The 144179-nt window shown below is 44.4% G+C and overlaps 3 protein-coding genes across 5 annotated transcripts; 1 reads left to right on the forward strand and 2 right to left on the reverse strand.

Moving 5' to 3' along the window:
* Positions 1–6599: 6599 nt before the first annotated feature.
* Positions 6600–74813, reverse strand: DVL3 (dishevelled segment polarity protein 3). Of its 3 annotated transcripts, none has more exons than XM_061637501.1 (17): positions 74125–74813; positions 39869–39938; positions 35000–35121; positions 33318–33424; positions 30426–30561; positions 29374–29467; positions 29115–29184; positions 27124–27263; positions 24719–24795; positions 22104–22171; positions 21430–21480; positions 21162–21311; positions 19546–19677; positions 18312–18479; positions 17755–17967; positions 13391–13783; positions 6600–6684 (listed from the first exon to the last, which is right to left on the reverse strand). In XM_061637501.1, exons 1-17 carry the CDS (start codon positions 74289–74291, stop codon positions 6623–6625), a joined length of 2220 nt encoding a protein of 739 aa, XP_061493485.1. In that variant the 5' UTR covers positions 74292–74813; the 3' UTR covers positions 6600–6622. The 3 variants fall into 3 exon arrangements, with proteins under 3 accessions (XP_061493485.1, XP_061493486.1, XP_061493487.1); XM_061637502.1 differs by lacking the exon at positions 6600–6684 and adding an exon at positions 9179–12971 and having other exon boundaries at positions 74125–74810; XM_061637503.1 differs by lacking the exon at positions 6600–6684 and having other exon boundaries at positions 9179–13783; positions 74125–74809.
* On the forward strand, positions 74290–84232 carry LOC133389718 (uncharacterized). The gene is made up of 3 exons (XM_061637744.1): positions 74290–74338; positions 74373–74964; positions 84178–84232. The coding sequence occupies exons 1-3, from the start codon at positions 74290–74292 to the stop codon at positions 84230–84232; spliced, it is 696 nt and encodes a 231-aa protein (XP_061493728.1).
* On the reverse strand, positions 83818–121247 carry EIF2B5 (eukaryotic translation initiation factor 2B subunit epsilon). The gene is made up of 16 exons (XM_061637504.1): positions 121011–121247; positions 114295–114419; positions 112274–112459; positions 111971–112148; positions 109643–109723; positions 107923–108000; positions 106563–106875; positions 104090–104235; positions 103356–103494; positions 99598–99699; positions 98900–99007; positions 98595–98685; positions 97492–97615; positions 93677–93802; positions 92061–92171; positions 83818–90040 (listed from the first exon to the last, which is right to left on the reverse strand). The coding sequence occupies exons 1-16, from the start codon at positions 121164–121166 to the stop codon at positions 89975–89977; spliced, it is 2130 nt and encodes a 709-aa protein (XP_061493488.1). The 5' UTR covers positions 121167–121247; the 3' UTR covers positions 83818–89974.
* Positions 121248–144179: the final 22932 nt, after the last annotated feature.

Below are 144179 nucleotides of genomic sequence, written 5' to 3' on the forward strand. Positions count from 1 at the left end.
CAAAGTTAAAAGCATATAATACATAAGTAAATAAATATAGACAGATATAATTAAAAAATGAACTCTAATTTAAAATAGCATTAAACTGTTTCTGATAATTAAAAACTATACTCATAAAATCAGAATAATTAAAAAATAAACAAGCAAGAGCAATATGACCTCCTTCTGGGCCTATCCTTAGCCGCCTTCGGAATCAAAGGCTTGCTGAAATAAGAAAGTTTTTACCTGTCGACGAAAGGACTGCAGGGAAGAGGCCATTCTTATCTCCTAATGGTCCTCAAGACAGCTTATAGCATATTGTAAGAACACACCCAAAACAAAAACCCACACAGCCCAGCAGCTTTCAGCCCTTGACGCATTGATGGAGCCAGAGCAAATGTCTCTTAGGTGCTGCCCCCTCCACGCTTTGAGCGGGTTAGGCTGTGGCAACAGAGGGGAGGGCATGCCCCTTAGTCATCAGGGGCACAGAGAGAGAACCCAAAGATAATAGGACCTGGGACTGCTGATATGGGCTATGGAGGGCCCAAAACATATGTGAGCAAATGAGTTCTGCCTCTGCTGTCCAGAAGCTTGTAGAAGAACTGACATGAGATCCCAGGGACAAGTCACACCATCTAAAGGACATTTGTCACATGTATATTTTATATCCATGCCATACTATCATGTTTGACTGTAAATACTACCAAAGAAACCAAAGTGGCTAGAGCTTAAGCAAAGGGAACTAAAATCAGCCAAAGGACACCAATCCTTCAAGGGTCCCCCCCCAAAAAAAAGGCTTTCCCTGTTGACTTCATGGATTCAAAAATGGATTGAACCCTCTTTTTTTTTTTTAAAAAAAAAAGGTTGCATAGAAAACAGAGCACAGAGTAGCAGCAGTATTAATCTGTAGTTTCTGCAAGAATAAATATTTTAGTGTTTAAAGTGCCACAAGACTTTATTTTTGCCAATAGGGAAACAGCACAGCAGATGGATGGTGAAGAAAAAAAATCCCTACTCAAGAAAAATCCCGCCTGCATTCTGAAGTGGTACATATAGTTCCAGAAGCATGCACTACATGCTTTTCCCAGTATTTAGATTAGTCATATATACATCAATTTAACACAGACGCAGGAGGGGCATCAGCCTTTCTTCAGGGTGAGCACGAAAGTCTGGGAATAGCACATTTTTAAAAAGACAGATGCCTTCCACCCATTAGCTGATTATTGTATCTGGTTGTCCATTAAACAGTGGGGACAGTTGCTAACCCATGGTCCTTCACATGCTCTTGTGCTACAGCTTCCATCATCCCTGACCGTTTGCCGTATCAGCTGCAGCTGATGGGAGTTGGGAGATTCAAGCTGCAATCTAATACACACCTGGGAGCAAGTCCCATTGAACCCAAAGGAACTTACTTTTGAGTAGACAATGTTGTGGTGTGGAGCCTAACATTTGGCAGGCCCCCTCAGGTTAGCCACTTCTACATAAAATCGCTAACCTTCAGCTACTGGGATGGGACCCACTTCTAAATCGCAGCCTAACCTAAGGTGGCTTGCAAGCATGGCTACCAGCACACAACAATACTGTTAACCAAGTAAGTGGGTCTCCACATGAATGTTTAGACTAAAAGTAAGTCCTGGATCTGAAAAGGTTGAAAAATATTGCATTGAAACTAAACCTAAGAGCCCTGCTGGATCAGGGCTAAAGGACCATCTGGTCCAGCACGCTGTTCTGACTGGTCAACAGGAAGCCCCTAAGTAGGATCTAAGAATACAACAACCCTCTCCTCACTTGATTCCCAGCAACTGGTATTCAGAGACAAAACTACCTCTGACAGTGGAGGTAGAACATAGCCATTGTGGCTAGTAGCTACGGATAGCCTTATCTTCAAGCAACCCAAGCTGGAAGCCATCACTGCCTCTTAAGAACGTAAGAACTTAAGAAGAGCCTGCTGGATCAGGCCAGTGACCCATCTAGTCCAGCATCCTGTTCTCACAGTGGCCAACCAGGTGCCTAGGGGAAGCCCGCAAGCAGGACCCGAGTGCAAGAACATTTTCCCCCCCTGAGGCTTCCGGCAACTGGTTTTCAGAAGCATGCTGCCCTTGACTAGGGTGGCAGAGCACAGCCATCACGGCTAGTAGCCATTGATAGCCCTGTCCTCCATGAATTTGTCTAATCTTCTTTTAAAGCCATCCAAGCTGGTGGCCATTACTGCATCTTGTGGGAGCAAATTCCATAGTTTAACTATGCGCTGAGTAAAGAAGTACTTCCTTTAGTCTGTCCTGAATCTTCCAACATTCAGCTTCTTTGAATGTCCACGAGTTCTAGTATTATGAGAGAGGGAGAAGAACTTTTCACTATCCACTTTCTCAATGCCATGCATAATTTTATACACTTCTATCATGTCTCCTCTGACCCGCCTTTTCTCTAAACTAAAAAGCCCCAAATGCTGCAGCCTTTCCTCGTAAGGGAGTCGCTCCATCCCCTTGATCATTCTGGTTGCCCTCTTCTGAACCTTTTCCAACTTTATAATATCCTTTTTGAGATGAGGCGACCAGAACTGTACACAGTATTCCAAATGCGGCCGCACCATAGATTTATACAACGGCATTATGATATTGGCTGTTTTATTTTCAATACCTTTCCTAATTATCCCTAGCATGGAATTTGCCTTTTTCACAGCTGCCGCACACTGGGTCGACATTTTCATCGTGCTGTCCACTACAACCCCGAGGTATCTCTCCTGGTCGGTCACCGCCAGTTCAGACCCCATGAGCGTATATGTGAAATTCAGACTTTTTGCTCCAATATGCATAATTTTACACTTGTTTATATTGAATTGCATTTGCCATTTTTCTGCCCATTCACTCAGGTTGGAGAGGTCTTTTTGGAGCTCTTCGCAATCCCTTTTTGTTTTAACAACCCTGAACAATTTAGCGTCGTCAGCAAACTTGGCCACTTCACTGCTCACTCCTAATTCTAGGTCATTAATGAACAAGTTGAAAAGTACAGGTCCCAATACCGATCCTTGAGGGACTCCACTTTCTACAGCCCTCCATTGGGAGAACTGTCCGTTTATTCCTACTCTCGGCTTTCTGCTTCTTAACCAATTCCTTATCCACAAGAGGACCTCTCCTCTTATTCCATGACTGCTAAGCTTCCTCAGAAGCCTTTGGTGAGGTACCTTGTCAAACGCTTTTTGAAAGTCTAAGTACACTATGTCCACTGGATCACCTCTATCTATATGCTTGTTGACACTCTCAAAGAATTCTAATAGGTTACTGAGACAGGACTTTCCCTTGCAGAAGCCATGCTGGCTCTGCTTCAGCAAGGCTTGTTCTTCTATGTGCTTAGTTAATCTAGCTTTAATAATACTTTCTACCAGTTTTCCAGGGACAGAAGTTAAGCTAACTGGCCTGTAATTTCCGGGATCCCCTCTGGATCCCTTTTTGAAGATTGGCGTTACATTTGCCACTTTCCAGTCCTCAGGCACGGAGGAGGACCCGAGGGACAAGTTACATATTTTAGTTAGCAGATCAGCAATTTCACATTTGAGTTCTTTGAGAACTCTCGGGTGGATGCCATCCGGGCCCGGTGATTTGTCAGTTTTTATATTGTCCATTAAGCTTAGAACTTCCTCTCTCGTTACCACTATTTGTCTCAGTTCCTCAGAATCCCTTCCTGCAAATGTTAGTTCAGGTTCAGGGATCTGCCCTATATCTTCCACTGTGAAGACAGATGCAAAGAATTCATTTAGCTTCTCTGCAATCTCCTTATCATTCTTTAGGACACCTTTGACTCCCTTATCATCCAAGGGTCCAATCGCCTCCCTAGATGGTCTCCTGCTTTGAATGTATTTATAGAATTTTTTGTTGTTGGTTTTTATGTTCTTAGCAATGTGCTCCTCAAATTCTTTTTTAGCATCCCTTACTGTCTTCTTGCATTTCTTTTGCCAGAGTTTGTGTTCTTTTTTATTTTCTTCATTCGGAAAAGACTTCCATTTTTTGAAGGAAGACTTTTTGCCTCTAAGAGCTTCCTTGACTTTGCTTGTTAACCATGCTGGCATCTTCTTGGCCCTGGCGGTACCTTTTCTGATCTGCGGTATGCACTCCAGTTGAGCTTCTAATATAGTGTTTTTAAACAACTTCCAAGCATTTTCGAGTGATGTGACCCTCTGGACTTTGTTTTTCAGCTTTCTTTTTACCAATCCCCTCATTTTTGTGAAGTTTCCTCTTGTGGATGCAAATTTCATAGTTTATGTACTGTGTGAAGAAGTACTTTCTTCTGTCTGCCTCGAACCTTCCAACATTCAGCTTCATTGGATGACCCTATGTTTTAGTATTTTGAGAGGGAGAAACACAACTCTCTATTCACTTTGTCCACACCATGCACTGCTTCATCCACCTCTATCATGTCCCCTCTTACTCGCCTTTTCTCTAAACTAAAAATAAACTTTTCCTTGTAGGGGAGTCACTTCATTCCCCTTTATCATTTTTGTTGCCCTTTTCTGAACCCTCTTCCAGCTCTACAAGGTTGCGCAGAGTATTCCAAGTGTGATCTCACCGTAGATTTGTATAATGACATTGTGATACTTGTAGTTTTATCACGTTGCCTGGCATCCACAGCAGGCAGAACTCTTTGGAATCTAGGAGACACCACACAGCATTAATTTACTGCTTTCTGCCTTTTTATAGTATCACTGCTACTCTTGAAATGGGCTGGTCACTTTCAGACAAAATTCAACAGCCAACATGGCGGCTCAATTAGCAGTGGCCCCTTTGTATCCCTCCCAGATTTTGAAACCTTTTAAATGACATCTCCTGGGTGCATCTAAGTGCAGATCCTCTGGAAAAAGGAGGCTGTGTAGGAACTGATGTCAGACTGAGAACATGAAAAGGGAGCAGCACGTCTTCCTTGCCAACCACAGTGGAGCTATGATGTGATATACTCAAACTCATTTCATGCTATTTCAGAGGATGGAATGCCAGTTACCAGTCTTTCAATTCAGGTCCAAGTTGACAGGTTTCCAGGCCTGTGGAGTCGGTACTCCAAACCTTCGACTCTGACTCCTCTATTTTTCTACTGTCCGACTCCACCCAAAATTGCTTCCGACTCCACAGCCCTGGAAAGCGCTGTAAATGTCTTTTTAAATTGGAAGCTCTTGTAGGAGCATTTTTATCGCTGCCTGAATATGCACCGATCTTGGAATCACAGCATTTGTCTTCATCTGGGTCCTGTGTCATACACTGATACACAAAATGTTTTCCATCGTGAGTTATGGTGAAATGCTCAACTACAGCTGACTTCATGGGAAGCTTCTTTGACATTTTGAATTTATATTTTAAAAAATTTGTCAATCAAAATTTATTTTGAAGCCGGAGTCGGTACATTTCTACCGACTCCAACTCCACCCAAAATTGCTTCTGACTCTGACTCCACAGCTCTGCAGGTTTCTATAGATCTTTAGTGCCCATGTGACTTCCGGGAAGGGTGACTTCGCTTGTGCCTGCTTTTGAGACGGGCTCCCGCCGCAGAAGAAGCTTATTCAGATATAAATCAGTCAGAACATTTTTTTTTTGACTGATGAAATTTCTCCCGGGCAGGGAGAAACGTAGAGATCAACCTCAAAAGCCTGTTTTTGTTGGGAGGACGGGATTTCATTAATTTATGAGAAAAGGTCCAGCCAGCAATGCCGGACGGACTTCCGAACAAGCTCTATCTGATTAATGCGATACATTTATCTTTTCTTCAAAGAGAAAATGGACTAACAGGCAAGCACCCTTCTTTCTATTATTTTTTTTACTTGGTTTAAATTGTTGCAGCAAAAAGAGATTTGTCAAATGAATCAGCTTTAAAGAACTTCTGGGTGAGCTATAACTCTTCTCTGTTATTCACGAAATTAACAGCTTATCTCTGTTTCTATTGCAAAAAGCTGTCCTGGAAGTGCATTCTAAAGATATAAACCGAAGAGGGATTTCTATTCCGAGGAACATTATATTGTCTGGGACTATTCTCTTTTTGGTCTATTTTATTTTGACGAATCTGCTTCTTCACGACGCCACTAACTGTTTTGATGCTGGGAACTAAATTTGTTTTGTATTCTTGAACATAGAGAGATAAGGCAGGCTGCTCTGTTTATACTGTGATGTCATCAAGCCTGGAATATTAACCCAATTGTTGCTGAAATAAGAAGTGGTTCTTCTTTATTTTTGTTTTGTTTTGTTTTCGTGGTTTTAAAAATGGCAATCAAGAAAGTGGCTGAGAATCTGGAAGTAATTATGTTTCAGAAAATAATGGATGAGATTGAGATAACGAAACAAACCCTGCGACAGGGCAGTAAGGAGCTGAAAATGGAACTGAGCAAAATGACGCAGGAGCTTAAAGAAATAGGGGATCCTGTGAGAGAGGAGAATGAGATCAGAGATGAGAAAAGAAAAAATAAAGGGAAGATACAAGCCCTGGAGATTGGAACAAATGTGGAATTGGAAAAAGATCTGGAGTTTATGGATATTAGAAATAAAATCTACTGTTTGGAATTTAACGTTATCTCTGAAGAAATTAATGAAGATATTAGAGATAAAGTTATCAATGGCTTGGATAATCTTCTGGACTGGAATGATGTGATGGAGCTTGATATAGAGAAAATCTATGGAATTAACTGCAGCCATGTGACAATGGAAAAACTCTCAAGAGATGAGCCAGTGCATTCTGTAAAAAAGAAGAACAGAGATATGACTTTACAACAATATTTCAGCAACTTATTCAGAATTGATGGCAAGAAAATATTTGGGATAGAGGAAATTCCCATCAGACTCTTATTATATGACTATGGCTATGACAGCAAGATTATTATGGAATACTGATAATGGAAGATTGGACACTGAAATTACTGGACTTAACAGGACTATTGAAGATGGAAGATGGAATTAACAGGGATAATGGAATAATGGCTATTGAAATTATTGGACCTAACAGATTTTGATGAGATGGATTAATCGATATGTTTATTTGGACTATGGTTATGACAATAAGATTATTATTATTATTAACGAGATGGATTAATCGACATGTTTATTTGGAGAAAAATTGATAGATATATTTCTTAAAGAACTGAAACCTCTCTTTGACTTTTTGTGGAAAGAATAAAGTAATGTTTATGAGATTTGATGATTAATTAAGATAACTACTGGAGGAAAGTGATTTTATAATATAATTTAAAAGACAGGATTGTTATATATTGTAGACCTATAACTGATTTGATCTGTGACAAATGGGAAGTCAACATTTTATTTTTTTGTTTAATCATTTTTGTTTTGTTTTGTTTTTTGTCTTTGAATGTTTTATGATTTTGTTTTGTATGTTTTATGAAAATTTGAATAAAAATTATTGTAAAAAAAAAAAAAAAAGTTTGCGGATGATACGAAACTGGGAGGGATAGCTAACACAATGGAAGACAGGAATAAAATCCAAAGGGACCTGGATAGACTAGAAAATTGGGCTGAAATTAATAAAATGACATTCAATAAAGACAAATGCAGGATTCTGCATTTAGGCCACAAAAACAAAATGCACGGGTACCGGATGGGAAATACCCGGCTTAGCAGTAGTGCGTGTGAGAAGGACCTTGGAATTGTAGTGGATCGCAAGTTGAACATGACCCAGCAGTGTGATGCTGCGGCAAAAAAGGGAAACATGGTTTTGGGATGCATAAACAGAGCTATAGTTTCCAGGTCGAGGGAAGTAATAGTCCCACTATATTCTGCATTAGTCAGGCCTCATCTGGAATACTGCGTTCAGTTCTGGGCGCCTCATTTTAAGAAAGTTATAGACAAGTTAGAGCGGGTTCAGAAGAGGGCGACGAGGATCTTTAGTGCCCATGTAACAGAGTATAACTAGCAAGGTAAGTTTTTTAGCTACCCTCAACTAGTATTGGACTTAAGGTGATGTCACCAAGAGGCATGGGAAACAGGCATTGTAAGGAGCAAATACTCAAGATTTTCTCTGCTTCCCCCAGAAACTAGCGTGAGGCCTTCTGCATGCCACAGAACTCTCCCCCGCAACATGAGCAGCAAAGACCAGAATCTGGGGAACAACTGTACTCAAGCTCCCAGCAAAAGAATATACTGCAGTCTGCAAGCCACTTTCAGACAGGCCATGAATTTGTCAGCATCAGTACTTTTTTGGCCATCTGCATTGGACCAGTGCCTTGTTATCTATGTCTCATCTGCACAAATAATCACCTGAAAATTCCCACAATTAGGGTATAGGGTTATAATTGCAGCTAATGTGCTGCTCACTGGCAGAGCGTGCTGCATTTTTGCCTCCTTCCAGTTCACTCTTCTGCTGAGGCATGGAAAACTGCAGACACCGCTGACACCATAAAAGCTGGCAACTGGCACATATGCTGGTGAAGAGCCGGAAGTGCCTTCTCTGCTGCTGCTGTCTGCAAGATGTTGCCCACCTCCTTTTCTACACACCCACCTTTTCAGGCTAACCCTCCCAGTTCATTCATTTTTATTTATTCAAGATATCTGTATACCCTTCACCAGTAAGCATGTCTGAGCAGTGGACATAAAAGTAAAGCATATAAACATTTATCATAAAAGTGAACGCTACCTTAAAACACCATTGTTTTTCCCACTAGTCTTTTTTTTTTTAACACATCCTTCTTTAAGGAAAAACTTCCCTTTCTTCCTCTATTTTTCTCTTATTTCCACTCAGTTATTCTCCACTCAGTTCTCCCTTTGTTTTTAACATCTCAGCTTTCTTTTATGAATTGGCCCCCAATTGGTCCCTGCTTCTTATCATCCCTTTCCTCTTTTTATTTATTTTATTATTTAATTTGTATCCCGCCCTTCCTCCCAGCAGGAGCCCAGGGCAGCAAACAAAGCGGTAAAAACACTTTAAAACATCATAAAAAAAGCCCTCCCCGGCCAGCTGCGTCTTCCCTAGATACTACTCCAAAACCTCAGAGCTTAGGCTCTATTCGAGAACCAGAAGGATGCCAAAACACACATCTCCACAAGCATGAGGGGTGTGTGTGTGTGTGTGTAGGCAGACATTAAAGTAAAATGAAAATTCAACACGTGCATGGTCCTCAGGAAACCAAGCGGCGCCCAAGCATCTCCTCAGCTTCATATACCACCTATACAAAGCAGGCCACCCAAATCTTTTGGACAATGATGAAAAAGAGCCAGACAGAGACAACATGGAGTCCAATAAAACTATTTTATAAATAAAAACAAGTAGGATGGTTTCAATTTATATAAAACCAAGGGGGCATGTGAGGAAGGGGGCAACATGTGCGACGAGAGAAAATAGCACCAAAGTGAAAGAAAGAGATTTGGAAGGAGAGCAAGACAGCAATGTAGCACCAGGTCAGGGAAGGAAAATGCAGGAAAAAGAAGACAGAATGGCAATATCGCGCCAGGAAGAAGACACACAGAAGGGACTGGCAACATGACATTGCGGTCATGGGCAATAGCCAGAAAAGGATAATGGTAGGTAGAAAAAGGGCAGAAGGTTCAAAAGAACAAATGAGCGGAGCAGTGGCAAAAGTGTAGAAGAACCGGCGTCACAGTGATGGAGTATGGGACAAACAAAAACAAAACTACCAGGAGAGGGAAAGCTGAGCTGATGCCGGAGTGGAAGGAGAGAGGAAAGCAGGAGAGAAGGAACACTTCAAACTTCAAACAACAATAAACCCCACAAGTACAAGACATTCCAAAATTGGCTGACATTTGGTGCCAAAGACAACCATAGCAGAAAGGCCAAGTGTGGTTTAGGGTGGAAGTGGACTTGAGCGTACCATCTAATGGGTACTGCACAATCCTTGCACAGGAGGCAGAGGTTGCCCCAGAGCACGGGATGGTTAGCTAAAGTGACAAACTGTACGAATTGCTGGGTCAGCATGTGACAGTCAAGGGCTCTGGGATTCTCCATGAAACAAATCCCTGCCACAGGGATTCACACGTGATGTACTGATTCACATGCGATGGGTTTCCTACAAGAGGTAACTTCTGTGTGGGAAAACTGCTTGAAAATTGTATAGTCACACAGAGCTGAATTCATGTGTTTTGCAGTTTTATTTATTTATTTATTTTATTTTATTTAATTTATATACCGCCCTAAGCCCGAAGGCTCTCTGGGCGGTGTACATAAACTGTATAACTGTCCTGCTGCAGGCCTTCCCTGCTTGCAGATTTAAGAAATTCTGCACTCCCTGTTAATCCACATGTATGACTAAGAAGGATGGCCTAGGATTCACTGAAAAATGCAGGGATTGGAGGGGACAAGTTTAGAGAAGGGCAGGGGGATTAACCAGAAGCCACAAGGAAGGAGAGGCAGCTATAATATGTAACGTTATATTTGGACATCTGAAATCCCTTCGCCTGTTTTTATTTTCCATGATTCAGCAAACGTGGTCACTGTGTTCTCTCTGTAAGCACGAGGGCTAGAAATGTTTTGAAAGCTAACATTCTCCCACATGTAATTCTGGAGCGTCCATGCTGCGGCACAACTGCAAGCAATGGAGATATCCAGAGGCTCAGTTTATATCCCGGACACACAAGACACAGTGTCCCCACAGAATAATTTATTCAGCAGAGTGGCCCCGGGACTGGGCTGTGGATCTCTTCCCTGCCCCGCACAAGCCCAAGACTTGCTACTCTTGTGTCTACGAAGAAAATGGAAGAAGACACCTGAAAGGCCAAAAAGCCACTAAGGAAAAGGAGAGCAAAGGAGAAAGAGTGAACCTTCCTTTTCTACATGTGCCCTGCTCATCTGCTCTTCACTGGTAAGCTGGAGCCCATTCACAGCACGGGAACAGCGGAAGACAGCACTCGTTTTAAAAACTTCTTCCTCCCTCTGACAACAGTGAAAGTTACACCTCGTATTCAAGTACCAGCATCCGCTTGGGATGGATACCGGCACAACAGCTTGCATAAAATCTGTTGGTCTGAGTTTAAGCATGAAGGCTGGGTCAAAATAAACTGGCAAAATTCCCACTCGCCCTCAGCTAACAGGCAAACAAAAGCAAAGGGAAGAGTGCAGGATTACCAGATTACTGCTGCCTGCTTGAAAAAGTAGCAGAGCAAAAAGCTACAGAAAAGCATGGCAGCTGCCTCCCACTGAAACCTAGGAAGTTGCCTTCACTGAGTCAAGACCATTGGTCCATCAGGTGCAGTATTGTCTACACTGACTGGCAGCAGCTCTCCAGGGTTTCAGGCAGAAGGCTCTCCCAGCCCTACCCGGAGACACCGGGGATTGAACCTGGGACCTTCTGCATTCAAGACAGATGCTCTACCACTGAGCTTTGGCTCTTCACATTGATGATATGGCCCTCAGCGTTGGTGATGGAATGTAGCAAAGCAATATGCCTCTGGAGTGAATTAAAGACACCTCTAGGTATCATACAGAAATAGTCATGTGCTCTCTCTCTGCTTAAAAATGTTTATTAGACTTCTGCACCAAGGAAGAGATGTCAGGGGGCTCAGCAATCTGACATTTGCAGAAGTACATCCTATCTTTGGTGGGGGGACCCAAAGGGATGGGCAGGGAAATCCTCAGAACAGCGGAGCAGCCTTGGGATGCGGAATGAGTTTTCGTGGCAGGGAGGAAAACTGGGTGGGAGGAGAATGGAAAGGAGTGTCAGGGAGGAGGGCAAGGCTGAGTGACAGAACAGTGAACAGGAGCACTGAAATACTTTGCTGCAGGTCCTGTCATTTATATTCTGCTGTTGGCAATTATGGCACAGGGACTATTTGGGGCACCTCATCTGGCCCTTGGAAAATAAGCCTAATGCAGCAATTCCTCTGGCTTTGGAGATCCACCCATGTGCAAGCACGCCTTCACAACCACAAAGACCCAGAAACTAGTTTTCCTAAAGCTATGTCTTGGGAAGCTGAACTGCGTGGCTAATACAGCTTTTGGGCGGATCTTGTTGTGCTTCCACAGAATCCTAGCATGCAATCCAAAGGGCTAAATCAGAAGGAAATATTGTGCCAGCAATAACCGTTATCCCACAGAAGGGTGGAGGACCTATTTGGTGAGTGTCCCTCTCTTACTTCTCCACCCCAATCACTTTCATTCATTTTGGGATTCTTAAAAGAAAGGATGAAAGAGATGTAGGAGGTAAAGAAAAGGGGGGGGGACAGAGAAAGCACCAATGCTCACTGCTGCCAGGATATGTAACTTGGATGCATGACAGTTAAACAAAACAGAGGAGAGGGGTGGAGAGAAACTCAAAACAGCTCCATTTAAGAGACAAGCGACTGATAAACTAACCCAAGGGAGAGCTGAGTGTGGAAAGGTGGTAGTCAAAAGGGCTCTACGAGGCAGGCCGCCAGAAGTATGACACACATAGCAAGAAGATGGATAACCATGAGCGCTCATGTAAAGGGGGTGGATCCTAGCTTAGAGAGAGGCGTTTTCTTTGCATTTACTTTGTGCGGATTTAGTATATTAAGAAAAGAGACAGCACTTGGACTTTTGGTACCAATGGGAACATGGTCTATCGATACCATGGGTTGGCACTCTGTCTATCAGCCCTAGCCGAGACACAGGAGGCTTTAAAGAACCAAGGAAGAGCACAAGCCTCCCCAGTGGCTTCTCCAGGGAGGCCCTCATCACAGTTTGAGAAGCACTGAGGTGCAAGGGAGGAGGTAAGGGGACATCTAACCTGCCAGGCAGGGTAGGACCTCACCTCACCTCACCACCTCATGTCAATGGCCACCAAGTTGCTACATTTATCAGACTGACAACAGACACAGATGGATCTGAGTCCTGCTCCCCTCCCAGAGTTATGGATAAAGTGGGGCATCTTCCACTAGTAGGGAAAGAAGCCATCTTCAGCCCACACATGGGCCCAAGTGCCTGCCTGTAGGAGTCTGCGTCTTCCTCTGTTGGGGGGAGCCAAACCACCACCACAGCGCGCTGCGGCTCTCCCCACCACGGGCGGCCAGCTCAAAGGAAGTCAAACACCCCGTAATTCTTGGCTGTTCGACAGAAAGGAACACAAAAAGGGGCGAGAAGAAAGAGGGCATGTGTTTAGGGCAGGAGAAGTGAGCTGGCATGGAAAACACAGGCAAGCAGCAGTTGCCCCAGGCAGATGCAGGTTAATAGGTTAGAGAAAGGGTTAGGGGGGGATTGGCGCAAGCAGTGGGACTCTCCTCTGCAATCAAGTCCGGGGGTGGTTCAGGAGATGCTGCTGGGCCTACTTGCAGGCAGGGATTAGAATCAAAAAAGTTTAGTCCAGTTTATTTTTTTTCCCTTTTCATAAATGCCAAGACCAACAAAGAAAATGAAAAAAGGACATCCCCCACAGGTTGGGCTGTTCCTAGGAGACAAACCGATGGGGGCAGCAGGCAGGCAGAGGGAGGGACGGCGTTTCACATTACATCCACAAAGAACTCACTGGGGTTGCCCATGGCCATTCGGAATGACTGTCTACTGGCTGTCAGTTCAGGGGGCACAGAGGCCAGGTCTCGGCTAGGGGGAGCCCCAGGGGGTCCCAGGGCGGAAGGCGGTGGAGGCATCAGGAGCATGGGAGGGCTGTAGAGAGGAGGGAGGCCCGGAGGCCCGTAGGACTGCTGGCTGTGGTGGCTGCGGATGCTGTGGGCCATTGAGTGGTGGCTACGCTGGCTGGCTGGCACCGAGCGCTCGCTAGCTGCTCGCTCCCGCCTCATGCTGCTGCGGCTGGTGTGGTCCGACTCGCTGCCGCTGCCGCCTGACTTGGACTCTCCGGCCTTGGGCTCTCGTTCCTTCCTTCTCTCGCTGCCGCTGCGGTTTGAGCCACTGCTCCGGCTTCCTGCACACAAAAAAGCAGACATTGGGGAGGTGAGGAGGAGGAGGGAATATTGGGGTTTGCATGCTGGGGCTTAGGGTGAAAAAAAAGACCTGCCCATCAGAACAGGCATGAAGGATCTCACTGGAATCCCAAATATTGTATTGCTGGGTGAGGCCGCAAGGCCCATGTCATCTAGCGTTCCTTTTCCCAAAATGGCTAGCCAGGTACCTCCAGAAGCTCACAGGCAAGACACAAAGACATCAGCAATCCCTTCAACAGGCAGCCCTCTGGAGAGAGATTTCATTGAGCTATCCCAGCTAACAGCCACTGATAGATTTCTATATCTCCATGAATTTGTCTGTTTCTTTTTTAAAAGCCTGTCTCATCCAGCCCCTGGCAATCATCTATTTACTTCTATCCACTTTACTTCACATTGCTAATTGGGCAATGGCAGCCAGAAGATGCTCTTCAGATCAAAGGACATTCTTCCACAGTGGAAGGAGGGGTTTCAGAATGAGAGCCAGAAGTGATGGGTGCTCCTTAAAGCTACGTCAGCCCATGCGACATGCGTAAGGGGAGTGTTTACATGTATGCATGTCAAAGGCAACACGCAACAGGATTCAGATGTTATAAGGGTTTATAAGAGAAAGCAAGAGAACAGGCATATTTCTTCTGCAAGCGTACACAGGCATAGGCAGCTCCATACTGAGTCAGACCATTGGTCCATGTAGCTCACTCTTGTCTATACCAGAGCTTGGAAGTAATTAGTTACAAGTAACAAATTACTCGTAATTTGTTACTTTTTTGAGCAACGAATGGGTAATTCCTTTACATTTTGTTTGTACAGTAGGGCCCCACTCATATGGCAAGTTACATTCCAGACCCCCGCCGAAAAGCAAAACCCACCGAAAAGCAGAACTCCGTCAATCAAATGGTGCCCAATGCCCCAAAAACGCTGTAAAAGCAGAACAAGTGTCGTATGAGTGGGGCCTTACTCTAATTGAAAACCACCGTATTAGCGGAACGCCAAAAAGCAAGCTGCCAAAAAGCGGGGCCCTACTGTAATAGAAATAGGAGTAATTTTATTACTTTTGAGGAGTAATTGTAATGTTCCCAGCATTACTTTTGGGCATTACTTGGGAGGGAGAAGCAGGGGAAATCTTCTGCTCCTATGATTTGTGGATGAAAAGCACGTGCCTCAAACTGGGTTTCTGTGCAGCATCGCTCTTCCCTCATGCTCTGTGGGTGGGTAGGAGGTGACGAGGGAGGAGGTGGAGAGTGAGACGAGGTGAAGTGTAGAAAACAATTGTTTTAAAAAATGGACTCTGGTGGAGAAGAATGGAATGGAGGGAGAAAGGAGATGGAGGGCAAGAACATGAATAAAGAAGGAGGCAATAGCAGAATGGAGATAAAGAACTGTGGAAGTGAAAGATGACGCGTGCGTGCGTGCATGCACACTTGGCACACAAAGCGGCCTCTACCACCCTTTCCGGCTACTGTGCTGCATTTGCAGTATTTTAACTTTTTTGCATCTCAGGGGGAAATGTTTGCTTGGGTGAGTGTCCCATAGTTGGTGGCAGGGCAGGGTCCGGAAGGTGGTTAAGTGAGAGAGATTATGCTGGCTGGCTGAGTGGGGGGGTTGCACTTGGTTTGACGTGCAAAGATCTGAGTGGTGGCCTCTGCCTCCCTCCCCACCTCCCTTACCAGCGGAGAGACCACCATTGCTATCTTGTGGATAAAAAGAATTATTCTACTACCTCTGTATGTGTGTGTTTATTTTTAATGTTGTTTTAGGCTACTTAGATGTGCAGCAGCCAAGGCCAGCACCTTGTAGGCGTTTTTTTAAAAAAGTGAAATGTAATTGTAGTGATTACTTTTGAGAAAAAGTAATCAGTTACTTTCAGAGCAATTGTAGCAGCAATTACTACTTTTTTGGCCATGTAATTGAAGCTGTAATTTATTACTTCTCAAAAGTACAGCAGGGCCCCGCTTGTTGACATTCCGCTTCCTGACATTCTGCTAATACGGCAGTATTTCAACTAAAAAAAAAATTATGTATATATAAAAAAAAGATCGGACAAGGCCTGTAAGGAGGAGGGCGACGACAAGGGTCACTTTTGCAATGGGAGGTTTGCAAGCGGCCAAACAAACAGCCAGACAGCACGAGGCGGGGGGAGACACTGAAAGGAAGAGCACAGCGGCACTCGGAAAAGGCACTCCAGACAATGCACCAAAAGGGGGGTGCAATCTTTTTTAAAAAAGGCTATGCAGGCCCCGCAGCCGCTGCCTCCCCATCTCTAGCCTGGGAATGTCGCGGTGGGGCACTTACATGCCTGGAAGGCTGCAATCGGAACGGCTGGCCGGAGCAGCTGCTGCTGCTGGTGCTATTGCTGCTGCTTGGAGGCGCCTCCTCTTCCTCCTCCTTGCTGGTCTCGTAGGGAATTAGACCACTGAGCTCCTGCCTGCCTCGGCTATGAATGGAGACGTGGAGGAAGGAGGTGGAGGGGTTGCAAGCAGCAATTCCAGCCGCCTTGGTGCTCATCCTCTGGAGCAGAGGAGCAGGACCGGCCAGGCGTTGGGAGCTGGCCGCTCTGCTGCTGCTGCCACTGCTGTTTCCAGTTCCTCCAGCAGACAGTCACTCATGCAGACACTCACGCTGCGCCTCTTCCCAGGAAAGTTCGCTGGGTCCTACCGCCTGGCAGGCTCCTCTCCCAATTTCCATTCAAATGGATTTTGAAATAATGACACCAGCGACAATTATTTCTCACAAACACTCACTCAAAATATACAACGCTCTCACAGGCTCAGCACACACGTAACACTCTTACACACATCGTGCCAGGAGACCCGGCAAGGATAGAAGCGCTGCAGCCAACACTCAAACATTTTAAGGTAAGCAATGTGTGTACTGTTATGTTCCGCTTTTCAGCGGGGGTGTGGCACCTAACCCGCCATTTGAGTGGGGCCCTACTATAATTTTCCAAGCTCTGGTCTCTACTGACTGGCAGCGGCTCTCCAGGATTGCAGATAGGGGTGTCTCCCAGCCCTACCTGGAGATGCTGAGAACTGAACCTGGAACCTTCTGCATCCAAAGCGTATGCTCCACCAATGAGCTACAGCCCCATCCCACATCCTGCCATGATAGCTTAATGGAACCTCCATGTTCTCAGGCGACATAATTCTGAAAACCCAATAACTGGGACAATCAACAGGGAAAGACTGTCGTATTCATGCCCTGCTTGAAGCACCTCACTGGCCACTGTTGCAAACAGAATACTTGACTGTTCCAGCAAATGCAATTCTTACGTGTTTTTTTAATTTTTATTTTTTAACACCCACATCCTGCTCTTCCAGTTTCTGTAAGCTGCTCAAAGCAGCTGACAACTAAAAACATTACAAGCAATTAAATGATAATTAAAAACAAATTGTAGATCACAGCAAATACAAGATTCCAAAAGAGGCAAGAGACAGACCTATCATCAGTCAGGCCCACAGGGCCCTCTAAAATAATAATAATAATAAAGGCCTTCAGGTAGCATCAACACACCACCAAGGTAGGAGCCAACAGGTCTCCTGAGACAGGGAGCTCCATAATTCGGGTGCTGCTATGGAGAAAGCTCTTATTTCTTTCAGCAGGCCTCTCTGCCCTAAAGGAGATTCCCCAAAAGGTCTAAGCAGTTCTCACAACCTTAGGATCAGCCGATAAACATCCAGGCTTTGATTATGGGATGACAAAAGAGGACCACAACTGAGCAAGCACAGGTTCTAGCACACTCAAAAGCTTGACCCTAACAGAGACATATGTCCCAACTTTTCAGGAATAAAATTCTCCAAAACAGACCTGGTCCATTGATCATCAGGCAGAGGTGAGGTTGTTCCTCAGAGGAAACACAACTCTGCAGACTAATCAAGCCAAGCCAACTGCTTTCAGATACTATGATCTTTACAGGACAGGAGAAGTACTGTTTCTGTCTCACCCAGTACACATTTACCTTCACTATGCTGGCTACCCGCACTGCCGCCTCCATAGCTGTAACCTGGATCAGGAAATCCAGGATGGGGGTTGTACGGATGGGGTGGTGGGTACTGGTATGGGAAGGCCATGGGCCACGGGGCAGCTCCTGGGTGAGGTAAAGGGGCCAACGTGTCCTGGTCAGAGGCACCACTGGATCCATCATGGTCATGCAAGGACAGGCTAGCCATGTCTGCAAAAAAGGAAAGGGAATGGTTACACCAGAAGCAGGGGCATAAGTGGCCTTTCCTGATTTCTTACCTATCAAATTCTAGTTGGACTGGAAAGATGATTACCCCATAATGAGGAAATTAAAGCTCCCCACAGGGAGGGCAACTATTCTGTCAGGATGGCAAAAGCCAGGACAAAGGGGAAGGGATGACGTCAGGGTTGAGCAAGCTGCGTGGGTCCACTTTCAGGGCTCTTCTGCTTCTGCTCACCCAGGAAACAGACTGCCATGCTGGGAGCCTAAAAGTACCACCCACTGGTATTTTTTGCTCCCCGCTCTCCCGCCCCATGCCAAAGTAAGAGCCATACTGCCGCAGAGATCGCCGAAGATGTAGTAGCACTGCTCCGAGAAGGTGATCTTGTTGACAGTGTGTCGGATATAACCTGCCTTCAGCAGGTTGCTGGCATATTTGCGGGATTCTCGCCGGTCAGTGAAGCCTTCTACATGATGGTAAAGCCAATCTACCACATCTGATCCTGTCAAAAGACAGCCGCAAACAGAGATTCAGCAAAGATGGAAGGAGACAGCACATGATCTAGAGATCCTGGGAGGAGAGCTGGTTCAAACCTCCTTTTGCTGCCCTAGTCCAATTTATTGTGCTGTACAGAAAAGCCCATTCAGATAAATCCCACAGTCTCCATTTGCCAGCCTGATCCTCTACATCCTTACTTGGAAGTAAGTCCCACTGTTTTTTCAATGGTACTTACTCCCACTGAAAGGACACACAGTTAAAGGAGCACAGGACAGAGGCAAATGAATGCTTGGATTCTGAACTATCTTATCTAGTTGGGGACATCAATATGGATGAGGACAACTAAACATATGCAATTTGCATGGTTCCCTCTGAACTCTGAAGAATTTTGCCAGAGAACTCTGTGACAGCAAAGGGAGAAGCCTATGGGAGGTAGCAGTATGGACAGAATGGAGCAGCGGGTGGGAACAGAGATGTTCAGAAGTCACAGTGGAGTGTCAAGTACCCAGAAGCTCCTCCTGACATGTTCAACAACGTCCTGGCAATCTCTGTACTCAAACTGGTGTAGTACAGCGGCTCATAGCAAGAGCTGGGAACCAGGAAGTTTCTGGCCCAAATCTCTCTGCATTCCTCAACTTGTTACAGGCAAGCGATTATTCTCTCAGCCTCAACGACACTCCTACCCTATCTGTAACACAGGCATAACATGGCCTTGTTGAACAGGGCTGCTGAACCAAAATAACGCACGTGAAGCACTTAAAAGGCATATACAAATGCTAATTATCATTTATTATTATTCCTGTCACCAATCATGAGGACTAGAGAATTAGAAAAACCGTGAAAGTTGAGATACTAAGGAATCCAATTCTGCACCAGATGCCATATATAATTCTATTTTCAGATATGCCACTCCTGCAAACCGATTTGTATGTTGTTCTTCAGATACATCCCCACAATTAACTTGTCCTCCTTATGAAGTTAACATCATTTGTCTCAAATAGGGGCTGAACACCGTATCTGCTCTCCTGCGGCACTTTGCCCCTTTGTCCTGGGGAGAGGCTGCATCTTACCAATGAAGGCGTTGGGGATGGTGATCTTCAGCCACATGCGGTCGCGTACCTCCAAGCCCGACTCTGGTGAGGCCATGGCTTTGACGATAGTAGCCATGTCGCTGTGGATGGACAGGTGAAAGTCATCGAGACCTGTGGGTCAGATGAAGGGAAGGGAGGCAGAGATGAGAGGGGATGGAAAGGCAGAGGAGCACATGGAGGTGCCACACATAGAGGGGGTGGGTGGGAAACAGTACACCACAGGCATGCCCTAAGACCCTAGGCTTCTAGAATTCCTCTTTGAAAAGAATTTCTTCCAGCAACCATGGTGTCAAAAGGCAGCGACATCTCACACTGGGTTACACTGTCCAGGCTGCCCTTTGCCTTTTTCAGAGCAACTTACATACCTGATCAGCTATACACCCACTTAACTTCAGTAATGCTACAGCACCAGGCCCTGCCAGACTTTTCACCACCCAATGTATAGCCTAAGGACAAAATCCAGTCATCGGCCAGCACCCTAAGGCAACTGCCCACAAGATAGCTCTTTTCTGCACAATTTCCATCACTTCCAACTAGCTTTCTGCCCTCTCCTCATTGTTGAGCTCCCTTTCAGGACAGAGTTTGAGCTCAGTATTGCATCTACACTCAACCATTTGCAGAATAGGAAGCCAGCACTGCGTCCATTCGCGTAACCCAAGCTCCTTGAGGTGACTCTGGGATTGCTCATGGTCTTCCCGTAGCAACTGTTCAATTTCAATCTGTTTACAGAGGACTCTGCAGTGCTTCAGCCCCACATAAAGCCATTTATCTCAAGCTGCTCAAAGTCTGCAGTACTTCTCCCTGGAGGACACCACTCCATCTGGCACAGACCGCCACACTGCTACTTGCTTGTTATTTTTACTGTGTAAGCCACTTTGAGGCACCGAAGTGCAGATTAATAATAATTAATATTATTAATATTAACCGAGCGGGGAGGGTGGCCTACAGGCTTCCCTTGGTGAATTCTGACTTTTACATTGTGTTTATAGATATGGGTATTGTTTATGTATTTTGCTTTGTAAATCAATTTGATATATTTTTATTGTACCTTGTGTATTCTGTTGTAAACCGCTTTGAGATCTTTTAGATAGTAAGCGGTCTATAAATGGAAATAATAATAATAATAATAATAATAACAATAATAATAATACATCTAAAAGGAGACAGGTCAAGATCCTACAACGCTTTCAGAGTTCCTCTCCCACTTCTTGGAATTATCCCAATTCTCCAGTTAACCATGCAAATAAACCAGAAGCGCTCATTATCCCGGAGAAACAATCATGTAAACAAACCCACTACCTTCTGTTTAGCCTTTTACGGGCCCCTCCTCTTGGCTGTGCCTCCAATCTTTCTTCTGCAATATTTAGCATTCCTAAAAGCATTCCAGTTGTTCAAACAGAAGATGGCGCAACCATCGTTTCCCAAGCAGCTCTACTGGGGAAAACCATTCTTTCTGGAGGAGAGGTCAGGATCCTTCTTCCAACCCTCAAAAATTGGGCTTTTTGCCCCCGCGTACGTATTGCTCCTATCAGGTGTGGTGTGCAGGTGACTGGAAGCCAAGCAGGGGTGGGGGGCACACAGGCACGAGGACTTACGTTCGGTTTCTGGGATGGAGCTGGTGATGGAAGAGCTGGTGGAAGTGATTGTGCTCATGGATGGGCTCATACCGTACGCTGGGTAGGTGCCAGTCATCGCAGCAGTGTGGGAAACCCAGGCTGCTGGGTCAATGGGTCGGATGGGTTCACCTAAGGAGAACACATGGCGCATGAGGAAAACCCCGCCCTCCACAGGAGTCATCCCCCTCACCAAAACCACCTCCCTCTGGGCAAGCCCTGTCCTCCCCCAGCATGAGCCGGGACTCACCCGGATCGGAACATGGAGAGTCTGGCCCAGCCCAGATCCGCTGGGGAGCAACTGGGGGAGAAAGAAGAGAGGGAGGATCAACAAGAGGGGTGCAGAGGGAGAATTCCCCCCCTGCCCATGCTGAGGCAGGCATGGGTTAGGGGGCACGGGAGGTGTATGTGGGGTGTTGCTTCCATGCAGGGAACTGGCCTTCTAAGCTTGGTAGCTCAGATGTGATGTGGAAGAAGAGGACCAATTAGGCCTGAGGTGGCAGAAAGGGTCAAGAGACAGGCAGACAGAAAGAGACAGCAGCACAGAGGGTAAGGGGAAAGAAGGGTTCAAAGCCTCCGTCGCACCCTCAGAGCCAATTTTTACATTCAACAGAAAGAGGCAGTAAAGCCTTTCCAAGACTGTGTCACATCAGACTGCAGGTGAGGGATTACATCTAAAAATCTCTGGTGTAATGAAACCACCAGGGAGGATGCTTCAGCCTGGCCTGCTCCCTGACAGGTTACTGCGTACAAGGAGTCCCCACTTAGTTCCAGAGAAGGAGCACTCAAACATACAACTCCCCCTGCCCACCCACATTCTGTGGTAAGACAATCCAGGAAAAAACTTTATTCACACTTGGGTTCTGCGTATCGGCCCTCATGCACGCCATTGAGCAAACAAAGAAACGAAGCGAAATCACTTACTCCTGGGTAGTGAGAAGCAGCCCCTGGGGCTCGGATCCCAACACTTTGCAACAGTCAGCGTGATAGGCCTGAAACAAAAACACTACAACTGTCACTGCTACCAGAGCCAGCAAGTCTGGTTCACAGAGCCGTCGCCCTCATAGGCATTTCCAGTCTACGCAGGACAAACAGGAAAGAAATTCCACCCAAATTCTCCCCCACAAAAAGAGACCCTGTGACAGGGATAGCCCTAAAGCTCAGTACTGGGATACCCTGACAGAACAAAACAGGGAACCACATGAGAAGCTCTTAGCTGCTTTGAGCACTTTTAAGATATTTAACTTTTGGATCATAGGAAGGGGAAAGCAACACGTCAGAGTCAGAGAGTCTGTCATTCTGCATTAACAAAACACCACAAAACGCAAATGGCACCACTAGAACGGATGATGGCTGGTGCCATTAACTTTGCTTTTTGCTCACACAGTGAACTTGCAGCCTTGGGCTATCTTTTTTTGCAGAATTGTATTTACTGAGTTGTCGTATTTAACTGTCTCCTAGGCCCACTTTACATGATCAACAGTCCAAGAGGGTCGTAGACTCGGAGAGCACCAGGGGGCGCTGCTAGAAATGGACTGTTTGCTTGCATTACCAGATGCCTTCAAGCCACAGATGCCATCAAGCCTGCACTTCAAGAGCGGCTGCAAAGTTGGGGAGTGATCTGCTTTGGAACTGGGAGAGAGGATGAACTACTGGGACGTCACCTGTTTATATGTGTATTATTCATGGTGCTTGAGAGTGAGGAAAATGAGCGAGTATCTGCATATGGATAGGGATTGGCTGAGAAAGTCGGGGGGGAGGAGAAGTGTGAGATGTTTAGAAGCGATTGGCGTTTGAGGAGTGAAAAGAAAAAGTGTGGGGTCGGTTTTAGGTTCAGATATGTGGCGGTTGAAGATTTAGATAAAAAGATACAGGGTCTAGGATTTGAGTGGGGTCTAGGGAGAGTTTTGTTGTTATGTGCCTTCAAGTCGACTATGACTTATGGTGACCCTATGAATCAGCGACTTCCAATAGCATCTGTCATGAACCACCCTGTTCAGATCTTGTAAGTTCAGGTCTGTGGCTTCCTTTATGGAATCAATCCATCTCTTCTTTGGTCTTCCTCTTTTTCTACTTCCTTCTGTTTTTCCCAGCATTATTATCTTTTCTAATGAATCATGTCTTCTCATGATGTGTCCAAAGTATGATAACCTCAGTTTCATCATTTTAGCTTCTAATGGTAGTTCTGGTGTAATTTGTTCTAACACCCAATTATTTGTCTTTTTTGCAGTCCATGGTATCCGCAAAGCTCTCCTCCAACACATTTCAAATGAGTTGATTTTTCTCTTATCCGCTTTTTTCACCGTCCAACTTTCACATCCATACATACAGATTGGGAATACCATGGTCAGAATGATCCTGACTTTGGTGTTCAGTGATACATCTTTGCTTTTGAGGACCTTTTCTAGTTCTCTCATAGCTGCCCTCCCCAGTCCTAGCCTTCTTCTGATTTCTTGACTATTGTCTCCATTTTGGTTAATGACTGTGCCAAGGTATTGATAATCCTTTTCAAGTTTAATGTCCTCATTGTCAACTTTGAAGTTGCATAAAGCTTCTGCTGTCATTACTTTAGTCTTTTTGACATTCAGCTGTAGTCCTGCTTTTGTGCTTTCCTCTTTAACTTTCATCAGCATTTGTTTTAAATCATTACTGGTTTCTGCTAGTAGTATGGTATCATATGCATATCTTATATTATTGATATTTCTCCCTCCAATTTTCACACCTCCTTCATCTTAGTCCAATCCTGCTTTCCGTATATGTTCTGCATATAGATTAAACAAATAGGGTGATAAAATACACCCCTGTCTCACACCCTTTCCAATGGGGAACCAGTCGGTTTCTCCATATTTTGTCCTTACATTAGCTTCTTGCCCAGAGTATAGGTTGCGCATCAGGACAATGAGATGCTGTGGCACCCCCATTTCTTTTAAAGCATTCCATAGTTTCGCATTCACAGTCAAAGGCTTTGCTGTAGTCTATAAAGCACAGGGTGATTTTCTTCTGAAATTCCTTGGTCCATTCCATTATCCAACGTATGTTTGCGATATAATCTCTGGTGCCTCTTCACTTTCTAAATCCAGCTTGGACATCTGGCATTTCTCGCTCCATATATGGAAACAGCCTTTGTTGTAGAATCTTGAGCATTACTTTACTGAGTGTGAATGTAAGAGGGAATAATTAGTAGTTAATATAATTAGTAAAACCTAGTAACTTAAATATATGTGCGAGAGGAGGATGAAGTGCCTTCTTGTTGTGTGATACCTTTCAAATATGAAAGAATATACTGTTGTCTTCATTATCTCATGCCTATTGCTCGACTACTACCAAGAGGGAAAGTAATATAAATGAAATAATAAGATTAATACGTGTCCTCGCATTCTCACAACCTAAAGAGAACAAGTATTGGGCTGAAGTAAAGGTCCTGGTGGCAGGGTGACTCAGTATGTGATAGAAGGTGTTACCAGCTGAGGTACAGGACGGCCTGGTAAAACAGGATATTGCCACTGGAAGAAAAGAGCAGGGACGCCACAGCAACCTACCCCGGCTTGTGCACAATCTCCCTCAGCACTCGCACAGCATCGTCATTGCTCATGTTCTCAAAATTGATATCATTCACCTGCAAGGATAGATAAAAAAATGTACAAAAGTGTACAGGCCATACATGAACATATGAAGCTGCCTAATGCCAAGTGTGGTGTAGTGGTTATAGTGTAGGACTACGACCTGGGAGACCAGGGTTCAAATCCCCACATAGCCATGAAGGTCACTGAGTGACTTTGGACCAGTCATTGCCTCTCAGCCTCATGAAAACCCTATTCATAGGGTTGCCATAAGTTGGAATCAACTTGAAGGCAGTACATTTTTTACAATGCCAAGTGAAGATGTTTGACAATAGATGGGCCGCTCTGATTGGCTGCAGGGAGCAGCCTTTGCCCGCCCTGCTACCCTTTTAAAGAGTAACAAGATATGCTTGAGAGGGTGGTGGCTGTTCAACAGCAGATGCTCTTGGAGGAAGCACATTACCTTGACCTTTTTCAGTCTATGTTCAGGCTCAGATATGAGACCAGAACAGTCTTGGCTACCCTGATGGATGACTTGTATCAGGAGAAGAACAGGGGAAGTGAGGCTTCTTCTTAATCTCTTGGTGGCTTTTAATATCATTAACCATGGTATCTTTTTGGACCAGCTATGCAAATTAGGAGGCCTACAGTGACATGGTGGTTCTACTCCCACCTGCAGGGCCTGTTCCAGGCTATTCCAGGACTATTACTCAGCCATGTGACTCTTGTGCCGTGAGGTCCAGCAAGGTTCCATATTGTCCCCCATGCTATTTGTCATCTATATGGATATGCTGGGAGCAGTCAACAGAGGATTTGGAGGGAGGTGACACCCAGCTATATTTCTTCTTCTCATCTGAATCAGGTGAGGCTGTATAGGTCTTGGAACAATGCCTGGACACAGTGATGGACTAGATGAGGGTCACTAAACCAAAACTGAAACCCAGTAAGATAGAGGCCCTGTTGGTGGGCAGTTCTTGTGTCTGGGAATTAGGCAGATGGCTTGCCTGGGCGGGGTTACACTCTCCCTAGAAGATCAGGTAGTTAATCGGGGGTATTCCTGGAGTACTGTCCTCAGCTGCATGGAGCACCTTTCCCAGCTATGCCTGGTTCACCAGCTACGACAGTTCCTGGACAGAGATAAACCTGGTTACAGTAACTAATGCACTGGGGACTTCCCAGCTGGACTATTGCAATGCACTCTATGAACCCTTGAAGATGATCCAGAAGCCTCAGCTAATGCAAAATGCAACAGCTAGGCTGCTAAGTGGCTTAACCCACTGAGAGCTTATAACACCGCATTGGCTGTGAGTATGCTACTGAGCCAAATAAAGTTGCTAGCAATTATTTATAAAGTCACATAGAACTTGGGGCCTAAATACTTGGAGCACCTCCTCTCACATCAACCCGCCCCTGCATTAATGTGAACAGAGGCGGCTGTCTTGACTGTGTCACAGCCATTTGAGATCCGTTATGCAGTGATCTCAGTGGTGGTGCCCTGGTTATGGAATGCCCACCCCACCAAGATAGCAAACTATACATGCCAGAAAACTTATGTTTTTGCCTCCACCTGAAGGCCTACTTTTTCATCCAAGCATCTGTAGAATATTGTTGCGTTGATTTATTATCTGCTCTGGTCTTCATATTATGGAATACTGATTGCTTTCTTGTACGCTACCATGGGATTCCTTAGCATGACTTAAAATATTTTCAATAAATGCTATGGATTGAACTTGGGGCTTGTATATATGCTCCACTACCCAACTATGGCCTCTCCTCTAGATCATCTCTGTATGGTCCTTGCCTATAAACAGGCAGGTTTTAAGCTTTCAAAGTCTTATTTACACAATCCAGAGGGTTATCATAATCTCAGGGTTACCTTGAGATACGAACCACACCATTTACACAAACAAGACATTCCAGGGTATTTCAGCCATCCTGATTTTCTGTCTGACTCGTGTCACTCCTGGGTCATTGTGCTTCTCTATGGAATTGCAAACTCCAGCCTCCACAGATACTAACCATGCTCTCTCTCTCTCTCTCTCTCTATATATATATATATATGCTAGCATACATGAAAACCCTGTCTTGCCAAGGTCTTTCTTTAGACATTCGTTCAACTCACTTCAGCTTTCAATTTGTCCCTCGAGTGTGAGCTCAGAAATTATCATAACAGAATAACACATTCTGTAGAAAGAGGCCTGGTTCACACATCACACTAAGCCAAACCTTGATTTAGCACACATGCTTGGGCTCTCAGAGAGAAGGTTGCAGGTGCTTTGCTCCTCTCCTTGCTGCACTGAGCTTTGTAGGACTTTTCTCCTTGAAAGCAAGGCTTCTCAGATATCTGGCTCTCAAAGTTCTGGAAGTAAATACTGGAAACGTACCTGCAACAGCATGTCTCCTGGCTCAATTCTTCCATCGGCTGCCACGGCACCTCCTTTCATGATGGAGCCAATATAGATGCCACCATCGCCACGTTCATTGCTCTGTCCAACAATGGAGATGCCCAGGAAGTTGTACTTCTCTGAAGAAAAGGATGTGTACAGTTAGCAATCAACCAACAGCCACTATTTCATTAATCCAGTCTGCCCATTAACTAGCTACAAGGAATGATTATTAGGTATTTTCAGATGACAGAAAATGGAGACAGACGCCACATATTTGGGATGACTAAATGACCAATCTAAATTATCTTTTTTTATTGGTGAGCAAAAAGGAAACTGCTGAAAACAACAATGGGAGAACACCACAAAAGAACACACACAGATTGGCATTACCTGTGTGGTAGCACTGCTTAGAGACTGTGGCCAAACTGAAAGCAATATAAAAATGGAACACTTCGCAAAAAATAAAGTTTGTTGTTCAACTATCAGGCCTCAGGCAGGTATGTGTGGCTTGAGGAACAATATTTTGAGGAGGACAAACACATTTTGTATGGTAGTCAGTGGAAATAATCAGGACCTTTGGGGAGCAGGGAGGGGCACGATGATAATTGCCCCATCTCTCACACATGGAGGGGGCCACAACTCTGAAAAACCAAAGAGAGGGCTCTAACTAACATCCAGCCTCTGAGCCTATCATTGGCATTAAAAAAGTCCTGGGAAGGAGAGATGATGGATGATGATAAAGGGCTTGCAGTATGAAAAGGGGGAGGCGAGGAAAGGAGCTTTAGAAAAACAGGCTGGGTTTGCATGTCACATTAAAGTTTGTTTTTAACTACAGTTTAATTATTAAACTATGGTTTAACATCAACACATAGCATGTTGTTGCATACTGCTGAAAAGTTCCCACTCCACTCCTCCTCCACTCCTGCCAAGCCACTGGAAACACACAAGAATCTGACTTGTTGTGACATATGAGCCCAAGTTCATGGTCTGTGTCTCTCCAAAAACAAAAAAACAAGAGCAATAGCCAAGGTTTGTTCTTGGCTTACTGATCATGGTTTGTTTAGGGCAGCCTTTCCCAACTAGTGGGCCACCAGATGTTGTTGGACCACAATTCCCATCTTTCCTGACCATTGGCAATGCTGGCTGAGGCTGATGGGAGTTGTGGTCCAGCAACACCTGGTGGCCCACTAGTTGGGAAAGGCTGGTTTAGGGGAAGTAAACCATAAGCCTGGATTTGGACATAAAGACAAGCCAGATTCTGGTTTGTTTCCTAGCAGCACAGTGGCAGCAGGAGTGGGGAAGGCGTGAAGCACCAAGGCTTCCTGCTTTCTTCCAAGGATCGACTGAGGCTTCTCAGAGATTGATCAGTCAATCCTTGGAAGAAACCAGGAAGCCCACCCACCCATCTGTCCACCTATCTAGAGGCAGACAGACAGAAGCTGGTGAAGGGGACAACTACTTGCAACAGCATAGATCTGTTTTTGTTAACAATTTTAAAATAAAATTCCTGTGTTCAGGGAAGCTAACAATAGGATAACACATTTAGGTTCTTATAATCAGGGTTTTGAAGGGCAAAAAAGAATCCAACACCTTCCTGATTATATGACCCACCTGGCTACAGAACAAGATGCACAGGGAATTTATGGCATCTCATCTAGGACAATGTTTGAAAAGAAAACAAAAAAGCTTGCTTGGATGTTTTCACATTTGACTAGCCTGACTGTCTGACTATAAAACCTCTTAAAGACCTTCCTTCCCAACCCCAATTCTATGCAAAATATCAACTTAAGAACACAAGAACAGCCCTGCTGGATCAGGCCAGCGGTCTATCTAGTCCAGCATCCTGTTCACACAGTGGCCAACCAAATGCCCATGGGAAGCCCAAAATCAGGACCTGAGTGCAAGAGCCCTCCCAGCTCCCGTGGTTTCCAGCCGCTTCCTTCCATCCACCTCAGTCTGGGTTATGTGGACCAACTACCTGTACTCACCCATGTTGAGGGTAACTGTGATAATATTCAACGACATAGTGGAATCTGTGATGCTGCTGAAGGATGAGGACTACAACAGAAAAGAAGAGAATGAGAACCAACACGTAACCTACACACCACTCACGACAACTGGAGAGAGGGTGGGGTGACAACAAAAGTTCTCAGTCTTTCTTTCCTTTTTTTAACATTTGTGCCTACCATTTGCGAGGTCATTTGCAGCACTGCCCCCTGCCCCAAACACCTTCCCCAGGCATCTCACCCGTTCAATACGTGGTGCTTTTTGCTTCCGTCTGCGTCGTTTGTGCCTTCTCATCAGGCGGGAGGCGCTACTCTGCTCCGTTGAGCTGCTCAACCTACAGTGTAGAGGCAAATGAAAGACTCACAAGCTACCCAGAAGGAAAGGCAACCGTCCCTCAAAACAGGGAGCAACGAAAATAACTCTGGACAATGAAGGAACACAGTTAAAAGAGGTCAGGACCAATCTCCTGCACAAGACAGAACCCATCTCTTCCACCAGTTTCTTCTTCCCAAACACACACCAAAAACATGTCAGGCAGTGCAGGCTAGATGCAACCAGTAGAGAAACTGGTGCTTCACAGGAAAGAGGTCCAAGAACTTTGAGTAACTGGGAGCAGGCCAAGCCACACACTGCAGAGGAAGGTACTCTACACCAGCCTTTGCATGGCATGGAGAAAGTAGATAGAGAAAACTTTTTCTCCCTCTCTCATAACACTACAACTCATGGACATTCAATGAAGCTGAATGTTGGAAGACTCAAAATAGACAAAAGGAAGTACTTCTTCACACACTGCATAGTTAAACTATGGAACTCCCACCCGCAAGAGGCAGTGATGGCCACCAACCTGGATGGCTTTACAAGAGGATTAGATATCGATAGCTACTAGTCATGATGGCTGTGCTCTGCCACCATAGCCAGATGCAGTGCGCTTCTGAACACCAGTTGCTGGAAATCACAGGAGGGGAGAGTGGTCTTGCACTCGGGTCCTGCTTGCAGGCTTCCCTTGGGCATCTGGTTGGCCACTGTGTGAACAGGACACTGGACTAGATGGGCCTTTGGCCTGATCCAGCAAGGCTCTTCTTATGTTTTTATGTAAACAATGGAAGCAGCAGATCTTCTTTTGCAAACTTCAAGTTTGTGACACCATGGGCTACAAACTCATGGCTGCCATGAACTCCAGGGGCAGTTTGAAGGCATTTTCTACCCAACGTGCTACATTTAACTAACTAATTGGGATCTTTCACCAGAGTCAGAGCAGGCCACTTTCTCCCAAGCCATGCACCCTCCTTTACCTGCTGGTGGAATCATCTTCATCTGAGTCAAAGAAGCTGGTGGTCTCGAGTTCACTACTCATGAGGGTGGAGGAGCTTTCATAGCCACCCAGTTCCCGCCGCCGTTCACCCTTGGCTGCCCCATTCACCCTGGGTGCTGGATTAAATGAAGGGAAAGGGTCAAGGGTTAAAAGGAACCATCCAAAAGAGATGCCCTTCCTAAAGCCAGGCAGATACAGAGCCTTGCAAAAGTAATCAGACCCCTGACCGATGCTCTCATATTATGGAATTACAAATGGTACGTTGTAATTTCATTCTGTATGATGTTTTATTTTGAAACGCTGAAACTCAAAATCAATTATTGTAAGGCTACCTTGGTTTTATATTGGGAAATGTTTGTAAGAACATAAAAAACTGAAACATGTGCTTGCATAAGTATTCAGCTCTGTGCTGTGGAAGCTCCCAGTTTACACAGATGAAAGGAATTGACCTATCGAGGACACAGTTACCTTACCATTGGCTTCCACTTGTGAACCGTTAAAGTTGCTGTCACATTGTCAAGATAAAAAGCTCACTGTGGAAGGATCGTTGGTCAGGCTGTGGAACTGAAAGAAAATGAAGGCCAAGAGTATTCTACAGAAGTGAGAGATAATGTAATACAAATGCATAGATTACGAAAAGGGTACAAAATAATATCCAAGTGTTTGGATACCCCAGTGAGCACAATTGGATCAATAATCAGGAAGTGGAAGCTGCATCACACCACCCAGGCACTGCCAAGAAAAGGCCGTCCCTCAAAATTCAGTGCTGAAACAAGAAGGAGACTTGTGAGAGAAGCCACAGAGAGGCCAACAATCACTTTGAAGGAGCTACAGAGTTCAGCGGCTGAAAGTGTAGTAATGGTGCACCAGTCAACCATATCAAGAGCTCTGCATAACACTGACTTGTAGGGATTACTCAAAAAGTACCATCTGAAAGCATATCTAGAGTTCGCCAGAAAGCATGAGAGTGCCCCAGCTGTGATGTGGGAAAAGGTTTTGTGGTCAGATGAGACCAAGATAGAGCTTTTTGGCCAAAATTCAAAGCACTATGTGTGGTGCAAACCTAACACTGCCCATGCTTCAAGACACACCATCCCTACAGTGAAGTATGATGGTGGCAGCATCATGCTGTGGGGATGCTCCTCATCAACACAGACTGGACATCTTGTTAAAATTGAAGGAAGAATGGATGGAGCAAACGACAGGGAAATACTGCAAGAGAACCTGCTTCACTCCACTAAAAAACTGAAGCGTGGGAGGAAATTCATTTTTCAGCAGGACAATGATCCCAAGCACAAGGCCAAAGCAACATTAGAGTGGCTCAAAAACAAAAAGGTGAATGTCCTACAGTGGCCCAATCAAAGTCTTGATCTCAATCCCATTGAGAATCTGTGGCACTCTTTGAAAATTGCGGTACACAAGCGACGTCCAACCAACCTGAACAACCTGGAGCGAATCTGCCAAGATGAATGGGCCAATCCCTGACACTGTGTGCAAAGCCAGTACATATCTACCCCAAGAGACTTAAAGCTGTTATTGCAGTGAAAGGTAGCTCTACCAAAGATTAATATGTGTGGGTTGAATACTTATGTAAGCAACATGTTTCATTTTTTTTTGTTTCTTACAAATTTCCCAACATAAAACCAATGTCACCTTATAATAACTGATTTTGAGTTTCAGTGTTTTGAAATAAAATAGCATACATGCTGCCCTGGGCTTCTGCTGGAAGGAAGGGCGGGATATCAATCAAATAATAAACACAGAACAAAATTACAATGTACCATTTGTAATTCAGTAATATGAGAGCATTGGTCAGGGGTCTGATTACTTTTTCAAGGCACTGTATATATAGATATATATATGCCAGCTGGAAAAGAATGACAAGTGGGTTGCGTTTCTAGCAGTGGAGAACCACAACCTATTTGGGAACAAAGCATGGGGTGGGGGGGAAGGGACCTACAAATAACGGTGTCTGTGCAAACTGGACAGTCCTATGCAGCAACTGCAAAAAACCCCGTAATTAGCATGTAGTAGAAAAAACACTCTGTCTGGATCCACTCTGAGAGGTTGGGAGAAGAGTGAGGGTTTGTGGGGAAAGGGATATAGCAACATAGCAGCCCATACTGGCAGACTATTTCCACTGGCAGAAAACTAAAAATCTGAACCCAATCTTCACTTTGGACAAGACACAAGCAGGGCAGAAGGAGAAGAAGGCCTTCATGGGTCCCAATAAATCTAAAGAAGGTCTTCCCTCATGTGTTCCCTCACTGTTCATGTGGACGGCAGCATCCATGTAGGGAGCTGGGCCTTGAGGGGGTACAGAGCTGGGGCAATAAATTAAAAGGAGGGAATGCCTCCAGCCTTATCAGGGATGCCACTCAACAAGATCAGCCTCAAAAGGCCTTCTCTGTATCCCACCAATTAAAACAGCTAGACTGGCGAGGACTAGGGAGAGAGCCTTTTCAATTGTGGCCCCCACTTTGTAGAATTCCCTCCCAAATGCCCCCGCTATGATGAACTTCTGCCGGGCCTTGAAGACCTGGCTTTTTAGACAGGCCTTTGGGGAGGGTTAGGTTTTTATTATCCTTGTTGAGATTTTACTGTTTTAATGTATTTGTATGCTTTTTCTGTACGTTGCTCAGAGTGACTGGACAACCAGCCAGATGGGCGACTAACAAAATAAATAAATGAATGAATGAATGGATGAATGAATGGAAGCCCAGAGCAAAGATCCTTGAGTTGGAATAGAGGTGGACCTCTACATACTTGGACACAAGAATGACCCTCTCCGACGCAGGCCAGTAGTGATACTGCAGAGCAGACTTAGGGGTAAGGTGGGAGAGTCAGCTAAACTCTAGGGGAAAAACGTCACCGTGTTCAGGCCCATCTTTCCTGCGTGGTCGCTCCCTCTGTATCGACACCACTGAGTCAGTCTCCGTCTCATTATCCAAATTCTCTCGACTACCTCCAGTGTTGGGGCTGCAAAGTAAGAACCACATGTAATAGAAAACAGTGCACACACCTCCTCCAAGTTTGCTCAAAGAAGCCCAAGGCTTAAAAGGGAAGGCTTAAGGCCAAACTTAAAAACATGCAGAAAGCATGCTGTGCAATCCTTTCTGGACTATACCACTTCAGGCTGCAAGATGGAGCCTGAATATTTGATTTCCCCCCCCCAATTTCTTTTTTTTAAAACCAAACACACACTCTCCTTTCTATATGGATAAAAAAAACCCTTAGCATATCAGGGAGGAAGCTAATCAAGCCCCTTCTACCTGCTACCTTTATATGTGCAGGGAAATTTTTAATGGAGAAAACATTCAAACATGTGGCTCCTTGTAGTAGTGTAGTCCAGAAAGGGCTGTGCTATATGTTATTTTTGCACATTGGTGGGGGGGGAGGGGCAGCGAAGCCAGTAGTTATCTAGAGCTCGAACAATCTTACAGTGTTCTCAGATTGCACCTACACACATCAAATATTGCTGCCAGGATTCCCAAGGCCCCATCCACCTACTCTCACCACCCCAGAACACTTCAACAAGGGACAAGAGGAAGAAATATTTCCACCTCCACCAACCTCAGATGCTCTTCCCAATGATACAATTGTTCCCTGAAGTAGGAGTGCCTTTAGGGGGAACCCCCAATCCTCCCCATTCATCTAGGGAAGCCCGAGGCCAGTGTGAGGTTTTTTTAGTATAAGGTAGCCATGTACAGCAGCGGCTACATATGAAGCTACCTTACTCCATTTATTTATTATTTGATTTATATCACGCCCTTCCTCCCAGCAGGAGCCCAGGGCAACCGTTGCCCCAGTGCAGTTCAACTCTGAGCAGCAACAACTCTCCAAGGTGTTAGGTGAGGGTACTTCCCATGTCTGCAATCTGTGATCCATTTTAACATGGGAAAACTAGGAATTAACAGTCCTTTTTGCATATAAAGTATGTGCTTTGCCACTGAGCAATGGGCCCTCCTACACGCAGATGGGAGCTAGAGCCCATTGTCCCTAAAAATTTGTGTCAGGTTTGGAGGTTAAAGAGGAAAGTAGCCCAACTGGTATAATGGCATCTTCAGTGTCCTTTGCTGACTGAATAGTGAGAGCATTCCAAACATAAGGCTAACCACTAGGCTGCTATGCCTCAGGAATTGGGACTCTCTAAAGTCAGTGTGGTGTAGTGGTTAAGGTGCTGGACTACGACCTGGGAGACCAGGGTTCGAATCCCCACACAGCCATGAAGCTCACTGGGTGACCTTGGGCCAGTCACTGCCTCTCAGCCTCAGAAGAAGGCAATGGTAAACCTCCTCTGAATACCACTTACCATGAAAACCCTATTCATAAGGTCGCCATAAGTCGGGATCGACTTGAAGGCAGTCCATTTCCATTTTTCCAATGTTAACTTTCATCCCATTTGAAACAGGCAAAACCTCAGCTCCTCTTTAACTTGAAGAGAATGGGATCTCCAACATACCTCCTGCAGAGAAACTGGTCCACCTTTCCCCTATTGAGTGTAAGACTGTCCCCCTGTACACACGCATACGCAGACAGATGGACACAACTTACTGAAAAGAAGGCGGTCTGGAGTCGCCTATCCCTCCGGTACGTTCAATGGAGGGCGGCATGTCTGGCTGATTGTCGGCACAGACAGACCCAGCATCTGAATGAGACCCCTCAGCAGACACCAGCTGAAATGAGAAAGAACACAGAAGATAAACCAGCCTCAACAGATAAGAATATTTTCCAGTATTCTTTTTGGAATGAAAATAGAGTGTATATGTATATGTGTGTGGATACACACACACACACAAACACACTTATATTCAAAAGTCATGCAAAAATAATTATTAAGCAGCCTGTTAGTCCAGTGCATCTAGTGACAACACCACAAACAAGGATGTCACTCTGAGCTTGCGTAGCTCAGATGGCAGCCAAGCCCACACTCTGAAATCCACTTTCTAACTCCAGAGACCAAAGTGTAATGCACCAGCAAGGGGCAACCAAACTATTCTGTAACACCAGCAGAAGCACCTGCAAAAAGTGGCATCAGAGGAAGGAGGACTAAAAATCAGCATCATGGGCTAAAAAGCAACAACTAACACTAATGAAAAATGTATTTCAAGCAACACTTGGGAGCAAACACGTCAATAAATTGCTGACATTAATAACAGAGATGCTAACGATAAGCATTTGGTGCGCTTCCATTATCACTGCTGCTGCAACAGTCTCCCGTGTATCAAGTACTTCCTACAACTGCCACATCATCCCTAAATAGCGACTTCCCGCTGGAATGAAGACTCCCAGTGGCATACTGTAGTTATAACTATGCTCAAGGAGGCCCATGTAGACGAAGGCCTTGAATGTAAATGCTGCAGCTACAGGACGAAAAAGTAGGTGGATTCATTCTCCCAGGAACAACAGGCTGGGAATCTGTCCACCAACATGCCTGTGGCCAGGATTCCTTGGAGGAACAATCCTGCCTAATCCCCTGCCTCTAGAGCTGTCTGGACAGACTCTGGCTGAACTCCCCACCCCCATCTCCTAAAATTAGAGTCGCACTCCTGAAATAGTTCCTCGGTGTCTGACCCCAGCCCCCCCCCCCACACACACACACAGAGAGAGAGAGAGAGAGAGAGAGAGAGAGAGAGAGAGAGAGAGAGAGACAAAAAATTCCCAACGTCATGGGGGATATCAGAGCAGGAGGCTACAAGCACAATGCACAAAGGAAGAGGCCACTCTTTGCTGAAAGGGCCCAGCTGTCCCGCTAGGAAACAGATGGCATACACAGCCAAAAGGCTGTGCCTAGAAATCTCAAAATTCTGTAACGGGAATAAACTCCACCAGTAAGAAGATAGGAATGTATTTCAATCTTTTATTCTAATTGCAGAACATACAGGAGGAGGCGAGGGTTGCAGAATATGGGACCTTTTGAGATGAAGCCATGAAAGGGAAGGATGGTGGACCCCTGGATCATGAAAGGGAAATTTGGGGCATGAAAGGGGTTCAGGCCATGGGATCAATAAGGGCAAAGGTTTATACCCAGCCCTACAAGACTCTGTTGAGCTCAGATTGTTAACACAGTCATACGTTTAGGGTGTCTCCCCATTTACAGGTAAAAGGACCAGAAACTTAGTTTATTTTTCAAAATCAAATTTCAGGATTCTACACTGGAAGCCATATTTGTGGAACAATAATGACTGTTCAGGAACTGCTGATATGTATCATTCAGCAGGATGTGCTACAGCAAATAGTGTTTTTTGACAATTAGTCACACTGTTGAGGTGAGGCCATCTGTTTCAAGGAAAGGGCAAAGTCTGTCCCTTACCTCACCCCGCCACAGCCTTCCCAGCTGCTGCCCTGTCAACATCTCCCATGGCAATCAATGGGAGCCACTGACATCTATCTATCAAGAGAAGGGAAAAGGGGCTGCAACTGTCAGCTGGGGCTAACTTTTGATCCACTCGTATCTATCTCTTGCATCTCCCCCTACCTCAGTTTATGTCTACGAATGCCACTTAACTTCCCCCCCGAAATGGGGAGATAGCCAATGCAGTGGAAATCTGGCATTTCCTCCCACCCTCTCCCAAATCCCAGGTGATGGCGATTCCAATCAGGTAAGCAAGACAGGTTTCATCCTCCACCTCAAAAGTCTTTCCAAACGTGGCTTGGCTCATTTGTTTTCTTACAGACTTCAATGGGAGTGACTGACTTCTATGAGAGGAAGAAAGAATAAGCAAGATCTATGACAGAGGCAGGTGGGGCGTGACAGGGATGGGGGGCACAAGTGACAGGGAGGAGGCCAGATTTCTGTTCACAGTGTGCACATTTCTTCTCCCCCTTCATTCTCTGGATCCTTCTCACTCTGAGCTTCCAGTGTGTGCGTGCTGCCCCTTCCAGGAGAGGATGAGACATTGCAATGGAAGGCAGGAGCACCAGGTGGGTGATATACGCACACGTGCCTCATTTTAACATGCTCCATTTTCCACTTTCTTGGAAGCTGAGATATGTCACTGTGATTCCTGGGTTACAGGAATGGGACTAGACCTGAAAGGCCCTTGCTCAAGCTCAACAACTTAGATCAGCCTTTCCCAACTGGTGCCCTCCAGAGGTTTTGGATTCCATCAGCCCCAGCCAGCACAACAATCTTTATTTATTTTATTTATTTATTATTTGATTTATAGCCCGCCCTTCCTTCCAGCAGGAGCCCAGGGTGCCCAATCTTTGAAGCATGTGATAGCATGATCAAGACAGTAACAGTTCTTTGACTGTCCTGAAGCAGAAACTAGGAAGCACTTTGATAGACTTCCACAGTAAAGTAACCATGCAAACTGCCACTCTTTAGATGGGCTTGCACAACGTGTTGCCCATGAAGCCAACATATCTCACCAGTCATGTATCATGCATCAGTGGCAACAGAAATCTGGGCCTATTAGCTCACAGAGCTAACACTTTACTGGGAACTGTGTTGTTAGAAGACGATGACTGGCTTGCACAGCCCAAGACGTTTTGCTCCCTGAAGCAGAGCACAAAATGGCGGCCCAGCCCAGCCCAGCCCACGGCTGCTGCAAAAGCAAAACCGAAGCTCACAGCAGAAATGTGGATGTGTCTGAAAATAAATTCAAAACCAGGCTGCTCAAGACAATGCTTCATTACACAGTAGCTATTTTACAGCATTTCCAAAAGCCACAAATCGATTTTACACATTTGTATCTATCCAGCCTACCAAGCAGCCTGTGGCTTTTAAGGCTCTTAATTTAGAATGTCTTCATTGGTAGCAACCTGCTATGTGCATCATCAGCCCTCACTTGGGTAGATGTTTACATTCCATTGGCAAACACCAAAAGAGAATCTAAAACAGTTGGTAGCTTAGTAGTGGTATGAGATCTCTTCCATTATAGGAACACTTGCTGGCCCAGTCCAGATGACCATTCCAGCTTCATAAATCACATTTGACTTGAAGGCACAGAACAACAACAAAATAAAGTTAGGAATGAGCATTTGAGCAGAGTGCTCCCCTCCTCCCCACGTTGCACACTGGCTTTGGTGCACAGATCCTGTTCCGTATTTAGCCTGGGTTCCACATTACATCCAACTCAGGAAACTGTCTTAAATGTTGGTTAACAAACTGGGAAAATAAGCCAGGACTTTCTTCTAAAGGTCTATGAAGCCAGGAATGATTGTCTGAACTGAGCTGCTCTTACATATTACTGATCATATCCCTTAGGTCTTATCCCTTAGGTCATTTTATGGGTCTTTCTGCAACACTGATTAAAGCATGCCCCAACTGGATCTTACCCTCTGCATGATACCTCTTCCAAATCCCCTATCAGTGGCATAAGAACTAAAGTGCCTTGCTGAATAAATATTAAAGATCCACCTACTTCCAATAATGACCAAGGTGAGGTTGTCACTTGCAACTAAATCTCTTCCCGCTTCCTTCATCTTTCTTGCCAAGAGTGCAACTTTATGCATGCTTGCCTGGAAGTATATTCCACTGAACTGAATGGGACTTACTTCTGAATAGACATACTTAGGACTGCTTTACATTGCTATATTCTTACACATTTGGTCTCCCCCTTATGCTTTGAATTCCAATGAGGAATCCAAAAATGGATTTCCTGGACTGCTTCCAGCTTGATGAAGTGATCCAGAGCCTGGAATATAATCCCCAGCCACCTTACTATACAGTGGCCCACTTTATTTCAATTGAACCTATGCAAACAAGTTAACACATTCACTGGAAAAAGTACCCTGCATCAGGCAAAAACCTTTCAAAGGATGGAGTAAGGGTAACAGTAAGAGAGAGAAAGCTCAGGATCTTCTCCAAGCAAAACAGATGCAGGGTGGGCAGAGGTGAAACAGGGAGTTGCTTCAGCTCAGGGCTACAGTGAAGCCACAAACACATACCCCAACTTCCCTTTCTCCCCATTTCAGGGTTTTAACACCTTCCTCTCCAACGGCTGAGCTGGACTCCACCAACTAATAGGCCCAACAGCCACCCCAGTGAGGTGTGAATTGTGTAAACTGGCAGGCCAGCAGGCTAGGAGTTAGAGAAGCTGCCTCTGCCTTTCTTTCTCCTAGCCAATGGAAGCATGCTGCTGTTGTGTCCTCTGCTTCCTCCTCTCCTTCTGCGCCAACTGAAGGAGCCAGAACAGAGCATCCTCAATTTTAAAAGGAACCAGGGAAGGCGATGGGTAGGCAGAGGCCAGAGAGCCAAAGACTGGCTCACATGGGTAGAGAAAGCCTGAGAATTGGCACTGCAGGTACAGGCCCTGCAAAGGGGTGGCACTGCAGTCGAGCGGGTTCAAAAGCTGCTGCCCCCAAAAGGCACCCCCAAACTGTCACCTAAAGTGGCTGCTTAACCTTCCTGCATGATAGAGCCAGTCCTGTTCATGGCTGCCTGGAAAGAGAGATCTAGTCAAGAATCCAACTTACCCAAGACACCACCCGGCCATTGAAACAGGGAAGTTTTGCATTGTCATCAGAAATTTCTTCCTTCACAACTCTGTAAAAAGAGAAGAGAGACAGATGTCAACGTCCAGGAAACTCATGAGGGGGAAAAAAATGACAGAACTGGAAGCCTGATTCTAGGCCAAAAACTAGAAGAACTTGACTTACCACAATAATAAAATACTGCCTAAGGATATTTCTTAAGAACAGGGATTGGGCATGGCAGCAGAAAGCATCTCCTTTCCATATCATAAGCCCCACCTACTTATCCATGACAGCTTGGCATGCTCACACACCAAACCCAGAACTAGTTCTAAGCCTCTCATCCACACGCCAAACCTAGAACCAGCTTCTAGCCTCTTTACAATGGACATGACTCCCAACCAAGGAATCCTGCCAGTCTGTAAAAGGAACGAGAACTGAAAAATTCTTAGATCATCAACAAAAATTAAGGTAGTGGTGATGGGAAGAGACCCATAAGAATGAGATTAACTGAAGGGCTACTGCTGGGCTGGCTTCTTTACTACCAGCCACCTCCTGAGTCCATGTGCAGCTCCATCTGGAGCAAAGACATTGCAACCTGGACTGTACCACCAAATGCCACAGGCCAGAAGAGACTGCCCCACCACCACCACATCTCTAATTATATTGTACCTAGAGATGTGAAGGCCTGGAAAAAGATGGGGGAAATTCGGGAAAAAACGGGGGTTTTCCATTCTTTTCTGAAGACTGTTTTTGTTTGTTTGTTTGAAAAATTGAAAAAATGAAGAAAAATGGATTATGGAATGTTTTATTTTAGCATGATGAATAAAATATTTCATTGAATCTTGGTTCCCCCCTTTTTCTCAGTTCTTTTTATGAGAATGGATGTTTTATGTCTGCTTGACACTGTGGAGGACTAGCAGAGACATAAATAATTTTCTTTGTTATTAATGTTGATGGTTGTTTCTTCTGGTTTTTTTAATTGTTTTTTGCCTGCTCCTCATAAACTGGCAAAATGAAAGAAGTTCCTTACAGTTCAGTGTTCCTTACAGTTCAGGATCTTGTAGATCCATTTGTTACAAAAAAAAAAGTAAATTTTTTAAAAAGTAAATACAGTAGGGCCCCACTTACCGGCGCTTCGCTTTCTGCTAATGCGGCGGCTTTCAATTCCCCACTTTAAAGCCAGTTTTGCGCTTTTGCAGCATTTTGCGTCATTTTCACGCGACGCACCCCGCTTTACGGCAATTTCCGCTTTACGGCAGCAGTCCAGAACGGAACCTGCCGTATAAGCGGGGCTCGCCTGTAATTGTTTGAATAAAATGTACTTTTAATATACCAGATGTGATAATTTTAAGCCAAACCAACTTGTACATAATTACATTTGATGTTCCTGAAGTAACAAAGTGACTTTCAATCTGTAAAAAGTGCTAATATTGCATTTTTTCCATTTCCCCAAAAATTTCTGTTTTTTTCTGAAAAACACTGGGGAAAAACTAGTTATTTTCCATGGCTTCAAAATTTCCAGAAATGTTACATCTCTAATTGTACCTTTCTGTGGCCTTTATTGTAAGGCATTTTAGGCAAATATCATAATTAAACCAGCTTCCAGCCAAGTTTTAATTGGTAGTGGGCCCTTAAATAACTTGATTTTTTTTAAAAGGAGAGGAGGAGAACCTAGAAGGCAGCTTCCAGGCCATGATGGCTCTGCAACAAAGCTGCTGTGGTGCAGAACAACCCTTTGCACGGGATGTATCACAACTTTATTCTCCTCTCCCTTCATTCTATTCTGTAGCCTCAAATCCAACTAGAAACATCTGCAGACAACTACTTAATTTGCTGTATTTCTCACATCAAATTGTGGCTTTGACAACTTGCAGCTAGCCTAGCTTGAGACCCCTCCAATTTCTGGTTCTTACTGAGAATTTCTGTAAAAGGAAGAGTTTAACAGTCCTTTCTCCCCAAGACAGCCTTGCGAAGCTAAGCAAGACTGAGATGTAGAGACTTGTCTAGGCTGCCCAGAAAACTGCATGACTAAGCAAGAATCTGCACACTGGAATCCTTTTTAACAGGAAAGTTTGGGGGAGAATCAGGCACTTTTCCACGACAATAAGCAAAAATTGTTCACTATAAAATGAAAAATGCAACACGTATTCTGCTTGAAGGATGGGGAGTCTCAATTCTGTACAAAGGAAAACTGGGTTCTGTGAGCTGCATAAATTATGCAGAATCTACAGTTCGAGGCTATTTATTCCTTAAAAAAAAAAAGCAAAAATTCTCAGGAACGTAAGCCCACATGAAGCTCAACAGAGGGTTGATGTTCAAGCAAAAGTGGTGAACAAGAAGGGACTGTCCTTTTTGCTTCTGCAAGTGCACCAAAGCCTCCAGATCAGAGTGGCAGGGATTCTGCAGCATGAACCACGTCAGGCCCCGGAATTGGCAGACACCAAGAAGCCTGTGGATTGGCCAGGCCCGAGCCTGACCGTCTGCCTGGCTGCTGCACCTCTTGCTCTCCAGCTCCAGCAAGTGGCCTCAGGCACTCTTGGCTGAAGAAGACAATTCTCCAGGTCTGGGTTTAGGGACAGCTGGGCTCAACTTCCCCCCGGGCACACAGCAAAACAAAGTTATTGACAAAAGGCCCAAAATCTTCAGCTTGCTCTTATTTAAATCGCTTTTTATTTCCCTCCCAGCAAAGAACATTAGCATCGTGTCTGAGCATCCTGTGGTATAATACAAAATACAAAAATTGCCTTTCCTCGCCAATCTACAGGGAGCCTGAGCTACATAAATGAAAGCAGTTGTGCACTTCTGCTGAACAGAGGCTGGGATATCGCCACCGCAAAGCCCCCCTTGCTTCTGGAAGGCCATATGCTCCTGCCAGAATCAGACAGGCTTTGAAGTCTCTTCAGCAGATGGAACCGTGCAAGAAAGAAATACCATCATTTGGGTCAATGCCTTGGCTTGAGATGGTGGGGTGGGAGACAGCAGAGTTTTAAAGGCTGTAGATTTGCCCACTGGGTTCAGCTCAATCATCGTGATAGTCTTAGGAGAGGCCTCATCTTTTCTAAAAGGAGAACCAAACTTCACTTTCATATTCAGAACTTGTGAGTTCTTCAGGCAAAAGAACTCTGATCCATTAAGCCTAGATCTGCTGTGCAGAATATGTTCACTCAAACAACATCCTGAGGACTTCAGTTTTCTGAATGTTGGTTTCTAGCCCTCATGGCTGGGCCCTAATTAATGTGTGTTGAGCATGCTGCCGAAAAGACCGAGAATCTTGATTGAGGGAGAATGTAGATTCCACCTTTTGGGGTGGTAGCCACATCCACCCTTCATATCTCCAGTTTTTTCATGTGCAGACAATCCTTAATTACTCCTACCTACATATATTACTGTCAGGTACACCCTTTGCTTCTGTCCACCAACAGCAGTGGGGTGATCCAGTGGGGAAAATGTTGAACTAGGAAACCTAAACTCAACGAAAGGAACACAGGGAGGCACTGCTATATTGCTTCATTGTCTCTTGAATCCCTCTGTATTAAGAATCCCTGTATGAGAATCACAATACCCCATACGAAGGAATTACAAGGCACAGAAATCTTGTCTCAAAACACTGGACAGCTTATTCAGTCATCCGTCTGGCACTGAATGCTATCACGTTTTAAAACAATTTTATCACTTGCAAGCATAAGGTCTAGAAACTTGCTTTACAAAAACCTTGAGACCCTCAGGAGTAACTCCTAGCAAAATACCACATTCTCTGGCTATTCAGGGCATACAAGAATCCCTGGTTTTATGGTCTGTCTGTGAGTTCTGTCTGTAAAAGTGGACCAAGTAACTTCATGCATAGGGCTGTTCTGAAGATAACACAAGATTGTGTGGCTCAAAACTGATTAACAAACAGCCACACACATATATATGGAGACCCTCCCCTTCATTTTCAACTCTTCTGGTGCACCAAGGGTCCTTTTACATCAAAATGAGTTTGGAAATAAGCAAGCTGAGCTTTAAAAGCCAGTCAACGAATGCTGATGAAAGTTAAAGAGGAAAGCACAAAAGCAGGACTACAGCTGAATGTCAAGAAGACTAAAGTAATGACAACAGAAGATTTATGTAACTTTAAAGTCGACAACAAGGATATTGAACTTGTCAAGGATTATCAATACCTTGGCACAGTCATTAACCAAAATGGAGACAATAGTCAAGAAATCAGAAGAAGGCTAGGACTGGGGAGGGCAGCTATGAGAGAACTAGAAAAGGTCCTCAAATGTAAAGATGCATCACTGAACACTAAAGTCAGGATCATTTAAACCATGGTATTCCCGATCTCTATGTATGGGTGTGAAAGTTGGACAGTGAAAAAAGCTGGTAAGAGAAAAATCAACTCCTTTGAAATGTGGTGTTGAAGGAGAGCTTTGAGCATACTGTGGACTGTGAAAAAGACAAACAATTGGGTGTTAGAACAAATTAAACCAGAACTACCATTAGAAGCTAAAATGATGAAACTGAGGTTATCGTACTTTGGACACATCATGAGAAGACCTGATTCATTAGAAAAGACAATAATGCTGGGGAAAACAGAAGGGAGTAGAAAAAGAGGAAAACCAAACAAGATATGGATTGATTCCATCAAGGAAGCCACAGACCTGAACGTATAAGATCTGAACAGGGTGGTTCACAACAGATGCTGTTGGAGGTTGCCAATTCATAAGTCGCAGTCGACTTGAAGGCACATAACAACAACAATCTACAGCACCAGAGGAAAGGTCACATGGTTTATTAGTCAACATGGAGACCCGAGTAAGTCTACCAGTGCTTAAAAGCTTGCACTAGGTGCCCATATGCTATCAAGCCAAATTCAAGATTCTTAGTGTATTTACAAGGCCCTTCACGACTTGGGATACTTTAAGGACTGATTGATACATTATATCCCTGCCCAATCACTGAGGTCTTCAGGGGAGTTATTGTTATTTATCTATTTATCCCTCACAGCTCAGATGGTGCGCACCAGGAGCCATGTGTTCAGTAGCGTGGGCCCAATTCTGTGGAACTCTCTCCCAACTGAAATCAGACAGCCCCTCTTCCCCCCACCCCAGTTGAACTTCTGGTGCTTGGTGAGGTCTCTTTTGTTTCAGCAGGCACTTATGGTTACTTTTAACTGCTTATGCTGTATCCCTCCTGTACAACACTTAGAAACGGGGGTATTAAGTGAGGTATAAAGTATTAAATTAAATAAATCAGGAACTCCTGGGAAAGAGTTGTAGCTCAGTCGAAGAGCATCTACCTTGCATGCAGAAGGTCTCAATCTCTGGCAGCATCTCCAGGCAGGGCTGGGAGAGAACCCTGCCTGAAACCATGGAGAGGCGCTGCCAGTCAGTGCAGACAATACTGAGCTAAATGGACCAATGGTCTGACTCAGTAATCAGCAGCTTCCTATGTTCCTGATGTGTCTCCCTGTTGTGGAACTCCTCTGCTTACAGGGTTTTTCTGCCCATTATTTATTACTTATTTAATATTATTACAAGGCCGCTTTACATATGGTTCCCAGGCAGTCTCCCATCCAGGCACTGACCAGACCTGACCCTGCTTAGCTTCAGCAGGGAGCTGGCCTTATGTGCCTTCAGATCATAGCCTGGGACCATTGCCCATTGAGCTGAGCAATGATATAAAACATTAACAGAAAATTCCAGGAGACAAATAGAGTTTTCCATCCTAATTACCTTTGCCCCACCCAGACGACACCATTTGCCCCTACCCTGATACATCAAAACAATCCGTTCCTTGAGGCCCTGAACACTCACATGCACTCATCTGATCTGAATGGAGCCTTGTACAGTGACACCATTTCCTACATCCTCAGTTCCAACCAACCAAGTAGTTGCATCTTATTGAGCTGTTCCAAAAGACGCTGTAACAACGGGATGAATTGCACATCAGTGAGCAACCCCTTATTCACAAAACCCTCACCTAAAACTGAAATTGCTGTTATAATAAGAGGCTACAGTGACCATTGGGGAACACATTAGTGACCTGTTTTCTAACTCTGTATGCAGTAATTAAAGTAGTTAAAATGTTGTGACTAGACATGATTACATTGTGGTCGCAATAAGCCCATTGACATCCTCTGTATTTTTCCCCATAAGCATGGTGAACGGCTGCTCATTCAAATTCAGCCCTCAGACCCAGAAAACAGTCTGAAGGAGCTTGTTGTAGTCCCACCACTGATGCTAAGCAGGTCTGAGGCTGGCCAATAATAAATAGCATAGATGACTATTTGGGGGCCCACCACCATCATACTGAGTTCCACAAGGGAAAAAATGGACAACATACATGAATTTAACAAAATCTGTGGGTGGGTGTTCTTGTTTTAATGAAGTCCTATACACACTCAGTTTCCTTCCAAGTAGTTAATTTAACACCCAGTAGTAAATGGGAATATTAGACCATCCCAGCCAGATTTGTTTGGCTAGACCGCCTTGGGGAAGGCTGTGTGTTCTTTGGAGAGTGAAACGTTTGCAGGGGCCAAGGGAGAATCAAGCCAGCAGCTCCACAAAACACCTCTCATAGCTGCTTTGGACCCCTATAACCCCAGCCTTTTCAAGAGGGTTGTCAAGTTGGGCCTGGCTCTGGTTTAACAGCAGGCAAATGCTACTGCCACAAAGGAATCGAGGCTGCAGAATGTGCTCAGTTAGCAAAACAGCTCATTCCTGGAAAAGCCTCAAATCAGCAAGGGGGCAAGAAGGGAGGAAGGAGAAAAGAAAGGGCTGAGCTCCTTCAATCCCACACCTAGAAGCAAAAGAACTATAGCATCACCCAAAGTCTGCGTCTGTGTTAGAATTGCTTTTAATATGTTTTCTTTAATGATATGTTTTTAACTCTTTTTTTGTTTTTAAAGATGTTTTTAAAGCTCTTTAAAAATGTTTTTAACGTTGTTTTGTTTTAATGTATTTTAAGGTCTTTTTATGATGTTTTAAAGTGTTTTTAGCATTTCTGTTTGTCGCCCTGGGCTCCTGCTGGGAGGAAGTTGTTGTTGTTATGTGCCTCCAAGTCAATTATGACTTATGGCGACCCCATGAATCGGCAACCTCCAAGAGCATCTGTCATGAACCACCCTGTTCAGATCTTGTAAGTTCTGGTCTGTGGCTTCCTTGATGGAATCATAAGAACATAAGAACATAAGAAGAGCCTGCTGGATCAGGCCAGTGGTCCATCTAGTCCAGCATCCTGTTCTCACAGTGGCCAACCAGGTGCCTGGGGGAAGCCCGCAAGCAGGACCCGAGTGCAAGAACACTCTCCCCTCCTGAGGCTTCCGGCAACTGGTTTTCAGAAGCATGCTGCCTCTGACTAGGGTGGCAGAGCACAGCCATCATGGCTAGTAGCCACTGATAGCCCTGTCCTCCATGAATTTGTCTAATCTTCTTTTAAAGCCATCCAAGCTGGTGACCATTACTGCGTCTTGTGGGAGCAAATTCCATAGTTTAACTATGCGCTGAGTAAAGAAGTACTTCCTTTTGTCTGTCCTGAATCTTCCAACATTCAGCTTCTTTGAATGTCCACGAGTTCTAGTATTATGAGAGAGGGAGAAGAACTTTTCTCTATCCACTTTCTCAATGCCATGCATAATTTTATACACTTCTATCATGTCTCCTCTGACCCGCCTTTTCTCTAAACTAAAAAGCCCCAAATGCTGCAACCTTTCCTCGTAAGGGAGTCGCTCCATCCCCTTGATCATTCTGGTTGCCCTCTTCTGAACCTTTTCCAACTCTAGAATATCCTTTTTGAGATGAGGCGACCAGAACTGTACACAGTATTCCAAATGCGGCCGCACCATAGATTTATACAACGGCATGATGATATCGGCTGTTTTATTTTCAATACCTTTCCTAATTATCCCTTGCATGGAATTTGCCTTTTTCACAGCTGCCGCACACTGGGTCGACATTTTCATCGTGCTGTCCACTACAACCCCGAGGTCTCTCTCCTGGTCGGTCACCGCCAGTTCAGACCCCATGAGCGTATATGTGAAATTAAGATTTTTTGCTCCAATATGCATAATTTTACACTTGTTTATATTGAATTGCATTTGCCATTTTTCTGCCCATTCACTCAGTTTGGAGAGGTCTTTTTGGAGCTCTTCGCAATCCCTTTTTGTTTTAACAACCCTGAACAATTTAGTGTCATCAGCAAACCTGGCCACTTCACTGCTCACTCCTAATTCTAGGTCATTAATGAACAAGTTGAAAAGTACAGGTCCCAATACCGATCCTTGAGGGACTCCACTTTCTATAGCCCTCCATTGGGAGAACTGTCCGTTTAGTCCTACTCTCTGCTTTCTGCTTCTTAACCAATTCCTTATCCACAAGAGGACCTCTCCTCTTATTCCATGACTGCTAAGCTTCCTCAGAAGCCTTTGGTGAGGTACCTTGTGAAACGCTTTTTGAAAGTCTAAGTACACTATGTCCACTGGATCACCTCTATCTATATGCTTGTTGACACTCTCAAAGAATTCTAATAGGTTACTGAGACAGGACTTTCCCTTGCAGAAGCCATGCTGGCTCTGCTTCAGCAAGGCTTGTTCTTCTATGTGCTTAGTTAATCTAGCTTTAATAATACTTTCTACCAGTTTTCCAGGGACAGAAGTTAAGCTAACTGCCCTGTAATTTCCAGGATCCCCTCTGGATCCCTTTTTGAAGATTGGTGTTACATTTGCCACTTTCCAGTCCTCAGGCACGGAGGAGGACCCAAGGGACAAGTTACATATTTTAGTTAGCAGATCAGCAATTTCACATTTGAGTTCTTTGAGAACTCTCGGGTGGATGCCATCCGGGCCCGGTGATTTGTCAGTTTTTATATTATCCATTAAGCCTTGAACTTCCTCTCTCGTTACCACTATTTGTCTCAGTTCCTCAGAATCCCTTCCTGCAAATGTTAGTTCAGGTTCAGGGATCTGCCCTGTATCTTCCACTGTGAAGACAGATGCAAAGAATTCATTTAGCTTCTCTGCAATCTCCTTATCGTTCTTTAGTACACCTTTGACTCCCTTATCATCCAAGGGTCCAATCATCTCCCTAGATGGTCTCCTGCTTTGAATGTATTTATAGAATTTTTTGTTGTTGGTTTTTATGTTCTTAGCAATGTGCTCCTCAAATTCTTTTGTAGCATCCCTTATTGTCTTCTTGCATTTCTTTTGCCAGAGTTTGTGTTCTTTTTTATTTTCTTCATTTGGACAAGACTTCCATTTTTTGAAGGAAGACTTTTTGCCCCTAAGAGCTTCCTTGACTTTGCTCGTTAACCATGCTGGCATCTTCTTGGCCCTGGAGGTACCTTTTCTGATCTGCGGTATGCACTCCAGTTGAGCTTCTAATAGAGTGTTTTTAAACAACTTCCAAGCATTTTCGAGTGATGTGACCCTCTGGACTTTGTTTTTCAGCTTTCTTTTTACCAATCCCCTCATTTTTGTGAAGTTTCCTCTTTTGAAGTCAAATGTGACCGTGTTGGATTTTCTTGGCAATTGGCCAGTTACATGTATGTTTAATTTAATAGCACTGTGGTCACTGCTCCCAATCGGTTCAACAACACTTACATCTTGCACCAGGTCCCGGTCCCCACTGAGGATTAAGTCCAGGGTTGCCATCCCTCTGGTCGGTTCCATGACCAACTGGTCTAGGGAATAGTCATTTAGAATATCTAGAAACTTTGCTTCTTTGTCATGACTGGAACACATATGCGGCCAGTCTATGTCCGGGTAGTTGAAGTCATCCATTACTACCACATTTCCTAGTTTGGATGCTTCCTCAATTTCATATCTCATCTCAAGGTCTCCCTGAGCATTTTGATCAGGGGGATGATAGATCGTTCCCAGTATTAAGTCCCTCCTGGGGCATGGTATCACCACCCACAACGATGCTGTGGAGGAGTCTGCCTCTTTTGGGGTTTCGAGCTTGCTGGATTCAATGCCTTCTTTCACGTATAGAGCGACTCCGCCACCAATACGTCCTTCCCTGTCCTTCCGATATAGTTTGTATCCAGGGATAACCGTATCCCACTGGTTTTCTCCATTCCACCAGGTCTCCGTTATGCTCACTATATCACTGCTCTCCTCTAAGACCAAGCACTCCAGTTCTCCCATCTTGGTTCGCAGGCTCCTAGCATTAGCGTACAGGCACTTGTAAGCAGTGTCTCTCTTCAAGTGTCTTTGGCACTTGTGGTTAGGCCTGTGGTAATTTTGCTCTTCTGAATTTATATCAATCCATCTCTTGTTTGGTCTTCCACTTTTTCTACTCCCTTATGTTTTTCCCAGCATTATTGTCTTTTCTAGTGAATCATGTCTTCTCATGATGTGTCCAAAGTATGATACAAGCTGCCTAACCACCAGCCCAATAATGCTAAAAAATTGCTGTTTCAGTAAAAAACAGAAATGCCTTGTTTAGAATATGACATTCCAATCATAGGAAACAATTCTGAAACTTGCTTATTTTGATTTTTTAAATTTTATTTGTAGCACAAATCTTTCTCCATGTAAAATGGCAAACACAGCCATTCCTTTCATGTGGCAGCACCAGTGCTCTGGAACTCCCTGCCTATTGACATCAGGCTGGCTCCTTCTTTACACTGTTTTTAGATGCCTGCTGAAAACTTTTCTGTTACAGTAGGTCTATCCAGACACATAGTTTGGTTACAACTCTTCTAAAATTTGTTTACTGTTTTAACATGTGTTTATTGTTTTTAAATGTTTTACATGCTTGTAATAGTTTTAAATTTATTTATTTATTTATTATACTTGTATACCGGCCCATAGCCGAAGCTCTCTGGGCAGTTTACAGTAACTAAAAACAAATACAATTTAAGATACATCTTTTAAAAAACAATTTAAAACACAATTTAAAAATTAAAAAAAATATAAAAACAATTTAAAACACATGCTAAAATGCCTGGGAGAAGAGGAAAGTCTTGACCTGGCGCTGAAAAGATAACAGTGTTGGCACCAGGCACACCTCATCACAAACATCATTCCATAATTTGGGGGCCACCACTGAGAAGGCCCTCTCCCTTGTTGCCATTCTCCGAGCTTCCCTCGGAGTAGGCACCCAGAGGAGGAACTTTGATCTTGACCGTAGTGTATGGGTGGGTTTGTGTCGGGAGAGGCATTCCGTCAGGTATTGTGGTCCCAAGCCATGTAAGGCTTTATAGGTTAAAACCAGCACCTTGAATTGAGCTCGGAAACATACAGGCAGCCAATGCAAGCGGGCCAGAATTGGTTTTATATGTTCGAACTGTCTGGTCCCTGTTACCAATCTGGCCGCTGCATTTTGCACAAGCTGCAGTTTTCAAACGGTCGTCAAAGGCAGCCCCACGTAGAGTGCATTGCAGTAATCTAATTTAGAGGTTACCAGAGCATGGACAACGGAACCCAGGTTATCCCTGTCCAGATAGGGACGTAGTTGGGCCACCAACCGAAGTTGGTAGAAAGCACTCCATGCCACCGAGGCTACCTGACAGAGATGATTCTAGGAGAACCCCCAAGCTACGAACCTGCTCCTTCAGGGGGAGTGCAACCCCATCCAGGACAGGTTGGACATCCACCATCCGATCAGAAGAACCACCCACTAGCAGCATCTCAGTCTTGTCTGGATTGAGCCTCAGTTTATTAGCCCTCATCCAGTCCATCGTCGCAGCCAGGCACTGGTTCAGCACATTGACAGCCTCACCTGAAGAAGATGAAAAGGAGAAATAGAGCTGCGTGTCATCAGCATACTGATGGCAACGCACTCCAAAGCTCCGGATGACTGCACCCAACGGTTTCATGTAGATGTTGAACAGCATGGGGGACAGAAATGACCCCTCCGGAACCCCATACTAGAGAGTCCAGGGTGCCGACCAATGTTCCCCAAGCACCACCTTCTGCAGGCGACCTGCCAAGTAGGAGCGGAACCACTGCAATGCAGTACCTCCCACTCCCAACTCAGCCAGTCTCCCCAGAAGGATACCATGGTCAATGGTATCGAAAGCCGCTGAGAGATCAAGAAGAATCAACTGAGTCACACTCCCCCTGTCTCTCTCCTGACAGAGGTCATCATACAGGGCGACCAAGGCTGTTTCCTTGACAAAACCAGGCCTGAAACCCGACTGAAATGGATCCAGATAATCGGTCTCATCCAAGAGTGTCTGGAGCTGGCCCGCAACCACTCGTTCCAGGACCTTGCCCAGGAATGGAACATTTGCTACCGGCCTATAGTTATTAAGATTTTCTGGGTCCAGGGAGGGTTTCTTCAGGAGTGGTCTTACTACCGCCTCTTTCAGGCAGCCAGGGACCTCCCCCTCTCGCAGAGAGGCATTAATCACCTCCCTGGCCCAGCCAGCTGTCCCATCCCTGCTAGCTTTTATTAGCCAAGAAGGGCAAGTATCCAGCACAGAAGTGGTTGCATGAACCTGTCCAGGCACCTTGTCAACATCCTGAGGCTGCACCAACTGAAACTCATCCAAGAAATCGGGACAATGTCTTAAATATGATTTTATTTCTAATTGTATTATTTTATCACAGATGTGTTTGCCACCCTGAGCTACTTTGGGTGGAAAGGATATAATTTTAATAAAGAAATAAAAATAAATAAACAATGAGGTGACGTGTTGAAGGCCAGGATACTACTGCTAACTGACAGATATAAGCTGGCCTTGGTTATTATCAGCAACCACCTTCAAAGTCGTGTTTTTAGATCTTGGCAAGTATTTTTATGAAACAACATCAAGAAACAGAGTCACAGATTTCAACTCCAACACAAGAATTCCACTGCAGTTCTTTTTCAGGCAGATCCCCTTTGACCAGTCAGCCACAGTTTTGTTTCATCTTTGTCTTACTATATCATTTATTTCACTGGTCAATGAGCAACAGCTGTGGCAGAGTGCAACGTCCTTGTCTCCAAGAGCAGAAACAACAAACAGCAATGACATCCACAGCAGTCACATCTTTCAGCAGATGTTCTTCCTAGAAAGCTGCTAGAACTGTGCACCACATCATGTGATCCCTTGGACTGTTTTTCTCTTTTTCTCTTCCTCAGCTCACAAAACCCTGTTTCTCCCATCACATCTCTGCCTCTGGGCCAGGCCACCGAACGTCAATTGGCCATCTTGATTACAGGATGCCAATGGAATAACAGAAAAGAAAAGTGGGTCTATGTAACTCACACATAGAGATGTGTGCCAACCGTTCAAGAGAGATCCCCATGTGCAGCCTATGAGGACATGCATCTGAACATACACTGCAGTGCACATCTGGTTTAATAGGTTTTTCTGATGCATTCACAGAGATGCACATCCCCATCTAGGCCAACATGAAATATGAAGCAACTGGAGCTAATTCAGACCATGAGGCTGCAATTTACATTATTCTACTTCAGATGCTCTGACTGACTGATACGCTTTGGGAAGTTTATCTGCTGCTTCTCCTTCCGCCCTTTCCTCTCTTCTCTTCTTCGACTGTCTGAGAGAGAGGAGACACCTTTGTCTCTGCTGTCTCCCTCCTGAGCCATGAGGGCAATAACCTCGTCTGGGCGTTGATCCTCCAACTTAGTTAGTTAGAAGTAGGCATGCCTTTCCTATCTACTATGTATTTCTATAAATAAAGTAGCTTTTCTTATTTTATTAAATCTCAAGTCTCAGTGATCTCTATGCAGGGTAAAAGCCTGCTACTTAGGTAAATACACACACTGGCACACACACATCTCACACCATTGACGATCTCTGCTAATATCTATACAAATTTACATAACACCATGGCCCATCAAGCTCCTCCTTAGGCCTGCAGGGACCATGGAAGCCCTCTAACTGCTGAAACTAGAAAAATGACAGCAGCTACCAGTTACAATTTGCCCTGAAAGCTCCCAAACAAAGGGAATATTAAGTTTGCTCCTTTTCTTAAGGAGAACCCTCTGGTCAGGGCTAGCCTAGGGGCCACCTCTCCAGTTGAACTGAGTGTTGCAAGGAGCTTCATTGGAGCCTGAAGTAAAGCAGAGAGAAGGTGTTGCTCTGCTGATCAGACAAGCGCAGAAGGCTCCTTTCATTCATGCACATTCATGCCCAATCCAGAGGCTCCATACTGCCTGCCAGTAGCAGCGGGGGATGCAGAGTATACATGCAGCCTCAGCCTCTCTCACCTTATGAGGGTCTCCGTTCTAGTTCTGATACATGCATCACCCTCGAGACATAGGGCGTTTCCCTTCTTCCTCACCAGAACACTGAACTAGCTAGAAATTGTAACCAGCCCTGAACCTAAGCTGACAAAAGCAAGAGTGTGCATGGCTTCAGCCTGGACTCTTTCTTGCCTTCAAAGGTTTTTAGAATGAGGGGCTGGCCACATTTCAGCTTTCAAAGAGTAAACACCTCTTCCAAAGTCAACAGGCAGCAGCTAGTTTGGAGGCTCCCTAGCTCAGAGGACAGGATAGTGCCAGATCAACAATGTGAAATTAATTTGTCGAAGTCTCAAAATAGTAAGTGCTGCTTGAGAGTAAAAACGGACAAGTTATGAGTGAAGTGAGTGCCAAATGTGTGTTCCCCTAGCGTGTTACTTTGCTTGGGCCCTTGCCACTCCAAATACAGACCCCACACATGGCATTCAGATTTCATAGCAAAGCACAGAGTGGATGAAGTTTGCATATAAAGTGGGTGGGACCCTCTGGGGCTGCACAGAAGATTTACGTTTTAGGTAGGCCCACTTACTTTTGATGCCAAGCCCCACCTACACTGCACAATGGGGGCCCACTGCAGCGAAGGCGAGGATAAAATGTCAGAAGTAAATCCTGACATACTACTTACCAAAGTGTCCCCTCCCCCCTCCTCGCCAGCTACTTAACTCCCTGGGCTGGGACATGTGGCTTAAGACAACTGGCAATTAGTCTTATGGCCTCAAGCCAAGCTCTTGCAATTGCCAAAGCAATTTACTGCTCGCAAGCAGCCAGTGGGATTTTCCATGTGTTGCTATCGCTCCATCACACATCTGGACTCAATTTAGAAAAAGCTGTAACTTGCTCCTCTACTAGGACTTAAACATCGGAGAGTAATCGCTGACACAAATGTGATATACTCATCCTATCTCCTATAGGGGTAATAGCCTGGATATATGAAGGAATGGAAAGTAATATCTAGGCTATTATGGATATGGACATTCATATCCAAAATATATGGAAAGAATGGAATTTCATATCCAGTAGGAAGTACTTGCAACTTACAATGCTTCACTCACTCCTCAGCTTTTCTCAGTCCCACACGATTTTTCTTCTTTCAACCATAAGAAAGTTTCACCTACTCTTTCCCTACACACATACAAATTAACAGAAACTCCCCTTCTGCTCGTTAAGTTGCCTATGCAGAAATCCAAATTCTTACAATGTCTCCCTGTTGTGCAGCTCTTGAATGCCTACAATGCATCCAGGAGGGTTCACCATTGCAGACTTGCTCCCATCATGTGGGAATCAAGGGGGGGGAGGGGCAGGGCTGCCAGGGGCCACAACAGCAGGGGCAATGTGTGAGGTCCCTCCTTCTCCCCCCATGCAGTCTTAATTGAGGGAAGACTAATGACTGAAAGGGGTTAATGAGAGCATATGATTTGCTAGCTTCCAGGTACTGAAGGAAGTGGCTGGATAAGTTTCAAAGAAATCTTGGCCAGAACCCCTGCGGAAGAGGGGAAAGTCCTTTGCCCCACACATACCTAACAATGAAGGTAAGTCCAAGCTCCTATACAGCTCGGGACCAGGATACCTGAAAGACCGTCTTACCCCTTATATGCCCAGTCGATCACTGCGCTCTGCAGGTGAGGGCCTCCTGCAGATACCGTCTTATCAGGAGGTTCGTTCTGCACAATATAGGAAATGGACCTTTAGTGTGGCGGCACCTACCCTGTGGAATTCCCTCCCCTTGAATATTAGGCAGGCACCATCTCTGCTATCTTTTGAAGCCTTTTGAAGACTTTCCTCTTTCAACAAGCCTTTTAAGCTGAGACCTATCCCAGTCTGCGTCTGTGTTAGAATTGCTTTGAATATTTTTTTAATAATGTTTTTAACCCTTTTTAAAAAAATGTTTTTAACGTTGTTTTGTTTTAATGTATTTTAAGGTCTGTTTTTATGATGTTTTAGAGTGGTTTTAGTGCTTCTGTTTGCCACCCTGGGCTCCTGCTGGGAGGAAGGGCGGGATACAAATCAAATAATAAATAATAAATAGAGAGCTTCACAGATGGGCAGGCAGCATTGCCTGGAGAAGTATCATCCCAGACATCAGCAAGGAGAGGGAACTGGAAGAAACCCCTTATACACATGGAAATGCTCTCACATGCACACAACGCTCTTTGCATGTGGGGCAAAGATCCTGACAGATGCCACCCTGCATCTCCACACCAACATCCAGCCAGTTGGCACAGGCAGAGACCCGGTCGCCTGGGCACAAAGGGCCAAACTCTGGTTCTGAAAACTAGATCACCTGGTAATCAGGACCTGCAAAAGCAGCTAGCAAGATCTGAGCGCCATGGAAAGCAAGGCCACAAAGACTCTGTGAATTAAGGCTTGGAGTATAAGTGGTGTCACTCAACCGAGCCAGATTGTTCCCTTGTTTGTGGGAGAACAAGCAGCTATCAGGAGTAAGGAACAGGGAGGACGAGTCAGCTGACACACAATGACAAACACTCCATTTTCTGCCCACCCCCAGTCAAACTGATGATCTCACCCAGCACAAAGGAAACCCCATGTGTTGCATCATTTTTTTCACATCATCAGCTATTTCCTTAATTACTGGGGTATTAGGCCATGAACAGCAATGGGGGCGGCTCAGAAGCTGCCTTGAATCACAAGGTCCGTTGTGCAGAAGACACAGCAGACACATTACTTCTCAATGGCATGCAACTGGCTGAGGAGAAAACAGTCTGATTCTGGCCACCTGCAGGATTTTACCCTTTGGTTAGGAATCATACAGAAGCTGGAAATATTTTCAGAGAGAAAAAAACAGCAATACTGTAAGGTTTAAGGAAAAGGCAAGTTTGGTAGTTTATTTGTGGGGGGAGAAGAGGAGAGAGACAGTGGCAGAGGGAAGACTTGCTACAAAGGAGTAAACCCATGCACAAGTTTGATAGAAAACTCAAAGGATGGGTTTACAACCTAAACCATGATATGAACTTCCAAACATACACAGTTTAGAGCTGCTTGTCTGCTTTCTTTTTACATCAGCTCAGCACTTCAGAGGCCATTGCACCTGGAGACTGAAAGCAAAGCAATGCCCTAACTACTGTTTGCCAATTGGGACATCACACCAAACTGTAGCTAGCACAAATCATGGTTTACAAGCTGACTTTAAACCATACTTTCTAGTTTTGGTTCGCTGGGCAATCACAAGGTCTGACATTTCCAACATCTTTTCAATCAGCAGTTAGACTTTCAATAATGATTTTGGCAGGATGTCTGAATTGAGCCTTAGCACGAGCAAACCCCAAACTTTATTCTATACTATACTTCAAACAAGCTCTTGGATAGAGCACTGCTGGGAGAGAAGCCCTCTCAGCAGTGAACAACAGAGGTCCTCAAATAGGTGCTGGGCGTGTCCTCCCAGGAAGCTGAAATTTATTTTCTGTTTGCAGCAGGTGTTGCATCCCAAATGGCAATCTGCCCTGATCTGAACAAATTCCTCAGAAATTAATTATAAAATATGCATCAGAAAATGAAACAAATTGCTGTGATAGCTTCATTGTCAGCTTAAGAAAAAGTCAGGTAAGTTCAGGCTAAACCAGAAAGCCACACTGTGAGATAGGTCAGGCTGAGAGACTGTGTCTGGTCCAAGGTCACCCAGTGGGCTTCATGGCTGGATGGAGATCTGAACCTGGTTCTTAGTCCAACACTGTAACCCACTGATGTTGGGAGACAGGACTGTACATCTTCACATTTTGTGGGGGGGTGAGGGGGATTCAATCAGACCCTGCATTAAGACAAGAAATCAACACCCTCTGTCTGCAGGGAGTTTTTTATAGAAAGGGATATTTGGAGATGTGATTTTGCCATGCACCATTTTTTTTCAATTAACAGAGACTAAAATTACAGTTAGCATTTGGGGGGGGTAACAAAAATTTTTGAGCTTACAAAGGGGGTCCCATACTCATAAAGGTTGGGAACCACTGCTTTAGAGGAAACGCGAGGTTTGAGAAACTATCTGAATGCAGAGAGAGGTGGTATCATATAGTTCTAGACACACAACCAAAAAAAACACATGCCAAATTCACCTGAGTGGGCAACAGAGGCACCAAATTAATTCAAAGACAGAACATTCCTGGCTCTTCTGAGAAGCCAGATGACAATATTTGAGTGGAGCCAGCGACAAAATGCCTGGAGCTCAGAGGCAAGGCAGCCCTGCCATTTAACCAGCCAAGCAACAAGGGAAATTAGTAAAGCAAACATGCTGTACAGTACATCCAAAGCTTGCAAACACTGTCCTCTCACTGTCTCTCAGCCCTCCACAAAACCCACTTCAAGCGCCAGAGGCATCCATCATCAGCCAGGAACATGACACAGCCAAGGGGCTCCTGCAGTCAACAGTATTAAGAAATGTCCACTTGCAATGCCAATGGCTGGCAGACCGCAAAGCAGGGGAGGATGGAGGGCACAACGCCAACAACTCTGTAAAGTTTAAGGACTTCAGCATATTAAGAAGAAAACCCATCCTCCATTTGGAAAATGTCTCTGCTAGGAGGACAGGGGCTCCTGGCACCGATTTCAAACAGGACATACAATTAAAATAAATCAATTGACTGTTCTGCCCATGTCAACACATTTCCCCGGTGCACATGCATGTGAGAGGAGGCTGCCAAATACCAGCCGCATCTGGCTGACACACTGGGAATTTCAGCAGCGCTTTCTTTGTTCTCTTCTCTGTCAAGGCCTGAGAAGCTCATACCTGAACCCATCCCATGAAAGATGGGTGATAATTAAGCAGCCCTGGCTTAGTCATCAGACCGGCAATTACTTGGGATACTAATTTTCACTCACCAGCTGAGACCAAGCAATCACTCGGAATCTAAAATTGGAAATGCCAGCTGCAAAAAAGGAGATGCAAGAATCAGGAGGGGAAAGCTGGCATCCCATCGCTGTGTCACACTAAGAGAAGGGCTGCATGCCTCTTTACTTGGGGAGAGGCTGCAGCTGAAGAGTGTTTACACTGCAGAAGGATCGAGCTTCCATCCCTAGCCAGGCATTTTCAAATAGAGTCAGCAGGGATTTATTTTTATTTTTTTAGTCAGTGTCATACCCATTCTAGACCTGAGATGGTGAGTTTGTAACACAGGGTTCCTGGTGTCCTTTGCGGAAACGGGAGCCCTAAGTCCTGCAGCAGGCAGAAGGTGGTGCTTTGTTGAAGAGGTAAGGGCAGAAGTCTAGGCCCTGGCACTTACACCAGGCTGAGCTACCCAGGGGCTTCAGACTGCCTGTCAGCTGCAGGGACTGGTAATGTTTACTTTATAAAACAACACATTTATTTATTTATTTATTTATTTATTTATTTACTTACTTATTTACTTATTTACTTATTTACTTATTTACTTACTTACTTACTTACTTACTTACTTACTTTATATCCCGCCCTTCCTCCTAGAAGGAGCCCATGTTGAAAACAAAAGCGTTTAAAACATACTAAAACAAAGCATCTTTAAAAACATATTATAACAAACAGCTTTAAAACACTGACACAAATGAAATTATTTTCTACTCACATTTTTTTTAATCCCATCTTTTCACCACACATTGTTCTCCCCACTTCCTCATTTTATCCTCACAACCCCATACAGTACAGACAGTGATGGTCCCCAGGGTGCTCAGTGAGCCTGGGGGCTGAGTGGAGATGAACCCAAACTTCCCATGCTGAAATCCCCTCACCCTAGACTTCACTAAACTCCCAGCCTTAATTACCAAGCTGCAGCGCTCCTGTCTCTTTTGATGTGGCCATCAAGAGGACAAGGGAGCATAGATATAGGAAGCAGGAGTGACTGAGGAGGACCCTGTCAGGATCCCACCTCCTGCCACCACCTGACAGGATCCCTCCTGTGGTCACCGCCTTGTCACGGTCCCACCTCAAGGTCCTGATCTCAAAACAGTTCTCATTGGTTCTAGCAGAGATCTCTCAAGATCCCCCTGCTAGGCAGCACCACCAGACACTCTCTGTAAACAATATTGCCTTGAGACTGTGCCTTAGTCTCCTCCTGGCTTATTGCTACTTTGTGTCTGGGTGCACTTGCAGGCCACAACCCCCTATATCTTTGTGCCTATAAAGAATACAGCCCTGGGTTGCTCTGGATACCTGATGATGTTACACTATCTCTTCACCGCTGCCACCATTGATACTGTTTCCCAACCTTGGTATATGCTCTGCCCACCCTTCTGGTCTGTGTAAACCCAGCCAAGGATCAGGCATTTTGGTAAACCAAGAAATATTTATTTATATACACAGGGAAAAACAAGATTACTTAAAGGTATAGTCAACAGGCGTGTAGTTTCATAAGATGTGCTACTCTTTATGTTTCTTAATCATCAATAACCTGCCTTGCTACCCACCTAATCTAATCCACCCTATCCAAAACCAACCCACAGAACCAACCGAACCAACCAACCCCCTCTCAACTGTCATCCTCTCATCCATACCTTCAGACACTCAGACACTCAGCCAATCATCATACAACATTCTCCAATATATCAACCCATGTACTCCCCCCTCTCACTCAGTCTACTTACCACATATACTCTAATATACTCACTAGTATTATATATACAGGGACATCACAGACCCCGGTGGAGAACTACTGCCAGAAGGAGCAGGGAAGGTGGACTCTGGCTACATTAGAGGTGTGGACATTATGTGCACACCCAAGTATTATCCACTCTCCTCCCCACTGCTTGCCGCAGACTCCAAAATTTATCAAAGAAAATTGTCAAAAGCAATCTAAGCTCATAATTCAGGAGAAGGTGGTATGTGGTGTTTTCTTTTTTGGGGGGGAGATGATTTTAAGTGTCTGACTGTAACATCAAAGATTTTTCACCAGAGCAAGATATTTGCCAACTTGGTATTGGCAATCTGGTGACTTTGGGGAAGCAGGCCAATGAGAGCTGGCACAAGCAGGTGGTCAAGTTGAGCCAGGTCGGGCCCTGACTAAGGGCCCCTGAGGGACCCCTCCTTGGGGTGGGATGGTGAAGCTCCTGCTTGGCAACATCAGGCTGCAGGACTCAGTGACCCAATGCTGCCAAGGACTGCAAAATAGGAGCTCCCATCGACCCCACCCCGATACAGGTGGCATGGGGCATAAATAAGTCCACTCGCCCCACCTACCGGTCACAGCAGTGTGAACGTCCCACATGCTCTGTGCGCAGGTCTGCCATCACCCAAGATGGTGAGGGAGTTGTCCCTAGAGGGTTGATGCCTCCACCGCCATCTTAAATGATGGGAGGCATGCGCATCTGCGCGGATGTGCTAACGCAACAGGTAGGTGAGGCGGCCAGGCTTATTTAAGCCCCACACCACCTGTATCAGACAGGGATGTTTGGCCTTCTGGAACTGCAGGCTCCGGGCAGGCTGGTGCCCAAGGGTCTAGTCATGTCTGGTGCCAGCCCTGAGCCCCACTCATAGGAAGAAACCCCCTTGTCTCCAGAGGATAGGATGTCAGACAAGTACCCCTTCTTAGCAGTAGCTGAGCACAGACCTACAGCTGTCATAACCCAGCACTGTCTGCCACTTGTCTGGATAATGAATATGTTCCCCTGCCTGGAGACCTTCACTACTTTGCTATTAACATATGCCTTCTGCTCCAACTGCCAGGTTTTGAGGAGGTCTTCACACCTTGTGACACAAAATCCACAAAAAGTGTATTTTTGCCTGACCAGAGCTCCACACACCTTCTACACCACTCTTGGCCATCTCACAACAGCAAGGTAAGCTCAACCCTGCACCCAATGAAACTATAACACCTCTTTCCCCAGAGAAGAAAACCTTTTTGAGAAATTGGAGGACCAGTTTCAGCACAGCACTACTCCTTACCCACTACTGAACTCCAGGCATGACCCTACCCCCAGGAGCCAATCACCCTAGAGCTAGGAAAACTTAACATACTGCCTGAACTTCTGGTACTGAATTGACAGCTGTCATAATTCCCTAGCGATGACGAGAAGGGGTTCACTTCCTGTCAAGCACTGGCTGTCAAGAGTGGCAACTAGGGAAAGTTTGTACAGCACAGTCCAGAAGGACCAAGCTCTGTTGGTAATCATCCTCTTCATCAATGGCCACAATAGAAAGATTTGTTAGATCCAAAAAGTTAGACTGCAAACTTGACCAAGGAGGCTGGGATAGAATCATAGAATCATAGAGTTGGAAGGGGCCTTGTAGGCCATCGAGTCCAACCCCCTGCTCACAGCAGGAAATCCACAGCTAGAGCATCTCCCGCAGATAGCTGTCCAGCCTCTGCTTGAAGACATCCAGCGAAGGGGATCCCACCACCTCCCTAGGCAGTCGGTTCCATTGCCGAACTGCCCTTACTGTCAAGAAGTTCCTTCTAATGTCCAATCTGAATCTACGCTCCTGCAACTTAAAACCATTAGACCTAGTCCTACCCTCTGGGGCAGCAGAGAACAAATCTGTACCCTCCTCTATGTGACAGGTACTTAAAGAGTGCAATCGTGTCACCCCTCAGCCTTCTCTTCACCAGACTGAACATGCCAAGTTCCTTCAATCTTTCCTCATAAGACTTGTTCTCCATACCGGCTATCATCCTCATTGCCCTCTTCTGAACCCGCTCTAACTTGTCTATATCTTTCTTAAAATGAGGCGCCCAGAACTGAACGCAGTATTCCAGATGAGCCCTGACTAATGCAGAATATAGTGGGACTATTACTTCCCTCGACCTGGAAACTATAGCTCTGTTTATGCATCCCAAAACCGTGTTTGCCTTTTTTGCCGCAGCATCACACTACTGATCAAATCAGCGAGAAACTCACCAGGATACAGTTGCTGTATGAATCCCCATACTGGCAAAATATGTTTCAGAGTATGCTCTCTAAGGAAGCTTGCCTGGGATTATTCTGTTTTCAGCACCAGTGCCTATTTGTTTAGCATGCTGTACCTTTACTGGTAGTTTTATCTGGCTGTTATAGAAAATTTCCCCCCCCCCCGTTGCTGATCTTTAATCATATGTATCTTTACTGAACATTTGTTTTCTAAACCACTTCGAGAGGTTGCTTATACCTGAAGAGCAGTATAACAAAAGCAGGAACACTGTTAGTTGCCCCCCATGTTGGAAAAGCTCAACAAGAAGCTGGGCATTAGTGTCACTGGTCCCATACTATGGAGCCCTTTTCTAGTAGAGATTCATCAGCACCCTCACTTTTGCCTTTCAAACGTCTTTTGGAGGTGTTTATATGCTGACAGGCCTATGCAGTTGTTTAAAATGCCTCTTGAACAGCCAGCCACTGAAAATTATTATTCTGTATTGTTTTTAAATGTTTTTATGTTGCTATACACCACCGTGATGTTTTGCAATAGGGTGGTATATACTTATATAAACAAATTAATGTCTGAGATGTTACAAATGGGGAGCAAAAGACAAAGGCACAAGAGGAGAAGAAATCATCCAGACACATTTGTAGTGGGAGGGGTTGAACACCTTTAATCAAAGCCACTGAGAAGTGGATACAGTGGGGTACCACAGCCGGCAGGGGCCCAAGAGGAGGAGGAGGAAGAGGAGGAGGAGGTGGTGGTGGTTATGAAGCAAAATGTGCAGGCAACTTCTAAGCAATTCCTGTGAGATGAACCAGCCTAGCTGCTCCTGCCTCTCAGTTTTTTTAGACAATGAGTTAAGTCAGAGCTGTGACTGGTGAGTTAATTGTTTAGATACCAGGCTACTGGAATCTCTAGGGCTAAAGAACGGGCACTCATCAAGAATTCACTGCATAGTGAACTTATAGTACAAAGGTATACATGTCTACTCAGAAGTCAGTTTCTTTGTGGTTAATGGGGCTTACACCAAGGTAAGTGGATACAAAATTGCAGCTTTGATTTAGATTTGGCATGGAGAGAAAGCAGGGTTTCTTGTGCCTTTAGCAGCTGTGTGGCTGGCAGAAATTCAACAGGTTAAACCTTTTCTAATATGGAAATGTCATTATGGGAAACATTTCACCTGTCCACATTCTATCTGTCAAATATTTTACTAACTGTAAAGAGGACACAAATTTGCACATCACACAAAACATATGAAAATTTCATACAAATCTGTGTCCTCTCTTGCAAGTGAGTCAGAGGACCCAATCTGCAAACAGTGTACCAGGCCCAGAAAATCCTTTTGGCAGCTCTGCCTTTAACAACAAAATCCAAACACTGTGGTTAAGCTCACGTGAATCAAATTAGGCTTATTATTTATTATTTGTTTATTAAAGTATTTATAGGCCACACTTTTCATAGAGTGCATCAAGATGACTTAAAACACAAAGAGGCATAAAAATATTTAAAAAATAAAAAATCTCATTACAAACAATAATAAAAAGCATCAATAATACCATGTTGGTGGTGGGGGATTCATGTTAAAAAGCCTGTCTAGAATATTTGGTTTTTAAAAGACACCTGAAAGAAAGGAGGGATGGCTCTTGCCAAACCTCTATTGGTAAGGAGTTCCACAGGACACAGCTTGCCACACTAAAAGCTTGGTCCCTAGTGGAGGACAACCTAACCACGGCAGCGTGGGGAACCACCAAAAGTGCCCCCTCAGAAGGTCTTAGTGATCGAGATAGAACATAGGGGGTCAGGTAGTCCTAAAAGTATGTTGGCCCAAGTTGTTTCAGGCTTTGTGAATTGGCACAAGTACCTTGAACTTGGTCTGGTGGTATGAATGAATATTATTTGCATGCTTGATCATTTGCATGCATACAACTGTGATAGTGGGGCAATTTTGGGTTCCTTTACACAATTAGGAGGGATTGTTTTTGCCAAAAGACAAGGTATGATATCACTGTTCTCCGAAAATGCCATATTTGCAGTTTTTTTTCTCAGCAACCACAAAGGGTACAGTTTATTTAATTTTTTTAAAGGAACATGGGAATTCTCAATATGGTACAGTAGAAGGCATCTGCTGCATTTTTGACTCCTAGGAACAGTGCTGTGCAAAACAGGCCAGAGCCACGAGGCCAAGAAAAGTAACAACCGTATAATTGTTTAATGATCAGCATGGGAAAAAACCTGAAGCTGTTCATCATAATGAGATGCCAACATTCTATTCATCTCCCTGAGCAAGTGAGTGTGGAAGACCTGGGGAGAGGGCACTTTTAAGAACGTTTAAAAGTGAGTATCACTCACTCTGGCCTACGCAGGGCATACAGCAGTTAAAAGACGAACCACACAAGCTAAAGCAAAAGGCAGGTTGTCTGGAAGACTAAGAAGCTGGTAGTATACACAGCATGTACAATTTCTGTGTTGCTTCAATTCACCACAAAGCGCATGTAGCAAAGCAAACAAAACCCTGGAACAAAGAGGTTACCACTAGCATAGCAGATGGAAAACTCCTGACACATATCTGCAACCAATCCATCTCTTAGGGATTCAATACAAAACGGTTCACTCTTGCCCACAGCCTGGCATGGAGGGTTCCATTTGCACCACACCTATTCCCTCGAGTCATTCTTTCTTGTATATTATTCTCTTCATCTAGGAGCTTCTTTACTACCTATTCACCCCTCCATCTCACCCTTCACCTAGAGAGCTCATGATGGTGAAATTTAGAATGGTTGACCTGTGGCCCTCCAGATGTTGCTGGATTACATTTCCCATGAGGTGCACCTGGTGCTGACGCTACTATCTTTTCGGCGTCAGGTGAAAACCTTTTTATACTCCCAGGCATTTTAAAGTGTATTTTAACAGCATTTCTGTATTTTGGACATTGTTTGGTTCTTTTGTTGTTTGTTTGTTTTGTTTCTTGATTTATTGTATTTATTGTATTTATATATTGTGCTTGTTTTTATCTTTTTGTACACCGCCCAGAGAGCCTTCGGGCTTAGGGCGGTATATAAATTAAATTAAATAAATAAATCATCCCCGACCACTGGCCATATCAGCTGAGGTTGTTGGGAGCTGGAAGTCCAACAACATTTGCAGCACCACAGGCTAGCCACTATCTCTCATTACATCCCACGTTTTGCCCACACCGTACCATCTTTATATCTCATCCTCACTTAAGATGGCACTTTCAGTCTTTCATGGTCTTTGTGGCCCAACTCAAAACTAGGTGCAAATCCCAGCTCAACCTCGAGCAAATAATTCTTGCAAAGGCTAGGAATCCCCATTTGTAAAGCAGGAATATTGCTGATTCACCTTACAGGATTACTACAAGTGTAAAAGAGATAAGGAAAAGGATGCCACCCATGTGCCTAAGGAGAAATCATGATTCAATGTATTTACAAATTTGCACCTCCCCTTCCTTTGTCCCTCTCAACCCCCTACGCAAACCAGCCTCTGTTTTTATGCTGATCTCAAGTAGACACATCAACAACCTCTTCTCCAAATTAGCACTGCTTCATTCCTCTTGTTGGAGAAGCCCAGGGCTGAACACAACAACACATTCCAGGTCTGGTGTTCCTATTGTCATGCAGAGAAAGAGAAATTCTCCTCTGAATAGAAGTGGGGCCCAGGCCCAGGCAGTCTGGGCCACATTATATAACTGCCCATTATGCACCCTGGCCATTATTAAATTGACATCTTGTAAAATCTGCATTGCTCTGCCAACATCCCCCTTCCCAAGAGGACTGGGGCACATAGGATGGGGTTTTTCCACTGCTATTTTTAGTCACTTTGGGGCCCAAGTCAGTCTGGTTTGCTGTCCATTCCTAAGGACCCTGTATTTGTTATTTTGCGCTTGCTGGAATCTAAAAGACATCCTATTTGTGACCTACAAGATTAAACCCTACTCATCTCTCTCTCTCTCTCTCTGGAATCATTTATAAAACTAAAACTACAATCCAATACAAACTTATCTTGGAGTAAGTCCCACTGAACCCAATGGAGCTTACTTCTGAGCAGACATGTGCTACCTATGTTAGTTAGCGCCAGTTTTCTAGAGCCTTCACAGCTAGTCACACAAATTTTTGTTGCGCCTATTCTAGCAATTGTCAACAGAATTATAATGGTTTCTATGATTGTTTCCTTTGGATTTCTTTCAAGTAATGTAACAAAACCAAGATCAAAGGATATCCAATAAACTAACTTATTACACAGAACATTTATAGTTCTTCAGTAAATTTAAGAACAAGCTCACCATAAGCGGAAATCTTCATTAAGTAAAAGCTTACATTTGAAAAGTATTTGGGAGCTACATAACACTTTAGGTTGCAATCCTAAACAACTTAACGAGGAAGCCTCACTGAACTCATGAGGACTCACTTCTAAGTGCAAATGTATAGGCCTGCACTACTAAAGTAATTTTAAGGAATACTTTGTTCCATTGCTATATAGTACATATATACATGTCCCTATATATATCCAAATCCAGATTTCATTTACTCTTGAACATCTTAGCTCCTTTTTCCATGTTAAACAACACTGGCCCTGTTTGCACATCACATTAAACCAGGGGTGAGAACCTGTACCCCTCCAGATGTTGCTGAACTCCAACTCTCTTCAGCCCCAGCTAGCATGGCCAATGGCTCCTGCTGCGCTACTGATAACAGAAGCCAGAATCTGGGTTGTATGTTGTCTGAAATCGGGCCCATGGTTGGTTCCTCCCAAACAATCCACAAAGGGTTAAATGAAGAACAAACCTTGGTTACTGCTTGCAGTTTGTTTGGAGGAGCCCAGTTCAGACAACATGACCAGCCATACTCCAGCCTTTTTGTCTCTGATGTGGTAAGAGCAGGATCAGGAGAGGAGCACTCTAGCAACCTTTGAGCAGCATAGGAGGTTGGACTCGAGGCCTTATAGGCCTCTTCCAACTCTATGATTCTGTGATTTCATACAACATATTCATCTGCGGTATGTTTTAAACTATGGTTTACTGTGACACACAAACCAGGCCACTGAGTAATATTGTTCCAGAAGTCCTTTTTTCTTTTTACTTGACTAATTAATATTCAAACTGTATTAGCTGCCTACATTATATATACAGATATGGTGTACATTGTATATTCTGATACAAGGAAAAATCTTTAAATTTGTAAGACTTGAAAATAGGGTTGTTTATGGGAGTTTTTGTTCTTCAAAATCCCATTCTGTCATTTCATCAATATAAATTATACATGCTACAAAATCCTATTGCCCCATATTGCAAAATTGCCCAAAACAGAATCTTTACTGAATCTTTCACGGAAGACGGGTGGAGGAGGTAAAAATAAAAAAGAGCATGTATAAAGAATGGAAGGAAGGACGCATCACCAAGGAAGAGTACCAACGAGCGGCTCGGGCTTGCAGGAATAGCGTAAGGAAAGCTAAAACCCAGAATGAGCTGAGGCTGGCGAGGGAAGTGAGGAACAACAAAAAGGGGTTTTTCAGATATGTTCGAAGCAAGAGAAAGACCAAGGAAACGGTGGGACTGCTGCTCAATGAGGATGGCAAAATGTTGACAGATAACAAGGAATATTAAATATCATTTCTTACAAGTCGAGGCCTTACATTTCAGCTCTGCTAACTGATATTCTTTACATTTCACTCTCTTTGACAATAAGGAGATCCGAATGAAAGTAATAAACACAGGTAAATTAGGATTATGCATGTTAAGTGTTGAACTCCAACTCTTGGGGGTGGGGAGCATGAAGGTTCCATAAGTCCCACTGCATTGGAAGAGCCTTTGAGCTTTCTTTTCCAAGCAAATACTTTTGTTTTACTTAATCAGAACTTTGTGTATAGAAAGTCACATGTGCTGTGGCTGTGCTCTGAGCATACCAAGTTGGAGATGGACAATCATGTTTTGTAGGAGTCTTAGACTGATTACACAATCGCCACCAGTGACATTGCTTGTAAGTTGAAGACCTGGCATTGGACATTTGAAGAGATTGTTGCCTCATGCGCACTCTGCATGTGGTCCTCCCCTAGTACTACAGAAAACCTTGAGCTGTGAATTGTACTGCTTTGGTTCTAGGGTAGGTTTAACTTCTTAGTCAGAAGTGAAATTCAAACAGTTTGCACTCAAACTACAATTATGTGAAGCCATTTACCTGATTTAGATATAACCATGGTTTGTTGTTTACATATACAAGCTGCAGCAAGCCTTGATCTTGCACATTCCACTCTCCTTTCCTCCTTCATGCACACTGAGAAGGCACTTGAAAGTTCCATTTGTGGTTTGTAACAAACCCCCATTTCCCATTTTGTCAAATTATGGGAAACTGGTTTGAGCAAACCATGGTTTGCCATTTCTGACTTGGTAACTATCAAACCATGGCTTCATATCATGGTATGTTAACTGACTATGGTTCTAGATTCATACATCATTCATACAAACATGGGTTTGTCAAGAAAAAATCCTGTCAAACTAATCTCATCTCTTTTTTTGATCGGGTCACTAGCCTAGATGGTGGAACTGCTGTAGATGTCATCTATCTAGATTTCAGCAAAGTGTTTGACAAAGTCCCCCACAACCTTTTGATTAGCAAACTCGTCAAATGCGGACTACATGGAAATACTGTCAGGTGGATTCACAACTGGTTGGAAAACCGTACTCAAACAGTGGCCATCGGTGGCTCTGCTTCGGACTGGAAGGAGGTTTCGAGTGGAGTGCCACAGGGTTCTGTCCTGGGGCTGATACTCTTCAACATTTTTATCAATGCCTTAGATGATGGGGTGGAGGGAAGCCTTATGAAGTTTGCGGATGATACGAAACTGGGAGGGATAGCTAACACAATGGAAGACAGGAATAAAATCCAAAGGGACCTGGATAGACTAGAAAATTGGGCTGAAATTAATAAAATGACATTCAATAAAGACAAATGCAGGATTCTGCATTTAGGCCACAAAAACAAAATGCACGGGTACCGGATGGGAAATACCCGGCTTAGCAGTACTGCATGTGAGAAGGACCTTGGAATTGTAGTGGATCGCAAGTTGAACATGACCCAGCAGTGTGATGCTGCGGCAAAAAAGGGAAACGCGGTTTTGGGATGCATAAACAGAGCTATAGTTTCCAGGTCGAGGGAAGTAATAGTCCCACTATATTCTCCATTAGTCAGGCCTCATCTGGAATACTGCGTTCAGTTCTGGGCGCCTCATTTTAAGAAAGATATAGACAAGTTAGAGCGGGTTCAGAAGAGGGCGACGAGGATGATAGCCGGTATGGAGAACAAGTCTTATGAGGAAAGGTTGAAGGAACTTGGCATGTTCAGCCTGGTGAAGAGAAGGCTGAGGGGTGACATAATTGCACTCTTTAAGTACCTGTCACATAGAGGAGGGTACAGATTTGTTCTCTGCTGCCCCAGAGGGTAGGACTAGGTCTAATGGTTTTAAGTTGCAGGAGCGTAGATTCAGACTGGACATTAGAAGGAACTTCTTGACAGTAAGGGCAGTTCGGCAATGGAACCGACTGCCTAGGGAGGTGGTGGGATCCCCTTCGCTGGATGTCTTCAAGCAGAGGCTGGACAGCTATCTGCGGGAGATGCTCTAGCTGTGGATTTCCTGCTGTGAGCAGGGGGTTGGACTCGATGGCCTACAAGGCCCCTTCCAACTCTATGATTCTATGATTCTATGACTACAAGGAAATAAAACCAATACATTAGATATTAGGTTGCATTTAAAGACCCTCTTAAGCCTTGAGAACTAACCAGACCACCGGGTTTCTTGTGACTAGTTTTGGCCTACAAGATTTTAAATGCTACCACATGATTCAGAATCTGGTCTGTGCTCACAACATGAGCTGTTCATCATTCTCATTTTACAGAGGAGAAACAGAGACACAGATTTATTTATTTATTTATTGTATATACCGCCCCATAGCCGAAGCTCTCTGGGTGGTTTACAGAGATGTGGTGATTTGCTCAACATCTCACAAAGCATCCTGGCAGACATAGAATTGAACCCAGGTCTTAGAGAGCTTTTGTATTGAATCAGACCTAGCTGCTAACAGCACAATTTCTTTTAAAAAAGCCAGAGATTTTGCAAACATGCAGTTCTCTCACAACCAAGTATGCAATTTGAGCAAGCACACAATTTTAAATACACTGGGCAACATTCAGTGCTTGGGCAACAGGACTTCTCCTTCCTCTCCCCCCTGCAGTCCTTCAAATCTGCTCTCGAGGGTCCCTCAACCCACTGGAAAAGATTGGAAGGGGGGGGAACAGGGGGAATCCATTTTGCCAATGGTGCCCATTCTGCTGATGGGCAGATGCGGCTGGATTTCACCCTATTTAAATAATTTCTTCTGCATACAGAATTTGAGATTTTGATCCTGAATGTAATATTTTATTATTGTGTGTCACATCTTTATCCCACATCTTTCCTGCAAGGAGCTTAGAGTGGGAAATGGGGGGTCCTTATTTTATCCTCACAACCACCCTGCAAAGTAGGTTAAGATGAGATATCAATACTGGCCAAGCAAAGGTTTGGTTCCAAGTTTCCATGGTCCAAGTCTGGTCCACTAGTCACTAACCCATCCTGGCTCTCTGGTGTTCCAATGCAGAATATGAACAGCCTGGCTTTTACAATATACATTTTCAGCCCACATGGCAAGTTTGCAATGGAGCTGCACCAATTATATTCGAGTGTCAAGATTTCAAAGATCCTAACATGCTGGTTTATAAACAATTATATCCACAGCATTTCCTCCTCCAAGGAAAAGTCAAGTCCTCTCTGACCAAATGGCAACAAGCAGTTCAGCAACACACAGCAAAAACTCAGCAGAAATGTTGGGGGGGGGGAGATAAAATATACTGAAATCAACAGAAATCAAGAATGACAAACCCATTCCCAGCAAATATAAGAACTGCAAAGCTCAACATCTCTTGAACGTTTTATATACCAGTAAACCCAGCAAATAAAGGCCTATCATTTATATGGGGATAATACTGTACAATGATTACCTCCTACTGATTTACTCAGTACATTTTCCACAAGCCTTGGTAGATTGCTAGGTCAAAAACGAGCCTTTGCAGCCATCTGCAAATTCAAGAAAAAACTATGGGACTGTACCATTTTAGAAAGCAGTTGGAAAAGTTACAGAATCAAATGTGCCACAATCAAATGCTTCCTACCCATGGAAAGGTCACCAGGGAGAAAGATTCTACCTTAGCCTTTTTGCTGAAAGATTTTATGTATGGGGGAACATACACACAAACACAGATTTCCACCGTGAAACGATACAGTACCAAAAAGGCGAGTCCATGTACTCCCCCCCCCTTGTATATAAACTTTACAACACAAAGCCAGAGTAGAATACAGCCCTGGGTAGGTGGCATGTGGTCCCAAGTGGAACAAAGCTCTAACCAACTTGTTGCCCAGTTTCCACAATCGAGCCTAATACAATTCTTATACAACAAAAACACCAAGGGAACACGTGAATCTTGTGAATACTAAGGCAGCAAATACTGGAGTTAAAGAGCACAAGGAAACCAGGAAACATTCATGTCACAGAAATACAATGTAAAAGTCAGCAAAATGTAAAAGTGAGCAGGGGGTTGGACTCGCTGGCCTTGTAGGCCCCTTCCAAATCTACTATTCTATGATTCTAAGATGCAAGGTATGCATTTCCAAGAGACAGATAGATCTTGGGAAGGAGGCAAGAAGGGAGTGTCATGGAAAGAAAAGGTGGGGGGAGGGAGAAGGAGCGCCCAAAATCGCCAAGTCCTTAAAGAGGAATTTCTTTTGTGTCTCAAGACATACAATCAGACTCTGGAAAATTACACGGCTTTCAGAATAAAGGAGGATTGTGGGAGAGACACGCAAACAAAAGCAGAGACTAGGATCCCCTAGGAATGGGTTCTGCCTGGGAGAATGGGGATGTTTTTAGATTTCTCCTGAAAGTTAATAATGGGGGAGACAGCCACACCTCACCAGGGAGGGCATTCCACAGATGGCAAGCCATCACCGAGAAGGCCCCGTCACAAGGACTCGACTAGCCCAAGAGAAAACAACTTCTCCTACAACCAGCATCTTGTTCTGCAGAAGGGCAGATCAAAACATTGGGGCAGGGAGGAGGAAAGAAGGGAGATCACGGTTAACTTCCCTTGGGATGTTAGTGCCCCAACACACCAAGGATGTGGGTGTAGGGAACATGTAGCGTGCAACACTCCACCTTGGGATCACTTCTTCGACCAGGAGTCTATACCACACGTACTAAGAGGAGCTCCACACCCTGTAATGTTGCAGAGGATGCTAGAAAGATATGGGATAACTCCTGAACCCATCCTCTTGACCCTACAAGGAATGCTTGGGGTACATCTCTTATGATCATATGCTAATACACTGGTGTATCACTTCGGCTGTGCATACTGGCAGTTGGGCGGCTCTGAAGGGCCCCTCTTTCCCCAGACACAACAGACTTACTTCCTCCTGTAAAATGAGATTTAAGAGGAGTGGGGACTTTTAAGAAGTGCCCTGTTCAGTATCTCTGGGAAAGAGTCTGTATGGCCGTAGTGAGGGATTCGTGGCCCTCCAGATGGCGCTGGATTCCAACTTCCATAATACATGGCTAGCTGAGGCTCATAGGAACTGGAGACCAACAACATCTGGCCTCCGCACTGGGAGGATGCTCCTTCAGAGTGGAAGCTGGGAAGAATGGAGGAGGGTGTGTGTATGTGTGTGACTAACAGATAGATACCTTGACTCTGAAAGTGGCTGGCCCTTCACAGATCTTCCTAGCAGGAAAGAAGTTTTTTTTAAGTAAAATACAAAATATACCTGTTACCCCATTTTTCCAGGTCAGTAGGTACAATGCTATGATGATAGGGACTCCATACAATAATTATCCCACCACCCACGAGAAAACCTTCAGAAAATTCAGGGAAAGCGGATTTGCTTGGGTGGGTCTTGTGTATTTTTACTTTACTCCTCTTCGCTGGGACGGGAGAAAAGGGGGTTGCCTTCGGGGGGGTGGGGTCCAAATGGAGGTAGACAGAGAGGGGGGTCTCTCCTGCTCTCCCTTGCTCCTAGGGAGGCACCTTGCAAGGAGAAAGAGAGAAAAGGTGGTCAGCAAAGAGGGCCATTCCTTGCCCAGAATCCAGAGGATCTGGAGGGCTTTGCAGCTGCAGACGTGTCTGTGCGGCGTTGCTTTGGAAAGAAAGGGGAGGAAAGGGCTCGCTCGCTCTCACCCGAAATCATCGTCCATAGACTTGAAGTAGAACTTGTAGTTGGGCCGGTTGAGGAGCGCCTTGAAGTCGCCCAGCGTCACCCGCTCGGCCGGGATGGGCACCTTCACCAGGTACGGCGTCTCCTGGTCGTCCAGATGGTAGATGATCTTGGTCTCCGCCGCCGCCATGGCCGCCGCCACTCCTCGCGGAGGACCCCTCAGGCAAAAGGCTCCAGGCGCCGCCGGCCGAGCCCGGGCCTGTTTGTACAGAAGCGGCCCGTCCCGCCGGCAGCGGCGGCGGCAACAACGAAGGCAGCGTGCCTGCCTGCCTGCCCGCCTTGCTTTTTCCCTTCCCTCGCTCGCTCGGGCGGCCTCTCAAGCCAGGGGGGCGGCTCCTGCGGGCCAGGCAGGCCTCGCGCTCCCCGTCTCTCGCCTGCCTTGTTCAACTGCCAGGTCCCAGCGCCGCCTCAGAGCGTAAACTCCGGCCGCCGCAGCGCCTCCTGAGGCTGAGGCGTCCTCGGCTCCTCCCCTCCGCGGCGGCTTCTCTGGCCGAGCGAGCGAGGGGCTACCTCCGTGCCTGGCTGCGCTCGACGCCGGGCCTCGTCGCCCCTCTCGCCAGCGAAACCCTCCCCCCGCCTGCCGGCCAGCCACACGCACACCCTCGCTCGCCTCTCACCAGGCCGGCGCTCCCGCCCACCGCCCCTCACGACTATGGCGGCTGCAACGCAAACGCACAGCCCGGGCACGAGAGCTACCTCAGCGAGGTGGCTTCTGCTTTTAGAAAAAACGTTTTTAAGGCTCCAATCCAATACATGCCTCCTCAGAAAGAAGCTCCATTGGGTCCAGCGGGACTTACTCCCAGGTAAATGTGTATTGGATTGCAGCCTCAGAGGCAGATTCGTGGAAGAGTCTAGCAGAACAGAGCCTCCAGGTTCAGAGGGCAGGCAGCAAGGTAGGGCTGCGGCCGCGTGTTTTTGTTTTGCTTTCTGTAACAGGATTTGCATACCGCTTAATAGTTTTAAAAAAAACCCTCAAAGAGGGGTGTTTTTTGTTGTTGATTTATTAACCCTTCCTCCCAAAGGAGCCCAGGGTGGCAAGCATCAAAATGCCTGAGTGAATGGGGATGTTTTTAGATTTCTCCTGAAAGTTCATAATGAGGAAGACAGAGGCACCTCACCACGGAAGGCATGCCACAAATGGGGAGGCATCACCGAGAAGGCCCCGTCACAAGGTCAGTCTAACTAGGCAGTTCCCAGCTGTGGCATCAGCACCAGAGTCTACCCAGCCAACCATAGGGCTTATATTTTACATAAAATACACAATATAAATTAGGATTATCACTAAAAATGAAGTTAAAAACAAGTATCCCATTGGGGGGGCTTCACTGAAGCCTCTGGCCATTTTGGTGACTTGTTTTTGGAAACGGGTTACTGAATGAGGTGGCTTCGGGCCTGATGACGCAGGGCACCTCGTATGTTCTTACCCTACCCTTTCCTTGTCCATCTCCGATACTATATTATTGTTCTTATTGTTTTTATTTATTAAATTTATATTTCAAAAGGAGCCCAGGGCAGCAAATAAACAAGTTTTAAAACAAAAAAAATCTTAAAAACAATTCCAATACAGATCCAGACTGAGATAAGGATATCTACTTTAAAGGCTTATTGAAACAGGAGACTTCAGCAGGTGCCGAGAGGAGTTTTCAGTAGGTGCCAAAAAGACAACAATGGCACCTGCCTAATATTTAATGGAAAGGATTCCAAAGGGTAGGTGCCACCACACTAAAGGCCCAATTCCTTTGTTGTGCAAAACAGGCCTCCGGATAATATGGTACCTGCAGGTGGCCCTCACCTGCAGAGTGCAGTGATTGACTGGGTACATAAGGGCTAAGATGATCTTTCAGGTATCCTGGTCCCAAGCTACATAGGGGTTTTTACACCAAAACCAGGACCTTGGACTTTGCCCAGTAGCTAATGGGCAGCCCATGCAATTCTTTCAGCAGCAGGGAAACATGTTGGCAATATCCTGCCCCAGTGAACAGGCAAACCATCTTTTGCACCAGCTGCAGCTTCTGGACCAACTTCTAGGGCAGACCCACATAGAGCACATTACAGTAATCCAGCCTGGAGGTTAATTTTTCTTATTCTCTTTTTTAAATTTCTTATTCAGTTTCATTACAATTATATTGTGCCTTTGCTCCTAGGAGCTCAAGGAGACACACATGACTCTCCTCCGGCTTTATCCACACAGTGTGAAGTAGGTAAGAGTGAAAGACAAGTGACTGGTCAAAGTCATTCAGTGAGCTTAATCTTTGAGTATTTGAACCTGGGTCTCCCCAGTCTAGTCCAATGCTTTAACCGCTACACCTACACTGTCTCCCTGGTGTGTACTGACACCTCTCTGTGCTTCCTGAAATTAAACAAATATCATTAATATAGCGTTTTAAAACTCCATAGTTGTAATCACAATTCCTAGGGAGAATTAGAATCCCTGCTTCATAAAAGTCAAATTCCACCCTTATCGGAGGGCCAAAAGGAGAGGGCCTTCTCAGTGGCGGCCCCCAAATTAATGATCTCCCTGACAAGGTGTGCCTGGTGCCAACACTGTTATTTTTTCGGCACCAGGTCAAGACTTTCCTCTTCTCCCAGGCATTTTAGCATGTGTTTTTCAATTGCTTTTTAAAAAATGTGTTTTTAAATTTGTATATTTGTTTTTAATGTTTTTAATTGTTGTAAACCGCCCAGAAAGCTTCGGCTATGGGGCACTGTACAAATGGAATAAATAAATAAATTGTGAGAGCACAACAGAGGAAGTGATCTGCAGTTAGTAGTTGTGAATACAAGCGTGTCTCACACACAGAGGTTCATTTGGGCGCTCAGTACTTCACTCTGCCTTGAAAAGTAGCCCCAGTTCCCTGCCTCTTACTGAGTTTTTCTATAATCAAATATATCCACAAACATGTCTCCATAAGTCCTATCCTGGCTTCCCCAAAATCCTCTTTTCCAATTTCCCTATGACATCTCACTAAATATTTCTGTTGAACTACCCAAATCATATTTGGCCTAATAGCAGGTTCATGGCTCTGGAAGTCGCCCAATTAATCCGTTTTCAAGTGCCATCTGCTTCCCCCTGCCCTTTCATATCCTCTTTCTATCCTCAAAAGGACAGCAACTGACCAGGAAAGGAATCTTAAGGTTGTAGGAGACAGCTCCATGAAAATCTCAGCCCAATGTGTAGTAGTTGTGCAAAAAGCAAACTTCATGCTGCGGATTATTAGGCTGGATTTAGAAAGGGAAGAGGTACCAGAGATCATATTGCAAACATACGTTGGATAATGGAATGGACCAAGGAATTTGAGAAGAAAATCACCCTGTGTTTTATTGTTGTTGTGTGCCTTCAAGTTGATTATGACTTTTTTTTATCATTAATTTTTATTCAAATTTTCAAAGACAAAAAACAAAACAAAACAAAAATAATTAAACAATAAAATAAAATGTTGACTTCCGATTTGTTGCAGATCAGTTATAGGTCTACAATATATAACAATCCTGTCTCTAAAATTATATTACAAAATCACTTTCCTCCAGTAGCCATCCCAATTAATCATCAAATCTCATAAACATTACTTTATTCTTTCCACAAAAAGTCAAAGAGAGGTTTCAATTCCTTGAGAGATATATCTTTCAATTTTTCTCCAAATAAACATGTCGCTTAATCCATCTGATTCAAATCTGTTAGGTCCAATAATTTCAATAGCCACTCTTCCATTATCTATATTAATTCCATCTTCCATCTTCAATAATCTTGTTAAGTCCAGTAATTTCAGTAGTCATTCTTCCATTATCAGTATCCCATAATAATCTTGTTGTCATAGCCATAGTCCAAATAAACATATCGATTAATCAATCTCGTCAAATCTATTAGGTCCAATAATTTCCATAACCATTCTTCCATTATCAATATTAATTCCATCTTCCATCTTCAATAGTCCTGTTAAATCCAGTAGTTTCAGTATCCATTCATCCATTATCAGTATCCCATGAGATCTTGCTGTCATAGCCATAGTCATATAATAAGAGTCTGATGGGAATTTCTTTTATCACAAATATTTCCTTGCCATCAATTCTGAATATGTTGCTGAAATATTGTTGTAAAGTCATATCTCTGTTCTTTTTTACAAAATGCACCAGCTCATCTCTTAAGAGTTTTTCCATTGTCACATATCTGTAGTTAATTCCATAGATTTTTTCTATGTCAAGCTCCATCACATCATTCCAGTCAAGAAAATTATCCAAGACATTGATAACTTTATCACTAATATCTTCATTAATTTCTTCAGAGACAACGTTGAATTCCAAACAGTAAACTTTATTTCTAACATCCATAAACTCCAGATCTTTTTCCAATTCCACATTTGTTCCAGTCTCCAGGGCTTGTATCTTCCCTTTAATTTTTCTTTTCTCATCTCTAATCCCATCAAACTCCTCTCTCACAGAATCCCCTATTTCTTTAAACTCCTGCGTCATTTTGCTAAATTCAATTTTCATCTCCTGTCTACCCTGTCTCAGGGTTTGTTTCATTATCTCAATCTCACTCATTATTTTCTGAAACATAATTTCTTCCGTGGTCTCAGTCACTTTCCTGGTTGCCATTCTTAAAACCACAAAAACAAAAAATTATTTCAGCCACAATTGGGTTAATATTCCAGGCTTGCTGACATCAGTGTAGACAGTACAGCCTGCCTTATCTCTTATATGTTCAGGAAAACAAAACAAATTTAGTTCCCAGCTTCAAACAGTTAGTGGCGTCGTGAACAAGCAGATTCATCAAAATGAAATAGACCAAAAAAAAAAATAGTCCCAGACATATAATACTCCAAAGTTCGTAAATCAAATTTATTTATTTTTTTCCCTCCTCAAAATAGCAATCCCTCTTCCGTTAGTATCTTTAGAATGCACTTCCAGGCCAGCTTTTTGCAATAAAACAAAGATAAGCTTTTTCGATTTCTTTCCTCCTTAATTTCGTGAGTAAAAGAGAAGAGCTATAACTCACCCAGAAGATCTTTATAGCTGATTCATTGACAAATCTCTTTTTGCTGCAACAATTTAAACCAAGTGAAAAAAAAAATAGAAAGAAGGATGCTTGCCTGTTAAGGTCCGTTTTTCTTTGAAGAAAAGATAAACGTGTTGCTTAATCAGTAAGAGGTTGATGGAAGTCCGTCCGCATTGCTGGCTGAACTTTCTCTCATAAATTAATGAAATTCAGTCCTCCCAACAAAAACAGGCTTTGTGATTAATCTCTACGTTTCTCCCTGCCCGGGAGAAAATCTTTACCAGTCAAAAAGAACGTTCTGACTGATTTTAGAACTGAAAAAGCTTCTTCTGAGACTAGAGCTCGTCTCAAAAAGCAAGCACAGGCGAAGCCATCCTTCCCAGAAGTCAAGTTGATTATGACTTATGGCGACCCTATGAATCAGTGACCTCCAAGAGCATCTGTCATGAGCCACCCTGTTCAGATCTTGTAAGGTCTGTGGCTTCCTTTATGGAATCAATCTATCTCTTGTTTGGCCTTCCTCTTTCCAATCGGAAAGGGTGTGAGATGGGTGTATTTTATCACCCTATATGTTTAATCTATATGCAGAACATATATGGTAAGCGGGATTGGACCAAGATGAAGGTGGTGTGAAAACTGAAGGGAGAAATATAAATAACTTAAGATACGCAGATGATACCATACTATTAGCAGAAACCAGTAATGATTTGAAACCAATGCTGTTGAAAATTAGAGGAAAGCACAAAAGCAGGACTACAGATGAACATCAAAAAGACAAAAGTAATGACAACAGAAGATTTTATGCAACTTTAAAGTTGACAATGAGAACATTGAACTTATCAAGGATTATCAATACCTCGGCACAGTCGTTAACCAAAATGGAGACAATAGTCAAGAAATCAGAAGAAGGCTAGGACTGGGGAGGGCAGCTATGAGAGAACTAGAAAAGGTCCTCAAAAGCAAAGATGTATCACTGAACACCAAAGGATCATTCAGACCATGGTATTCGCGATCTCTGTGTATGGATGTGAAAGTTGGATGGTGAAAAAAGCAGATAAGAGAAAAACCAACTCATTTGAAATGTGATGTTGGAGGAGAGCTTTGCACATACCATTGGCTGCGAAAAAGACAAATAATTGGGTGTTAGAACAAATGAAACAAGAACTATCACTAGAAGCTAAAGTGATGAAACTGAGGTTATCATACTTTGGACACATCATGAGGAGACATGAATCACTAGAAAATAAAATAATGCTGGGGAAAACAGAAGGGAGTTGAAAAAGAGGAAGGCCAAAGAAGAGATGGATTGATTCCATAAAGGAAGCCACAGACCTGAACTTACAAAATCTGAAAAGGGTGGTTCATGACAGATGCTCTTGGAGGTCACTGATTCATAGGGTTGCCATAAGTCAAAATCGACTTGAAGGCACATAACAACAGAAAGATCAGGGAGTGGAGCCATTTCCAGAACAGGACCCCATTATTGGAATGAAAGGCATGGCACATCTGGCTCTGAGGAGTGGAGAAGAAAGCTTGCGGAATTGCCACCAGTCAGCTCCTATAGTGTCCCCTCCCTTCTCCAGCTGCCACCACAGGAATTTCTGCAGAACCATCTTGTGCTGAGGGGACTGAGATACAGCAATACCTTCTAAACAAACAAGATGTCTTTTCCATTTTATTGTAACTTTAAAACAACAACACAGATGCTTATTGTTGTAATAATCTTATATAAACTGACTTGTGTGATCCACCTGGAGACCGGTATGTAAACACTTTAAATAAAATAAAATACCCTTCTCTTCACCAACCTGAGACCCTCCAGATGGTTTGGGCTATAGTTCCCATCAGCCACAGCAATCACAAAACATCTGGAGGGCAGCAGATTGGTGAAGGCTGGCATATCAACTCACAGACACACAGAGACAGTTCTTCCCATTTTTCATATCTATCTTGTAGTGGTGTCTAATGCTACCAAGAAAGAAGATAAGAAGACGCTTTCTTTTGCATGTTGATTCTGGAGTATAACTAAGGCCCCATCTGCACTATACATTTAAAGCAGTATTATACCACTTTAAACAGTCGTGGCTTCCCCCAAAGAATCCTGGGAGCTGTAGGTGGAGAGAGTTGTTATTCTTATTTATTTTATTTTATTCAGCTTATATCCCGCCCGACTAGCAAACAGCTCTCTGGGTGGCAAACATAGAAACATATACAATAATAAAATTACAAGATCAGTATAACAAATATAAAAGTACATCATCTAAAATACCAATTACAACATTTACATAAATAACTTAGATTAAAATGCCTCAGAGAAGAGAAAGGTTTTAACCTGGCACCGAAAAGATAATAGTGTCGGCGCCAGGCGTACCTCCTCGGGGAGACTATTCCACAATTCGGGGGCCACCACTGAGAAGGCCCTAGATCTTGTTACTACCCTCCGGGCCTCCCTATGGGTCGGGACCTGGTGGAGGGCCTTCGTAGTAGACCGTAGTGTACGAGCCGGTTCATAACGGGAGAGGCGTTCCTGCAGGTATCGTGGTCCCGCGCCGTATAAGGCTTTATAGGTTAATACCAACACTTTGAATCTGGCCCGGTAGCATATTGGAAGCCAGTGCAGGCGAGCCAGAACAGGTGTTATATGCTCAGACCGCTTAGTTCTTGTTAGCAGTCTGGCCGCCATATTTTGCACTAGCTGTAGCTTCCCAACCGTCTTCAGAGGTAGCCCTACGTAGAGCGCGTTGCAGTAGTCCAAACGTGAGGTTACCAGAGCATGAACCACTGATGTAAGGTCCTCCTTACTCAGATAGGGACGTAGCTGGGCTACCGACCGAAGATGGTAGAACGCATTCCGTGCCACCGAGGCTACATGGGCCTCGAGTGATAGGGAAGTCTAAACTTCAGCAAGCAGTGATCTGACCATGACAAAGGGAGAGATGTAAGACTCCCCACATCCAGATTACTATCCCCATGTCCAGTAGTAAAAACAAGGTCGAGAGTATGCCCCAATGTATGTGTTGGGCCACTAACACGTTGAGACAGCCCCATGGTTGTCATGGCGTCCATGAAGTCCTGAGCCGCCCCAGACAAAGAAGCCTCGGCATGGATGTTGACATCCCCCAGTACTAATAGTCTGGGGGATCTCAACAATACCTCCGAGACCACTTCCGTCAGCTCAGTTAGGGAAGCCATTGGGCAGCAAGATGGGCGGTACACCAAAAGAATTCCCAGTCTGTCCCTCTGGCCCAACACAAGGTGCAAACACTCCAGACCCGTAACTGCATGGACATGGTGCTTGGTGAGTGAGATGGAACTCTTATAGACCACAGCAACCCCACCTCCCCGACCCTCAGATCTCCCATGATGCTGAACCAAATACCCCGGTGGGCAGAGCTGGGAGAGACTAACTCCACCCTGCTCGCTCACCCAGGTCTCAGTTATGCATGCCAGATCGGCTGCCTCATCCATAATCAAATCATGGATGAGGGAGATTTTATTTATTTTATTTTGTTAGGAGACCCGTATTCCTCTCCCAGATCTACAATTCCCAGAGTGGTTAACAGCCAATCCCTCCTCTCAGGGACCTCTGGCTTTGCAGTTCTGAAGGGAATAGTGGTCTCCTACCAACGCCTAGCACCCTGAACGACCTACAGTTCCTATGAATCTTTGGATGAAGCCATGACTGTTTAAAATGGTATTATACTGTTTAAATGTATAGTGCAGATGGGGGACTAAGAAATGACAAAATGACAGAATTAAAGCTAGCACATTCCAGCTGTTACTCTGTTAAAGCAAAAGCAACAAGGAATCTCATGACGCCTGAAAAACTAGCACGTTATTGTGGCATAAGCTTTCATGGGTGGGAAATGCATGGAGTCTCAAGGTGCTGAGTTGGAATTTATATGCAGATTTGACACTATCAGACTTGGGCTGAAGAAAGATTGGAAGTAGCTCCCTCAGAATGACAAGCAATTGCCCCTTCTTTCTTAGGTGTTCCTGTACACTGTTCAATCCAGCTTTGCCACTTCTCTACTAGATGTGAATAGACCACATCCAAGCTGATTTGACCTTTTGCCCTGTTCACTGGGCCTTGTTTATATTTGCATAACAATAGAATAGCTATCTCTTGCATTGCCAGACCTCATTACCTTATAACATTTCCCTTCCCTCCCTGGGGTGAGAGCTAGAGATGTAAAATTTGCAGAAATTTTGAAGCCATGGAAAAAACCCAGTGTTTTTCTGGAAAAAAATGGAAATTTTTGGAAAAATGGGGAAAATGCAATATTAGCAGTTTTTACAGATTGAAAGTCACTTTGTTACTTCGGGAACATCAAACGTAATTATGTACAAGTTGGTTTGGCATAAAATTATCACATTTGGTATATTAAAAGTATATTTTATTCAAACAATTATTACAAATTGAATTTACTTTTTTAAATTTTTATATTTTTTCTAACAAATGGATCTACCAGATCCTGAACTGTAAGGAACCTCTTTCGTTTTGCCAGTTTATGAGGAGCAGGCAAAAAACCATTTTAAAAAACAGAAGAAACCATCAACATTAATAACAAAATTATTTATGTCTCTGCTAGTCCTCCAGTGTCAAGCAGACATAAAACATCCATTCCCATAAAAAGAACTGAGAAAATGGGAGAGACCAAGATTCAATGAAACATTTTATTCATCATGCTAAAATAAAACATTCCATAATTCATTTATTCATTTTTTTTTCAATTTTTCAGAAAAAAACAAGGCTTCAGAAAAAAACAAAAGAAAACACGGTTTTTCCCCTAATTATTCCGGGCCGTCACATCTCTAGTGGGAGCTAAATCTTGTGTAGGGCAATTGTACAGGTGACTATTCAGAAGTAGGCATCACAGCGTTCAGTAAGACTTACTCTCAAGTAATTGTGTAAATGATTGCACCCTAATACTTTCAAGTGACAAAGGATTCTGCTGGGCATACTGCACCAAACACAGCTCCCGCTGGAATGTCATACAGACACCAATTCTCTCACATGTAGGCTTGCCCAGATGGAGCTGCAGCTTCTGTTTGCAGAAGGACTTGGGTGTACCTGATCCTGTCAACAGCTAGAGGTTAGCTGATATCCTCCAGACTGGATCTTAATGTGAATTGATTTATATCTCGGAAACTCCTCAGTCCACAGTTGAGCAATTTTCTCTGCCCAGCCAAAATGCCACAGCATATGCTAACTTCTGAGTTGTCCAGGACTCAAATCTTGCCTGATTTTACAAAAGGGGGAGAGTACAAATGAGGTCGCTTTTTAGATTCAGTTCAGAGATGGAGGTTGTAGACTGAGTAACAGTGCAATGCAATACATGTATACTCAGAAGTAAGCTTCACTGGGTTCAATGGGACTTACTCACAGGTAAGGGTATATTGGATTGCAGCCTAAGTCCTGGAGCCTGTTTAAATTCTGCAAATTAGGTACAGTTGCACAATTTCTGATTTTGCATAATTCATTCTGCTTCTACTAATGGAAAGGGACAAAAAGATATGCAAGGCTGAAACTCCACCTCTTCCCATGACAAATCTTATTTAGCAATCGCCCTGGCTAAGATCTCTTCAGGCTTTGCATACACTTTCAGGCATATCTTGGCCCATGAAGGCTAAAACCTTACCTAAAAACCAAAACAAATGAAAAGAAAGATTCTCAGGAATATAGAATTCAATTGTCTAATGTTGCACTCACAATTCTTTCTCTGAATTAGCTTTCATGTAGCCTTGAACATAAGAGATGGCTGTGTTTTGTATTGGAATTTGTTATTCCCATTGCTACACTCAGGCTAGTTACATTTCCCTCCCCCGAAAGTGGAACCATGCCAGTCAAAACAGGCAAGCAGGCAGGATTCTACGCCCTAGTCCAAATTCCATCGCTCACCAAAGGGGTTTATCAGCAACTACCCTGACACCCATTTTCTGTTTTCACTTTGGCAATTTTATGAACAGCACCATAGGAGATGATCCCTCTCCATTTTATATAAAGGAATATGCTCATGCACCATTTAATTCAAGCTTGGGGCAACATCCACAATGTGCCTGATGCTTAAAATTAATAATTTTCATACTAGCAAAGTGCTTGAGGGCCGTGGCAGAGATGGGGAGAAGGCTGAGATAGTTCAAGGAATTAGGGCAAAGGGAGTATGTGTGTCTTTAAATACAAATGGCATGCAAACAGGTCAGCCCCCCTACCCTTTGGGTGAAGTTGTCATTTCCCACGTTATCATGCAATGATACTATTGCACATAGACAAGACTGGGTGGGTTTAACTTAATATGTTTTAGGGTTTTTTTAAAAAATCAAGATTTCAGGTTTGGTTACTCTGAAAGAAAGGCTTTAAAAGTAACATCACCGGACACGATCTAGAAGGCTTAAAGACATTTCAGACTGTTGTTTCTGATCTCTAAATTATTCATAATGGTTTTATTTTCATACTCACACACTGCTGTGTAAAATACACTTTGGGAGTAAATCCCACTGAATCCAATAGGATTTTCATTCAAATGGGACTGGCCTGTCAGATTCTTTTGTTCAACAAATCCAGAAAAGGCTTCAAGACGAGCATGATCTAATGCCATAACTAAGGTGCAATAAAAATTAGATGAGCAGAAAATATTTTAGTCTGGCATTTCTCTTTCCTATTATTAAATAATAGTATTTCAAAACTTTACCACCAAGACAACAGTGGAAAAGAAAATAGCCCAGGAGAGCATGAGGAAGAAAAATTAGGAGAAAACCTAACTTTGAAACAGCTCCTGTTTACATGTGTCCCTTTAAAAGACAGTAGAGTGTCACTTGCACCACTGGCAAACTGGCACTTTCAGAGCACAGAATTCGAGCACAACGCTGAACACATTTGTTATGTGGCACAAAATATGTTCTGCCTCTAACCACAACAAATCTAGAATTACAAGCCAAACCCATTTTAAATCATCTTTAAATGGTTAAAAGAGAAAAACCTCAGATATCCAGAGGTATTTTTAAATGCCTGCATTTTAAAGAGCTTGTAAACATTTTGGGGGGTGGCAGGGGCTTTGTTGTATGGGTATCCCTAAGCAGTTATAAGGTGAAGGAAACAGGCATAGTCAAAGTAGACAGTATTACACATACAGAGCATATAGCTTATCATCAGTGCAGCAGCATCAGGAGGGGTAAGCATTTTACTATGCCTCTTTTCAATTTAGTGGTCAATAAAACCAGACATCTCCAAGATCCAAGAGAGAAAAAGTTTTAAAAATGGGAACAATTCTTCTCTAACTTAAAGGGTATTAATGCTGGGCATTACTCTCCATTTCTCATTGGACCATTTTAAGACTGATTAATAATGAGAGCTAATTTTTTGCCACAGCAAATAAATAGTGCCCCTCACAAAGACAGCAGGATGGAAAGAAACATCTTCTATACCTAGAATATAACATCACAGGAAATAAACAATGGGAAACTGCTGAACTACAATTCAAGGAAGTTCAATGCTATCACTTGTGAACTGAATTGTGACAAAGGTGTTTTTTTTTGTGACAAAGGTGTTTTTTTAATCACACGTTAATTGGCTTAACAGTGCCAGCAACAGTTTTTTGTCAATGGTCACTATAAATACCATCTGTTCTTTTCTGCATTTCATTTGCTTCTGACCTTACTGTTTACAATCTCCTCCCCCTGCCCCCAGTCATCCTGTGCATATATACCTACAGCTCAGCATGACAATTTCTTACATCTGATGCTGACTGTTGTCCACAAAAACGTATGTGATAATAAATTAGACTAGTTTAAGGTGTCACAAGACTATTGTTTTTGGAGCCTATTCCTGGTTACCACCAGGAATTTGAACTGTGTCTCCCCCATGTCTTGTTTTAAATATGTTTTTAAAGTGTAGTGTTTTATCACTTGTTTGCTGCCCTAGGCTCATTCTGGGAGGAAGGGAATTAATTTATTAATAATATATTTAATAATTTATTCCGTGCTGGGCTCAAGTTGCAGGAAGCCAGATTTCAGCTGAACATCAGGAAAAACCTCCTAACAGTTAGAGCCATACGACAATGGAACCAATTACCTAGAGAGATAGTGGGCTCACGACACTGGAGGCATTCAAGAGGCAGCTGGACAGCCATCTGTCAGGAATGCTTTGATTTGGATTCCTGCATTGAGCAGGGGGCTGGACTTGATGGCCTTATAAGCCCCTTCCAACTCTACGATTCTATTCTATGATTCTATCATAAATAATAAATGTTCGAGTTGCTTGGGCAAAGCCATGCACATACTCCACATAAATGCCTTGTTTTCAGGGGCCCAAATCGTGACCAACTGTAACACAGCATATGTCAGGTGACAAGGTATGGTGGTTCACATCAGAAGCACTTCCAAGATTTATTTCCATTCTTGATTGCATTAGCCAGCCCATCATTGATAAGTTATCCAAAACAGGCTGGCTAATAATATTCTAACAAAGGAGAAACTGTTCTTTTAATTCAGAAAATCCCTCACCCCAATCAACCAGTTTAAATTCCTGCTAAATCATTGGTAGAATCTAGTCATAACAAGTATTTTGGAACTGCTATAAAAACACACAACATGGAACAGACCTTAAGATCACCACTAAACATGTCTTTAATTGCTACAGTTGCTGCTGCCTCTCTGGCTGCTCCCCCCTTGCAGGTCTAGATAGGTGTAAAGTCTTCTGCCCACTTAGCTTAGCTTCATGACACACTTGAAAACTATGTACTGGTGGCAGACCTCCCAAGGGTCCAGGCATTACTTGCGTGGTTTGTAAACGTGCCAAGCAATGAACCACATGGGTGGAAAACTTTCCATGTACACTTATTGCTTAGGGAGCTACTGCAGAGGCAACAACCACATCATCAGTTAAACTATGTGTAAAGAAGATTTAAAAGACCCTTCTTTTAACCTAACTCTAATGTCTACCAAGATTCAAGACTTTTGCTCAGATTCCAACATTACAGAACAGACAGCCCATTCTTTATAGCAGGGATGTTTAATTGCTCCCCAAATTAAATATTGACAGACACAGAAAACACTTCTTTCCCAACATTTACATAAGGATGTGGTGACAAGAGAAGCCCAACGCTAATGTCAGTGTTTATGCTCTTCCCCCCAACAGGCAATGTTTCCCCAGACACTTTAGTGACTCCATGTGTGTCTAAATGGCACAACAGCACCGATGCTTACAGCCACCTCCAGACTGGCAAAGCTCAAGTTACCGTCCTCTAGATAGAATGCAGCCCTTTCCCAGAAGAAAGATCTATATGTTGGCCCAGACTACTGAACTCAAGCAGTTGCCCGCCATGCCTCTGTTTCCATTAGTAGAATGATGGACGCTGAACTGCAACTCGAGAAGATGGTTGTTTGAGGACTTTATCAGTGATAAGAATGGTGCAAGGAGGAAAGGTGGAGAACATGGAACCACATGCTCCTATGCCAAACCCAGAACCACAGGCCTTCTGATGTCAACATTTAAAAAGAAACCAAAGTGTTTCTTAAATTACACATAAAATAGGGATAGTCAATATAGGCCATTATAGGTATTGCTGGACTACAACTCCCATCATCCCTGATCACTGGCCATGCTGGCTGGGTCTGATGGGAGTTGTTGTCCAGCAATGTCTGGAGGGTATCACAATAGCCATCCCCAATACAAAAAACTTCTAAAATTATCTGCAGTATGTGACTGACCTAGCTTGCATCTACACTGTGTCAGTGTTTTCTGAGGGCAAAGCAGATCACCAAAAAAGTTCTGTGAAGTGATATATGAACTGGTCAGCAGATGCAGGGGACAGACTCCAGCAGCTTCTTGATCCGAGACCAAGAACATCTGTTCCACTACAAATGGGTGGGGAAATGGATCTCCTCTTCCAGATCCAAATAGTTAGACTGGCCTGTAAGCAGGCTTGACGTGGACAAAAGGCTCCCACCGCCAGGAGCGGAAGAACATTTCCTTGCCGCAGCTTTTTCATTTATGAACAAGCTCCTTGTGAGGTAGGTCAACATTTCCTCCATTTTGTACGAACAGAAGTGAAACAGAAAAGGCTCCATGATTTTGGCAAGGGCTGCAATGCCAAGCCGACATCCAAGCTGAAACAGAAGCTAGCCCAACTGCAAGAAACAACCTCTTCTTCTGAAATCTCTCAGTATCAATGGACAGCTCTGCCTTCCATCAACAGCGTGTCAGTCCTGAGGTTGGGCTTCTGAACCCCTTTTCTGTCTCACACGCTTTACCAGCAGGCCCTTGAGCCAAGAAGTGGGAAAGTATCAGCTGCACATGCAGCGCTCCAGTAAAGTCAAAGGGCTCCTGGTAAATTTGGTCTTAGGGACCCTCTTTCATGCAACTCAGAAGTGGCTCAACCCCCAATAGTTAAAGGTTGACATGGAATCGGTCTGTATTAGCCTCTGTCACCACTTACATCAGCAGCAAAGCCCCCTGGCCCAGTGGATAGCTTATTTATACAGCACCACATATGGATAAGTCCATATATGTGTGTGTGTATGTGTGTACATACACTCACACACACATATATGTCTCTGAAAGATCTTAAACATTATACAGGTCTCTGGCTCCCCCCCCCCCGTTGCTCTTTCACTGTCCTACATGCAGTGCCTTTTCAGGGGTAGATGCTAAGTACATAGATAAATAATGGGATTGTCAGTCAACTTGGATTATCAGGTCCCACACGGACATGCCATGCACTGGGTCTTGCTCTGTCAGTTCATCAGGCAAAGCCTGACACTGCGGCCCTCTTTTTTGAAGCAGGGAGCAGGGGCATCGCTTTCTGATGGAGGCTGCCGGGTCAGTTTTGCTCTCCTTCAGATGACTCCTCTTCGGCCTCCTCTAGCCACTGGATAAACTTCTGAAGCTGATGGAACAAACAAGATGTAATAGGAGATAAAATCAGTGAAGATGACTACCCACTAGAACATCAACAGTTTCAGATATCTTCGTGGCCAACAGATGAGATCAGGAAAAAACAGGGGTGGAGCACCTATAAAGGCTGATTAACATCTGCATGCAGATTGCTCAGCGTCTCATCATTTGACTATTTACCACTCAATCACATGCTACATGGGACTTACATTAAAAGAATGAAGTGGTAGAATGAACTATACCCTTTCAGGCTCAGACAGAGGCTACTAACAATGATGGCTCCACTCTTGCCTCCACTGATGGAGGCAGCATACTTCTGAATACCAATTGCTGGGACTTGCAGGATGGGAGACTGCTCTTGCACTGCTTATGGGCTCTCCCAGAGGCATCTAGTAGTAGTAGTAGTAGTAGTTTTATTATTATTATTATTATTAATAATAAATAATTAAATAACTAGCTGGCTAAATAAATAAATAAAATTTCTAGCCTTTTCTCTCAGAAGGTGGCAAACAAGGGACAAAAAGCTAAAAACATCTCAAAAACAAAACTTAGTAAAAACATCCTTTTTAAAAAATTAAAAAACATCTTAAGAAGCAATCCCAAAAGAGACGCAGAGTGGTATAAGGTCAACTTAAAAGTCTTGTTGAAAGAGGAAGGTCTTCAGTAGGCACCGAAAAGAGAGATGGTGCCTGTCTAGTATTTAAGGGGAGGGAATACCAAAGGGTAGGTGCCACAATGCTACAGGTCTGCTTCCTATGTTGTGCAGAACGGACCTCCTGATAAGATAGTATCTGCAGGAGGCCCTCACCTGCAGAGCGCAGTGATCGACTGGGTATATAAGGGGTAAGACGGTCTTTCAGGTTGGCCACTGAGAACAGGATGCTGGACCTGATAGGCCATTTAATGTATTTGTACGTTTTATTTTGTACATCGTCCAGAGTGGCTGGACAACCAGCCAGATGGGCGACTAATAAATTTAATAATAATAATTGGCCTGATCCAGCAGGCTCTTCTTATGCTCTTAAGTGTGGTTGTTTTATACATGTGATCCATCAGTTGGCGCTGCAGTCACTAAGCAATGAATGCACATGTGAACTTACTCCAAATGCTGTGTATGGCTCAGACTTTTCAGAACCAAAAATGGGACTTTATTCCCTCTGTTGAAGGAAGTCAACATTGAAGAAATCCATGAATATCTTGGACCCCGGAGAAGCCTCAATAAGCCTCCACAGCCAAGGATGCACAACAGTTGGATTTCATACACACAGAAATGAGTCCTGGCTGGTTAAAGCATATAAGAGAAAGTGGCTGCTCTGAAATGCCTTTTGCTGTGAAAATTCTTCAGTGCAGCTTCAGGAGAGCTGTCTGCCAAAAATGGGACAACCTACATTCCCCGTTCAGCATGTTTCTGAAAATGGGAGTCAATTCCTCTTCTAATAAAACTCTTGAGTATGACAGTAGTGAAGCTTGAGTGCTTTAAAATCAACTCCCATTTCCTTCACTCCCACAACAGCCACTCTAATGTTCCAAGGCTGCAATCCTGAGCAGCAACTGCTGGTCCCACCAACCTCCCTGGCACTGACAGGTCATGCCTCTCTCTCTGCAGAGGTGGTTCCTGGCAGTGCTCTCCAAGGTGGAAGATTCATTCATTCAAAACTCAAACTTTCCTGAAGTCTTGAAAAGGGGAGGGGGAGGTTATTCAGCCTGAGGGCTACATTCCCTTGAAGGGAACTTTCAGGGGGCTGCATGCCAGTGGTGGGCAGGGCCAGAGGCAAAAGTGGGCGGAGCAATTGCTGTGACTTTGTACAACAGGCTGCATTTCAGCCATACAAAAGTCAGCGGTTTCAGCACAAACCCACCATCATTCTGGCAACCAAGAGGCATTGGAGCACACTCAGGTGTGCTCCCAAGAATCAAACAGAGGCCTTGAGAGCCACATTCAGCCCCCGGCCTGAAGACAAAAAAGTGAGCCCAGCTGCTGACAAAGGCTTGCTCCTGCCCCAGAGACTTACCCGCTGGTTCTTACGAAGCTGTCTGCCTTTATCTGATGTGTCCCGCTGTGAAAACCAGGTGAGAATCATCTCTTCTGCCAAAATTTCCAGCTGGTAAAAAGTCATCAGCACCTGCAACAACCAGAGCACAGGTACTTAGACATGATGGACAGTTTATTCCCGATCAGGTGCTTCCTCAGGACCTGAAAGCTATAGCAGTCCAATTTCAGTATCTTGGTTGGAAGGAGAGGTACTGGGGTGCAGGATGTTGAAGCCGAGGACAGGGAGCTGTGCACGAGATGAGACTCGCACAATCCTCTTGTAATTTCTGAGGCTTCACAGAAATGCCTGCACATTAATGAAAGCCCTCTTTTTCTATCAAAGGCTAGCATGAACAACAGGGGAGCAATTGGCCACAGAAGCACATCTTCTCCTTCGTGCCAGTGGAGGGGTGTAGCTCAATTACATCCCCTGCTCCTGAGACACTCAGCGACCTTGGGGCAAGTCTGGGCCTCCTCCCCACACCACTAAACCCAGAAGGCTCAAGTACTTCAGGAGAACAAGGCATATTTGGGCTTCTCAGCACAGCTGAGATCAGGGTAGGCCTGAAGCCCAACAGGGAGGGAAAGGGTAGTGGCAAGGTGAGGGCATCCTCTGTTCTGCAGGTGGGTAGGGCTTGAGTTCCATGAGAAGGGTAACTGGATAGTTGTGTCATCCATTTCATTGAAAATACATGCCGGGGGGGGGGACAGGGGGAGGCAAATCCGGCTCATCAGCTGAGAAAAGCAAAGAATGAGTAGAGAGGCATTATGTCCTCTATAGAAAACTGTAGGATGCAAGTCTGAATTCAAGCTAAATATGGTGCAATTAGCCAGAGGCATCTGCCGAGATAAAACCAGTCCCATATTCTCAAAACCTGACTGACAGCAGCCAACACCTCCCAACCAGAAATGAACCCAAATTCTTTCACATTAAAAAACATTATGCCCTACAAACTGAGCTCCAGTCCTGACTCTCTGTGACCACGAACATCCATCAGGGAATTTGGATATTTGCCTGAGGTAACGCTAAGCGTGAAACAGGGCAGTCCATGAAACCCAGCAGCTTGAGCAGAATCTCAAACGTCTCAGTTTTCACTTAACATGCCTCCTTCAAACTCAAGCTTCTAGTCAACATGGCTACAGAAGAAGAATTTGAAAGGGTGGAAGGTAGTGTTTGCTGAAGAAGATTTTGTGTGAACTCTTGTAGTTTGAGTCGCTTGGGTCCTCCTAAGTATTTACAAAAGCTTATTTTCTGGTATGGGATCTGATCTTAGGGTTGGTGTGCTCTTGCTACTTAACAGGCATTTGAATTACCATGTCTAGGATGTTCCTCTTTAACTAGAGGCACACAGCACAGTTGGCAGAGAAACACTGCCAAAGTGTAGCCTTGGCTACACAAACAAGGCCTTTTCAACTATCAGAACACAGCTTCTTAATCAACTCCTGCTGACAAGCACATGGACCCTTCCCTGCCTGATAAGAGGCAAAGCTAAGCACTACTTTCAGAAAACAAGCCACAATTCAACCAGACACATTAACTGTGGTGGAACAAACACTTTTACTCTCACACACACCCTTTCCACTGCCATAACTTACTTTGGCCATGGCCATGCATAGGTTTTCATGGTCCAGGAAGAATTCTTCGATGGCATGCAAGGCATCCAAGTGATCCGATGCCCGCTTGATGTAGTTTTTGAAGACGGGAGCCCAATTCTTCAATAACTGTTTAGATAGAGGGGGGGGGGAGAAGAGAGACAAGAAGGTGACCTCTTAAACCAAAATATTATATACTAATATATTTTTACATTATTTTCCAAATTATATACAAACATATGGCCCTACAAGAAAGGGCCACAGTGCAGTGGTAGAACATCTGCTGTGCATGCAGAAGGTCTCAGGGTCAATCCACAGCATCTCCCAGTAGGCCTGGGAAGGAGTACTGCCAGAAACCCTGGAGAGCCACTGCCAGTCAGAGCAGACAGTACTGAGCTCCGTGGACTAATGGTCTAACTTAGCATGTTGATAATCTTATTGCTGAAGTTTGTCCAGACGTGCTGGCAATAGCTCCTAGCTCTGAAATTGTCAAAATTAATGGAAAACAATAAGGCAGCCTTTGCCAACTGGGTGCCCTCCAGATGTTTCAGGCGACTACTCCCATCAGCTGCAGCCTGCATAGCTGCACTGGTTAGGGCTGATGGGAGTTGTAGTCCAAAATATCTGGAGGACGCCAGGTTGGTTAAGGCTACATTAAGGCAAAAATGCCTCAACCATCACATTGTACACATTTATAGTGTGAAATCTAGTTCCTTCCTGAAAAAAAGATTGTTGTTGTTATGTGCCTTCAAGTCGATTACGACTTATGGCAACTCTATGAATCAGTGACTTCCAATAGCATCGGTCGTGAACCGCCCTGTTCAGATCTTGTAAGTTCAGGTCTGTGGTTTCCTTTATGGAATCAATCCAACTCTTGTTTGGTCTTCCTCTTTTTTCCCCAGCATTATTGTCTTTTCTAGTGAATCGTGTCTTCTCATTATGTGTCCAAAAGCATGATAACCACCGTTTCATCATGTTCGCTTCTAGGGATAGTTCTGGTTTAATTTGTTCTAACACCCAATTGTCTCTTTCACAGTCCATGGTATGCGCAAAGCTCTCCTCCAACACCACATTTCAAATGAAAAAAAGATAGATGTTTGGAAACCAGAACTTGGAACTGCCTTGACAAAGCCATGGTAGAAGACTTTATTAGCATCTGCAGCAACGTTTACATTTGACACTATTTTGAATTCTCATAATTTGACATTGTGCATTGTTTCTACTGGACCCCAGGATGGTTATTGTCTAAAGACTTAGCAGTTCAGAGGTGATGAAGGTCTTAACAGTGCAGCTCCATCACATACACTGTAATATTGTGAAATTATTACACCATGACAGCTACAAGTTAAAAAGAATTACATGTCCTCCCCTTCTGTTTATTTTGCTCTGTAAGAATTAGTTACAGGTTACAGATCAGAGACTTAGGCAAAGCCAAAATAAACTATAACTATGCATGTTATCTTGAAAGCCTCTAAGCTGGGGTGGCTAACTTTGGCCCTCCAGAAGTCACTAAACTACAACTCCATTACTCAGCCAGCATGGCTAATTGTCAAAGATGATGGGAGTTCAAGGCCGGCAACTTCTGGAGGGCACCCCATTGGCTACCGCTGCTCTAAGGCAACCATCACGCCAACTAATAACCTCATGTTCTCCCAGGGATAAGAGTTGTTTGCTTCTTAATATATATATTGTAAAAAAAATTCTTTTATTTTGAATATTTGATTACTTTTTGTTTCTTAAAGTATCTTGATATTGTAGAAAATTGATATTTATTCTGCAAATTAAAATAAGAATGTGGGAGTTGTACATTCTATATAGGTGATGGGGGAAGGGTTTAACCTGGGAGGGATAGCAAGAGGGCAGCTTGCATGGCATGAAAACTCAGAATTCATTCACAAACTTTGTTTACACTCAAAGAGAACATGAGTGACATCCTGGCAGCACTCTCCACATGGCAAGAATGAACAGCAAGTTCTAGCATTTTAAATGTACCATGAAAAGCCGTTTACAAAAAATGAGTTACTTATGTTTCACCTTTTGTAAGAAGCCAAGGCAATATGTAAGGAGTAAATAAAACCAGTTAAGACATGGAAAACATTAAGCTGACAGAAAGGCCCAGCAATATTAAAAGCACTGGAATAGATCCAACCATGTCCATCTCCTGATGGAAGGCTCTCTGATCCAACAGGGACTTCTGTCAGTGGTTCTGCTAACTTCTGGTACCTCTTGCAGCCCCCTCCCCCAACAAATGCACTCCAGAACAACATGGGAGGTTGCCTTGGCAAGTGCCGGGGGGGGGGGGACAGAGGAGAGAGCTATAAACAGAAGGGAGAGATTCCAACCCAGAGCAAAATATCCATCTGGAAAAACAACACAAAAGGTCCCGGGGGGAAGGGGGAAGAGCAGGAAGGTGCCAGTGAAGAAGTTTTAAACAGTAAAATATTAGTAGGTCAGCAGTCCTTAAAACATCATTGCATTTCAAGTCAAAGGCTCCTCAGAGTTTTACAGAGATGTTACAGGTCCTGAGTTCAAGCCCTGGCATCTTCAGACAGAGCTGTGAAAGATGCATGCCTGAAACCCTGGAGAGCTGCTGCTAGTCTGCATAGACCAGAGATGGGGAACTGGAGGCCCAGGGGCCAAATATGGCCCTCCAGACTCTGGCTAGGCCACACCTCTCCCCAAGCCACACCCCCTCACTGGCAGTGCTCCGCACCCTCCTCCAGTCCTTTTGCCTGGCTGGAATGTGTCCTTCGACTGCACTGCTGTCTCTTGTTTGCCGGAATGGAGAGATGCACATGCAGAAATCTCGGACTTTTGCATGGCTGGACTGGAGCCTCTTCTAACAAAGATGCCTCACACTCCACTGGCACACGGCCCCAGGAAGGTTGCCCACAAGGGAATGTGGCCCTCAGTTTCTCATCCCTGGTTTAGACAATTCTAAGTGAAATAAACCAGCAGTCTGACTTGGTACGAGGCGGCTTCCCATGACACTAGAGTAGAAGTGGAAGGAAGGAGCAGTGAAGTGGGACCCCCTACTGGACCACTCCAGGTGACACCACTTGTCGAATGCAGCTGTCACTCAAGCAATCTTCCAGAAGCTCTGCCTGCATTCACCCAAGACATGTCAGGACACTGCAAGGATTACCAGCACAGACCGCCAGGAACAGGAGAAAGGATGGAAGGGAGGAATCCTTCGCATTCTTGGCCAATCCACCCCCACTCCCTTCAAGATTTAATAAATGCCCTGGAAACAGCAAGGAAGCCTCACTAAATAAAGCATTTCGTTCAGAGCCCATTAACAGCTTTTTGCTATTTTATACTTCCAGGAAAGTGGCGTTACTAGAGAAGCTATCAAAAGACTTCAGACACAGTTGCACTGCGACAGAACAAAAAAAGAAAAAAGGAGATTTATCTGCACCAGGGATTTTTGTTTTGACTTGTTTTGGATTTTGATATGCTTATTTTGCTGGCTTTGAATTTATGCTGCATGAACTGAACTTTGTTCACACTTTTGTACACTGGAATCTCCTGATGAAGGGCTCATAAGTATTTTTAAATCAATAAATAGTAAGTTTTCCACTACAGAGAAGTGGATAAGCTACAGGAAAATGGCAAACATCACTAGCATTTTCTCTGGACTTAACCCAACACAGGAAACTCTTGTCTGGGAGAATCCAGCAGTATTATACCGTCAGAAACAGCTGGTTCAGACCTGCATCTCTGGAACAGCAAATACCACCCTCTCTCTGAACACACAGGTGAACTCCCGAGGTACTGAAAACAGATGCTGAATCAAACAAGGAAGGAGCAACACTCACAGGGACTACTAGCATGCAGTAATGTTGAGAATCCTTTTCTGTGTTTATTTGCTGCAATGGGAACTCCAGAACCACCTTGCTGAGAACCTCCATCACCTCTTTCAGGCCAATATTATAGGCATATCTATATGGGGAATAGAAAGATATCAAGGTGTTATGGGACATCTCAAGTCCACATGGAAAAAACGTTTATTTTCCCTGTCTGGTATACTACTGACTACCAACTTGCATAGTTCAAGTAAAATCTACAGTGCCTGAACAATACTATGTAATTACTATTGTGATATTGCAGGGTGGATTGAGTTAAATGAGCAGGGGGAAAATCCAATTAAAAATATTGATTTATAGTTTCCTACTGAGACTTCTTCATATATTTTTTCATCAGTGGTGGAAGTCTGACCACAGAACCATGTTACTTTACAACTAAGTAAGTTACGGGTTCTTTTACACTTTTTCATTTCACCCAGGTTCATGTTGCATGTGTTCCCTCTCACAGACAGAGATAACGTCTTCAAAACATTGCCATACTGGATCTTTCTTATGGCCAGCACCCATGACAGTTTGCAAAGTAAAACCTGCACATTGAACATTTTTTGTATTCTGTGTCCCCGTCCCCACCCCCAGGCTGCTTTATTCTGCCTTGATGTAGCTCTGCCTTGCCCTTACAAAAACAAATGAGTGAACATAGCATAAGAATTGGGCACCAGAGCTCATGGTCAGCATTCAACTTTATAACTGCACAAGTGTAACAACTTCTGCTTAGGCAATGGGACTTCCCTCCCTCCCGCCCCCCGCGTGCCCTGTACCATTCCCAAATCTGCTCTGGAGGGTTGGGGAAAATCCTAGAACACATTTAGGGGGCACAGTCACTTTGAATTCACCTTTCTGAAAAAAGTGTGTAAACTAATAATAATAAAAAATTTCAAAAAACACAAATACAAACCAGACCCTTCTGCACATAACAATGGGCTGCATACAAGCAATTATCTATGTACAAGGGCTCTGTACACTAGTCTGTCTCTAGATTGTGGGACTGAGAACTCCTCCACACCCCCAACCTGCTGGTGAGTTCCAAAAGTTTTGGAGGGAAAAGGTGGGCTTACTTGAGAGAGTTGATCTCTAGAACCAGGTTGTCACAGGAAATGTTTTCCTCTTCACCCCTCTGCAGAGTACCCAGCACTTCATTCTGGAAAACTGCAACCAATAGCAGAGCAGATCATTAGTTCCGAAGCGAAGAACACCAACCGACACTCAGTAGGAAAGAGCCAACAGCAGCAGCAGGCATCAGTTCCCAAATATGGAGAGTCCAGTAGCCAAACTAGCATTTTTCATTCCACAAATAGTTTTCTCCCTAGGGCAAGATGCATGCAGAGCTAGCTTCATACCCCAAAAGCCAACAAGTTCTTACCTTTGATGTCATCCAGCTGAGGGGAAGCTGTTCGACTGTCTGCTTCCTCAGACCCCAGACTCATATCACTTTCTGTCTCACTTTCTTCTTCTGCATTTAAAATAGGGCCTAGTAAAGATGGAAAGAGTCAGCTATGGTTATGGAAGTTCCCAAAAACTGTAATATTGGCCAAGCACCCCTTCAGTACTTCTACGCCAGTATCTAGATAATATGACACCTGTATTCTGCTGGGCATTCTTGCAAAGCCACGCAACCACTCCTGAATGCCTTTTAAAATGTACCCTTGTTCAACTTTCCAGGGACTATGCTTCACAAGATGCTCTCAACCGATTTTGGACACCACAGCAGGTAGCAGGAAAGGAAACTGTCTCCTGGGAGTGCAAGATCTTCTCTATGGAAGGCATCAACCTGGCCTCCCAAGTTATTCAGAGCATCTGCCTGCCCTCATGGTTCCTAGTATAATTAGCATCCTGCTGTGCCATACTGTGGATGCCTTAACAAGCGGCAAGTCAATCATTTACACAGTTAAACTGTTTTCTGCATTCTTGCATAACGCCCATTCATTCCAATGGGAATTGGACAGGAAAGTTGTTGGTGGGCAAGGCCCTGCGTTAACAGCCCCTCTTCTGTGGTTGTGGCGTTCTCCCAATAGGTGCTTGTCCAAACCCATTTTGCCCGAGCGCCATTTTTCCTCTTACCCCAAAGACTCTGCCTTTGTTCCATTTGGTCCACATCATTCTCATCATCTGCTTTCCAGAGATAACCTCTGCCCTCTGAGCCAACATCTGCTGCACTGTAACCTGGGGTGGGGGGAGGCAACATTGAGTTGATTTCAACCACTTGAAAAAGAGGCTGAGCTGAGAAATGGAGGCAGCCAGCATGTCCCCAACAAAGATATGGTTCAGCCAACGAATGGTCAGTAGATTAAGCACAGCAACTTATTCAATGTTAAAACAGTACTGTACACATTTACCATTATATCTTCACATTTTTATCTTCCCTGGGCACTAATCTTTTTTTTATATTGTTCGCTACAACAGAGTAGCCAATTAAATCTGATTGTTGTTGTTGTTATGTGCCTTCAAGTAGATTACGACTTATGGCGACCCCATGAATCAGCGACCTCCAATAGCATCTGTCATGAACCACCATGCTCAGATCTTGTAAGTTCAGGTCTGTGGCTTCCTTTGTGGAATCAATCCATCTCTTGTTTGGCCTTCCTCTTTTTCTACTCCCTTCTGTTTTTCCCAGCATTATTGTCTTTTCTAGTGAATCAGGTCTTCTCATGATGTGTCCAAAGTATGACAACATCAGTTTCATCATTTTAGCTTCTAATGATAGTTCTGGTTTAATTTGTTCTCTGATTACTTCCATTTTAAAAAAAAATTACTTCCATTTAAAAAATGATTATTTCATCTGATTGCTTCTATTTAAAAAAAATAATAACCACACCATGGTTATCAGTGGAGATCTCCCTTTTAAAAAGGATCAAACTATTTATTTATTTATTATTTTATTTTATTTATTTATTTATTATTTTATTTATACCCTGCCCTTCCTTCCAGCAGGAGCCCAGGGCAGCAAACAGAAACGTCAAAAACACTTTAAAACATCATAAAAAGACCTTAAAATACATTAAAACAAAACGTTAAAAACATTTTTAAAAAAACCTTTTATATTAGATCTATGCCATACGGACAAGAGTTTTCCTAAAAAATTGGCTTAGCATTGGTGAAAAAGAGCTCAAGGTAGACGTAGCTTGGACTTTTTAAAAACACTGACAGTATTCTTTGGTATTAAAGTTAATCAGAGACTTTTAGAATGACTATTTAAAGAGGCTGAAGGCAGCATTTGATATTGACTGAGTAGTGCACATTTGCAGTTTGTTGATTTTTATTACAAATCTCAGCCTTTGTGAGTGCGCCTTGGTCTTTAAGACCTTTGCTTTGCTTTTCAAGTTCAAAGTAAGAAGAGCGCTGCTGGGTCAGCCGAAAATCCACCTAATCCAGGTTTTGCCACCCTGGAGTCCACCAGATGTTGAAGGCTTATCTAATCCATTATATCTTGCTTCTCATGATGGGCCAACAGATGCCTCCCAGAACTCCCCAACCAGAACATGACGGCAACAGTCCTCCGCTTCCCCCACCATTTGCCTCTGAACATACTGGAGGCTTCTCCAGGGCCATCATTATTTTATTTGATGTGGGGGAGAGTAATCTATACGTTCAACATTAAGGGGGAAAAAATACCACGGTGGGGAACAGCTCAAAACCAACAGTAATTGTTTTTAATGTTTTTAATTGTTGTAAACCCTATGGGGCGGTATACAAATGCAATAAATAAATAAAACGATATTCATAAAGCAATTAGAAAAATACTTCACAAATCAGTAGAACAGCTTCTGCATCAGCACAGCTGGATCACCTCTCAGGCAAAAACCTGAGTGAATAGATGAGTTTGAAGCAGACACCTAAATACAAAGGTTTGTATCCAACTATGTTCTACTCAGAGTAGACCTACTGAAATTACTGGACCTAAGTTAGTCATGTCCTTTCATTTCATGGAATCATAGAATTGTAGAGTTGGAAGGGGCCTCTGAGGCCATTGAGTCCAACCCCCTGCTCAATGCAGGAATCCAATTTAAAGCATCCCTGACACGTGGCTGTCCAGCTGCCTCCTGAACTTCCCAAGTACGATTAACACTGGATAGACCCCCAACATTGTAGGAGCCTGCCTCATGACAGCCAGTGTGGTGTAGCAGTTAGAGTGTCAGACCAGGACTTGGGAGACCGGGGTTCAAATCCCCACTCAACCTTTGAAGCTTCACTTGGTGGCCTTGGGTAAATCACTGTCTCTCAGCCTAGCCTACCTCACAGGGTTGTTGTGAGGATAAAATTGGGAGGGAGAGAACCATGTTTGTATGCTACCTTGAGCTTCTTGGAAGAAAGGTGGGATATAGAAAGACCACCTTATCCCTTGTATACCCAGTCAATCACTGCGCTCTGCAGGTGAGGGCCTCCTGCAGATACCATCTTATCAGGAGGTCCGTTCTGCACAACATAGGAAGCAGACCTGTAGCATTGTGGCACCTACCCTTTGGTATTCCCTCCCCTTAGATATTAGACAGGCACCATCTCTGTTATCTTTTCGGCACCTACTGAAGACCTTCCTCTTTCAACAAGCATTTTAATTAGATACCTTGTCCCAGCCTGCATCTGTGTCGGAACTGCTTTTTAATAGGTTCTTAAATCTTTTTTTAAGATGTCTTGAAAGCATTTTTAAAAATGTTTTTAAAGATGTTTTGTTTTAATGTAAGTCTGTTCCTATGATGTTTTAAAGTGTTTTTAGTGCTTTTGTTTACCGCCCTGGGCTCCTGCTGGGAGGAAGGGCGGGATATAAACAAAATAATAAATAAATGTTATAAATAAATAAATGCTCATTGGGAATAAATTCCAAATGCTGGCACCACCCTGAAGACCCTGAATGTTATGTTTTCTCTTTATATATAATGCTATAAAAATTTTGTATCTACTTTTTCCTCGCCAATCATAATTTCATGACCCTCCATCATATCCCCTCTAGTTATCTAACAAACATTCTCACCTTGCTTCCGAGAGAAGATGCTCCCTCTGTGTGTGTGTGTGCGTGCATGTACACACACATATATTATATATATAATCAATAAGTCATTTCAAGAACTCACAGGCTGACACAAAGAGCTTTGAGGTCACATCTGTCTCCAGGTCACCTGTCCCTGCTGTAAACTGCACGTTCCTAGAACAAGGAGCTGAAGTCCACTCTCCTCCCCCACATCTCCTCCCCACTGCTTCATTAGGGACAGGCACTCCTACTCCAGTAGGGCCCCGCTTCTCGGCGCCCCACTTTTTGGCGATCCATTAATACGGCGCCAGTGGGGCGATCAGCTGGAGGGGGGGCTGGAGCTCCCCACGCTTCAGCTGATCACACCGGAGAAGGGGAAGATCAGCTGTAGCGTGCTACAGGTGATCTTCTCCTCTTCTGGCGCGATCAGACTCCTGCACTCCAGCTGATCTCGCTGGAGGAGGGGAAGATCAGCTGTAGCGTGCTACAGGTGATCTTCTCCTCTTCTGGCGCGATCAGACTCCTGCACTCCAGCTGATCTCGCTGGAGGAGGGGAAGATCAGCTGTAGCGCACTACAGCTGAGCTTCCCCTCCTCTGGCACAATCAGAGGGTTAGGTTCCAGACCCCCGCGCTACAGCTGATCCACTTTTTGGCAGTTTTCGCTTTTCGGCAGGGGTCTGGAACCTAACCTGCCGTATGAGTGGGGCCCTACTGTAGTTGCTTAGTCCATCTCAAACAACTTTACACTGTCTACTTTTCAGACTGTGTAAAAACCAACAGGCATCATGAATACAAGGCACAAGGGTAAAAAGGTCCCACCCACCCAGCAAATCCAGACGGAAACGACTCGCACACCTTTTAACTTCACTTTGCTCTCTTCTTTGTTCACACCAGAATCGTCGCTGAACTGGTCATCGTCCTCCTCCTCCTCATCTGTGGGATGTAGGGAGATGACCGTGCCTTCTTTGAGGACCATGTCAGGACCCACCACCACCTAGATAGAAACGTTGCTTAATTTCTGCATCAGGAACATCCAGTGCTTTTGAGTCTTCCGGGAGAGAACAGCATTTGCAAATTCCAGAGCATTCATGTGGGTGGATGATCTGAATAACAAATCCAACAGTTGCAGCTGGTGGCTCCATGTCAGTGGGGCAGAAGAATCCCCTGAAGCGCAATGAACAACTCCTTTAAAGTTTAGACTAAACCCAAAGAAGATTCCGTCATCCCACTGACACGGAATCACCAACCACCACTGAAATCTAAATCCCTGTAGGAGGGTCAGTAGTCACAGCTGCTAGCAATTATTCTGGTCATCACTCTCTTGCCTTGCAGCAGAACTGACAGCTTTCGTTTATTGATATGCCGCTCAAAATGCTTCACAATCTTTATGTCGCAAGGACTCCCATAGTGTGGATCACCTCTATCCCCATTTTACATATTGGCAGCAAAGGTTCGGTGAGTAACTAGCCCAAGGCTTTCATAAGCAAGTCTTCAGCCAAAATTCTTGGGGAGAAAGGCTCAGCACCCTGTCTGCTGAACGGTCACCACAAGCCTACGCCAACGGCAGAGCAGCATCACCTCAAACTCACCTGGGAAGTGAGGACGCAGCGAGGACTCAGCGTTACCCCTTTCTTAACCTCGGCCTCATCACAAACAATCGACTGCTGGATTTTTACATGGTCCCCTACACGGACACCGCTCCACAGGAATGCCCTGTCCAGAATGACGTCATCACCTGCCAAACACCACCCAAAGGATGGGAAACTGCATTGTCATCCGATGCCGTATATTCATACATAATACCAAGATGTAGCAGAAGCACTCAACACCATAACTAACCCTACAGACACTCAGTGCAAAAACCGGGGGGCACAACGGCCGATGTATGCATTGAATCACCCTAGTCTTCCCTTTATTTGCTTCTCTGTTGTCAAAACGTGCCCATTTCCCACCCCTGCCACTCGCTGTCCCTCTCACGTCTGTCTATTGTGGATTGTAAGCTCTGTGACACTTTCCGTGTTCTGAACAGAGCACAGGAATGTGCCCTTTACCGAGTTGGACCACTGGTCCCTCTCACTCAGCACTGTCTGCACTGAATGGCAGCAGCTCTCCAGGATCTGACTCACCCAGCCCTACCTGAAGATGTTGCCAGTGGCTGAACCTGGGACTTCCTGCATTGAGCCAAGGGCCTTCCCCAGCACAATGTGACAGCTCTGAGCCTGGCACCAGTGCTGGGAAAATGGCACTCAAGGATGAGAACTCACCCAAACTAGCAGGGGAAAAGTATGCTGTATGCACCCTCCCAGAACAAAACCATGTCAGAACGCGCATGGGGGAATGCCGCATTTGAAAGCTGCTTGCATGTCACAAGCTAGTACTGAACAGAGAGAGCCTTAGCTCTCTACTTCCTTCCCGGCCCACCCAACTCCCAAGCAGGTTAGCTTTCCACAAGGATAGAACTTGTGATGTCAGGGAGCCTCAAACTGACCACCCGCATCCGCATTCTGAAGTAGCCAAGTCCCAGAGGTACTAAATCATACGGTACTTGTGAAATTTTTGAATCTGCTCCAAGCATGAAACACACGTTGTTTCTGTGAAACAATAGTGGCACCAGCAGGCCTTTTACGTAGGGTAAACATGAAAAAAGAAGCATTAAAAAAAGCCTGGAATCATGCTTTACCTATTTATTAACTTTATATCTCATCCTTCCTCCCAGGCGGAGGCCAGGCCAGCAAATACTGCTTCTTCCAATATGGAATAACATTCAATGAACAAATGGTAAGGAGAGACAGTGGAAGTTTCCTACCTTGACCTGAAGCTCGGGTTACATGATCGTGGAAGATCAGTTTGTTTAAAATGAGGGTGTGCCCCAATCAATGATAATCAGCAAGTGCAAGCGGTGGAGGATGATCGCATTTTTAGAGCAAAGGGAAACATGGAGAAGGGAAACTGAGCTTCACATTCTGCCTGCCTCCTCTGTAGCCTCTTCATCTGGCATGTTTCGCTCAGCTGGGCTATATCAGAGCCCACTCAGGAAAAAGCAAAGCTGGGAGAGAAGTTGTGAAGAGGTAACACAGTCACAGGAAAAGTGAGGACCACGACCATCTGAAGCGCATCCCTGCTGCTTTAAAAATCAAGCGCATACTTCTCACTTTACATGTGACTGGGGCAGATCAGAGTTGAAACTGATCGAATCTGGTTTGAGCCTAAACCAATCCAGGCCACCCAATACCCTCCTTGTTCCTGATGTGTGTATTGCCTGTATTCACTACAGCAGCTTTCGGCAAGATGGTGCCCTCCATCTTCGCTGGCTGGGGCTGGTGGGAGCGGGGCTGGTGCCAAAGAGTGGCTAGGTCAGGCCCTGGCTGAGGGCCCCTGTGGCTCAGAGGGCTCTCCTCAGCGTGGTAGGGTAACACACCTGCAATCTGCGGCAGTGTTGGCTCCCAACCCTGCCACGGATTGCAGAGAGGGAGCTCCTAGGCACCCCCCCCCCAATATAGTCAGTGCGGGATTCAATGAGCCTGCACACATGCCCCACCTACTCTCCTGTTCCTGTGAATGACGTATGCGCTGTGCGCGCATGCTGCTATCAACCAAAATGGTGGCAGTGGCTTCCCTAAGGGACTGATGCCCCAGCTGCCATCTTGGCTGATGGCAGGCATGCGTGCACAGCGCATACGTCACTCACAGGAATGGGAGAGTAGGTGGGGCATGTGTGCAGGCTTATTAGGCCCACACTGCCTATATGGCGGGGGTTGGGCTACAGTGCCATGGGCCAGGATGCGGCTGGTGCCCAAGGGCCCAGTCATGCCTGGTGCCGGCCCCAAGTGGGAGTTGTATTCCAAAACATCTGGAGGGCAGAAGGCTGCGTTACAGTGTTGGAGTGGTCACACCAATTCCCTAAGATAGGGATGGATAATTTGGCCCTTTCTCCCCAGCTTCAAACTCCAGTTCCCCTCCCCCTTTGCCTCTTCTCTTTCCATCAGAACTCCTGTTCTTAGAGCCGCACAACAGTGCCGCTTTCTCGGGCAACCCACATCTCCTTCCTACAGAAGAACTCACCAATTTTGCAGTTGGGGCCTATAACACTGTTGGTTATAGAGCATTTCCTGCCAACAGACGTTCCCTGACCGATGAGGACGTTCTCTTCCAACATGCTGTCATGGCCCAAGCTCACCTCCGCCCCCCGGTAGATGTTGTGCCGCGAATGAGTGCAATTTTGTGCCTTGTCATCGGTAAAGTTCATCTCCGGAGTCAGTGGGTAAACCCAGCGTTGAAGGACGTCAAAGGACACTGACTCGTACATCAACAAGTTGGATACGGGGGCACCGTACTCTTCTGATGTCACATGCATATGTATCTGGTTGCCCAGGACCTAGAGAACAGAGAGATGCTATTCAGAAATCCAAGTCTTTAAAGCCCTAATCAACTTGGGCCCCAAATCTCTGGAAAACTACCTCCTTCCCTACAGATCATCTCAGGGGGCCCTCTCGGTAGTACCACCACCCTCAGAAGCCTAGGAGGTAGTGACCCAGGAAAGGACATTCTCTGTGACAATCCCTAAGTTGTGGAACTCCCTCCCCACAGAGGTGTATCTATTACCTTCACTATATAGCTTTTGGCATATGCTGAAGACACACTCTGTACCCTAGCCTTTGACACTTGGGATGTACATATATTTTAGGTCCCACTGTGTTCTTATGATTGTAATTGGTTTTAAACTGTTTTTAATGCTGTGACCTTCCCTGGAACCTTAGAGTGAAGGGTGGGTAATATATCAAATTGTTATTTATAACAACAAGGCAAGGTCAGGCCTTAGCCCCTGCTTCCCAAGGAAAGCAGCCGTTAGTTTTACTTCTTTCCACAAGTAAGCTGGAGTTTTACTCAGATTTTGGATTCCTGATAGCTCCATCTGTCTTCAATTTGTTCTTCAAGGTTTTCGTTGCATACTGCTGTGACCCACATGCGTCACTCTGTTATTTGAAGCTACTCTCATAGGTTATCAATCACTATTTCAGACCCCATACCCAGGAGAGGATGAGACAACACATATATCCCCTTTAGCAAAAGCAAAAACAATTCACAAAGTAAAAAATGGAAAGACTAAGTGTACTACTACGCACACCACGAGCTATAGAACAAAAATTAAAATCAGCATTCTGGACCACTATCCTTAAATGCAAACAAGAACAAGTTTATAAGGACTGTGTACAGTGGAGGTTCAATGTCCTGCAGAGCTCCTACCCCCAGAAAACAGAATTATGCAAAATACTAAAAATTGCAGAATCTAGTAGCTACACAAAAAAGTGATAAATTATGCAAAATGTGTTCAGTTAGAAACACGGGTAGTACATCTGTCCATCCCTAACACGAACACTGTGCAGCCACACAGGCTGTTGATCCTCTCATAGCACAAACGTACTTCTTCATTCACCAGAAGTCCACGCACGAAGTCATCCTGAGTCTGGTAATCAAAGTTATCTGTGAACAGCTCCGCCACCTGCAAGAAGAAGCAACAGAAGGGCAAAAAAGCCAGAACAGGAAGTCACCATTTCCCTTGAGAGCTTTGAATCAAGATTAGGCAGATGCGGTGAGTTTCTAAAAGGCACTTTATTATTCTGTGTGACACAAGAGATTTAACACACGCCAATACAACTTCATACTTACTGCCTGCAATCTCACCTATCACAGGTGCAACTGGGGCAACAGCAAATACATTCCAGCAGCTTCACTGCTGAACAAAGCACTCATTCCCCCATGCCGAAGAGATGCTAACAGTCCTTTCACACAAACTCTTTCCCTAGTAGCAGACACCAGATAGTCTCAGCATTCAGCCTGGGAGATCAAGCTACCAGAGTTTGCAATAACATTTTGCCTTGTGCGAGCTTTGGCTGGTAAGACACCTACAGCCATTCCTGGATTGGGAAAGCTTGACCAGTTGTCCATGCATTGGTAAGCGCAAGATTGAATGACTGTAATGCATTCTATGTGGGGTTACCCTAGAGGTTGGTCCAAAGTCTGCAGCTGGGGGCGTAACATGGCAGTTAGTTTGCTTGTGGGGGCAAACTACTGCCACAAATAATACCTTGCTTGAGGGATTTGCACTGGCTACCAACCTGCTACCAGACCAAGTTCAAGGCTTTGGTGCTTACATATAAGGAAGGCCCTATACAACTCAGGACAAGGTCACTTGAGAGATTGCCTTCTCCCTTGTCTACCCAGTAGGTCACTGCAGTCTGCATGAGAGTTTCTCCTTCAAGTTCCAAAGAGATCAGAGACCCACCCCACAGTAACACAGTAAAGAGCAGGGCTTTTAGCAGGGCTGCCCATTTTGTGGAATAGCATTTCTGTCAACATACATCCACTATCTGCACTTTCTGGAAAGAACTGAAGACGTTCTGTTCCAACAAGTCTTCCCAGCTGGATGGACAGGTCTCTGCCATGGGGTGTCTACTTGGCATTGTTTTTCAATTCATTTGCTGTTGCCATCTGTGCCATTTTAAACTATTTTTATAAATCATTTTTATTTACTGTAATAAAAAGTAACCCAACCACACCATCTAAACAAATAGGTAAATCCACCCACCCACCCTTAACAGTTTACCAGGGGTTGATAGTAACTTTCACATGCCTTCCTGTTATATTCTTCAGTTTCATAACAAAAGATTGGTTCATGACAACTGCAAATTTCAAGAAAGTGTAGCAGTCCAGCAAACATCCGAGTAACTAGTTGTGAGTTACGTAAGAGCCAAGCACCAACACATAAGACAACAGCAGTCGTGTTATCGAATGGTCAAGACATCCAACACTGTAAAGATGCTGCTGGAAGTTTGTTTCAATCCAGTGAAACTGTTTTTAGCCATTTTTACTGCACTGTGTACACCACAGACCTGAACTTACAAGAGCTGAACTGGGTGGTTCATGACAGGTGCTACTGGAGGTCGCTGATTCATAGGGTCGCCGTAAGTCATAATCGACTTGAAGGCACATGACAACAAGCGTATCGCCTTGAGACAAATGAATAACGATCCCCACTCAAATATGAAGTGACCCTAAAGGCTGAGGCAAGAATTCCCTCCCCCCCACCCTGTGCAGCAATGTTGTGTCTGCCTATGACATCAACTGTTTTTAGCAGAACCTACCTGGGGGGAGCAGATGCTGATGTGACAATCCAACAAATCATGCCGTATTTGCACTTCTTCAGTATTGGTCTGGAACAAGCTCTGAAAAGGTAAGAACACAGCCAAGGCTTCGTGAGCCTCTCTCATCACGTTTGAGACCAACATCTCTCCGTGCTTAATTTGGGCATTTACAGCAAGAATCTGGCAGGAGGAGAGGTTAGGACAGACAGGAACCAAACTTAACAACCAGGCCATATTGAAACACCTGTAGCAGCTGCAGCAGCACTTAGTGCACAGATACAAATAGCCCACAGAATAGAAAGCACTCTAGCAAAGAGACGCCTCTCTATGAAGAAAATGTTACAATATAAGCTAGAATCAGGAGAAAATTCCAAAAGGTTCTCGGCATTCCATTCTTTTACTGGTGCTGGTTTGTATGTCAGTGTCATCATTGTTACTTGCTTTTCTTCTTACTTTCTTTGTAATCAAGAACTTCATATTGTAAATAAGAACTAAAAAAGATTTTTTTTATTTGTGAAAGGTTAGTGTATTTTACACCCCACCAGGAACCTAGGAAGCTGTGGAGCACTCTGCTATGACATCATCGGCAGGATGAAATGAGATTTAAAATGATTAACTTCTTAAAGTCTCCAGGAACAGCTTCATGAGTTAGGTGGAGGTGCTAACAGAGGTATCACAAGAAATTTGCATTCTCTTTATGAATATATAAAAATGCTTCACCTCAAGAGAGCCCACCGACCCATTTAGTTCAGCACTGTCTGCTCTGAGAGGCAGCAGCTTTCTAAGGTTGCAGGCAGAGGTGTCTTTTTCTGAAATGTTGTTACGACCCAAGGTCCTTTGACTAGAAATGCCACTGATTGAATCCATTACCTTAAGCAAAGCATGTGCCCAGTCACAAAGCAATGGGTCCCACAAAAGCCAGGGGCTATCACCTTTTTCTTGGTTGTGTCACCTTGTCTAGGATTTGAACTCAAAGCACAAATTATGCACCTAGTCTAAGAATCCAGTCACTTGCATATAAAACATGGTTGCCCCAAGATGTTCGATGGGGTAACCTTCCAGGCGCTGCATGCCAGCACTGGGTGAGGCCAAAGCCACACCCATCCACACAGTGACCTTCGCCTCCCTTCCCTAGCTCTCTCATCCTCTCCATCTCCTCTTATTTAGATCAGGGGTGGGGAACCTTATTTGGCTCCGTAGGCCAGATCCTTATCAAGATCTGCCTTGTGAGCCAAACTTGACAAGGGTGGGGCCCCCTGTCAATCACACAATGTCATTATGATGTCACATGATTGGTATATGGGCAGGGGCACCCATCTGCCAAAATCCCTTAAGTCTTCACAATTGGGAACATAAGGGGGGGGGACTTGGAAAAGCCTCGTCCAAGTCTCCCCCCCTCCCCCTTTAGGCCCCTGACGTTAAAGCCCTTGGAAAAGTACACAAGCTGCTTCCAAGATCACATTTGCACAGGGCTTTAATCCCTGCTCAACTGGTGAGCGGAGATTAAATCCTGTTGCCTCGGCTGCACAATCTTTTTTTCCCCTTAGAAATGATGTTTTTGAAAAATCAGTAAAAAGAGCATTAGCACACAACTTTTACAGTGTTACATCATCATGCAAACATACTTGCATCAAAATACACATTTCAAGTAAAAGACTGATATTCATCACCCACTATCACCTTTGTTACCCAGCCTTTACAGAATCATGCCAGAAGGAAAAGTGGGTTACCTGGGCTGAACTGGGGCTTGTTCTCTGCCTGGGAACAGGATCACGCAATCAAGGCAGGATTAAACCCTGTCCTGCCACCCATCAGCTGACGTCACTAGAGTCAGTTGGTGGGTGGGGTTTGGGGAAAATGGCCTTGGGGCCATATGGGACCCCCTGGGGGCATGATTGGCCCAGAGGCAGCAGGTTCCCCACCCCTGCATTAGGCCTGCATCTCCCTTTCTTTCTCCCCTATGTCTTACCCCTCTTAACTCTCTCTCGCATGAATGGGACCTTTTTTACCATTATTGCTGGAGGTGGGGAAGAACAGGGACTCAAAGGCTTTGCAGACTGCATCTAGGCCCCAGGTTCCCGACGCTTGTATTAAGCAAACATGCAACATTTTCTTTTTCAACCATCAACTGATCCTGCAAGACAGCATTATGCCCACTGTACAGATGGCAACCCAAGCCTGAGATGCCATGAATTGTCCAAGCTCAAAAGCAAGCCCAACCCTAACCCTGCGTCTTGGAAGGGAACATCACAGCATCCCCAACAATGCGATTCTCAGGAGAACGTCACAGTCTGAGGCTGCTCGCCACTTGCTCCCCTATTAACACACCGTGGGGAACCGGAAGGCCTTCAGCCCTTGAGTCCTCTGGTAGTGCAGCACTCGTTTGGAAGCACTATCCATGGCAAGGATGATATCATCCTCTTGGCACCTGGCATGGTGACCTGGCAAGGATTCTTTGAAAATCATGGTCATCACAGACACGTTCTTCTCCAGCTTCCGCCGTAACCTGCACAGGGAGGGGGATAAGATGGAGAACAAAGGGATTTTAATTTAACTGACACCTCCCACGAGAAAACGGTCACACACCACCTCAACAAGAAAGGCTGTTGCATCTTCCTCCCAGATACGCACCTGTGTTCCTGTAAAGCTGTGGAAATGTTAATATTGGACACTACGTCTGCAGAGACAAGGATGAAGTCAGAACGAACCAGTGACTTGGCATCAACATCCCTCAGCACATCACCAAGAGAGCGGTAGAGGTCCGAGGTCACAAACCGTATTGTGTTTGGAGAGGATGGATGGCACCACTTAGATTTCCTGGTAGAGAATGCAGAGAGAACGGAATAAGAGGAGACATTTGCACACTGGTATACACAAGGAGATGCATCTTTACTATTTTTCAGGCATTAGTCAAAACAAAAACTACACTACAAATCAAGTGGCTTGAAGTGCCTGTGCAGGCACAGCCATGGTGAGAGTAAGCAAGACATGGAGAACCCAGCAGGGGAGGCAGAATCTTGCCAAACTCAACTTTCATTCCTTAAAAACAAGCTTTCATAGCTGTGGTGGAGATAACCCAAAACCTTTTTGGCAGTTGTTAAACAGACAAGGGAAAGTTTTAGAGGCAATTCTTATAATCCCAACATACTGCTCCCTCCGCCACCTCTGCTTTTACACAGACTGATCCCTGCCCTTGGCAAGCAGCCCCAAAAGCATGAAAGGCCTGGCGACATGACACAGAATTGGGAGGCAAAGAAAGACACCCTCCAACACCTGCTGCTGAACAGCTCAGAGTTGCCTCTTACGCTGTTTACCACCCCACATTTATAGAAACTAAGGCTGCAGTTTTGTGCACAGTTACTTGGGAATAAGCCCCACTGGATACAGCGGGATTTACTTCCAAATGCACAGGGCTGCACTAGAAGAGTTCTCCATGCACGGGGGAGTTTTTAAAGGGACATAGACCCCCTATACTGTACTAAATTGTTTTATTATTGCTTTTATTACTGTTTTAACCATTTTTTTGTTTATCATGTTTACCCTATCATGTTTTTGTATTTTGTAATGACGCCTTGATACATTTTTATGAAAAGTTTTAACAACAACAATTTGCTGTTAAGACACTCTGAGCCTTCAGCATAAGGGCCTTCAGCATAATCCAAACACATACATACATTTTTAAAAATCCGTGTTATAAACTGAAATCACCAAATTCATCTACCTGAACGGAGCAAAAAGATACACAACACAAGTCTGCTTAGCCCAGATGAGCTGTTCTTTATAACACTGTGTTGCTGCCCTGCTATGATTTGGAGACTTATTATTCCAAATTATCATGGAAAACAAATATATTGTCTTGTGTATGAAGTACAAAAGACACCATCTACAAGAAACATCTCCTATACAGATCCCATCAAAATAAAGAGAGCTGGAAATAATGAATTGATGTTTAGAAATCTTTTATATCTTAACTATACCCTACTGGATATGATTCAATAATGCTGGGAAAAACAGAAGGAAGTAGAAAAAGAGGAAGGCCAAACAAGAGATGGATTGATTCCATAAAGGAAGCCAGAGATATGAACTTACAAGATCTGAACAAGGTGGTTCATGACAGATGCTCTTGGAGGTCACTGATTCATAGGGTTACCATAAGTCGTAATCGACTTGAAAGCACATAACAACAACAACTGGATATATAGAGAGTGTGTACAACAGACTTTGAGGAAAGTAAGGGCAGCTTCCCAATTGCTTTTTCATTCTGGTGCAAAAATACTCCTTTCTCCCCGCACCCCAAATCTCCCTCTGCCTCAGTTCTACCACACAGTATATTCACAAATGCAGCATCCACCCCAGCAACACAACTCCATGCAGCTGGAATTCATGTAAAAGCACAGCATGATCTCACAGCCAATGTCTGTAGCCTGTATGGACTTGGGGGGTTTTTCTAGATCCCTTGCATGCCATAAGCCCATGACTGCCTATGTGCCCCTTGAAGCAAGAGGTTCTGCGGGCTGATCACCCCGGCCTACAAAAATCACACATTCACCATCAGCAAGAGTAGCTGCCCTAAGATTAAACGAAGAAGGGTTGAAAGAAGAGCAGAAGATGCTCCTTCTTTGGATAAACAAAAAAAAAGTGTCTGCTCTTACAGTAAATGCTCCTTGATCTCTGCTGACTTCCAGCAGCAGAAGACGAAGGTTTCCTCCACTCCAGTTGCAGTCAGGAATTCCAGGGTATAATCTATCATGGCCACATTTGCCAGAGGAATCAGCGCCTACGGGATAAAGAAAAGTCAGTCCCCCTTGCAAAAAAATGTATTATATACCATGTCCTACAATTGCGCTAGCAGTAAAATGCACACACAACCCTCCCATGAAATTGACAAATGAACTAACATGACTTTAAATTTGCAAATGAATTTATTATGCCCGTTTGTGTTTTTTTCTAAATAGCAGCCATAGGGGGGATTAGGATCAGGACCACAGCAGGGTGTGTGTGTTAAGCCATGTCCTCCCACAGCAGACCTGACAAAAATCAGCCCACAAACTACTCCTGGTGCCATCAGCGGCTTCCCTTCCACAGCAAACAGCACTTTAAGGGGTGATGTTCATCCAGATAGCAGCACAGGGCCCCTTCCCCCCCCCCCCCCGGTCCCAATCCTGATTGGATCCCTCACAGGTGCTATTTAAAAAAACCCACAGACACATTAAATGGAACCATGTATTTAACAAAATAGTAGTTTGACCTTGAAATTAACAACCTCATGGCCTTGGTTTATAGAATTCATGTCACTGATACAGCCCTGGGCAGCTGGGCAGCTTGTTAGAATAATATCTTGCTCTTCTTTAAAGGCACTGCCAAATGGAAAAGGTTTATGTTGTTCGGGAACTTAGTCACCGTTCAGTCTGCCTGTTAGCATTAGCCAATTAAAAATCTGAACATTACCAAATCCCCTCTACAGGTGTCACCTTGAGGATATTAAAACCGCTAGCTAAGTTACTAGTGAGCTGGAGTTTTCATTAAAAGGGCATCTTTAATATTTTCAAGTTTCATTCCAGTAAGGCACTAGAGCCAAAATGGCATCCAAATGAACCCATCTTCGATCTCAGTAAGTAGGCAGGCAAGCGGCTGACAGGCTTTGCAGAGCGGCAACCATGAGACTGTAACAAGACAGGCACTACTGTACATTTTCAGCAGTTGCCTCTGATTTCCCATTCTCTTTTTTAGGCTCAGCTCCACTAATTAACTGGCTAACTGCATTAGTTGATTATTGAATTAAGGCCGTAATCCTGTGCACTTTCCTGGGGTAGTAAGCTCCCTCCTGAGTAGTAAGCAAGCCCCAATGAACACATGAAGTAAGTCTCCAGGAACACAATGGGATATCTGCATAGGATTGCCCTGTAAGGCTGCAAACCTAGGCACACAAACTTGGACGTTTTTCCCATTTAACTTGGTGGGACTTACTCCCAAGTAAAAAAGCAAAGGATTGCATGATCAAGTATGCTCTCCTATTTTAAAGTGACACACACTTTTATCTAGGCACACAGGCTCCATTTAATCTGACTTTGCAACAAAGCATACTAACACCCCGACACATGGACTGGCATAAATTCCTGCAGTGTCATGTTCTATCATCTTGTTCTAAAGATGTTTCATTGATGCAGCAGTCAGTGAGCCCCATCCTTTTATTTCCTGGTCAATCTTAAGATCAAGGTGCTCATGATACATTTAGGAACTGTTCACGTTTTGTTCTCAATCAATCTCAAAACGTAAGTGGCAAGTTTCTGCATAACTTAAAACATTTCAATAGTTGCTGAGGACATCATCATCTATCTATTGAGGTATTTATATACCATCATTACATACTAAAATATCAGGGTGGTATACAGCAATTAAATATAAAGCATCATTAAAAACAGTACAAAACAGTAATCAGGGCTGGACAGTCAAAAAAGCTTCAAACAGCTGCTAGGATGTTTGCTGAAGAGACTAAATGGCTGACTACTTGTTGAGGTGGGTCAGGCTTCTTAAACATGGGGGAGGGGCAACTAACAGCGCTCCTCCGGGTGATCTCAGTGAACAAGAGAGGATATAAGGGCTCAGGCGGTCCTTAAGGTATTCTGGATCCAAGTTGTTCATCAGGCAATGCTAAAGCAATGCATCCTCCCAGGCCGCCACAACCTCCAATCTCAGGTAGTAAAAGCAGTCTCTTACCACACTGACTGGCCATTTCAATGCAGCTGTGCAGAGTTATTTTTGCCTCTCCCCAGTCCCACAACTCTGTCTCATGCCAAGACATAACTCCCATTCCCACCACACTTTACAACAGCAGCTTCTACATCAGCAAGTTAAAAAGCAAAGAGCCTACAAAAGTCTTGCTGGTGTGCTTGTTTAACTGACCACAGTCTAGATACGTGGCTTATTTTTCCTCACTGTAAAACTGCTTGAATCTTTTAGCATATAAACTAATTAACACATCAGCCTTCCCACGCTTTCTCTGTCTCGTGGCTTCATTCCACAAAGTCTTGACAGGCAAACCAATGAAACTTTTGCTAGAAACTTCTGCATGTAATTTTATTTAAATCCAAGTCCAATCTTTCAGGATGTACAGGAAATGAGGTAACGTAGACCTGCTGCTACATCCTTCTTATTTCCTTTTTTTCCCTCTTGCTTTTATCTCGTGGGGACAGGGGGTCTTGACATGTAGCCACATCCTCAAATTTCAGGTAATAAAAATGCTCTCTTATCACACTGATGGACTATCTTTCCTTTCTCCCACACAAAGGCACGCATAACAGCAGCTCCTACAACCAGCAAGTTAAACAGCATCCAAGTTACCTATGCAAATTGTTTCCTTATTAACCACAGCCTGGATTTGCGGCTAATTTTTCCTCACTGTAAAATAAGGACTCATGGAAATGTCCCATATGTACACAGGTACCTCGACATTAAGTGTCTAGGTTACGCACCTTGCCCAAAGCCTGTTATATCCTTTAGGAAGCATGCCTTAACTCAATGAACTGCACAGCGTCCAGGTAGAGTCTGCACACAATACGAAGGGCCAATTGTTAAAACCCTTTGCATGGACCTCAGCAACTTGAAGAAATGCATCCTTCCACAGACTCTCCCTTTAAATTCAAGATCTTCAGTGGAAATCCTCCCCACCCACCCCCTGCAAAAGCTGATAGGTGACTACATGTAACCAGCCCTTCTCAATCATGGCACTTTTCTGTCCCTTCCAACTCAGATTCTACAAGTATATATATGATAGTTTCTGAAGGACAATGCTATGGTCTCCATCAACCCCTTGCATTTTTTTAGTTCAGTTCTTTTCCCTTCCCCCTTTCCACAAAATCCTGACAGCATCTTGAGTCTAATCCATTTGGTATTCATCACTGAAAGTGTCTTGTTGGAAACGAGTCCCAGAATTTCTTTGCATGTTACTTCTTTAGCATGCATTGTACTAAAATTGTTAACATGGTCACTCCCAAACAAGCATGCAATACAAGTATGGGCTGCACGTATCTCCTCAGATGGCCGCAGAAGCTTGCATATGGGAAAAATACATCTTCCTGACAGAATGCATTGGCCCCCAGCAGCAATCACTATGAAGACCTCCCTTGGGGTGATATAGAGAAATCTCAAGCCTACCAGAAGCTCTGCTGAAGTGTTGGCAGATTCTCTTTTCCTGTGCAAAAGCCTCTTTCAATCCAACAGAGCCCAGCTACTTTTTCACAATATAATAATAGATGTTTCTTTTTAATAAGAAGTTTTGCTAATGGTAAACAGAGCACTCTCATCAGCAATTAACTCGGTGCCGGCTGCTACAAAAAGCTATCCAGCAAAGCCTGTTTAGCTACCAATAGTGTTGTAGAATGTACTTCCTACATGTATTGGATGCATTCTCCTCTTATAAAAGACAAGATCAAAGGATGGCACACCTTCCATAACAACTGGTAATTTCAATGGAAGGCATGCTGTTCACGGACCATGTATATATTATTACCCCAGAGAGGCTACCTTCTCCATCAACAGACAAGATGTAAAAAGGCTTAAATCTCAGAACTGCCGCATCTACTGAAAGCTGGACAGAGGAACATTATTTTCCCACTTGCAAGCTAAAGATGTTTCCTAAAGATGCAAATTAATGTTCTGACAGGTGAAAAGAGGACTTAAACTGGCTCAATCATTCCAGCCCACAGAAATTCTCCCAAAGGCTCTCCACCACCGACATTTTTCATTTCCCAAGGTAACCAGCATTTGTGTGTGTGCAAAATGCTTGTGAATGTTGTGAACAGAAGCTGAGACCAACATCTTGAATATGTCCCTACAATATGAACTAGCAGAAGACGCTCTCCATTTGGAAAGGAGGGCGTTCTGAATGGAGTCTAAAGGCACACTGCCAACCACTGGAAGACACAAGGCATTTAATCACCTTAATCTCTAGATGTGAGGGGGAAAAGGGCATCCATCCTTTTAAAAAAATATGAAAGATCTGCTTCTTTAACAAGAATTTTTTTTACAAAGAATTCCCAGTAGAGGCGATGCATTTTATCTGGAGTACCTTATGTCTGATCAGAACCTTCAGGTCACAGTTAAAGTGGCCAGTTTTTGCGCAGCGGCCATTAAATGCAGGAGAGCAATGATAAATCAATAGCACGCATAGGCTTTATAACTGGCCTTTTATCAGAATTTGTTTCATTTAGTGGATGTTTGAATTTTAATTATACCCTATTGTTTTAATGCTGTGTATTTATATGCTGGCCTTCGACCATAATAAATTTACTACTGCTGCTGCTTCTTTAACAGCCAACTTCCTATCTGTCATGCAACGGGACAGATGAAACTCTTCCCATCATGAAGATGCAGTGATGGGGAAAATGTAAATCTGATTTTCTTGTCTCTCAAGCAATGATAAAAACCAAAGTACCTGTACTCAGAAAATGGTGATCACATGAGTTATAGATCTGATGCTTTAATGATGTTGGTGAAGCCTAACCTACTTTGCCCAGCGTTAGCTGTAAGACTTACCGAAATAAAGTTTTCTTACATTAACTGACACAAGAGGATACATAACCACTGATTTCTATATTGTATCACACACTGGGTGGTGATGTCCCCATCACTGACTGGTTAATTGAGCTGATATGACACAGAATATTCACAAACATTCCAGTTGCTCAGGGTTCAAAGCCATCAGAATGTCATTAGCCCAGCTTCTGCAATAGAAGCACAAGCTGTCAGTCTGGTTGGGATTCAAACCACACACAAGCCCATGGGCATCCAGCTAGCCACTGTGAAAACAGTCCAAGACTAGATGGGCCCTTGGCCTGATCCAGTACGGTTCTTCTTATGTTCTTAGTGACTGGAAGAATATATTGGTAAGGCAGGCTGAGAACTAGGAAGAGCACATAGGGAAGGCTAAACGTGAGCAATGAAGAAGGCTGAATCGCAATAAAAGAGTTTTGTGTGTCTTTGAGATACAACTTACCACAGAGAACATGCCTTGTATGCAGGAAGTTCTCAAGTTCAACCCCAAAAGCTCTAGTTAAAAGGACATTTTCTCCAAGTCATTTGATAGATTGAGATGGTGTTTTGTTTTAATACACTGCCAAACCTTTCCCTGGCTGCATGGGGGTAGTATTGCTGGTTTTGTTGTTTTTTATTGTTATGTTTTTATTATGTGTTTTACTATTTGTTCTAACATTGTGTAAGTCACTTGGAGACTTTTGGGCATCAAGCCACTAATAAATCTAATAATTATTATAATTATAATCAGCCTGCGCAAGTTATGAGAAAGATCCTCCTCCGAAATCTAGAACAACTGCTGCCAGCCAGAGCAGACAATACCAGGGTACATGATCCACAGGTCTGATCTAGCATAAGGCAGTTTCCTTTGTTCCTAAAGGAAAGTCTACAAATAGGAAGGCTTGAGTCACACGGAAGATATATATTCTGCCAGTTGCTCCTTTCACTACCTGAAAATCCATGGATAACCTTAAGGAGGCCATGAACAACAACAAAAAGTGTTTGGTGTGTGGGTGGGATGAATTCCACAAGCACACCCATGATTCCTCAAAAGTAAACCCTATTGAGCTCAGTGGAGCTCTCTTCCCAAACAGTAGTGTACTGGCAAATTCAGAAATGCTGGGTACCTTCATGTTAGCCACAGCCACACACACACCTTTTTTGTTTGTTTGTTTATTTATTTATTACATTTATACCCCACCTTTCTTTCCATGCTAGAAACTCAAGGCGGCTTACATATGGTTCCCAAGCAGTCTCCCATCCAGGCACAGGCCAGACCTGACGCTGCTTAGCTTCAGCAGGGTGCTGGCCTCATGTGCCTTCAGACCACAGGCTGGGGTTAATAATGAGATCCTTGTTAATGCCTTCTTCCACAACCAAGACATCCCTAATAAGGAGCCAATAAACATGGAAGAGGAGCGTATTAGCTACTGGGAAGAGTCTTTTCAGTGGCTAACTCCCCTCCTTTTACTGTGATTGCCTCTGACAGGACTAGGAAGCATGCTACAAGACTCTTATTAGTGGCCACCACACTCTTCTTTCATGCTGATGGGCTTGTAGGATGCTGGAGACATAGGGACCCTGCTCCCAAACAAGTAAAGCGTCTGAGACCCCGAGACCCGAACGACTACACCCCTGCTCCCAGATAAGCGGGATCACGACTACCACCTTCCTACAGAAATCGCTACAGCTCGTTCGGAGGCCAGAGAGCCCCCCCCCTGAGGGGGACGGGGGGGCGGGGCAGAGGCCGCCCCCGGTGTGGGGGGGACGCAGGAGTTGGGGAAGAGGGGGAGCTGCTGCTGCCCTGGCCTCCCTCCTCGGCCTCCCCGTCGCTCACCCTCGGCCGGTCCTTGGATATGGGGAAGAAGCGGCGGTTGAAGCTGTCGGCGACCAGCACGGCTTGGAGCGGAGGAGGCGGCTCCTCTTGGGGGTCGGTTCCCCGACAGCCCCCAGGGCCGGCTCCACGCTTGCCAGAGGAACCGCGGGCCGCCATTACCGCTCGCTCACGCGCTGCCTCATCGGCTCGCGTCTTCCGCTTCCGGGAGGGGAAACCTGTCTGGAGAGGGAGACGGTGCCTCGGTGGGATCAAAATAGAGCGCAGAGCGAAAATTACCCGGGAGCGGAAAGGGAGAAGATCGGAGGGAATCCGTGCGGAGCATGCGCTCTCTGACTTGGCAAGCGAGCTCCCCTGGAGGCGTGGCAGGCGCCTGGTGTCAGCTCCGCTGCTTGCCCCGTGTTGCTCTTCTCTGTGCAGAAACTGGGAGCGTATCCTCGGTTCAAGTAAAATTTGATCGAGTCGAGTTAATGTAATTTCTTTTTTTTTGTTTTCAAGCTTTTTTAGCATGTTTTGAGTTGTTTTGGGGGGTTTGGTAACTACATAGCTGAGCGAAGTGTTGAATCCGAATTGACTCCTCAGTGTGATCACGGGCTTGTATAAGGACGCAGTGGTGGGTGGTGGCTCCATGTCAGTTGGGCAGTGGAATCTGCTCCAGGTTGTAGTCAGAACTTTCAAGGAGAAGCATCTGGGACAGCTTGTTGGAAGTTCTCACTAAACTCCAGAGCGGATTCTACTGCCCAACTGCCATGGGGCATTACAGCCTTGCCAACAGTCCTTAGTTAGGAATGGGAAGCTGCTCCTCTCCCTCCCTCCCCCTACTTGGCCACCTGGCTGTCTAAAGGTCCTTCAGAACCTGCTGGGATCTCACCTGCAACAGACTGACCCCCTTTAGGCTGCCTTTTACCAACCTGCCCCCCCCCATATATTATGGACTACAGCTCCCATCCGCCCCCGCTGTCCAAAATATCCAAAGGGCACCAGGTTGGCAAAGGCAGCTCTGTTGCTATGTTTAGGCATGTAGTGAAAACTTAACTAAAACGGAGAATTGGCAAACCTGCCCCGTTCTGGCGAGGGCTACCCTGTGTTACATTTGGGAAGGAAGTCTGTTTGAAGGGCTGTCCAGTGCAAATTCAGCTAAAAGACTAAAGAGCTCTAACTAAGGAGAGGGGGGAGAGCTGGACCTTGAAGTTGCCCATCAACAGTTGGCACCTGCATGGCAAACGACGCAGGCACTATTCCCCCTAGTCACAGCTTTCCTCACTGCAGCAATAGGCATATTTTATTTCTATGTGAATTTGTCATTCCTTCCAAAGGTATGGGTATAAAGATCAATTAGCATGTGCAAACTCTTCTTGTCCTCTTTCTGATAGCCACCCTACTTGCCCTGGCAATGTGGACTGACTGATTGATTTTATGAGTGCATAAAAGCATGTTTAATCTTACATAGATCTGGCTGTACTTAGAGAAATGATACAAGCCAAAACACGTTTGGGGTTCACTATTTGAACAGCTGGTGAGAGTGGAAGAGAATCAGCAAGTCTGGTGTTTTGTGTCTGTGTGCATCCTTCCCCCCCCCCCAGGGATGGGCAACCTGTGGCCCTCCAGAAATTGCAGGACTTCCAACTCCCATGAGCCCTGACCAGCAGAGCCAATTCTCAGAGATGATGGGAGCTGAAGTCTAACAACATCTGGAGGGCTACAGGTTCCTCACACCAAATTTATTCATAAGCATTTGCCCCTTCCACAGAGATTTAACTTCTAGTGACCCTGGAGGAAGAAACTGAAACCTGAGGAACTGTTTGTTGTTATTATGTGCCTCCAAGTCGACTACAACTTATGGCGACCCTATGAATCAGTGACCTCCAAGAGCATCTGTCATGAACCACCCTCTTCAGGTCTTGTAAGTTCAGGTCTGTGGCTTCCTTTGTGGAATCAATCCATCTCTTGTTTGGCCTTCCTCTTTTTCTACTTCCTTCTGTTTTTCCCAGCATTATTGTCTTTTCTAGTGAATCATGTCTTCTCATTATGTGTCCAAAGTATGATAATTTCAGTTTCATCATTTTAGCTTCTAGTGATAGTTGTGGTTTAATTTGTTCTAACACCCAATTGTTTGTCTTTTTCGCAGTCCATGGTATCCGCAAAGCTCTTCTCCAACACCACATTTCAAATGAGTTGATTTTTCTCTTATCCGCTTTTTCCCTCATCTCCCTTGCTCTCCCTGTCATCTCGTGAGCCAATCAGCATGAAAGGAGATGCTGTGCATTAGCTACTGAGAAGAGTCTTCTGAGTGGCTGGCTCATCTCCTTTCATTCTGATTTGCTCCAATCAGCATGAAAGGACAAGGTCTCTTCTCAGTGGCTAACAAGTTCCCTTTTCATGCTGATTGGCTTTGGCTCATACATAGGGACATTTGCTGGGACCCTGCTCCCAAAAAAGTAACATGTCTATGACACACACACACCCCCGCTTGGATGACTACACCCCTGTAAGGCACTGGGTCTTGACTGCTGAGAGCAGGGTCAGTATCAGCAGATGCCAGGACCCCAGCTCACTGGTGATGCCTCCCCTGCCTCTCACAGCCCCCAAGTGGTTGGATTTAGCCACCCTTTTAACTTCCTTCAACACCCCCAATTTAGCACTGCTCTGGAGCACTGTGGGAAATTAAAAATGTGGGTTGTCCACATGGCATGACGAAGTCATCTGAACAAATTATTCAAGAGGTGCAACAAAATCGTCCCCCTTTTTATCAGTTCTTACAAAATCGGTATTGTTTATGCTTTGCATTCTCATCATGGCCAAATAAGAGATCTTAACAGTTTGAGGGGTTGATGGAAAAGGAGAACTGCATGAAATTGCTGAGAAAGATCTATAAACTGATTTCAACTTGAAATCATCAGGCCAAATACATACCAGCAGTTGTGGGAAAGAGAATTGGGTTCAGAGAGATTCCAACAGACAAGTGGAAATGGATTTGGAGCAAGAGTCCCTGTCAGACCCTGAGGGTTGCCCTTAAGGAGAACTTCTTCATATTTGTTTTTCACAGGCATCTGATTCCATTGAGACTGAATCATATTGTTATGAGCATTGGGGGGGGCTGGAATGGATGATTTCTGTGGGTCACCTTTCCAGCCTCTGATTTGGAATCCTATGGCTGGGAGGCTGGCTCTGCTAGCCAGATGAATCTCCTTTGTTAATCAAATAGAGTGGCTAGGTAGTTAATGGTCCTATTTAGTTGCCCCGGCAACTGGTGAAAGGGGCTAGGAAGATCCTTTTTGTCATTTTAAACTCTACTGGAGGAGAGTCTCTCCCCCCCCCCACTCCTGGGCGGGGAGAAGTGTGTTTGGAACTGGAAGTGGGTGTACTGGAGAACTAGGGCGGCAGGCATGCGCAGAGGCTGGCTCCCTCCATCGTAGCAATAGGATGCCCCTGCACCTAGATGGATAAACTGGATATTAGACTGCTGATGCCTTGAACCCCTCCATCCTAAGCTCAGGTTGGAATGTGTGTACATAAATAAACCATATTTCATAAAGACACTGCAGTCTCCGCTGGCCTTCTTCCCAAAGGAAACCAAACCCTGGATGGGTGCAGGGACCCCGTGAAATCTCGCCGCTCGGAGATTGGGGGAGGCATGCAACAATATATATCCCATGGCAAGATGGAGATGTCAAGCAACTAGTCCTGGGATGGTTCATATCTTTTGGACTTGCCCTGTTGTTACAGAATTCAGGGTCGAAATAGCAGCAGGAAAAAAACTTGGTAACAGGTTATGAATTACATCTCGACCTGATAGTTTTATTGTTTGGATATGTGAGGGGACAAGTTCTTTCTGAACGTTATGAACTAAATCAGCATTTATTAACAGCAGCAAGACAGGTCATTTGTTCTAACTGGAAAAGACCTAAAACAAACCACCTCAGTGAATGAATGAATGGTAAACCTGTGGGATATCGCAAACATGGCAAAGCTCACCACCATTGTCAGAGTGACAGAAGGCTGACAAACAGATAAGTACTGTGTCGGAAAATGGAACTTATTTATAATGTCTTGGGTGAAACGGGCACAGGAGAATGCAGACCCGGACACATTACTCGGCGTTTTGTGAAGATTGGTAAAGATGTCTAAAGAAATTAGACATAATTTTTTCTTTTATATTTTTATTTAACATTTTATTGCTTTAATATATATAATGTAGAGAACCAGTGTGGTGTAGAGGTTAAGGTGCTGAACTACAGCCTGGGAGACCAGGGTTGAATCCCCACACAGCCATGAAGCTCCTTGGGTGACTTTGGGCCAGTCACTGCCTCTCAGCCTCAGAGGAAGGCAATGGTAAAACCACCTCTGAATACCGCTAGCCATGAAAACCCTATTTATAGGGTCGCCATAAGTCTGGATCAACTTGAAGACGGTCCATTTCCATTTCCAATATATATAATGTACTGATTATTTTCATATTCTGCTGGTGTATTTTCATTAATACTAATTTTAAAAAAATGTGGGTTGATCCAACCATCAAGGACACCTTGGAGAGAGAGCTGCCACAAAGAGCTGCCACAAAAACCTGCCACAGTCCACTGACAGAGGAGGGGGTCTACCAGAGATCATCTTGCCTGGCTGCCCCTCAAACTTGGAGCAGGTCCTGGTTGGATACTCTGGTATGAGATAGCACTTCCCCCTCCCCTCCCCCAGGTACACAAGAGATCTATTTATTTATTATTTTATGAATCACTTCCCATAAGGCACCCTGAAGCAATTTACAGAATAATAACATATTGACAACAGTTACCCGTGTAAAAACAGTAAAAGCAGTTTCAAACAATAACAGCACATACACAAAATCAATTCAAATCCGAGACAGATACCACCTGGAAAAATACATTAGAAGGCTTGCAGGAAGAGGAACGTCTTTAGCAGGCACCAAAAAGACAACAGAGAAGGTGCCTGTCTCGTGTGCAGTAGGAGGGAGTTCCAAAGCGTAGGTGTGTCGAGACTTTGGATCGGGATCCTGAAGACGATGTGGGAGAGAGTGGGGAGGGGGGTTTGGAATTCCAGGAGTTGCAGCTGGGGAGTGAAGAGGAGGGGGGAGAGAGAGAGATGTCTACAGTAAGAGACCTTGGGATTCCAACAGCCGGGGACTCATCCCTGCCAGTTCTCACGCCTCCCTTTGAGCAGCGGGGAGGGAAGATGGAGGAGGAGTCGGAGGGAAGAGGATACGCCGGTGTCCAGTTTCCACTCACCCGCCGCCGCCCCCCCGCACGGGATAGAGACGTCAGTACCTCGGAAGGAGAGGGACCCAAGGATCCCCCCTCCCCTCAAAGACGGCAGAGGAGGGAGGAGCAGAAAAAGGCAGAGGGAGGGGGATCTCTCCGAAGGAGCGCGCGCGACCGCCTCCCTCCTTCATAAGGGATGGGGAGGCGGGAAAACTTTGCTCTGTCAACTTTCTTTCAACGCTGCAGGATTAGATAGTTAGGGAATCTAGTGAGTTAGATTAGAGGCTTGCATGAAGCGCAGTAAATTCAATGTTGTAATTTCCTTATTAAAGAAAGAATTAAACACACCCACGAGTTCAGTCATTACCTCCCATCCTGGGCCCAACAAGGTGCTGCCACACTAAAGGCCCAATTCTGACACTGTGCAAAACGGACCTAGGATAGTATCTTCAGGATGCCCTCTCCTGCAGAACACAGTGATCAGTTAGGTATGTATGGGTGAGAATATATGAATTAATTCCCAATACCTGGACCTATGGAAATCCTGAAAAAGGCAGCATCTTTGTAACCTGTTTCAAAGGTTAAGATTTTGAGGGTATATTTGAAGAACAAGTTTGTCAAGGATTTTCAGACTGTTTGCAGCATCACTGAAAACAAGGTTGAAGAAATTGTGCAGTCTGGGTTTGAAGAGGAGAAATTATGCTTTATGTCTGGCTGTTCAGCTGGTAGGTGGGAATAAAACAGCTAGATGAGACCTCTGCTGAGAACAGATGCCGCATCAGAGACCAGCTGCCCTGGGGAAATGAAACAGCCCAAGCTTATTAAAAATTGGCAGGAGAGGATTAGAGGGCATATCAGCGCAAGAGAGCATCTGCTTGGGATAAAGGAAGCCACATCAGCAAAATGACCTCCTCCTTGAACAGAAGGTGCTGCCGGCAACATTAGCCCTGACTTTGGGACCACAGTGTTGAGAAGTATATAAATTGTTCAAAAAATAAAAAGTGCATGTGACTTATGTACAAGTAAAGACGTCAGTAAGGCAGATGCTACCAAATAGCAGCTTCCACAGGACCAAGGACAGCAACCAGGCAGCTCAGACATTGCTTCAGCTTTTACATAGCCCAGTCTTCTCCAACCTGGTGCCCTCCAGATGTTTTGGACTGCAACTCCTATGGGCCCCATCCAGCAGTTCAAAACACCCAGAGGGCATAAAGAATGGGGTAGGTGCCGATGTAAATGCTTGAGCCAGTTTTAGTTCTGTCTCCAGCTGCTGGCTGAGAAGCTCATACTATTTTTAAGTATTTTCAGACATTCATATCTCATGGTTCTTCCATCATGGAACCCAAAGCAGGGTAAATTATCATTATTATTATTTAAATTTATATCCTGCCCTTTCTCTCTGTCATGAGCTCTGTGGTTCCATCAGGGTCTGGCCTGGACAGGTGAGGAGGAGAACAGAACAGGGAAAACTCTCTGGGATTGAGAGTGGGGGTTCTGCCATTTTGTCTCTAACTATTAGGGAAGGAGGAGACTTCCCAGCTTTCCCCTCTGCCTCTCCCATAGTGCAGAGAACCTCACTGGGAAGAGGGGAGGAATTTGACTGGGGGGGGATGGCAGCACAGGAGATGGAGATGGAGCTGAATTATGGGGGGCAGGACACCATCCTGCTGCAAGAACCTGTTGATGGCAACACATGAGCCCACCCCAGATGACCATGTGTCTGCAAGCATACATTGCACGTTTGGGGAGAGAGCCTCATGAGTGTATGCACCCTGTGCCGCACCTTTAAAAGCTTGGCGGGAGGGGCAAGACAGCTGGTTGGGACATCTTCCTTGCTTCCGTCTAATCCTGAACGTCTGCTCCAGTTCTTGAACCCTTGTGTCGCGTTCCCTGTAGCCTGTGCCTGCTGCCGAGCCTGTACTATTGCTCGCTTGAATAAAACTTTCTCTCTTCCTTTCAGGTAAGAGCCTCTGGGGTTGTGTCTTGGGGTGGGAGCCAGGGCACTCCAAAAGGAGCCCAAGGCTGCAAACACACAACTGATTAAACAATTAGAATATTTAAAAATAACTCTAGCACAGATGCAGGCTGGGAAAGATCTAAACTGAAAAGGCTTCTTGGAAGAGGAAGGTGTTCAGTAGGCACCAAAAAGATCATGGGGACAGCACCTGTCTCACATTTAAGGGGATGGAAGGGAAAACTTAGGGGACCCAGGTTCGAATCCCTCTTCAGCTTTGAATCTTGCCAGGTGACCTTGGGCCAGTCATGATCTCTCAACAACTTCTTAGGGTTGATATTCTAAAAGGGAGGCACGCCACGTTGCTTACATGCCCAGAGGTTTACTAGACGGCATGGAAACCTTCCTTATGAGGCACACCATATTTTTGCCTGGATGTGCAGAGCCTTCCTTTTGCAAATCAACATTTGGATATTTGCTTTTCAGGTGGCTTCAAAAGCCTCCCCTCCTCCCACCTTCCCTCTCGTGGAACAGGAATGAAATGCAAAAGCAACAGAGAACGGCTTTTCTGCCTCTCCTTAGAACACACGCAGCCCATGTTCTTGTCTCTTAGAAACAAGCACTGTCACATCAGCCAGCCACACGTACCAGGCAGATGAATGAAAGGGAATGAATGAAAAGGATCATTCGTCTATGGCAACAGGAAGCTGGATCCTGCAGTACTTTCCTGCAAGAAAGTCACTCCATTGTATGAAGGGTACTTGGTAGATTTCTGTCCTGGGGGCTCAACAGGTAAAGGGACACTGCCTTTCACCCCCTCCTGGTTTCAATGTTCCAGTTGCAGGCAGGAATCTGGTATCAGGGTCATGCAGTAGAATCACAGAATCACAGAATAGTAGAGTTGGAAGGGGCCTATAAGGCCATCAAGTCCAACCCCCTGCTCAATGCAGGAATCCAAATCAAAGCATTCCCGACAGATGGCTGTCCAGCTGCCTCTTGAATGCCTCCAGTGTCAGAGAGCCCACTACCTCTCTAAGTAATTGGTTCCATTGTCAGATTCACCTTTGTACAGCAGGCTACTTCCTACACACCCTCACATACCCCTCTGTATCCATCCATCCAGACAAGCATTATTAGACTTCAAGGGTCATATTCCTGCCAGGCAACAACGTAGAATCATAGGATCATAGAGCTAGATGGAGCCTAAAAGGCCATCAGGTCCAACCTGCTCAATGCAGGAATCCAAATTAAAGCAAGTAGCTGTCCAGAGCTCACCACCTCCCTAGGTCATAGGTTCCCTAGTCTTCCGATCTAAGAGTTTGGAAATTTTTCCTGATGTTCAGTCGAAATCTGGCTTCCTGTAACTTGAGCCCATGATTCCGTGTCCTGCACTCTGGGACGATTGAGAAGAGATCCCAGCCCTCCTCTGTATGACAACCTTTCATGTACTTGAAGAGTGCTATCATATCTCCCATCAGTCTTCTCTTCTCCAGGCTAAACATGCCCAGTTCTTTCAGTCTCTCCTCACAGGGCTTGGTTTCCAGTCCCCTGATCATCCTTGTTGCCCTCCCAGGGCCTCTGAATTTTATCAGGGGGTACAAAGTTTCTTTTGGGCCCCTTCCCTTCTCCATTAGTCATTCTGTTTTTATCCACTACGGTTTTATGCCATGAGCTGTAGCCTGTAAGGGTCAAAAAGGGTATGAAGGATGAGAGAGGGGTGGAGTGGAGCGCTCTGTTAATTTTCTGCATTTAAGGCCTTATGCTCTTATACTCCCTCCACAATAAATATAAATAAATATAAATAAAATAAAAGAGGATCAGAGATAAGAAAGCACATTTGATTTAAACATCTTTGTTTATGCTACAATACAGATAAGGAGAAAGAATTCACATTGAAACAAGGTAGATAAACTTACTATTTACTTTAAAAAAAGAGCTTTCCTGGCCTTTTTTTGTGAAAATTTTTGAATCACAGCATGAGAATTAATTGTTCTGGCAATGTTTGATTCAATACTTAGCCTGGCCAAATCCACAAGACGTTCCTGAGACATTGTAGACCTTAAATAATTCTTAATTAGCTTAAGTTTGCTAAATGACCTCTCTCCAGAAGCTACTGTTGCTGGAATTGTTAATGGTATTCTTAAGCTAACACAAACATTTGGAAACAGGTCACCAAGTCTGTACTCTGTTAACAAATTCAACAGATCTAATGGCTTTAACTGTGCAGTTACAAAATTTGCTTTATGCACTGAGGGTAAATGTTGCATTTCTTTTCCAAAATCATCACCATTAAGGTCAGCAGGATATTGCTCTGATAAAGATAAAGCTTTTCTCTCCACATCACTTTCGGACATGGTGAGATATTTCCACAAGAAATTTTTCTGCCAACTGCTTAACAGCATTGAAGCGGACAGTTAATCCTGCTATAACATTGTCTACCAAAACGTAAAACACACACTTTCTGAAGTAAGCCTCTTCTGGAGTATCATCTGTGTCATTCATTTCTTCCAAATTAGCATCAGGTGTGCTGTCGTCATGCGGCCTTGCCCTCTTGCGCCTAACTCCATCACATCTACGGGAGAGTTTTATTTCTCTATTTAGGTTTGATGCAACCAATTTGGCTTCATTCCACATGCATTTCCAGTTCTTTCGAAGTTTTGTCAGCTCTGTGAGGAGAGTTTCTATGTTTGCTACTTCAACATCCAGTGTGGCATCTCTAGCTTGGATGACCTTGTTGCAAATATCTATGCCAGCTAATATTTTGTACCACATGGCTGACATTAACACACAGGCAAAAGATGTCACATATAATTAAACTCCATGGACTTCATTTCTTGTTTTGGCCGTCAAATCCAATTGGGAGCAGTGACCACAGTGCTATTAAATTAAACATACATGTAACTGGCCAATTGCCAAGAAAATCCAACACGGTCACATTTGACTTCAAAAGAGGAAACTTCACAAAAATGAGGGGATTGGTAAAAAGAAAGCTGAAAAACAAAGTCCAGAGGGTCACATCACTCAAAAATGCTTGGAAGTTGTTTAAAAACACTATATTAGAAGCTCAACTGGAGTGCATACCGCAGATCAGAAAAGGTACCTCCAGGGCCAAGAAGATGCCAGCATGGTTAACGAGCAAAGTCAAGGAAGCTCTTAGAGGCAAAAAGTCTTCCTTCAAAAAATGGAAGTCTTGTCCAAATGAAGAAAATAAAAAAGAACACAAACTCTGGCAAAAGAAATGCAAGAAGACAATAAGGGATGCTAAACAAGAATTTGAGGAGCACATTGCTAAGAACATAAAAACCAACAACAAAAAATTCTATAAATACATTCAAAGCAGGAGACCATCTAGGGAGACGATTGGACCCTTGGATGATAAGGGAGTCAAAGGTGTACTAAAGAACGATAAGGAGATTGCAGAGAAGCTAAATGAATTATTTGCATCTGTCTTCACAGTGGAAGATATAGGGCCTGAACTAACATTTGCAGGAAGGGATTCTGAGGAACTGAGACAAATAGTGGTAACGAGAGAGGAAGTTCTAAGCTTAACGGACAATATAAAAACTGACAAATCACCGGGCCCAGATGGCATCCACCCGAGAGTTCTCAAAGAACTCAAATGTGAAATTGCTGATCTGCTAACTAAAATATGTAACTTGTCCCTCGGGTCCTCCTCCGTGCCTGAGGACTGGAAAGTGGCAAATGTAACGCCAATCTTCAAAAAGGGATCCAGAGGGGATCCCGGAAATTACAGGCCAGTTAGCTTAACTTCTGTCCCTGGAAAACTGGTAGAAAGTATTATTAAAGCTAGATTAACTAAGCACATAGAAGAACAAGCCTTGCTGAAGCAGAGCCAGCATGGCTTCTGCAAGGGAAAGTCCTGTCTCAGTAACCTATTAGAATTCTTTGAGAGTGTCAACAAGCATATAGATAGAGGTGATCCAGTGGACATAGTGTACTTAGACTTTCAAAAAGCGTTTCACAAGGTACCTCACCAAAGGCTTCTGAGGAAGCTTAGCAGTCATGGAATAAGAGGAGAGGTCCTCTTGTGGATAAGAAATTGGTTAAGAAGCAGAAAGCAGAGAGTAGGAATAAACGGACAGTTCTCCCAATGGAGGGCTGTAGAAAGTGGAGTCCCTCAAGGATCAGTATTGGGACCTGTACTTTTCAACTTGTTCATTAATGACCTAGAATTAGGAGTGAGCAGTGAAGTGGCCAAGTTTGCTGATGACACTAAATTGTTCAGGGTTGTTAAAACAAAAAGGGATTGCAAAGAGCTCCAAAAAGACCTCTCCAAACTGAGTGAATGGGCAGAAAAATGGCAAATGCAATTCAATATAAACAAGTGTAAAATGATGCATATTGGAGCAAAAAATCTTAATTTCACATATACGCTCATGGGGTCTGAACTGGCGGTGACCGACCAGGAGAGAGACCTCGGGGTTGTAGTGGACAGCACGATGAAAATGTCGACCCAGTGTGCGGCAGCTGTGAAAAAGGCAAATTCCATGCTAGCGATAATTAGGAAAGGTATTGAAAATAAAACAGCCGATATCATAATGCCGTTGTATAAATCTATGGTGCGGCCGCATTTGGAATACTGTGTACAGCTCTGGTCGCCTCATCTCAAAAAGGATATTATAGAGTTGGAAAAGGTTCAGAAGAGGGCAACCAGAATGATCAAGGGGATGGAGCGACTCCCTTACGAGGAAAGGTTGCAGCATTTGGGGCTTTTTAGTTTAGAGAAAAGGTGGGTCAGAGGAGACATGATAGAAGTGTATAAAATTATGCATGGCATTGAGAAAGTGGATAGAGAAAGGTTCTTCTCCCTCTCTCATAATACTAGAACTCGTGGACATTCAAAGAAGCTGAATGTTGGAAGATTCAGGACAGACAAAAGGAAGTACTTCTTTACTCAGCGCATAGTTAAACTATGGAATTTGCTCCCACAAGATGCAGTAATGGCCACCAGCTTGGACGGCTTTAAAAGAAGATTAGACAAATTCATGGAGGACAGGGCTATCAATGGCTACTAGCCATGATGGCTGTGCTCTGCCACCCTAGTCAGAGGCAGCATGCTTCTGAAAACCAGTTGCCGGAAGCCTCAGGAGGGGAGAGTGTTCTTGCACTCGGGTCCTGCTTGCGGGCTTCCCCCAGGCACCTGGTTGGCCACTGTGAGAACAGGATGCTGGACTAGATGGGCCACTGGCCTGATCCAGCAGGCTCTTCTTATGTTCTTATGTTCTTAAATTTAGTTCTAGGAGATCTTCCAGTGCTAATTTAATGCCAGGCAAGTGAGCTGCAAAAGGCTTTACATATTCAACACGATCTGACCATCTTGTTTCAGACATACCATGAAGAGAACAACCAATACGGTTTTGTAGTAATTCCCACCGCTTAGCACTAGAACTGAACAGGTGGTACACAGTTTGAATTGTTCCGGAAAAGATTATTGCTTCAGGTATGCATTCAGCAGCAGCATTTCCACATAAGTTGAGTGTGTGACAACCGCAAGGTGAAAAAATCACTGTTGAGCATTCTTCTTGTATTTTTGCTTGTGTGCCGTTGTATTTTCCGGCCATATTTGCCCCATTATCATAGCCTTGAGCTCTACAATCACTGAGAGGAATAGCATGTTCTTTCAATGTATCAGTTATCAACTGAGCAATTTCTTCCCCTCTTTTGTTGCTACAATCTGCAAACTTGAGAAATCTTTCTTGAATCTAATACTGCATTTCTTTTAAAAGTACGTATCTCAAAAGAAATGTTGTTTGTTCAATATGGGAAGAATCTGGTGTGGAATCTACTATTATTGCAAAGTACTTTGCAGGTTGCCTCTCAAGCAAAATGTGTTGTTTCACAAGATTTGAGCATTCTGCAATAAATTCATTTTGTGAGTTGGGACAGATAATGAACTTGAAGCCGCTCACTCCTTTCCTGTGACTCCTCTACACTTAGCACATGTTCCTGAAGGATGGGGTCCCACCTGGAGAGCAGTTCAATGAGTCCTAAAAGGTTTGCATTGTTTGAATCACCAATTCGATGGGATGAACCAGTAAATGCTAGACCACGTTCTCCCAAGAAGAGTACAACATCGATAATGCGCTTTAAAAGGTTGTACCATTTCACAGCTTCAGTTTTGATTGACGCTTCTAAGATTATGTCATCTCCTGTCCCAGACAGCAGGCGCCTTTCTAGTTCTCGCCAAGCTAGGTAACATTCTCTGTGACTATTCCCTTTTTCATGTTTTGGGATCCTGTAGGAAAGTTTCCGCCACTTCCCATTAGAATCCCAGCCTTCAGCAGATACCAGTGCAGACTTAGACGCAGAAGTGCTAGTCTTGACTGTCTTGTGCCAAAATAATCGACATGGAAAGCAATATAAAGCTTGTTTCTGTTGACTCCAGACAAGCCAGTCTCTTACATGTAGTTCTCCATAAGTGCTTTCAAATTTCAGTATGCTTTCTGGGAACACTTGATTGCAGGTGTCTTTTGGGAATGTTTTAGGCAGAGGGATGTGACCATTCGTAACATACTTTTCTATTTCCTTTTGAGATGGAAACTCGGTTGTGATACATCCAATGTCAAGGCCTACATTATGATTCCAAATTCACTTCCACATGCGTCTGTATGTCTGTTTCTTCTGTTTTCCATTTTCATTTTCTGCATCTGCCCCTTCATCAAAATACCATGCATGATTACCCAAATCAACTGCTCCTTGTTTGGGGATGAGGTTTCCAATAGTTTTTTCTTGCTCCAATTCTGTAGGTGAGTTCAATGAAAAAAGTTTAAAAGCTGCACTTAATCCAAATTAAAAGAGCATTTGTTGACCCCTTTTTTTCATTTTCCTCTCGTTCTTTCTTGTCTTGTCTTTTCTGGGCTCCTGATTTGTGAGAATACATTTTGGAGAGATGATTTTCTCATCGTGATAGGGTTTAAAGGTTCATACTGCTTACCTTATATGAGCCCTCAAACCGCATTTTTCCTTTCATACTAAAGGGGAAGGGTTAATCTAGCTTCCTAATGACCACTTCCTAATGACCTCTTCCTCTTGTTACCTTGGCCACCGAGCATGCTCAGTTTCTTCCAGAGTAAGTTTCATAAAAAATGAAAAAAATCCTCCAGTTTGATTATTTGTATTTTCAGAATCCAACAGAAATACAAATATTTGTTTGAACGTTATGCTTTTTTGCACAAGTTAGGGGGGAAAGAAAAAAAAGCACCATTTGTAGCAGGCTTGCAGAATGGGAGCCAAGAGGAAATGACATAACAAAGGGAGGAAAAGGGAGCTCCCCTCTTTTGATCCCGGGCCCCCTTTTTGACCCCGGGCCCAGATAATATGTACCCCCTGCACCCCTCTCATGGGCCCTGTGCCCTCCTCTGAATCTGTTCCAGTTTGTCTGCATCCTTCTTGAAGTGCAGAGACCAGAACTGGACACAGTACTCAAGATGAGGCCTAACTAGTGCTGAATAGAGGGGAACTAATACATCACGCGATTTGGAAACTATACTTCTGTTAATGCAGTCTAATATAGCATTTGCCTTTTAAGCAGCCACATCACATTGTTGGTCCATATTCAGCTGGTGATCAACGACAATTCCAAGATCCTTCTCACATGTCGTATTGCTAAGCCAAGTATCCCCCATCTTATAATTGTGCATTTGGATTTTTTTCCTAAGTGTAGAACTTTGCATTTATCCCTGTTGAATTTCATTCTGTTGTTTTCAGCCCAATGCTCCAGTCTATCAAGGTCCCTTTGGATTTTGTTTCTGTCTTCCATGGTATTAGCTGTGCCCCCCAATTTTGTATCATCTGCAAATTTGATAAGCCTGCTCTGTACCTCCTCATCCAAGTCGTTAATAAAAATGTTGAAGACTACTGGGCCCAGGACTGAGCCCTGTGGTACCCCACTCGTTACTTCCGCCCAGTTTGAGAAGGAACCATTGATTAGCACTCTTCGAGTACGATTCTGGAGCCAACTGTGGATCCACTTGATAGTTGTTTGACCCAGCCCACATTTTGCTAGCTTGCTAATCAGGATATCACGGGGCACTTTGTCAAAAATCTTTGCTGAAGTCGAGATATATTATGTCCACAGCATTCCCACAGTCTACAAGGGAGGTTACCTGATCAAAAAATGAGATAAGATTAGTTTGACAGGATTTGTTCTTCATAAATCCATGTTGGCTCCTAGTAATCACTGCATTGTTTTCAAAGTGTTTACAGATTGACTGCTTTATAATCTGCTCCAGAGTTTTTCCAGGGATTGATGTTAGGCTGACTGGTCTGTAGTTCCCCGATTCCTCCTTTTTGCCCTTTTTGAAGATAGGGAAAACATTAGCTCTCCTCCAGACATCCGGCACTTCACCAGACCTCATGATTTCACAAAGATGATAGACAGTGGTTCTGAGAGTTCTTCAGTCAGTTCCTTCAATACTCTAGGATGCAGTTTATCGGGCCGTTCTGATTTGAACTCGTTCAAAGTGATTAGGTATTCTTTGATGGTTTGCCTATCAATCTCAAGCTCCAATCCTGCCCCTTCTACTTCATGTTTCCCAGGAGGGTTATAGACCCTTTTTGGGGAGAAGACTGAGCCAAACTGAGCCATTCTGCCTTTTCTTTATCATCTGTTATCATTTTGCCATCCTCATTGAACTTCTCTACAAAGCTGCTAGACACAGGGGTCTCTCCTGCCCAAACACTCTGAAGTCAGTCACGAAGGAGGAGCTGTGCTTTTCTTTAATAGGTTTATTAAAAGATTTTAGTTCAGAGCGCTTCATGAATCAACTTACAGGTTACACAGGATTCAGCATCATTACTGTTACACTGCAGCCAACTCAGAAGGGACAGGAAGGGGGGAGGCATGAGTTTCAGGCACCTCCGCAGCCAGAAGAAGCAGAGTTGGGGATTGTTGTGTCTGAGCAGGAGCGAATGGGAGGAGGGCAGCCTGCTCTTCAGCCAGTTCCCACGAGTAACGCCCTTCCCGAGGAGCCGAGCGCACCGCCCCCAGTTGATGCAGAGAACGGGTGGGGGGAAGTTTCAGAGTCAGTGCCAGCTCCTCCTTTTCCAAGCAGTTCCCAGGAGGATTGCAGTGCGGTACCGCCCTCTGACCTCGAGCCTGTTGCTCGCGAGCAGGTGTCATCTGATGAGCAGTTGGATGCGCGCCCCCTGTCCCCTCGTTCCCACCGGCGCGAGAAACGGACAGGGCAAAGACAGGAATTACGAAGGAGCCAGAGATTACGTTCAAAAACATTTCTTATATAAGCCTGCCGCTCCCAGTGGGGGGTCGTTGAGTCAACTTCCTTCACACGCTGCAGAGCATGTCTAGAGTATAGTCAGGGGTTTTAGTGAGTTAGCATAAGGTTTCCTATGAAGCGCAATGCCTTTGATGTATCCATTACTCTAATAAAATGAGATTTACTTACACACACGCTCCAGCCTCATTCTTTCGGCTCTGGATGGGACAATTACTAGGCTACACTACACACAACTAGACCGCATGAAGATGTTGTTGCAGCAACTAGACTCGCCCCCTCACCCGGCTTAAGTAAGGTTGAGTGGGCACCCTACTTGCATGAATTGAGTGTCACTGTTGGGAGCACACTCGCGCCCAAGAATTGCTCCTCAGGGGAGCCACTGGGGCACGTTGTTCTTGCCAGCGCTGGTGCCTCTGTGAGTGAGGTGAGGGTGGCTGCTCTGCCTCAGCAGGACCCTCCTCATCAGAGGGATGTGCGGTGTGCTGGGGAGGTGACAGAGCAGGCATGGGTAGAGGAGGCATGTCAGGCGGGGTGGTTAACTGGAGCTTTAGAGGCAGAACTGTCATTGTTCAGAATGAGAGGATTCTCAGAGTTTTGTGTGCCTGGCGGCTCAACATTCAAAGTCCTCCTCCTCTGCTGACTCGCCGCTCCACCCCTGTTCTGCCCATGACACCAGGTTTTTTCTGGGCGCATTGGCAAGAGACCATTTATACTCCCCCCTTAGCACCATTTCTTCCTCTTTTAAGCCCTGCTACATAAGCTATTACCTCTGAGCATATGCAGAGTGCATTTCTTTCACCATTCAGCAGGGTGTTTTTTTTGTTACAGTACTCACCTGTATGGAGAACTGGCACATCTTTTTTTTTGCTGCACATGCCAGCCATTTTGTGCTAGCACGCACAGTATGTTTATCAAGACAAGAGTACCAGCATCTCATTTTTTTGTTTTTTTCTTACCAAAAAAGCACTGCCACTCAGTAACCACCGCCGCCGCCATCATTTCAGAGGGCAGCATTGAGCTTCTAGGTCAGTGAGTACAAGTTCAAAGCAGTCAAGAGCCAGTGGAGGCTAGTCTCCTAGGGCGAATGGGACTTTACCCCACCAATCTTACTTGCAGCCAGGCCAGGGGGTGGCCCTGACTGCCAGCTTCCTACTCTTTAGCCTCAGTGTTGCCCTTGCAGAACTGAGCAGGGAAGATGACGGAGCAGTAGAGCCTGTGGGTCATGTTTTACTCCACTGCTCATTTTACCGTGACCTCCGTTCTGTTTTAATTACTCCAATTCTACAAATAATCCCTACTACAGACGAAGCTTCCTATGTGGAGTACCTTTTATCTGACCTAATTCCCCAGGTATCAGCTAAGGTAGCCAGTTTCTGTGCAGCTGCCATTCTCTGCAAAAAGTCTTTGGTAACTTTACAACCTACATAAGATTTAGAATTGGGTTTTTTAAAATAGAATCCCCCAGAACTTTTAAAGTCTGAATTTTAACGATAATTGTTTACTGTAAAGATGTATATTTGTTTGCTGGTCTATAACTGTAATAAAATTTATCTATCAGCAGGGAAGAGGAGGATAGAAGGAAACTAGCATTAGCTGGCTCCTCCTATCATTGGCTCTGGCGCCACCTACTGTTGGCCTCCCTTCCTTCCACCCTACCAGTCCCAATGAGCATCAGCCACCACTGGTGTGAGGTTTGGCATGATGTGAGTTGCAAGTAGACATGACACCCTTTTCAGACATCAGCTGCTGTCGGCCTTGAGTTCTGTTGCTGCCCACCTTGGCTCAAGGCAAGCCTCATGAGATGGGACAGACTGGGCTGTGCAAGAGAGGAAGGTGCCTCCCCCGAGCCAAAGGGACCTCCCTGCATCTATAGCCCCAGGTGTGTGCCCAGTTAGCCCACCCTCCAGTACCAGCCATGGTCAGCGATGCCACACAGCAACTTTGGGAAGTAGTGATGAAGTAGCATTGAAGGGGCAGGAGAAATACTGAGAAGCATAGGGAATGGCTGTCCAGGGGAAGGGGGCTTTCTCTGCGACAACCTCTCAGCTGTGGAACGCCCTCCCCACAGAGGGGTATCTCGCATCTTCATGGTACAGCTTTCGCTATATTCTAGAGTTACGCCTCCTTACCCCGGCCAAGTATTTCGTCTTGTGGGACCTACTTCTTTTGCTGAGTTTATTATATACAGCTCTGTTCCATCTGGAACAGTTTTACTTGTTTTTAATCTGTTCTTATTTGCCAGTCGTTGTATCCCACCTTATGGTGAAGGGGGGAGGGTAAGAAACCTGATAAAAACACAGGCAAACTTGGAATACTTCATGATACCAAAAGCAGGGAAGTGAGTCCTATGGAAGGGGTGGGCACGTTTCATCTGCAGAAGAGAAGATCAGGGCGAGACATAAGAGAACACTTCAAAATATCTGAAGGGCTGTGTAGTGAAAAGGGCATAGTCACACACCAACCCTGTGAGGCAGGGCAGGCTGCGAAGCATGCTTCTGCATAATGCCACTCCCACTTTCCCTTTTAACCTACCAAGACCTGGGACTTTGTGATCTATATCATTTTTCCAGACTCCTCCCTTGTTACAGGCAGCCAGAGTCCAACCTGAAGTTCCCAGTTTCTCTCCTTGAAAGCTGAGACCACGGGCAGGATGGTGAAATAATGTGAGTAAATGAGATCCCAATGCTAGGGAAATCTTAGCCGACTCTAGAGAACCTAAGAACATGAGAAGAGCCTGCTGGATCTGGCCAAAAGCTCAACTGGTCCCACATCCTGTTCTCACAGTGGCCAACCTGATGTCTATGGGAGGCTCCCAAGAAATACCTGAGCACAAGAGCATTTTGCCCCTTTATGACTCCCAGCAAGTGGAATTCAGAGACATTCTGACTCTGACAGTGGAGAACCTAGCCATCGTAGCCATTGATAGCCTTATCTTCCATGAATTTGTCTAATCCTCTTTTAAAGCCCTCCACGTTGGGGGCCATCGCTGCCTCTTGTAGGAGCGAATTCCGTTGTTTACCTATGCGTTGTGTGAAGAAGTACCTACCCTTTGGAATTCCCTCCCCTTAAATATCAGACAGGCACCATCTCTGTTATCTTTTTGGTGCCTACTGAAGACCTTCCTCTTTCAACAAGCCTTTTAAGTAGAGACCTTATCCCAGTCTGCATCTGTGTTGGAATTGCTTTTTAATATGTTTTTAAAGCTCCTTTTTTTAAAAAAGTGTTTTTAAAGATGTTTTATTTTAAGAGGTTTTAGAGTGCTTTTAGTATTTTGTTTGCTGCCCTGGACTCCTTCTGGGAGGAAGGATGGGATATTGTAGTTGTTGTTGTTATGTGCCTTCAAGTCGACTACGACTTATGGCGACCCCATGAATCAGACCTGATGTCAGACCTGCCCTAGATGGGGTTACACTCCCCCTAAAGGAACAGGTCCGTAGTTTGGGGATCTTATTAGATCCGCTTCTGTCACTTGAGGCCCAGGTAGCCTCGGTGGCACGAAATGCGTTCTACCAGCTTCGGCTGGTAGCCCAACTACGACCCTATCTGGACAGGGAGAACCTAGCCTCAGTTATTCACGCTCTGGTAACCTCTAGATTGGATTACTGTAATGCTCTCTACGTAGGGTTACCTTTGAAAACGATTCGGAAACTTCAGCTAGTGCAGAATGCTGCGGCCAGAGTTCTTACTGGGACGAAGAAATTCGACCACATAACACCTATTCTGGCCCAACTGCACTGGCTTCCAATATGTTTCCGGGCCAGATTCAAAGTGTTGGTCCTTACCTATAAAGCCCTTAACAGCACTGGACCGCAATATCTGATGGAACGCCTCTCCCGCTATGTTCCTACCCGTTCACTCCGCTCAACGTCTAAGGCCCTTCTCCGGGTCCCAACCCATACAGAGGCCTGGAGAACAGTAACAAGATCTAGGGCCTTTTCGGTGGTGGCCCCCGAATTATGGAATGCCCTCCCAGATGAGATACGCCTGGCGCCTTCTCTGTCATCTTTCCGGCGCCAGGTAAAAACCCACCTCTTCACCCAGGCATTTTAAAGTATTTTAAGCTTTTAATCTTATTTTTTTTAGTTTTCTTTTACTTTGTTTATATAATGTTTATATTGTCTGCGCAATACACACTTGCTGTATTTTAAATATTGTGGTTTTATCATGTTGTACACCGCCCTGGGAGCTGCTAGCTATAGGGCGGTTTAGAAATGCAACTAAATAAATAAATAAATAAATGCAACTAAATAAATAATCAGTGACCTCCAAGAGCATCTCTCATGAACCACCCCGTTCAGATCTTGTAGGTTTAGGTCTGTGGCTTCTTTTATGGAATCAATCCATCTCTTGTTTGGCCTTCCTCTTTTTCTACTCCCTTCTGTTTTCCACAGCATTATTATCTTTTCTAATGAATCATGTCTTCTCATTATGTGTCCAAAGTATGATAACCTCAGTTTCATCATTTTAGCTTCTAGTGATAGTTCTGGTTTAATTTGTTCTAACACCCAATTATTTCTCTTTTTTGCAGTCCATGGTATCCGCAAAGCTCTCCTCCAACACCACATTTCAAAGGAGTTGATTTTTCTCTTATCTGCTTTTTCCACTGTCCAACTTTCACATCCATTCATAGAGATCAGAAATACCATGGTCTGAATGATCCTTAGCGTTCAGTGATACATCTTTACATTTGGGGACCTTTTCTAGTTCTCTCACAGCTACCCTCCCCAGTCCTAGCCTTCTTCTGATTTCTTGACTATTGTCTCCATTTTGGTCAATGAATGTGCCAAGGTATTGATAATCCTTGACAAGTTCAATGTCCTCATCGTCAACTGTAAAGTTGCATAAATCTTCTGTTGTCATTACTTTAGTCTTTTTGACGTTCATCTGTAGTCCTGCTTTTGTACTTTCCTCTTGAACTTTCATCAGCATTGGTTTCAAATCTTTACTGGTTTCTGCTAATAGTATGGTATCGTCTGCATATCTTCAATTAGTGATATTTCTCCCTCCAATTTTCATACCTCCTTCATCTTGGTCCAATCCCGCTTTCCGTATGATATGTTCTGTGTACAGATTAAATAAATAGGGTGATAAAATACACCCTGGTCTCACACCTTTCCTGATGGGGAACCAATCGGTTTCTCCATATTCTGTCCTTACAGTAGCCTCTTGTGCAGAGTATTCATCAGGACAATCAGATGCTGTGGCACCCCCATTTCTTTTAAAGCATTCCATAGTTTTTCATGATCTACACAGTCAAAGGCTTTGCTGTAATCTATAAAGCACAGGGTGATTGTCTTCTGAAATTCCTTGCTCCGTTCCATTATCCAACGTATGTTTGCGATATGATCTCTGGTATCTCTTCCCTTTCTAAATCCAGCTTGGACGTCTGGCATTTCTTGCTCCATATATGGCAAGAGCCTTTGTTGTAGAATCTTGAGCATTACTTTACTTGCATGGGATATTAAGGCAATAGTTCGATAATTACTGCATTCCCTGGGATCCCCTTTCTTTGGAATTGGGATGTATATGGAACGCTTCCAGTCTGTGGGCCATTGTTTAGTTTTCCATATTTCTTCACAGATTTTCGTCAACATTTGGACTGATTCAGTCTCAGTAGCTTGTAGCAACTCTATTGGTATGCCATCTATTCCCGGTGATTTGTTTCTTCCAAGTATTTTAAAAGCAGCTTTCACCTCACATTCTAAAATTTCTGGTTCTTCATCCTATGGTTCCTCCGTGAATGAATCTGTTATCCTGTCATCTCTTTTACTGAGTTCTTCAGTGTATTGCTTCCATCTTTCTTTTATTTCATCTCGGTCAGTCAGTGTGTTTCCCTGTTGATTATTCAACATCCCTTGTCTTGGTTTAAATTTCCCTTTCATTTCTCTAATATTTTGGAACAGGGCTCTTGTTCTACCCTTTTTGTTGTCTTCTTCTATTTCTATACAGTAACTATTGTAATAGTTCTCTTTGTCCCTATGTACTAGTCGGTGTATTGTTGCATTTAGGGTTCTGACTGTGTTTCCATCGCCTTTTGCTTTTGCTTGCCTTCTGTCTTTAACCATTTTAAAAGTTTCTTCCATCATCCATTGAGGTCTTTCTCTCTTTTTAACTAGAGGTATTGTCTTTTTGCATTCTTCACTGATAACGCCTCTGACTTCATTCCATAGTTCTTCTGGTTCTCTGTCAACTAAGTTTAAAGCCTCAAACCTGTTCCTTATTTGATCTTTATATGCTTCTGGGATGTTATTTAAATTGTATTTTGGCATTATGATTGCTTTGTTGTTCTTCTTTAGCTTTACTCTGATTTTCGATACAACCAGTTCATGATCTGTACCGCAGTCTGCTCCTGGTCTTGTTTTTGCAGAAAGTATGGAACTTCTCCATCTTCTGCTACCAATTATATAATCAATTTGATTCCTATATTGACCATTTGGTGATGTCCACGTGTACAGTTGTCTTTTCAGTTGTTCAAAAAATGATGTGTTCGCAAGAAACATATTATTGGCTTCACAGAATTCAATAAGTCTCTATCCTGCTTCGTTTCTGTCTCCTAGGCCCCATTTCCACACAATTCCTAATTCTTCTCTGTTCTCTACTTTTGCATTCCAATCCCCCATGATTATCAGCACATCTTGTTTTGCTGTGATCAATTTCTTTCTGTACTTCTGTGTAAAATCTCTCCAATTCTTCTTCTTCTGTGTTTGCCGTCGGAGCATAGACTTGGATGATGGTTATGTTGATAGGT

The sequence above is a fragment of the Rhineura floridana genome, chromosome 7 (genome assembly GCF_030035675.1).
Source record: "Rhineura floridana isolate rRhiFlo1 chromosome 7, rRhiFlo1.hap2, whole genome shotgun sequence".
Lineage (NCBI taxonomy): Eukaryota > Metazoa > Chordata > Lepidosauria > Squamata > Rhineuridae > Rhineura > Rhineura floridana.

What these genes read in the sequence shown, in the direction of transcription:
- LOC133389718 (XM_061637744.1), top strand. Translation starts at nt 74,290, where the DNA reads ATGGCCGCCGCCACTCCTCGCGGAGGACCCCTCAGGCAAAAGGCTCCA. An exon ending in CCTCAGGCAAAAGGCTCCAG is followed by an intron (nt 74,339 to 74,372) that starts GCGCCGCCGGCC and finishes CTGTTTGTACAG; the next exon opens with AAGCGGCCCGTCCCGCCGGC. An exon ending in CCAGCGGGACTTACTCCCAG is followed by an intron (nt 74,965 to 84,177) that starts GTAAATGTGTAT and finishes TCTCACATGTAG; the next exon opens with GCTTGCCCAGATGGAGCTGC.
- EIF2B5 (XM_061637504.1), bottom strand. Translation starts at nt 121,166, where the DNA reads ATGGCGGCCCGCGGTTCCTCTGGCAAGCGTGGAGCCGGCCCTGGGGGC. An exon ending in GACTTCTGGTGAATGAAGAA is followed by an intron (nt 106,876 to 107,922) that starts GTACGTTTGTGC and finishes TCTGTTCTCTAG; the next exon opens with GTCCTGGGCAACCAGATACA. An exon ending in TCAGCTGGATGACATCAAAG is followed by an intron (nt 98,686 to 98,899) that starts GTAAGAACTTGT and finishes TATTGGTTGCAG; the next exon opens with TTTTCCAGAATGAAGTGCTG.
- DVL3 (XM_061637501.1), bottom strand. Translation starts at nt 74,291, where the DNA reads ATGGCGGCGGCGGAGACCAAGATCATCTACCATCTGGACGACCAGGAG. An exon ending in TCTATGGACGATGATTTCGG is followed by an intron (nt 39,939 to 74,124) that starts GTGAGAGCGAGC and finishes CTCTTTTTACAG; the next exon opens with AGTTGTGAAGGAAGAAATTT. An exon ending in CTCCATCCCAGAAACCGAAC is followed by an intron (nt 19,678 to 21,161) that starts GTAAGTCCTCGT and finishes TCTGACCCACAG; the next exon opens with GTCTCGATGACTTTCACCTG.